General features: G+C 37.3%; 1 pseudogene; it reads right to left on the bottom strand.

Moving 5' to 3' along the window:
• Positions 1–43418: 43418 nt before the first annotated feature.
• LOC134485804 (glyceraldehyde-3-phosphate dehydrogenase-like) lies at positions 43419–44421 on the bottom strand (annotated as a pseudogene).
• Between the last annotated feature and the right edge of the window lie 99758 nt (positions 44422–144179).

Below are 144179 nucleotides of genomic sequence, written 5' to 3' on the forward strand. Positions count from 1 at the left end.
CCTCAAGTGGAGGAATGGGGTTACTAACACACAGTGAAAATTTCTGACTCAGAATTGTTCTTGTTTAAAAGAGCTACAGGGACAAAAATGGAGAAGAGACTGAAGGAAAGGCACTCCAATGACCTGGCCAACTTGGAATCCATCTCATGAGGGAGGGGCACCAAAGTCTGACACTATTACTGATGCTATGATGTGCTTACGACTGGAGCTGTCCTCTGAAAGGCCCTTCCAGCAGCTAACTGAGACAGATGTAGATACTTATACGTATATAGCAGAGGATTGCCTGGTCGGTCCTCAGTGGAAAAGATGCACCAAAATTCTTGAGATACTTAAGGTCCCATGGAAGGGGAGGTCTACTAAAAGAATGATGAGGAACTATGGTTGTGGGCGCCAGGGAGGGAGGACAGGGGTGGCCAACAGTTAGAATGTAAATAAATAAAATAATTTAAAAAAATTAGATAAAGGCAGGTTTACTGGGAGGCAGCTCTAAGGTGAGTATGTAGATCTCACAGTCAGTGAGTCAATCATGCAGGCTAAAGCCAAATGATTTTATAGAGTGTAGCTGAGGAGTGATGACTTGTCAAATAGGAGCTGGGATTGTGCCCATACATGGTTAAAAACTGGGCCCATGGTCGGGCACTCTTGTGTACGTTGCTGGAAATGCCAGGTGATGACCTGTTAGCCCAGAGTTTTCTCCAAGCAGGCTGTGAAGTTTTCAGTCTTCTGGTGGGGTTGGGAAAAAAGAGCCTAACATAATCAATTACATACTACTCTGTCTTCAGTCCCTGACTCACTCTGGCCTTGGCCAAGTCACTTTAATATCATTTGGATTCAGTTTACCCAATGTTAAAAACAGAACAAAAAATGTTCAAGATGTGTCCCCTTTATTAGTGTGTGCAGTATCGATGGCTTTTAGGATCCAATTAAAAACATCCTCATGAGCTGCTGTGAAGGGTTAATGGTATTAAGGTATTTTTCTAGCTAATGAAAAGATGAGGATGATTTTCTTTGTTGGGGATGAAAATCAGGGCTTTTCACTTGCTAGACAATCATCCTCAGCCTGAAAAAAATTTTTTCTGGATAATAGAATAAAGTGGAGTCTATCGCTTCATTATTAAAGTTTCTCGCCAATACTCATGGAAAGGAGTACTGGTATTTGCACTATTGTTAGCCTCACGAGAGGGATGAGCTAAGATTTGTGAAGATCTGATGAGACATTCCATAGATGTTTGGTGTCTCTAAGCTCAGCTGCACATTTCAAATAGCCTGTCACTAGCAATTAACTCTCTCGGCATCAAGGACTTGCTTCTGGGATGCAAAATATTCTCTAGGGTCTGGAAGACATCAAGGATGGGCAAATTCGGAAAACACTGGTGTTCTATATGAACTGGTAATGAAAGGGAAGGAGGGAGTCAGAAGATCACAGGGCACTGAAAGCGAAGTTGAAAGATGTGAAGTTGTGACAGGAAAGCAGAGAAGGTGAGAAGCGAGAGGTATTCACTGAGTCAGCTAAAAGAAATTTCCTTTTCTTGACAGGACATTCACCATCTTTCTAAAATGATATCTTTAGGAAAGGAAGTACTTAATATCTTCTCCAAAATAGTTTAAACAGGGATATTAGGTTGAAGAAAAATCTCAACAGATTGAAAACTTTCCTTTTCAATTTTCCCTGATCTTATTTTCTATTTCACGTTCTAATATACATAAGAACTTTATTCCCCAAAGGACTCTGACCCAAATTTAATCTCTCAAAAATGAGACCTTGATTGCCATTATGGACATGATATTTGGACCTTGAAATTGCTAGCTGAACTCACTGAAAGTTAACGGCCATTAAGGCAATGTCAATCACAATGTTGAACTTTGCTTTGGGGAGAGAGAAGCCCTTAAATCCATGGAAATCATAAAGTTAGAGTTATGGCATAAAAGAGCTTTAAAAACTCAAACTGGGCAATACGAAACTAATGGGCATACATTTTATTTAAAAACTATTTCCAGAAACATGATAGTAAATGCATTGAAGCTAAGTGTAGGCATTCAGCCACACCCCAGAAAAGGCAGAAAAGTTATTTAAAGATGAGCTGGATGGATCTTAAGCTGATTGTGCCCACTTTTTGTTTCCATGCAAAGGAAAATTAAGTCTCATCCTATTGCTTTCCTAAGTGAAACCAGTTCACTGCTTGGAACACGAGAGTTGGGATCAGATCTTATGAAAGTTAGGATGGGAACACTACCCTTCCAAGACTATCAAACTTCAGAGCAGTGGTTCTCAGGTATGAGAAAGTCCCACAAACGGGTTTTATGAAAGGTTTCAACTTCAAACTGACAGTGAAACCATAATTAATCATTCATTTTCTAAATTGATTATATTATTTTATGTTAGTGTAAGACTACTTTCCTACACATAGCACCATTTTGGGTGGGAATACTTCCTCTCTAGAGCAATAGACTATTCAAAACTCAGTGGCAGGCAAGGGATGGCATACTTGACCTGAAGATACTGGTGAGGGGATTCCAAAAGAGTTGCCAAAGAAAATTGTTTTCCTTGGTTGATATCACACACATACACACACACACACACACACACACACACACACACACACACACACACACAGAGAGAGAGAGAGAGAGAGAGAGAGAGAGAGCATTTTCATTTTGGATGATAATATTTACTCTAACAGAAAAAGTCTATCAAAAATTTAGTAACAAATATGGGATGGGACATCTGTCTTCATATTATTGGGGAAGGGGGTCCAAAATTATCCTCAAATAAAATAATTCATTTTTTCCTTGTTTGCTTCCAAGAATTTGAAGGCAAGAACTGTATACCTTCGCACTTCTAGGATATAAGACTTAGAGACATGGAGCTGGATTTTATCTCGAAGCATCCTCCCTGGTATGAACACTCATCATCATATCCAAGGATACTATGCAAATTGTCAAGAAAGAAAAGCAACCAATAGTCCTACTGAACTTTAAAGCTTACGAACTACAATAATAGCTAGGAGGGCAAGGTAGCCTACAAAGTGCAATAGTAACACATATACTGTGGATAACCAGTGGCTTTTGAATTGGAGTTAAAGCTTAATAAATAGGAGGAAATTCAAGTCTGGCCCTGCAAATATAGCAGGACTGATGAGGGCATGGACCCTAGAGGAAACCTTACTGTGGCTTTCCCAAGTGAGTATAATTTCTAACTGTATTCTACATACTTATCCTTGTATGTACAGATAGCTGTACCTCTCATCCTCATTAAAGTAATTATTTTATTAAGCAGATGAACTTAATAAAGAAAAGCTTACAAACTACTAAAGAGAACCACTGCCAGTAAAAATGCGGAAAACAACATACTGTGGAGTGTCCACCTTTCTTGATATGTCTACAATGCAATCCTTTTACCTAAAGCCCAGGGAACATTCAGGAATGTGGGATTAAAAGATTTTAAGATCCAGAAGACCAAGACATCTTCTTTAAGATCGAGTCCTTAATATAGGACAGGGATACCTCACCCATGTGTAAACTTTAAAAAATATGGTCCTCTAAGTAAGACTTAAAATATGACAACAACAGGTGATGTGAAACATAGGTGTGGGAAATTTCACAAGGTCACACACTTAAAAAAAGGGTTACAGACAATCGATGGATGCTAAGAGTATAACAATCAGTCTTCTCCAGAGATATGCCCCTGATAGATTATTCAATAACATTTGGTCAAGCTTAAAGACATATACACATTAGCAACATGAAAGAAACTCATCAGATTGCTATATGTACACACACACGTGTGTGTGTGTGTGTGTGTGTGTGTGTGTGTGTGTGTAGCAATGGAAATTAAAAAATGAAAGGTCAGTAAATTGTGCAGGAATTGAGACGACATGAGTTAGAAAGGGAAGAGGGATGTGTGAAAATACTGGCAGTACAGTATCCATTTATAAAACTCTGACTAAAGTAGAAGAATGCAGATTGATTCATTCTTATCACCCTGTACAAAGCTTACGTCCAAGTGAATCAAGGACCTCCACTTCAAACCAGATACACTCAAACTAAAAGAAGAAAAAGTGGGGAAGCATCTTGAACACATGGGTGCTGGAGAAAATTTCCTGAACAAAACACCAATAGCTTATGCTCTAAGATCAAGAATCGACAAATGGGATCTCATAAAACTGCAAAGCTTCTGTAAGGCAAAGGACACTGTTTTTAGGACAAAACAACAACCAACAGATTGGGAAAAGATCTTTACCAATCCTACAACAGATAGAGGCCTTATATCCAAAATATACAAAGAACTCAAGAAGTTAGACCTCAGGGAGACAAATAACCCTATTAAAAATGGGGTTCAGAGCTAAACAAAGAATTCACAGCTGAGGAATGCCGAATGGCTGAGAAACACCTAAAGAAATGTTCAACATCTTTAGTCATAAGGGAAATGCAAATCAAAACAACCCTGAGATTTCACCTCACACCAGTGAGAATGGCTAAGATCAAAAACTCAGGTGACAGCAGATGCTGGCGAGGATGTGGAGAAAGAGGAACACTCCTCCATTGTTGGTGGGATTGCAGACTGGTACAACCATTCTGGAAATCAGTCTGGAGGTTCCTCAGAAAATTGGACATTGAACTACCTGAGGACCCAGCTACACCTCTCTTGGGCATATACCCAAAAAATGCCCCAACATATAACAAAGACACATGCTCCACTATGTTCATCGCAGCCTTATTTATAATAGCCAGAAGCTGGAAATAACCCAGATGCCCTTCAACAGAGGAATGGATACAGAAAATGTGGTACATCTACACAATGGAATATTACTCAGCTATCAAAAACAATGACTTTATGAAATTCATAGGCAAATGGATGGAACTGGAAAATATCATCCTGAGTGAAGTAACCCAATCACAGAAAAACACACATGGTATGCACTCATTGATAAGTGGCTATTAGCCCAAATGCTTGAATTACCCTAGATGCACAGAACACATGAAACTCAAGAAGGATGACCAAAATGTGAATGCTTCACTCCTTCTTTAAAACGGGAATAAGAATACCCTTGGGAGATAATAGGGAGGCAAAGTTTAGAACAGAGGCAGAAGGAACACCCATTCATAGCCTGCCCCACATGTGACCCATACATATACAGCCACCAGCTAGATAAGATGGATGAAGCAAAGAAGTGCAGGCTGACAGGAACCGGATGTAGATCTCTCCTGAGAGACACACCCAGAATACAGCAAATACATAGGCGAATGCCAGCAGCAAACCACTGAACTGAGAACGGGACCCCCGTTGAAGGAATCTTAGAAAGGACTGGAAGAGTTTGAAGGACCTTGAGACCCCACATGAACAACAATGCCAACCAACCAGAGCTTCCAGGGACTAAGCCACTACCCAAAGACTATACATGGACTGACCCTGGGCTCCATATTCATACGTAGCAATGAATAGCCTAGTAAGAGCACCAGTGGAAGGGGAAGCCCTTGGTCCTGCCAAGACTGAACCCCCAGTGAACGTGATTGTTGAGGGGAGGGCGGTAATGTGGGGAGGATGGGGAGGGGAACACCCATAGAAAAGGGGAGGGGGAGGGGCTAGGGGGATGTTGTCCTGGAAACCGGGAAGGGGAATAACAATGAAATGTAAATAAGAAATACTCAAGTTAATAAAGATGGAAAAAAATAAAGGACTTAAATATTAAGTAAAAAAAGAAAAGCAATAGCCAATTTAATAAAGATGGAAAAAAATTAAATTCTGAGTAATAATAACAATAGCAATAATAATAATAATAACAATAATAATAATAATGTGGGTCATTGGGCTCAAAGAGGGGAGAGACTTCCTAATAAGCTGGGGGAGGTAAATTTTGAGCTCATTAAGATCTAAGCAGGAATAGAAGCTCTGCATTTTTTATTCTAAAAATCATTGAAAATATTTTGTAGAACATATGAAAGTGGCTGTGCTGAATTACTAGACAGAAGGATAACACAGTGGTTGCAACATATAAAACAATTTTGACATGATTCTGACTGGGATAAAAGTGAATACCTACAGTTTGTGGAAGTCCCTGAGAGTCTTGAATAGTTCCACAACTGGCTTAATCTATTTCTCTGATGAGCCTGCTATCACATCAGGACAAAAGCCTTTAAAATTCTAATTTGTCATCTCCAAATTTTTAACCCAGAATTACTCCTGTCTAAAGGAATACAGAGAGACAAAGTGTGGAGCAGAGACTGAGGGAAAACCCATCAACTGTTTCCTGAGAGGCTCTACCATAGCCTGGTGGACGCTCACAGCCAACCATTGGACTTAGCATGGGGTCCCAAATGGAGGAGTTAGAGAAAGAGCTGAAGGAGCTGAAGGGGTTTGCAACCCCACAGGAAGAACAACAATATTAACCAACCAGAGCTCTCAGGAACTAGACCACCAACCAAAGAGTATACATGGAGGGACTCATTGTTCCAGCTGCATATGTAGTAGAGGTTGACCTTGTAGGCCATCAGTGGGAGGGGAGGCCCTTGTTCCTGTGAAGGCTCCATATCCCAGCATAGATGAATGCTAGGACTGGGAAGTGGGAGTGTGTAGGTGGGTGGGGGCACCCTCATAGAAGCAGGGGAGTGAAGATGGGATAAGGAGCTTCCAGAGGGGAAACTCACTCTGGAAAGGAGATAACATTTAAAATGTAAATAAATAAAATCCCAATTAACAAGTCATTCCAATTTGTCTACTTGGAAGTCGTCTCTCATTTTCCACTAGGCTTTATTATTTTTCAAACAGGTCTGTGTGAAACTATATTTTGTTATTACTTTATGGCAATTGGATTTTGAGGCCTTTTGTCATGCATCTTAAGCTTTTCTTCCTTGCTTAAAGTTAAGTCCCATACCTCTGTTAACTCTACTCTTTCCCAAAGCTCCATCATAGTGCAGGCTCCCTGCAGGCTTCTCTGCAGGACTCCATGAGGACAGGGACCACACACTTCTCCTGTTCGTTATCATCTTTTAAGTGCCTAGCACTTAGGATAAAATATAATGTATTATTGATTCTTCCTTAACTATGGGTCACACAGATTTCCCTTAAGGCTAATGATTAAAATGTTCACAGGGCGAATGCACTTGAAAGATAATTAATTCTCGCAGATTCTGCTCTGCTGTTTCTGGTTGCTAGTCAATGAGAAGCTAATACTAGCAAATTTTGCATAGGCAGTCAAGGATCTAAAATAAGTGAGTGAACGTGAAACCTTATAAAGAACTCGTGACATGAATAATTAAATAGAAATTAATAAATATTAAACTCCTACTCAAACTAAACATGGATAATTTCCTGCAGCCCACAAAGGAATATATAAACATAATTGGAGTAATTGGTTATTTTATAATTTTTTTCCTAGCGTTGGCAAGCTTTGTAAAAACACAAACACAACCATCTTACAAAACAGTGGCAGAGTTCATAGCCCACGACTTTATAGTTAAAGCCAGAGATGTAATGAAGCTAAATATTTTTCCCAATGTTGAAGTACATATTCTGATGCTCTGGTATACCTAGGAAATCTCATGTTGACATTGCACATAGCGCTGATTATAATTCCACTTAGAGATGAACTCACAGTATCCATCTGTCTGTCTATCATCTATTATTATTTTTTTTTACTAACTACTATCTCATCTTTTATTCATAATGACTCTTGCCTGGCAAGATACCCATCACAACTGGGGGTAAAGGGAATTGAAACAACATTGACCACATATTCTTTTGACATCGGGAAACAAGACCTAGAATGATGTTTCTCATATTCCTTCTATAATCTCCCACCGATTTCAAAGAGCTTTAGGAAATGTGCCTCATTTTACAAAGAGAAGCCAGAACAAATCCTTAACTCAGCCTTCTCAACCCAGTAGTTAACATCACTGCCCGGTTCTCCCCTTCTCATATGACAGTCATAGGGCCATGGGTACTATGTCATCTTCTTTGTTAATAATTTATTCAAATGACTTCATGTCTAGTGCTATTTTATATACCTTAATAGTAATCAATGTTATTTTTCTAAATAAGTTTTAAAAATTAACTTAAAAATTAATAAATTTGTATCTATAAAAGAAGACACAATGTTAAAAATATGAAATTGTCCCACAATATAAAACTTTTTAGTGTTGAGTCATGTATAATGCATAAAAGAGATTTTCTGCAATGCTTTATTGTTTACTATTTGGTAACTGGTGCGTTTTAATCAAATACAAAATTGAAGCTGATTAAACGACTCAGCAGTCAAAGTCAAATTTGCTTTAAGAAAGAATCCAGGCTCAATTCCTAACACCCACATGATACTTAAGCACAGCCTGTAGATGCCAGTTCCTAGGGAATGCAAATGCGTATGTGGGTAGCTGCACACATAGGGTGCACATGCAACCATTAATGCCCACATAGTACATACAAATAAAGGTAAATTTAAAAATAAAACAAAATCTGAATTTACCATTGTAGTCATTCATCTCTTTATTCAAAATTTTAATGGTTTTTTTTAAAGATTTATTTATTTTCTTTTATGTACAGCATTCTGCCTGCATATGTGACTGCAGGCCAGAAGAAGGCACCAGATCTCATTACAGATGGTTGTGAGCCACCATGTGGTTGCTGGGAATTGAACTCATGACCTCTGGAAGAGCAGTCAGTGCTCTTAACCACTGAGCCATCTCTCCAGCCCCAAAATTTTAATGTTAATGACATCAATCTATACAATTTGCTTGAAGTCCTTCTGGCTAGCGAATAGCAACATAATCTGTGTACTAAGATGATCTATGACACATCAAATGTCATGTCAGTTTTATTTCTTATCAGAGGATACCTAGATTGTGAAATCACAAAACTCTGCTAGGGCCTGTAAGGTGATTTAGTGGGTAACAGAGCTTGATGTGCAAGCCTGATGACCTGAATTTGAAAACTACAAGCCACCACAGAAAGACAGAATCAACTCTCTGATATTTTCCTATGGCTTCCACATATAGGCCATGACATCCACTCTACAAACACAACAACAATCAAAAAATAAAATACAATGAAATAAAAATATAAAGTCTCTCTAGGTAGTTCTCCTGTTCAGCTAAGTGTATCTTCGGCACTGACTGTACTGTACAGCTAAAGAAGAAAGTGTATCTTAAGCACTATTCATTTTATCCCCTTGCATTAATTGCAAAGTTTTTATTTCTGGTTGAGTCATATTGTTTTTCCAAGGAAAGCTAGCCAGGCGTTTTAGGTGTTCCTGAGGACAGAGAGAAGCTTGTGTTTTAATTTTGTGTCCTTAATATTGGGTCGATATGAAGCTTTAAATCTGTCATGGAATTGCCTATTATATAGTGAGTGACTGGAATAAGAGGGATTTTAGAAGCATTCTTCTTAACAGGCTTCTTTGATGTATCTCATATAAACCTAAGTAATACACTAAATGAGCAAATAGAATAAAGGTCAAATTACATATAAAATTTAGTCAACCATTTATGTCATGCTATATTGAAACAATAGAGAAAGAAAAAAAAAACCACTTAAAGAACTTAGAAATATGGCAAAATAGGTGAGACTGTCTTGGCAATGCAACCCCATCTCTGTTGTTAACATCAAGTACATGGCTTCTCTGCTCTTTTTTTTATATGATCCAAATAATCATTTTCTCAGAAAACTATGGCCTGAAGTTCTGTCTGAAACTTTAACGTGAAAACTATTCACAACATACTATCACAAATGCTAGTAGTCTTTTATGATTCATGTCAGGTTTCTGACCTAGAGGGACCAGGGACTGGATATAACTTAGAGAAGTAATTTTTTTGGGAATCTTTATTGTGAAGATTTTAATGAATATTTTAATATTAAATTATAAAGGCGTAATGTATCTTTTGTACAGTTTGCAGAATTTGAACTAGTATGTGCATAAAACATTAGTTCTCTGATACAAAGGGCAGGCAATAAGGGTAGGTTTAATTGTTTAATATTTTCCTGCAAAGATATATTCATGTACTAAAAATTATTTCAAATGTACAAATACAATGTTTACACATTCAGGGTCTAAGAACTGCTCTAACCTCAGGACGGTGAATGTGAGAATCACCATTTTCCTTCTACAGAGGTTGTTCTGCTGCCAAACCTCCTGAGGAGGAGTAAAGATTCAGGTTCACATTCTAAGTGTGTACATGATTTCAGGAAAATAGTTTAACATTTCAAACTATCAATTTCCATTATTTTGCTAATTAGATTAGAATTTATTTTAGCACAAATTCTTTTTTTGGTTCAATATTCTAATTTTACTATTTTTTCAGTGACACTTGAAGTAGAGGTTATCATTTCATGAAGTCTCCTTAACTTTAGCTCCTGTGCTACTATTGTTGTCCACTTTGAGGGTGTAGAACAAGTTCTTACAACCCGGCTCCATTTCTAGTTTAAGCTCTGCTTTGGGCTTTTCCCTGAATGGTCTGCTCTTTCTTTCTTTTTCTTTTTTCTTTTTCTTTTTCTTTTTTTTTTTTGCTGTTGCAAAAATCCTATTATCACACTGAAACCATAAGCCCAAATAAATTCCTTCTTCTATAAGCCTTATTATTATCACACCAATAGAAATGTAATGCCTAGAAGCAATAATCCAAAAATAATGTTTAATACTTTATCAAGTAAATTACCACTACAGTCAGCAAATGCATACTACTATTTATAATTTTATGTGTCAAGAGAAGTTGTGTGGTGTGTGTGTTTGTGTGTGTGTGTGTGTGTGTTTGTGTGTGTGCATCTGTCTGTGTGTGGTGTGTGTGTGTGTGTGTGTGGTGTGTGTGGTGTGTGGTGTGTGTGTGTGTGTGTGTGTGTGTGTGTGTGTGTCTGCATTTCTTATTTTGGTGGAGCCAACTTTCATGTTGCTTGGAGGTCATTCACTATCTAAGATGGTCCCAGAAGATATTGCTTTTTATCGATGCATGTATAGGTAACATGTACTGATTCAAACAAACAGATAAACAAAAAGCAAAATGTAGTCCCTTGGAATGGGCATCATCGTATATTTTTGTTCTGTGCAGTATCCTAATTTCTTTGCTTGTGCAGGGTCTGTCCAACAGATACATGCCCCAGCTGGCAACATATTTAAACAAACAAACAAAAAAACAAACAGACATATAGACAGATAAACATACTAATCAGCCATAGTGCAGTTAAAACAAATCCTAAGATTATAACAGAACATAAGTTATTGAATACTATATGGCAAGAAAAAGATTTTTAATTGCATTATTTTGCTGACCTTGACATCAAAACTGTACTGTTTAGAGTTATGTTTTAAAAATGTGATCAACATTCCTCTTGAGTTTTACTTTGCTAGACGCCATTACCACAATTGGGGCTTCAAAAAATTAGAGGGATATTTTTAACATATTTGCTAGAAGTATCCAGGTGAACTAGCCAGTTCTGATTCACAGGAGAATATTTAACTATGATAGAATGTCAAGAGAAGAATATGTAACTTGAGATTGCAGATGATTGTTATTTAAAGTTTGCCCTCAGCAACATCAGTGTATAGAGTGTGCTAATTAGAAATATCAGCCTCAGCCCAGCCCAAAGTACTGAATCAGTCTCCATTTTAATGGAGTCCCTGGGTGACTCTGCCACATTAATGATTAAGAAAACAGACAATAGGAATGTGTGGATGGGAGTGATGTTCTTGGCTTCACAAACTACAGTGTTTTCTGATAGTATATGGTGGTAAGGTAGCTACTGATTTAATTTGGAAACAAAACAAGCAACGAGAAAACAAGCATGTAGATGATTTCTAAATTTTGCAATGCCTAACAGTTAAATTCTCAAAAGCCAGAATCTGAAATGGTTACCATTTATGCTACTGATTTCTACTCTTAATTTAGTGATTCTTCCCCTCTCTTTTTTCTTTTTGTTCATCCTTTTTTTTCATTCATTTTGCATCCCAGTATCTCCTCATGCAGACCTTCCCTTCCCCCTTCCTCCTACCTCTTCTCTTTTGAGAATGGAAAGGTCCCTTTTAGGTACCCCCACCCCCACATTCCTTTTGCCTGAACACCAGGTTGCTGCAGGACTAGGCAGATCCTCTCCCACTGAGAACAGAAAAAGCAGTTCATTTAGGCTGACAGAATCCACAGAGAGAGGCAACAGAATCAAAGATCCTCTTTTTCTTTTCTTTTTTAAAACTGTTCTTCCTTCATTTTTTATTGGTTATTTTATTTATTTACATTTCAAATGTAAATTAGTCACTAACTCCAAGTAGAGAGTTGAATGGCTGAGTAGCATTCCATTGTGTAAATGTACCATATTTTCTGTATCCATTCATCTATTGAGGGATATCTGCATTGTTTCCAACTTCTGGCTATTATAAATAAGGTTGCCAAGAACATAGTGGAGGCATGTGTCCTTGTTATATGTTGGAGCATCTTTTGGGTATACACCCACGAGTGGTATAGCTGGATACTCAGGTAGTTCAATTTTCTGAGGAATCTCCAGTCTAATTTCCATAGTGGTTGTACCAGTTTGTAACCCCACCAGCAATGGAGGAATTTTCCTCTTTCTCCACGTCCTCACCAGCCTCTGCTGTCACCTGAGTTTTTGATCTTAGCCATTCTGACTGGTGTGAGGTGAAATTTTAGGCTTGTTTTGATTTGGATTTTTCTGTTGACTAAGGATGTTGAACATTTCTTTAGGTTGTTCGTGGTCACTTGAGATCATCAATTGAGAATTCTTTGTTTAACATTATACACATTTATAATAGAGTTATTTAGTTCTCTGGAGTCTAACTTCTTGAATTCTTTGTATAGATTGGATAATAGCCCTCTATTGAATGTAAGGTTAATGAAGATTTTTTTCCCAATCTGTAGGTTGCCATTTTGTCTTACTGACTGTCTTTTGCTTTACAGAAGCTTTTCAGCTTCATTAGTTCCCATTTGTCAATTGTTGATCTTAGAAGCTGAGCCATTGGTGTTCTGTTCAGGAATTTTTCCCTTGTGCCAATGTGTTCAAGGCTCTTACCCACTTTCTCTTCTTTTAGTTTCACTGTATTTGGTTTTATGTATGGTTCCTTGATCCACTTTGATTTGAACTTTGCAACAAGGAGATAAGAATGGATCAATTTGTATTCGTCTACATGCTGACCTCCAGTTGAACCAGCACTATTTGTTAAAAATGCTGTCTTTCCCCTTCAGGTCTAAATCAGTGCCCAGAACAGACATTGGGCGCTGGCTCTGTACTCAGTCCTACAACAACCAGAGGAAGCACAACTCCTAGTTGCTTTAACATGCTTAGTACCTGAGGCAAGGAGACCACAACATGTGCCCCAATACCATAAATAACCGGGTCTCCAAGATCCAGGGATACAGGAATCCCTGCCCAGCCAGTGACATGGGTTCCCTTCTAATTTGATACAGTGCCTTGAGTAGACCTTGGGTACTGGCTCTGTACCTACTTCTAAAATACCCAGAGGGAGCCCGACTCTCAGGTGCTCTGAAACATCCAGATTCACAGGACTGGCAATAATACCTGCCGTAACACATGCCGGAGTTACACACAGAGTTACACCTGGTGTAACTGGGTACCCCAGGATACAGGGACATAGAAACATCCCCCAGCCCGGTGTATGATTCTTATCTGTCTGAACCAGTGCCCTGAGCAGACCTTGGGCACTGGCTCCCCTCCAAGTACCACAACACCCAGAGGAAGCCTGATTCCCAGGTGCTCTAACATGCCCAGGATCAGAGGTACTCTGAAATGCCAAGGATCACAGAATCAAAGGATTACAGTATCACAGAGGAAGCTTGACTTGACACAACCAGGATCTCAAGATCACAAGATCCCAGAATCATAGGATCACAGAGACAGTTGGACTCTGAGGAGTTCTGAGACAAAAAGGATCACAGGAGAAAAAGGTTGCAGTAACAGACAGCAAGGGCATGTAACACTAGAGATAACCAGATGGTGAAAGCAAGCAAAAGAATATAAGCAAGAGAAACCAAGCACCATCACAGACCAGTTCTCCCACCAAAGCAAATACTGGATATTCAAACACACTGGAAAAGCAAGATTCAGATTTAAAAATTTCATCTCATAATGATAGAGAACTTTAAGAAGGACATAAGTAATTCTCTTAAAGAAATACAGGACAATACAGGTAAACAAGTTGACGCTCTTAAAGAGGAAACACACACAAAAAAATCCCTTAAATAATTATAGGAAAACACAAGCAAACAGGTGAAAGAATTGAACAAAATCATCCAGAATTTCAAAATGGAGATAAAAACAATAAAGAAAGCACAAAGAGAGACAACCCTGGAGATAGAAAACCTAGGGAAGAGATCAGGAGTCATAGATGTCAGATCACAAACAGAATACAGGAGATACATGAGAGAATCTCAGGGGCAGAAGATAACATAGAAAACATCAACATAACCATCAAGATAATGTAAAATGCACTAAGCTCCAAACCCAAATCATCCAGGAAATCCAGGGCACAATGAGAAGATCAAACCTGAGGATAATAGGTATAGAAGAGAGTGAAGACTCCCAACTTAAAGGGCCAGTAAATATCATCAAAAAATTATATAAGAAAACTTCCCTAACCTAAAGAAAGAGATTCCCATGAACATACAAGAAGCCTACATAACTTCAGATAGACTGGACCAGAAAAGAAACTCCTTCAATCACATAAAAGTCAAAACACAAAATGAATGAAACAAAGAAAGAATATTAAAAGCAGTAAGGGAAAAAGGTCAAGTAACATATAAAGGAAGACCTATCAGAATTACACCAAATGTCTCACCAGAGACTGTGAAAGTCAGAGTTCCTGGGCAGATGTTATACAGACCCTAAGAGAACACAAATGCCAACACAAATGTATCCATCAAAACTCTCAATTAGGAGAGAGACCTCACCGCCTGATCAAGTGGGCACTCCTGAGGCTGCAGAGCGGAGGAGACCACCAACACTGCCCACCCCTGCCCACATCCCTGGCCCAAGAGCCAACTGTATAAGGCCTCTGGGTTCCCGTAGGGGAGGGCCCGGGAGCGGCAGGACCCCTGCGCCTGAGACACTGCCGGAACCTGAAGGAAACAGACCAGATAAACAGTTCTCTGCACCCAAATCCCGTGGGAGGGAGAGCTGAACCTTCAGAGAGGCGGACACGCCTGGGAAACCAGAAGAGACTGCACTCTGTGCACATCCAGGCGTCAGAGGAAAACACCAAACGCCATCTGGAACCCTGGTGCACGGAGGCTCCTGGAAAGAGCAGCGCAGATCTTCCCGGTTGCTGCCACAGCGGAGAGGACTTAGGCAGTACCCCACGAGCAAACTTGAGCCTTGGAACTGCAGGTAGGACCAACTTTTCCCCTGCAAGAAACCTGCCTGGTGAACTCAGGACACACAGAGGCAAAATTCCTCTAGGACCGGGCACTTCCTGTGTTTACCGGAAGTCCCACACCCGTGGATCCTGGCCCCCAGCAGCTCTCTGCTCCCAAACCCCGTGGGAGAGAGACCTCACCGCCTGGTCAGGTGGGCACTCCCGAGGCTGCAGAGCGGAGGAGACCACCAACACTGCCCACCACTGCCCACATCCCTGGCCCAAGAGGAAACTGTATAAGGCCTCTGGGTTCCTGTAGGGGAGGGCCCAGGAGCGGCAGGACCCCTGCGCCTGAGACACTGCCGGAACCTGAAGGAAACAGACCAGATAAACAGTTCTCTGCACCCAAATCCCGTGGGAGGGAGAGCTGAACCTTCAGAGAGGCGGACACGCCTGGGAAACCAGAAGAGACTGCACTCTGTGCACATCCAGGCGTCAGAGGAAAACACCAAACGCCATCTGGAACCCTGGTGCACGGAGGCTCCTGGAAAGAGCAGCGCAGATCTTCCCAGTTGCTGCCACAGCGGAGAGGACTTAGGCAGTACCCCACGAGCAAACTTGAGCCTTGGAACTGCAGGTAGGACCAACTTTTCCCCTGCAAGAAACCTGCCTGGTGAACTCAGGACACACAGAGGCAAAATTCCTCTAAGGCCGGGCACTTCCTGTGTTTACCGGAAGTCCCACACCGGCGGATCCCGGACCGCAGCAGCTCTCTGCTCCCAAACCCCGTGGGAGAGAGACCTCACCGCCTGATCAAGTGGGCACTCCTGAGGCTGCAGAGCGGAGGAGACCACCAACACTGCCCACCCCTGCCCACATCCCTGGCCCAAGAGGCAACTGTATAAGGCCTCTGGGTTCCCATAGGGGAGGGCCCGGGAGCGGCAGGACCCCTGCGTCTGAGACACTGCCGGAACCTGAAGGAAACAGACCGGATAAACAGTTCTCTGCACCCAAATCCCGTGGGAGGGAGAGCTGAACCTTCAGACAGGCGGACACGCCTGGGAAACCAGAAGAGAGTGCACTCTGTGCACATCCAGGCGCCAGAGGAAAACACCAAACGTCATCTGAAACCCTGGTGCACGGAGGCTCCCGGAAGGAGCGGCACAGATTTTCCCGGTTGCTGCCACAGCGGAGAGGACTTAGGCAGTACCCCACGAGCAAACTTGAGCCTTGGAACCACAGGTAGGACCAACTTTTCCCCTGCAAGAAACCTGCCTGGTGAACTCAAGACACAGGCCCACAGGAACAGCTGAAGACCTGTAGAGAGGAAAAACTACACGCCCAAAGCAGAACACTCTGTCCCCATAACTGGCTGAAAGAAAACAGGAAAACAGGTCTACAGCACTCCTGACACACAGGTTATAGGACAGTCTAGCCACTGTCAGAAATAGCAGAACAAAGTAACACTAGAGATAATCTGATGGCGAGAGGCAAGCGCAGGAACCCAAGCAACAGAAACCAAGACTACATGGCATCATCGGAGCCCAATTCTCCCACCAAAGCAAACACGGAATATCCAAACACACCAGAAAAGCAAGACCTAGTTTCAAAATCATATTTGATCATGATGCTGGAGGACTTCAAGAAAGACATAAAGAACTCCCTTAGAGAACAAGTAGAAGCCTACAGAGAGGAATCGCAAAAATCCCTGAAAGAATTCCAGGAAAACACAATCAAACAGTTGAAGGAATTAAAAATGGAAATAGAAGCAATCAAGAAAGAACACATGGAAACAACCCTGGACATAGAAAATCAAAAGAAAAGACAAGGAGCTGTAGATACAAGCTTCACCAACAGAATTCAAGAGATGGAAGAGAGAATCTCAGGAGCTGAAGATTCCATAGAAATCATTGACTCAACTGTCAAAGATAATGTAAAGCAGAAAAAGCTACTGGTCCAAAACATACAGGAAATCCAGGACTCAATGAGAAGATCAAACCTAAGGATAATAGGTATAGAAGAGAGTGAAGACTCCCAGCTCAAAGGACCAGTAAATATCTTCAACAAAATCATAGAAGAAAACTTCCCTAACCTAAAAAAAGAGATACCCATAGGCATACAAGAAGCCTACAGAACTCCAAATAGATTGGACCAGAAAAGAAACACCTCCCGTCACATAATTGTCAAAACACCAAACGCACAAAATAAAGAAAGAATATTAAAAGCAGTAAGGGAAAAAGGTCAAGTAACATATAAAGGCAGACCTATCAGAATCACACCAGACTTTTCGGCAGAAACTATGAAGGCCAGAAGATCCTGGACAGATGTCATACAGACCCTAAGAGAACACAAATGCCAGCCCAGGTTACTGTATCCTGCAAAACTCTCAATTAACATAGATGGAGAAACCAAGATATTCCATGACAAAACCAAATTTACACAATATCTTTCTACAAGTCCAGCACTACAAAGGATAATAAAGGGTAAAGCCCAACATAAGGAGGCAAGCTATACCCTACAAGCAAGAAACTAATCATCTTGGCAACAAAACAAAGAGAATGAAAGCACACAAACATAACCTCACTTCCAAATATGAATATAACGGGAAGCAATAATCACTATTCCTTAATATCTCTCAATATCAATGGCCTCAACTCCCCAATAAAAAGACATAGATTAACAAACTGAATACGCAACGAGGACCCTGCATTCTGCTGCCTACAGGAAACACACCTCAGAGACAAAGACAGACATTACCTCAGAGTGAAAGGCTGGAAAACAATTTTCCAAGCAAATGGTCAGAAGAAGCAAGCTGGAGTAGCCATTCTAATATCAAATAAAATCAATTTTCAACTAAAAGTCATCAAAAAAGATAAGGAAGGACACTTCATATTCATCAAAGGAAAAATCCACCAAGATGAACTCGCAATCCTAAATATCTATGCCCCAAATAAAAGGGCACCTACATATGTAAAAGAAACCTTACTAAAGCTCAAAACACACATTGCACCTCACACAATAATAGTGGGAGATTTCAACACCCCACTCTCATCAATGGACAGATCATGGAAACAGAAATTAAACAGAGATGTAGACAGACTAAGAGAAGTCATGAGCCAAATGGACTTAACGGATATTTATAGAACATTCTATCCTAAAGCAAAAGGATATACCTTCTTCTCAGCTCCTCATGGTACTTTCTCCAAAATTGACCATATAATTGGTCAAAAAACGGGCCTCAACAGGTACAGAAAGATAGAAATAATCCCATGCGTGCTATCGGACCACCACGGCCTAAAACTGGTCTTCAATAACAATAAGGGAAGAATGCCCACATATACGTGGAAATTGAACAATGCTCTACTCAATGATAACCTGGTCAAGGAAGAAATAAAGAAAGAAATTAAAAACTTTTTAGAATTTAATGAAAATGAAGGTACAACATACCCAAACTTATGGGACACAATGAAAGCTGTGCTAAGAGGAAAACTCATAGCGCTGAGTGCCTGCAGAAAGAAACAGGAAAGAGCATATGTCAGCAGCTTGACAGCACACCTAAAAGCTCTAGAACAAAAAGAAGCAAATACACCCAGGAGGAGTAGAAGGCAAGAAATAATCAAACTCAGAGCTGAAATCAACCAAGTAGAAACAAAAAGGACCATAGAAAGAATCAACAGAACCAAAAGTTGGTTCTTTGAGAAAATCAACAAGATAGATAAACCCTTAGCCAGACTAACGAGAGGACACAGAGAGTGCGTCCAAATTAACAAAATCAGAAATGAAAAGGGAGACATAGCTACAGATTCAGAGGAAATTCAAAAAATCATCAGATCTTACTATAAAAACCTATATTCAACAAAACTTGAAAATCTTCAGGAAATGGACAATTTCCTAGACAGATACCAGGTATCGAAGTTAAATCAGGAACAGATAAACCAGTTAAACAACCCCATAACTCCTAAGGAAATAGAAGCAGTCATTAAAGGTCTCCCAACCAAAAAGAGCCCAGGTCCAGACGGGTTTAGTGCAGAATTCTATCAAACCTTCATAGAAGACCTTATACCAATATTATCCAAACTATTCCACAAAATTGAAACAGATGGAGCCCTACCGAATTCCTTCTATGAAGCCACAATTACTCTTATACCTAAACCACACAAAGACCCAACAAAGAAAGAGAACTTCAGACCAATTTTCCTTATGAATATCGACGCAAAAATACTCAATAAAATTCTGGCAAACCGAATTCAAGAGCACATCAAAACAATCATCCACCATGATCAAGTAGGCTTCATCCCAGGCATGCAGGGATGGTTTAATATAAGGAAAACCATCAACGTGATCCATCATATAAACAAACTGAAAGAACAGAACCACATGATCATTTCATTAGATGCTGAGAAAGCATTTGACAAAATTCAACACCTCTTCGTGATAAAAGTCCTGGAAAGAATAGGTATTCAAGGCCCATACCTAAACATAGTAAAAGCCATATACAGCAAACCAGTTGCTAACATTAAACTAAATGGAGAGAAACTTGAAGCAATCCCACTAAAATCAGGGACTAGACAAGGCTGCCCACTCTCTCCCTACTTATTCAATATAGTTCTTGAAGTTCTAGCCAGAGCAATCAGACAACAAAAGGAGATCAAGGGGATACAGATCGGAAAAGAAGAGGTCAAAATATCACTATTTGCAGACGACATGATAGTATATTTAAGTGATCCCAAAAGTTCCACCAGAGAACTGCTAAAGCTGATAAACAACTTCAGCAAAGTGGCTGGGTATAAAATTAACTCAAATAAATCAGTTGCCTTCCTCTATACAAAAGAGAAACAAGCCGAGAAAGAAATTAGGGAAACGACACCCTTCATAATAGACCCAAATAATATAAAGTACCTCGGTGTGACTTTAACCAAGCAAGTAAAAGATCTGTACAATAACAACTTCAAGACACTGAGGAAAGAAATTGAAGAAGACCTCAGAAGATGGAAAGATCTCCCATGCTCATGGATTGGCAGGATTAATATGGTAAAAATGGCCATTTTACCAAAAGCAATCTACAGATTCAATGCAATCCCCATCAAAATACCAATCCAATTCTTCAAAGAGTTAGACAGAACAATTTGCAAATTCATCTGGAATAACAAAAAACCCAGGATAGCTAAAGCTATCCTCAACAATAAGAGGACTTCAGGGGGAATCACTATCCCTGAACTCAAGCAGTATTACAGAGCAATAGTGATAAAAACTGCATGGTATTGGTACAGAGACAGACAGATAGACCAATGGAATAGAATTGAAGACCCAGAAATGAACCCACACACCTATGGTCACTTGATTTTTGACAAAGGAGCCAAAACCATCCAATGGAAAAAAGATAGCATTTTCAGCAAATGGTGCTGGTTCAACTGGAGGGCAACATGTAGAAGAATGCAGATCGATCCATGCTTATCACCCTGTACAAAGCTTAAGTCCAAGTGGATCAAGGACCTCCACATCAAACCAGACACACTCAAACTAATAGAAGAAAAACTAGGGAAGCATCTGGAACACATGGGCACTGGAAAAAATTTCCTGAACAAAACACCAATGGCTTATGCTCTAAGATCAAGAATCGACAAATGGGATCTCATAAAACTGCAAAGCTTCTGTAAGGCAAAGGACACTGTGGTTAGGACAAAACGACAACCAACAGATTGGGAAAAGATCTTTACCAATCCTATAACAGATAGAGGCCTTATATCCAAAATATACAAAGAACTCAAGAAGTTAGACCGCAGGGAAACAAATAACCCTATTAAAAATGGGGTTCAGAGCTGAACAAAGAATTCACAGCTGAGGAATGCCAAATGGCTGAGAAACACCTAAAGAAATGTTCAACATCTTTAGTCATAAGGGAAATGCAAATCAAAACAACCCTGAGATTTCACCTCACACCAGTGAGAATGGCTAAGATCAAAAACTCAGGTGACAGCAGATGCTGGCGAGGATGTGGAGAAAGAGGAACACTCCTCCATTGTTGGTGGGATTGCAGACTGGTAAAACCATTCTGGAAATCAGTCTGGAGGTTCCTCAGTAAATTGGACATTGAACTGCCTGAGGATCCAGCCATACCTCTCTTGGGCATATACCCAAAAGATGCCTCAACATATAAAAGAGACACGTGCTCCACTATGTTCATCGCAGCCTTATTTATAATAGCCAGAAACTGGAAAGAACCCAGATGCCCTTCAACAGAGGAATGGATACAGAAAATGTGGTACATCTACACAATGGAATATTACTCAGCTATCAAAAACAACGAGTTTATGAAATTCGTAGGCAAATGGTTGGAACTGGAAAATATCATCCTGAGTGAGCTATCCCACTCACAGAAAGACATACATGGTATGCACTCATTGATAAGTGGCTATTAGCCCAAATGCTTGAATTACCCTAGATCCCTAGAACAAAGGAAACTCAAGACGGATGATCAAAATGTGAATGCTTCACTCCTTCTTTAAATGAGGAAAAAGAATACCCTTGGCAGGGAAGGGAGAGGCAAAGATTAAAACAGAGACTGAAGGAACACCCATTCAGAGCCTGCCCCACAGGTGGCCCATACATATACAGCCACCCAATTAGACAAGATGGATGAAGCAAAGAAGTGCAGACCGACAGGAGCCGGATGTAGATCGCTCCTGAGAGACACAGCCAGAATACAGCAAATACAGAGGCGAATGCCAGCAGCAAACCACTGAACTGAGAATAGGTCCCCTATTGAAGGAATCAGAGAAAGAACTGGAAGAGCTTGAAGGGGCTCGAGACCCCAAAAGTACAACAATGCCAAGCAACCAGAGCTTCCAGGGACTAAGCCACTACCTAAAGATTATACATGGACTGACCCTGGACTCTGTCCCCATAGGTAGCAATGAATATCCTAGTAAGAGCACCAGTGGAAGGGGAAGCCCTGGGTCCTGCTAAGACTGAACCCCCAGTGAACTAGACTATGCGGGGAGGGTGGCAATTGGGGGAGGTTTGGGAGGGGAACAACCACAAGGAAGGGGAGGGGGGAGGGTGATGTCTGTCCGGAAACCGGGAAAGGGAATAACACTTGAAATGTATATAAGAAATACTCAAGATAATAAAAAAAAATAAAAAAAAACTCTCAATTAACACAGATGGAGAAACCAAGATATTCCATGACAAAACCAAATTTACACAATACCTTCTACAAACCAGCTCTACAACGGATAATAGATGGAAATCTCCAACACAAGGAGGGAAACTACCATGTAGAAAAAGCAAAAAAAGTAATCTTTTAGCAAGCCCTAAAGAAGATAGCCAACACAAACATAATTCCACCTCTAACAACAAAAATAGCGGAAAACAACAGTCACTATTCCTTAATATCTCTTAACATCAATAGACTTAATTCCCCTACAAAAAGACAAAGATTAACTGACTGATCCAGCATTATTCTATATACAGGAAATACACCTGTATACCTCAGAGTAAAACGTTACAAAAAAATTAAGGAAAATAATCCCAAGAAACAAGCTGGAGTAACCATTCTACTATCGAATAAAATTGACTTTCAACCAAAAGTTACAAAAAAAAAGGACACTTCATACACATCAAAGGGATCATCTATCAAAATGAACTTTCAATTCTGAACATCTGTTCTCCAAATGCAAAGGCGCCCATATTTATAAAAGAAACTTTAGTAAACCTCAAAGCACACATAGCACCTCACACAATAACTCTCATCAATGGACTTATCTAGAAAACAAAAATTAAACAGAGATACAGTGCAATTAACAGAAGTTATGAAGCAAATGGATTTAACAGATATCTATTAATAGATAACTTTTCACCCACAAACAAATTGATATGCCTTTTTCTAAGCACTTCATGGTACTTTCTCCAAAATTGGCCATATAATTGGTCACAAAACAAGCCTGAACAGATTCAAGAAAATTGAAATAATCTTTTGCATCCTATCAGATCACCAGGGAGTAAGGCTGGTCTTCAATAACAATAAAAACAGCAGAAAGTCCACATACTCATGGAAGATGAGCAATGCACTACTCAATAATAACTTGGTCAGGAAAGAAATAATGAAAGAAATTAAAGACGTTTTAGGATTTAATGAAAATGAAAGCAGAACATACTCAAACTTAGGGGACACAAAGCAGTGCTGAGATGAAAACTCATAGTTCTGAGTGCCTCCAAAAGGAAACTAGAAAGAGCATAGACTAGCAGCTTGACAGCACGTCTGAAAGCTCTAAAACAAAAAGAAGCAAATAAATCCAAGAGGAGAAGATGGCAGGAAATAATCAAACTCAGAGCTGAAATCAACCAAGTAGAAACAAAAAGAACTATACAAAGAGTCAACACAATTAGGAGCTGACTCTTTGAGAAAAATCAACAAGATAGATGAATCCTTAGCCAGATTAACAAGAGGGAACAAAGACAGTATCGAAATTAACGAAATGACAAATGAAAAGGGAGACATAACAACAGAAACTGAGGAAATTAAAAAAATTATCTGATCCTACTACAAAAGCCTACAGTTAACAAAACTGGAAAATCTGGAAGAAATGGACAGTTTTCTATACATATAACAGGTACCAAAGTTAAACCAAAATGAGTTAAATCATTGTTTAATCTAATAACCCCTAAAGAAATAGAAGCAGTTATTAACAGTTTCCAACCCACAAAAAACCAAGGACCTGATGGGTTTAGTGAAGAATTCTATCAGACCTTCAAAGAACACCTAATACCAATACTCCTCAAACTATTCCGAAAAATTGAAACAGAGAGCACTACACAATTTGTTCTTTGAAGCCACAATTACATTTATAGTTAACCACACAAAGATCCAACAAAAAAAGAGAACCAATTTCCTATAGGTTGATGTCATTATGCAGGCAAAGGCTGGCACAAGTTAGATCAATGCCATGATTAGACAGTAAAAGAATAAGGCAGGGACAATATTTTTGTAGGGAGGGAGAGAAGAGGAAGGGAGGAGAATCAAGATGGAGACTGAGAAGGATGATCTATATCTGGGTGGTTGTGAATTGCCAAGGAAGCTGGGATGGATTTATCTTATACAGGTGGTAGATTTATATCCTTATCAATTTGTTGGAAGTTTATTGTGTAGGTATATTGTGGATTGGGAATTTAAAATGTAAATCTAATTGCTAAATGACAAGTTTTTGGAACATTGATTTACCAGACTAAAAGGACAATGTGAAAGAAATGGCAGAGAGGCAGTTGGAGCCTGTGGATCCAGTCTGTTGCCCTTGTGGAATGAGAACATGCAAGAGCCCACAGAAAGAGTGTGTGTGTGTGTGTGTGTGTGTGTGTGTGTGTGTGTGTGTGTGTGTGTGTGTGCCTCGTGTGGTAACTATTGCCTAGGGATCCACCCAGAGAAAGCAGCTGATAGAAAAATAGCTGGAGCATCTGGCTCCCGCAGATCAAATACTGCAACAATTTCCCTTATGAATATTGATGCAAAAATACTCAATAAAGTTCTTGCAAACTGAATCCAAGAACACATCAAAACTACTATTCACTACAATCAAGTAGACTTCATCCCAGGGATGCAAGGTAGTTTCAATAAATGAAAACTCGTTAACTTGATCCACTATATGAACAAACTCAAAGGGGAAAAAAATCACATCATCATCCCTTTAGATGCATAAAAAGCATTTAACAAAATACAACACCTCTTCATGATGAAAGTATTAGAGAGATCAGGAATTCAAGTCGCAGACTAAACATAACTAAAACAATCTACTGCAAACCAACAGCCAATATTAAATTAAATGGAGAGATACTTGTAGCAATCCCACTAAAATTGTGGATAAGACAAGGTTGCTCACTCTCTATATATCTATGCAATATAGTACTTGAAGTGCTAGCTAGAAAAATAAGACAACAAAAAAGACATCAAGGGGAGACAAATTGGCAAAGAAAAATTAAAGGTATCACTATTTGAAGGCGATATGATAATTTACATGAGTGAACCCAAAAATTCTATCAGAGACCTTCCCCAGCTGATAAACAACTTCAGCAAAATGGCCTGTTATAATGTTAACTCAAATAATCAGTAGCCTTTATTATACAAATGTTAAACAGTCTGAGAAAGAAATTAGGGAAACAACTTCCTTCACAATAGCAACAAATAATATAAAATTTTTGGGGTAACTCTAAGCAAACAAGTGAAAGATCTGTGTGACAATAACTTCAAGTCTCTCAAGAAAGAAATTGAAGATCTCAGAAAATAGAGAGATCTCCCATGCTCATGGATTGGCAGAATTAACAGTAAAAATGGCCACCATATGAAAGGCAATCTACAGATTCAGCACAATCCCAATCAAAATCCCAACACAATTCTTCAAAGACATGGAAAGAGCAATTCTCAAATTCATGTGGAAAGGCATAAAACCCAGAATAGCAAAAATGATTCTTAACAATAAAAGTTTGGCTGGGGGAATCACCATCCCTGACCTCACTCTACTGCCAAGCAAGTATGATAAAAGCTGCATGGAATTGGTTCAGACTGGCAGGTTGATCAATGGAATAGAATAAAAGACCCAGAAATAAAACCACACACTTACACACATTAATCTTTGACAAAGAAGCCAAAAATATATACTGGAAATAAGAAAACATCTTCAGTAAATGGTGCTGGTCGAACTTTATGTCTCTATGTAGAAAACTTAAACTAGACCCATATTTGTCACCATGCACAAAGCTCAAGTCCAAGTGAATCAAGGACCTCAACATAAAAGCAAATACACTCAATCTAATAGAAGAGAAAGTGGGAAAGAGCCTTGAACTCATTGGCACAGGGGGAAATTTCCTGAAAAGAACTCCAGTGGCTCAGGTCCTAAGATCAAGAATTGATAAATGGGAGTTCATGAAACTGGAATGCTTCTGTAAGGCAAAGGACATAGTCAATAAGACAAATCGGCCTCCTACAGATTGAAAAAATAAATCTTCACTAACCCCACATCTCATAGAAGGCCAATAACTAAAATATATAGAGAACACAAGAAGCTTATTACCCAACCAAGAAAACAAACAACCCAATCAAAAAATGGGGTGTAGAATCAAACAGAGAATCCACAACTAAGGAATCTTGAATGGCTGAGAAGCACTTAAAGAAATGTGCAAAGCCCTTAATCATCAGGGAAATGCAAATCAAAGCAGTCCTGAGATGCCACCTTATACCAATCAGTATGGCTAAGATCAAAACCTCAGGTGACAACATATGTCGGTGAGGATGTGGAGAAAGAGGAACACTCCTCCATTGCTGGTGGGATTGCAAAATGGTATACCCACTCTAGAAATCAATTTGGAGGTTTCTCAGAAAATTGGAAATAGATCTACCTAAAGACCCAGCAATACCACTCTTGGGAATATATCCCAAAATATGGCCCATCATGTCACATGGGGTGGGTTTCACTATGTTCAAAGTGTATTAATTGATGATAGACAGAAGCTGGAAAAAACTGGTGTCCCATGCCAGAAAAATGGATACAGAAAATGTGGTTCATTTACATAATGGAATACTACTCAGCTATTAAGAAGGAGATATTCTGAGTTTTGTAGACAAATGAGTGGAACTAGAAAATATCATCCCGTGTGAGGTAACTTAGACCCAAAAGGGATATTAGCCAAAAAACAAAACAAACAAAAACAACTAACCAACCTAACAAGCAAACCACCACCACCACAACAAAAAAAAAAAAAAACAAAAATAAACCAAGTATAGAATACCCAAGATACAGGTATCAAAAAGGTCAAAGAGCTGAAGGGCCAACTGAGGCTGCATCAATGCCATTTGGGAGGGAGAAGATAGCAACCACAAGAGGGGAGGGAGAGAGGGACTTTGAAAGGAAAGGGAGAAAGGGAGTTTGATAATGAAACTCATGATAGAGTTCTAAAAGTTCATTGTTACAATTATCAAAGTGGGGGGAAAATAAAATTATTTTATCATGGAAAAAATTAAGTCCCATTTCATAATAATTCAGTTCCCAAACCATAATGCAGAACAGAATTAGAGTATTTTATAGCATTGCAGAATGAAAGTTCGTTATAGAATGCTTGTTTGTCTTATCTTTGGGACATCAACACCAGTATATTGCTGACAGCTATTGTATTAAAAATATATTTTACTATAAAAGCTGCCTGTAACTGCAGATCTATATGACCGTATGTGCCCTCTGACCTCTATTAACACCTTCCCTTGTGTTCACATTCACAGCAACACCAATTCACATAATTAAAAATAAAATTTTATAACAGTACTTAAGAAGACACTGCCTTGAAATCAATTCTGATCCATCTTAAAAATTCAACTGATGATTTTATTATATATACAGAATTTTAAAGACTCTTTGGCTTCAAACTGGAGAGCGAAATAACATCATGGCTCAGGTTTTGATCTCACTTTCCACAGTGTTGTTTCTTTGCCTGTGGAGATAGAAAAAGGCAAAGATAATTGTATAAGGAATTCTGACTGTGATAAAACTATTCTGGGTGCAGAGGTAGATAAAAAATTTTATTGTTAAAAGTAAAACTAGTAAACTCAGCATCTTTTTCAGTTTATATAATCCCTTTACTTATGAAACATGTCCTCAGCCTGGGCTGTCCTTGAATTCACTCTGTATCCCATATCCTTGAATCCACCATTGTTCTTTTATCCCTCCAAAGGTCTAAAGTCATAGAGACGTATCATCTCATCTCACTCTGATTACATTCTGCTTGTATGGCTTAGACCTGATTACTCTCCATTGTTCTTCATGAAAACAGTGTGTCTAACTATGTTGTTATTGTTGATCAAAATCTTGCTAGATTTCTTAGACTGACTTTCTACTTGAGATCATTTTCCTGCTTCTATGGCCCAGGTTCAAAGTTGACAGATATGAGCCATCAACAGTGATTTCTAATATTACAGCTTGGGGAAACTGGAGATAGCATGAAATAGTATAGATCAAAAACAAAAGAAGAAAAAAAAAAGGACAGATCATTTTCCTCAGCAGAAATAATTTTGCAATTCATATGACTTTCGTAGCTAGCTTTGACTGCCAACTTGGCACCTCCTAGAGTCATCAAAAAGGAGAGTTCCTACATCAAGTTAGCCTGAGGGGAATGATCTTGATTGTTAATTGATGGAAGTGAGTCTTTGTACCTAGGACAACACTACTTTACTGCACTGTTGTTGTTGGGCTTATAAGGTCAGCATGTCTGGCAGTCATTAGCAAGCGAGATATCCACCATAGTTTCTACTGGACTTTCATTGCTGTGACATAATTGCTTGGTGTAAAAAATACTTTGTACAAAGGCATGCAGAAATGACATCAAGTCATTCCTGCAAGATTTTTCTCAATGATGGGTTATAATCTATAAACTAAATAAAGTATGTCATCCTGTAAGTGACTTTTTGTCACAGTACTTGTTACAGCAAAAGAAACTTGAATATTATATATGAAGTTATGGAACTGAGAACATTTTTTCCTCAATTATCACTAACAAAAATGTAGATTTCAAGAACTTTCATAGAAAATGATCTTGAAAATGCATGGCACATAAGTTAAAGATTAATGAGCCAAGAAAACAGAAAAATAACCAGCTTCAGCTCAGACATCTAATTATTTTTTTAAATGCCATTTCCTACTTTGGAAGATGAGTGTGGCATTCATTATTTGGAAATTTATAATCCATTATATTCCTCTTCTAGTTATAAAAATAAATCATTCATATTAAATAAAATATAGTTCATGGTTATGGTAGATTTTATTTTCTAATTGGATGAAATTCTTTGTTTAATTTTTGTCATTTCAGCATTCTTCATCTTCTGACTATGTATTCAAAATAGACATCACTCTAAGATTAGTCTGTCAGAGTTTCTTTTTTATCTATTTCTGCTTTTTTACTTGTGGGAGGCAATTCCATATAAAAAGTAAAAAATTAAACAAATCATTTCAAGTTTGAAGGGCATTAATGTAACAAGAAGGATTAAATTACAAAATTACAATGGAGTATGGGAGTGCAAGGGTAGAGCAAGAAATATGAGGTAGAATAAATAACTGCAAAAATATTTTCAAAAGTCAAATGGAAACTTACTACATGAGCGTCTACAGCAGTAGGTAGGTTTCCACATGGCAGATAATTATATATGTATGCATTCCTATTCACAAATATACTATATATTGATATATGTACTGGTACCTATGTCAGTGCTTTGTTTAAATGTATTTTCTTTATGAAGAAACTTTAATATATCTACTAGAGCTAATATACTAATGAATGCAAAGTCCCAGGGAGGGCCTGGTCTGGATCTCCTCTTTTAGAATCATTGACCTTTGAGGTCTTCTGGATCCCAACCTTACAGACTATTGTCAATACTCCTGATTATTATTTACAGTAAGAAATTATTGTTCAATTATTGTTATGTGAGAAACTAAACATGAGGAAATCAAACTGGTACTGACATGGAAGACTTATCCCTTCAAACTGGTTAGTTTTCATAGTGCATCTGCATGCTTTCATATTTCATAGTTTTTATATGCATTGGTGCTAAAAATAATCAATAGTTTTAACCCAGCTGTAAATTATGTGAACTATAATAACCGTAAGTCATTTTCAATGGTGCAATGGTGTAATTGATATTATGGGTGTAATTATCTACTTTCTGATTTCATGTAAATCCTGCTGTGCAAGGTAAAAGCATACATGGATCGATTGTCAGGTCAAGAACCTGTGGCTAGACAAGCCATAGCTTTGTCTAGGTTCTACAGTCAACTTTTCTTTTACCCTGTTAAATGAACATAGTATTATAAATGAACCTTAATTATTTATTATTTTACCCATAGATTAATATATTAGGTGATGTTGTAACATTCTAACAGCCTTAAGAATGCTCAACCCTTAATGGTACGTCAACACTGCAATCTCTCCTCACAAAGCTTATTGTGGAAAAGTGGTCAGAAAAACCCTAAGAGGCAGTGAATAGATAATAAACAACAATGTCATCTACACAAAACAGGGCATCTGTGCATATGAAGTCACAGTGGTTATGACAGAATGTACAATCCCCGTGCAAACCCAAGCCAGACAAAATTCCTGCATAGAGAATAGAAGTGAACATGAAGCCCCACCCATTGCTGCATAGTAATTTATAACTTCTGGGATAAACAGCATTGATTTTCTTTAGGTTTGTTTCCACTAGTGGGTGCAAAACCCTGCAGTGCGAGGCCACATATCTATCAATATATAGGCAGCAAAATTGACTTGATGGGTTTATCTTCTTATAAATAAACTTATGATTGCTTTTTTATTTTCTGACATTAAGATATATGTTGCCCAGCGAAAGATCAGCATTTATTTTTGAATTCCAGCACAGTTTGACCTTTTATTTTGACATTCAGTCATTTGCTATTGAGGAAATTTGGTGTGAAGATTGCAGTACTAAGGACATGCCTCATAGATTTTCAGATCTCTTTAAAGGTGGCATTATTCTCTGTTCAATCATTTCAAATCTATTAGCTATATTGGCATAGTTCCTTAGATTGTCATTAAAATACTTTAAGATGGCTCATTACTGCAACTTTCTCACATTGCTCCATCTAGATAAACATTAAGCAACCATTACATTAAGATTTGCCTATCAGATAAATGGAAAATATGTTTCAAAGGCATAATTTATCTGCTCAACAGAGTTAAAGAATATCCTTGCTTTAACTTTGGTATTTGTTTTATCTACTTAATACTAGCTGCAGAATCATTTATCTCTTATCAGTGACATTTCTTTTTCAATGATAAAAATAAGGTGATATAGATTGATCATGAACTTTTTTCCCTCTAAATAATTTTAAAGGTGATCATGATAAGAAATATGTTTTCACTTCCAAAAGACCTTTCACTTGGCAAGGTGAAACTGTAAATATCACTTGGTTGATTATCTAAAATTAATTATCCATAAATAAATAAATAAATAAATAAATATTATTGCACCTTTACTATTATTCTTAACTTACTAATATTTTTTCATCCACCAAAATATTTTATTTCCAATGATCATAATTTACTTTTATATTTCAGAATCATTTAAAATACACCTCCTCCCCCATTGATAGTGTGTACATACAGTGATAAGTATAAACCTATTCATTGCTTCTCTCAGCATTGGTGATGTTCAAAATAGTGCTGGCTTCTCCATGACCCCTGACCTCTGTTTTCTAAGAGCACTTGCTTCAGAAACCATATCATGTAAGTAATTTTCCATTCCTCTGAGCAGTTAATACCCTCCTGATATTTGATTGGTGTTTGATCCCAGGAACTGTTTTCAAAACGACTCAATTTTATGTATTTGCCCACTGTCTGGTATCCAGCCAAGATTTTAACCCATTCCCAAATGATGTCACCACTCTATTTCCCCTGCTGTGTAGATCCTACATTCACATATGAGCCCTCTTGCCCCTTCTTGAGATCATTCCCTATGCTTTTGAAGTCCTTTGGAAAAAATTGTTGTTTATGCTTAGTTCTTTAATTGTCCCTGATATTAGTATTTTATACTAAAGCATTTAATCCATTTGAATTGTGTTTAGAGAAGGAATATAGATGGGATATGGGTGCAACTTTATTATTATCCACACTAATATCTATTTTTCTCAGCACCATTTGTTGAAAAGGCTATCTTTTTCAATGTTTATATTATAGATCTTTGCCATAATTAATTACCCATTTCTCAGAGGGATAAGATATTTGAAAACTGTAAAATTATACAGTACAACCTCAAATATACCAGTGAATAACTGAGAGAAGGAGAAAAGACTGTGGGAGTCAGAGGGGATGGAGGACACCAGGAGAACAAGGCCCTCTGAGTCAACTAAGTGGGCCTCACATGGGCTCAGAGAGACCGAAGAAGCAAGCAAGAGGCCTGCTTGATGCTGCACCAGGTTCTTTGCCTATATGTGATGTATGCCTGCTAGTTCAGTGTTTTTCTGGGACTCCTAACAATGGTAGAGGGTGTGTTTCTGACTCTTTAGCCTGCTCTTGAAATTTTTTCCCTCCTATTGAATTCCCTTTCCAGTTTCAGTAAGAGGGATTTTTGTCTAGTCCTATTGTATTTTGTTTTGTCCCATGTGGCTATAGGCTCTTAAAGACCTGCTCTTTTCTAAACAGGAAAGGGAGGTGGTTGATCTAGGGGAAATAAGAAGTGGGGGACAGAGCTGTCAGGAGTGAAGGGAGAAGAGTGAAGAGATGTATTGTATGAGAGAATCTTTTCAATTTCAAGGTCGGTCAATGCACTAGAATTGAAAACCCAGAAATAAACCCACATAACTATGGACACTTGATCTTTGACAAAGAAGCCAAAGCATACACTGGGAAGAGGAAAGCATCTTCAGCAAATGGTGCTGATCTACCTGGCAGTCTGCATTGCAGAAGGGTGAATACTGATCCATATTTATCATTTTGTAAAAAGCTCAAGTTCAAATGGATCAAGGAACTCCGTGTAAAACCAGATACACTGAACCTAATAGAAAAGAAAGGGGGAAATAGCTTTGAACACATTGGTACAAGGGAAACTTTCCTAAACAGATCACCAATGGCTCAGGTTCTAAGATCAACAATTGACAAATGGGACCTCATGAAATGGAAAGGCTTCTGTAAACCAAAGAATGCTGTCAATATGACAGAATGATCCACAGATTGAAAAAAAGCTTCACTAACCCTACATTAATAGAGTGCTAAAACCAAAGTATACAAAAAACTCAAAAAGTTAGACTCCAGAAAACCAAACAACCCATTTAAAAATTAGGCTACAGAGCTAAAAGAATCCTCAATTGAGGAGACTCAAATGGGCAAAAAGCACTAAAGAAATGTTCAGCATCCTTAGTCATCTGGGAAATGCAAATCAAAGCAACCTTGAGATTCCACCTCACACCAGTCAGAATGGCTAAGATAAAAACTCAGGGGACAGCCCATGCTGGCAAGGATGTGGAGAAAGAGGAACACTACTCCATTGTCGGTGGGATTGTAGACTAGTACAACCACTCTGCAAAACAATCTGGCAGCTCCTCAGAAAATTGGAAATCATTCTATCTAAAAACCTAGCTATACCACTCCTGGGTATATACTCAAAAAATGCCCAACCATACCACAGGACATGTGCTCCATTATGTTCATAGCAGCCTTATTTGTAATATCCAGAAGCTGGAAACCACCCAGATAATTCTCAACCAGAGAGTGGATACAGAAAGTGTCATTCATTTATAAAATGGAATATTCTTCAGGTATTACAAATGAGGACATCATGAATTTTGCAGGCAAATGGATTGAACCAGAAAGTATCATCCTGAGTGAGGTAACTTAGACCCAAAAGGACATGCATAGCATGTACTTACTAATAAGTGGGTATTAGCCCAAAAGTTCAGAATACTCATAATACAAGTCAGAGATCATATGACATTTAACAAGAAGGAAGGCCCAAGTATGGATGCTTCAGTCCTCCTTAGAAGGGGGTACAAAATAATTGTGGGAGGCAGAGGGAGGGAGGGACCTGGGTGGAAGAGAGGAAGGGGAGGAAAAAATGGTGTGTAGGATTTGGTATGGGAAGAAACAGGGAAGAAGTGCAGTCAGGAAATTGAACAGAAATATGCAGCAGTGTGGGATGGGGAACTGAGAGTAGCCACTAGAAAGTTCGAGATGTGAGGAAAGCAAGAGTTTTCCAAGACCCAATGGGGATGACATTAGCTGAAGTTTCCAACAAGTGGGGAGATAGAACCTGAAGAGACCATCTTCAGGAAATAGGAAAGGCCCCCAGTTGGGGGATGGGGACACCTACCCATCTTGGAAATGTTGACCCAGAATTGTTCCTGTCTAAAGGAAATACAGGGAGAAATATGGAGCAGAGACTGAAGGAAAGGCTACAAGTGACTGGTCTAACTTGTACTCTATCCCATATGCAGGCACCAAATCCTCACACTATGCTATGTTGTGTTTGTGGACAGGAGTCTGACATGGCTGTCCTCTGTGAGGTTCTATTAGCACCTGACTGAGACAGATATAGGTAGTCACAGCCATCCAGTGGACTGAGCTCTGGGATCCCTATTGAAGAGTTAGGGGAAGGACTGAAGGAATTGAAGGAGATTGCAATCTCATAAGAAGATCAATAATATCAACTAACTGGATCCCTTAGAGCTCCCAGAGACTAAGCCACCAACCTAAGAACATGCTTGGGCTGGTATGTGGCCCCACTAGATGTGTAGAAGAGGACTTGTCCAGCCTCAGTGAGAAGGGATGTGCTTGATGGCCCACAGAAGGGGGATGCTAGAGGGGTGAGGTGGGAGTGGATAAGTAGGGTGGAGCGCCCTCTTAGAGGTGAAGGAGAGGGGAGATGAGGTTGGTGATGGTGAAGGGGGCACCATTTGAAATGTAAATATATAAAATAATAAATATAATAAGTACATAAAATATAATTTTAAAATGAATTAATGAATTGAGTACTCATGTCTAAAAAGAAGCACAAACATCCAAAACACATTCGAAAGAGTGCTGCACACCATTAGCCATCAGAAAAACACAAAAAATTCAAACTACACTGAGAGTTTATGGAACCCCACTCAGAATCATCATTAGGCTAATAAATTGATTAATTGAGTACAGTGATGAATTCAATGCTCAAGAAATGTATTGTAAGAGGAGTGCTCATTCACTGTCAGTGAAAGTAAAAATTGGTATAGGTATTTTGACAATACATATATTGGTGGTTTCTCAAAAAATTGAAAAAAATTACCATATGAAACAAATATCTCTATCTCTAATCTGTATCTAATTTATCTAATCATCTGTCTCCAAAAGACGCTGAGTCCCCACGCAGAAATATTTGACCCTATAAATTTATTCCTAACTTTATTCACAATAGCTGATAAACAGATATAGCATAAATATCAACCAACAGGAAATGAATGAGAATATAGTATATGCAAACAGTGAAATGGTTTTCTGTTAGACAGAAAATGAAAATGAAAAATAAAATCCTGTAAATTATTAAGTGTTGTAATTTGTGGTCAGACAGACATCACAATTTTTTTCTCATACATTGATTATACATGTTAATTTTTTTAATGGCATCTGAAATTTCAGTTTTTATTAAATTATTTTATTTATTTACATTCCAAAGTTGCCTTCTTCCAGGCCACTCCTCCTTGAGTTCTTCATGCCCAGACCTTTAAGAGGGTGCTCCCCCACTAGGCTACCCACCCCACCTCACCCCCACCAGCATCCCTCTTCCCTCAGGAATCAAGTTTCCACAGTACCAAGCTCATCCTCTCCAACTGAGGCCATACCAGGCAGTCCTCTGCTACCCATGTATCCAAGGCCAAGAAGCCAGCTCTTGTATGCTCCTTGGTTTTTGGTTTAGTCTCTGGGAGCTCTAAAAGGTCCAGTTAGTTGACAATGTTGTCCTCCCTATGAGGTTGCCATCCCCTTCAGCGCCTTCAGTCCTTCCTCTAACTCTTCCGTATTGGTTCCTGACATCAATCCAATGGTGGGCTGTAAGGATTTGTATCTGTCTCAGTCAGGTGCTGATAGCGCCTCTCAGAGGACAGACGTGTCAGGCTCCTGTGTGCGGGCACAATATGGTCTTAGTAATAGTGCTGGAATTTGGTGTGCATGCATAGGACGGATCCCAAGTTGGGTCAGTCTCTGGTGGCTTTTCCTTCAGTCTCTGCTCCATTTTTTGTCCCTGCATTTCCTTTAGACAGAAACAATTTTGGATTAAAAATTTTGAATGGCCAATATCAAATTAAATGAAGAGAAACTTGCAGCAATCACACTAAAATCAGGAACAAAACAAGGATGGCCACTCCCTCCATATACTTCACTATAGTATTCCAAGTTCTAGCTAGAGCAATAAGATAACAAAAGGAGGAAAGATAGAAGTCAGGGTATCACTATTTGAAGATAATATAGCGCTATACAGAAGCAACTTCAAAAATTCTACTTAGAATATCTACAGCTGATAAATAATTTCAACAAAGTTGCTGGATATAAAATTAACTCAAATTAGATATTAATTTTTATACACACATATATGTAGTTGATATTCCATGATACTAAAGAAGGCACTGTTGGGCTATGAAAGTCATGTTCAAATTAGGAAAGATGAAACAATAACATACTAAATGGAAGCAGAAATGTGGCTAGTGTGGGAGGAAAGGGGAGTGGCAGGATCAGGAAAGTGGATTCAGTGAGGGCAGAAAGGAAGTGGATGAACAAAGGCAGTGTGCCTGCAAATCCTTCAACTAATCCCAATACAGTGATGCAAAACGACTATTTCTGCTGCTCTCAGCAGTTCTAAGATGCCTGTAGCAATTCCTATAGGGTTTAGATCTCTTGGGCTTTCCCCCTGTCATGTGTTTATAGCTATTGGTATTCTCTCTGCTCAGTGCCTGTTTAGGCAGTCATGTTGGTGGGAGTTTCTGGGTGTTCTTTCTGCTGTGCTAGGAGGCACAATCTCAAAGCAGTCCATGTTCTCTTGCTGTTTATAATCTTTCTGTCTTTCTTTTGCAAAAATCTCATCTCCCTAGCAAAAAATACATGTCTGTCTGTCTGTCTGTCTGTCTGTCTGTCTAATCTGCCTCTCTGCCTGCCTGCCAGTCAGTCAGTCTGTCAGTCTGTCTGTCTCCTTGTCTGTCTGTCTATGTGTATCTAATCGTAAGTGTATTGTTATGTGATACCTCACTGGCACAAAGCAAATACAATAAATTGGCAATAAATTGATTCTTGAGGGCAAACCTTTTATTTTCAGGTAATTGTCATCCTAGACTTCCAGCATTGCTAATGATATAAGCCCACCTTGAGCCCTTCCTTTAGTGAACAACTGGAAAACTAGGATTTGAACACACAGAGCCTCTTGTAGATGGCATGGAGCTGTCTGCAGATGAAGTCTCAGGCTTCATGGCTCTGTGCTATTTGCACATCTCCTGGGTATTCTCCGTTGGGTATTGACTCATTGTAGCCTTGGCCTTAGGTGTGGATTCTCCCTGAGCTTCTCCTCCCTACTTTCCTTAGCACCTTCATTCCGTTAATCAAGGAAAAAGAACAATCATTTTTAATCTTAAAATTTTGGTTCTCACTAGTTAAGGGAGTAAACACTTCTTTTCTCTCTTACAATTTATTTATTTTGATTTTATGTGCATTGTTTTTTTGCCTGCATATATGTTTATGTGGAAGTATTTGATCTCCTGGAACTTGTGTTAGAGAATGTTGTCAGCTGTCATGCGAGTGATGGGAAGCAAACCTAGGTCTACTGGAAGAGAAGCCAGTGTTCTTTTAATGCTGAGCCATCCTTCCAGCCCCAATTAAACTGTTCTTACAGAGGACTCAGTTTATTTCTGAGACCCTCATTAGATAGCTCAATACCTCCTACAACTTAAGCTTCAGGGGATCCAACACCCTCTTCTGGCCTCCACAGCATCCACGGAGAGATGACTGAGGCCGGAGCATCTACCTAACCCAAGGAGGAAGGGCCAGTCCTTGGAAATAAGGGAAAACTTGTTTAATTAAAGTACAGCTGTAGCTGTTGACCATTGCTTATAAGCCCAGGATCAGTCAGAAAATTTTACATAGGTTTCAGCATTCATGAGCATTTTAATTTTTGTAAAAAAAATCTCTACCACATCACAGACTTTCCAAAAAGCTGAACAAACTCTATAGAAGTTAATATTTGCAGGTCTCTAGTTGAGACAGTTTTGTCTTTTGCAAACAGGATGTGCTGTCTAAGTGGACGTGTTGGTCCCCACTCAGGGGAGAAGAACAAATATTACCTTTTGTAGAGACAGAGGAAGGGAAGGCAGGTTTGAAGAAACATTGACAGACTTCCAGTTTCATCTCTTTTGTTGACCAGAGACAATTTCTTACTGTTTTTTATTCTTTCCAGCTAACCCAATATTTTCTAAGTGAGCATATTTAATTAATGTCAAAGGCTGCCTTTTCCCTTTTCTCTTTCAATGTGGCATATAGTCACAGTCAAACATACTTTCACTTAAGTAGAGATTAAAAAAATAATCTCAAAATACTACTCTAGTTTACCAAAATATTCCTAAGAAAAATCAAATTTTAAGATCTTCTCTTTTTCTTAAACATAAAAACATCCTAAGTGCTGTCATAGAATTCCAGGTAGCAAAACAAGAAAATGAGAAGTTTCAAATTTAACTATATTGAAAAAAGCTTAGTATTATTCTCATTCTGATAGAATTCTAAATGTGAGGCTGTTTTGTGATGACAGATTGTAAAAAAATATAAAACAATCAATCACTTCAGCAGTATTTTCTCATGTACATAAATATGACTGAGAGATAAATTCCCTAGAACGCAAAGGAATAATGAGAAGAACATTGAACATATTGTGCATTTTTAATATTTACACACTTGGGGATTTCTTTTCACAAGACTCTTTACACTAAATTACTGTCTTCATCTAACAGCATGGATGCTGACGTCAACCCAAACAGCCGTAGCATCAATTTTGTTTACACCTGCAGGTGTAAAGAGGGCAGTGCTGGATTTCATTTGTCTTCAACCACCAAAGGGATGAGAATAAAAAAATGAAGCATACATTGGCTATGCTATTTCCTATTAATGTGTACAAATGCATCATTCCACTTAAAGTCAGATGTACCCTAATTAAACTGAAGCAAAATGGAAGATTTACAAACTTCAGTAAAGAATGCACTTACTGGAAAATAAGTATTCTTTCTTTGTCTCAACAAATCCATTTAGGGCTCACTAACTTTTTTCAAATTTAACCTATTGTAGGTATAAGTATTTTATTTGAATACTATTTTAATCTTGTAAGACATTATGCAAATTGAAGTTTCACACATGAAAAACACACACACACATCCTGCAAAGAAAGCTTTAATTAATCTATAAAGAGAAGAAACAAACTATTAGCAGTGCTCTACTGTTAGGTAAAGAGCCTACAGCTCTGGCTCCTGTTAGGTCAGGGACAGTTGGAGGCACATCAGGTTATGTTTCCTGTATTCCATGAATCACCCCAAAGAACATCAATTAACAAAATAAAAATATTTGAAGATTTTCATTCTTAATCACCTAAAATTCGTGAGATGTAAAGTAAATCCTTTCTGGAGAATTAATAGAACATGATTACAACCTGAGACAATGCAGCACAAAGCATAATTGAGACTATTTAAGACTACGAAAACAAAGAAAGAAGAATCAACTTTTGCAAATTAATACACAGGACTCAAGGAATGGCAGACGTAGATGATAGGGTGGATGAACTCTGAAAGTTAGGAATTAATAATAATATTTGCTTCTCACCAGTAATTTATTAGAGAAATATAAAGTGACAGAAAAAAATGAAAAGTTTGTAGAAATGAACACAATATACAGTCGTGGCAAATTTAAAATCTTAAGACTAACTAGATGATGGGTGTGTATTGTAACAGTATTAATCACCTGTTTATAAGAAGGGAATAAACAGAAATTGACAAGGTTTCATCATTTCATTTTCAACTACATTTGCTATAAGAAAATGAAAATAAATAAAAATTTTGAAGATGGAAGAAGTAAGCAAAATTAGTGGAATAGTTTGAGTAGGTAAATTTTTGTAGTATGCAGGACAATTCAAAATACTTATCGTGTGACAAAATAACAGATAAAGTGTCATAATGCTACGCAAAGTCAATCTATAAATAAGATTTATTTATGAACAATATACTTACATACTACATAGGAAATTCATTTTGCTGTGATAAAATGTTACCTAAAGCCATGTTTTTGTACATTAGTAAGTCTATGTGCCAATGTCAGTAGTGATTTTGCAACACATGTACCATTTAATATAGTTTTGTTTAGTTAATAGAAAGCAAAATGAGTCAATTAATATTAATTGTACTGTGCTAATATTATGCCTTCAGTAATAACAATTAAAGTTTTATCTCTTCTTTATTTTTGTAAATCACATCAATAATTCTAAAGGCGATGCATTCCGTGATGTTTCTGAATGTAAAAGAGAAAATAGCCATTTTCACAAACAAAATTAGTTTCCTAGATGAGCAAATCAAACACTTGCAGTCTTGGTGCTTACACACAAAGTAAGTATAAAATGTGCAAGGAACCCCTGTCTGTTTGGAAAAAGCCTTGTCATGTGGGATGTTCAACAAGGGCCTTATTGTTTATAAGCACGAAGGTTTCTGTATAAACTTATGGAGCTTCATGGTGTGTTTTCTGGTTCTTAGTTGTAATTCTACTTCTAATCCAGAGAGATACAGAACCCCTGCCCTGGGTCCAAGCTCCCTTGGAAGCAGCCCTGTGTCACAGGAAGATAGCTGATGTTCCTGCTCCAAGTTTCCCTCTCCCTAAGCTCCCACAAGGATAGGGAACTGTATCCTCACCATTTAGAAAGCAGGAAGCTGAGCTGGAGCAAAGGCTCCTACTACATTTTAACACCCATATTGTGAGGCTCACAAATACTTGTAACTCCAGCAGCAGAAAGGAAGCTTCAGTGTCTGTATAGTTCTCCTTGTTTCTACATTGTTTATTTCAGCCCTGAGTTTGATTATTTCCTGCTGTCTAATCCTCTTGGGTGTATTTGTTTCTTTTTGTTTTAGGGCTTTCAGATATGCTGTTAAGCTGCTAGTGTATGCTCTCTTCAACTTCTTCTTGGAGGCACTCAGAGCATTGTCCTCTTAGCATTGTCCCCATAAGCTTGGGTATGTTGTGCCTTCATTTTCATTAAATTTCAAAGAGTCTTTAATTTCTTTCTTTGTTTCTTCCCTGACCACGTGATCGTTGAGTAGATAGTTGTTTAGCTTCCATGTGTGTGTGTACCTTGTGTTGTTTTTGTTGTTACTGAAGATCAGTCTTAGTTTGTGCTGGTCAATAGAATACATGGGATTAATTCAATGTTCTTGTATCTGTTGAGGCCTGTTTTTTGTCTGATATATGGTAGATATTGGAGAAGGTACCATGAGGTGCTGAGCAGAAGGTATATTCTTTTGTTTGAGGATGAAATGTTCTGTACATAGCTGTTAAATACATGTTGTTCATAGTTTCTGTTAGTTTCACTATGTCTCCGTTTATTTTCTGTGTCCATGATCTGTCCATTGATGAGAATGAGGTGTTGAAGTCTCCCACTATTATTGTGTGAGCTGCAATGTGGGCTTTGAGCTTCAGTAAGGTTTCTTTTACGAATGTAGGTGCCCGTGCATCTAGAACATAAATATCCAGGATTGAGAGTTCATCTTGCTGGATTTTTCCTTTGACGAGTATGTAGTGTCCTTCCCCATCTTGTTTGATAACTTTTGGTTGAAAGTCAATTTTATTCATTATTAGAATGGCTACTCCATCTTGTTTCTTGGGACCATTTGCTTGGAATTTTTTTTCCAGCCTTTCAGTTTGAGGTAGTGTCTGTCTTTGTCACTGAGGTGTATTTCCTGTATGCAGCAAAGTGCTGGTTCCTGTTTATGTATCCAGTCTGCTACCCTGTCTTTTTATTGCAGAATTGAGTGCATTGATGTTGAGAGAGATTAGGGACCACTGGTTGTTGCTTCCTCTTATTTTTGTTTTTAGTGGTGACATTATGTTTATATGTTTCACTTCTTCTGGGTTTGTTGTGAAAATATTAATTTTGTGCTTTTTCATGGGTATAGTTTCCCTCCATGTTTTGGACTTTTCATTTTATTATCCTCTGTAGGGCTGGGTAAGTGGAAAGATATTGTTTAAATTTGGTTTTGTCTTAGAATACTTTTGTTTCTCCATCTATAGCAATTGAGAGTTTTGCTGGATATATTAGCCTGGGCTGGAATGTTTGTTCTCTTAGGATCTGTATGACATCTGCCCAAGATCTTCTGGTTTTTAGAGTCTCTGTTGAGAAGTCTGATGTAATTCTGATAGGTCTGCCTTCTTTAATTTCTAATTAAAGAATTTCTTTTCATGTCCTATCTGTTTGTAGTTCTGTAGGCTTTTTGTATGTTTATAGGCATCTCTTTCTTTAGGTTAGGAAAGTTTTCTTCTATAATTTCTGTTGAAGATGTTTGCTGGTCCTTTGAGTTGGGAATCTTTACTTTCTTCTCTACCTATTATTCTCAGATTCGGTCTTTTCATTTTGTCCTTGATTTTCTGAATGATTTGAGTTAGGAACTTTTTGTTTTTTGTATTTTCCTTGACTGTTGTGTTGATGTCTTCTATCTTTTACACTTGAGATTCCCTCTTCTATCTCTGGTATTCTGTTGATGGTGCTTAGATCTGTGACTCCTGCTCCTTTTCCTAGGTTTTCCATCTCCAGGGTTGTCCCCCTTAGCATTTTCTTTAATGTTTCTATTTCCATTTTTAGATTATAGATGGCTTTGGTCAATGTTTTCACTTTTTTATTTCTTTTCCTGTATTTCATTAAGGGATTCATGTGTTTCCTCTTTAATAGCTTCTATTTGTTTGTCTATGTTCTCCTGTATTTCTTTAAAGGAGTTATTTATGTCCTTCATAAAGTCCTCAATTATCTTTATGAGATGAGAATTTAGTTTTGAATCTTACTTTATAGGTGTGTTGGGGTACCCTGGTGTTTTGTGTGCTGGGAGACTTGGGTTCTGATGTTGCCAAATAGTATTGGTTTCCAGTGTTTTTTTCTTGCTCTTGCCTCTTGCCATCTGGTTATCTCTGGTGTTAAATGTTCTTCCTGTCTTAGACTATAGCCTGTCCCTCCTGTGAGCCTGTGATTCTGTGATCCAGGATGTGTCAGAACCCCTGGGGTTGAGCTGCTACTGGGAAGGTGGCTGAGTGGGTTGGAATAAAAAACTCTGCTTCCAGGTATAAACTTGAAGGAGCTCAGGTCTCTGTACAGTGAGTATCTGTGCCCCAGAGTTCAGGGGTCCCAGTTCCTCCAGGTACTAGGGCAGCATTTGAGGTCTCACTTGGTTTATTTTTGGTTGTAGTAAACTTTATTGATGGTATTAAAGAGAGTAGGGAGGACTTCTTAGGCCTCTCCTGCTATTATGGGGGTCTGGGATGGAAAATATAAGGGAGAGGCTCAGTGTTGGGGGCTGAGTTTGGACAGGGACTCCTCAGCAACTGAGGACCTCTCTCTTGCTCTCAGAGTTCTTGCTGAGGTGGATGGTCCAAGGTTTCTTGCTCCTTGGAAACCACGTAGGCTATGAGATCCACCACTCTGTTGTGGTAGCCATATTCATTGTCATACCAAGAAGTGGGCTTTAGAAAGTCGTCATTGAGAGCAACGCCAGCCCTAGCATCAAAGGTGGAAGAGTGGGAGTTGCTGTTGAAGTCCTAGGAGACAACCTGATCTTCAGTGTTTAGAAGTTTTACCACCTTCTTGATGTCATTATACTTGGTAGATTTCTCCAGGCAGCATGTCAGATCCACAATGGATATATTCGGTATAGGAACACAGAAGGCCATGCCAGTAAGCTTCCTGTTCAGCTCTGAGATGACCTTGCCCACAGCCTTCACAGCACCAGTACATGCAGGGATGATGTTCTGGGCTGCCCCAGAGCCATCACGCCACAGCTTTCCAGAGGGCTCAACCACAGTCTTCTGAGTAGCAGTGATGGCATGGACTGTGGTCATGAGCCCTTCCACGAAGCCAAAGTTGTCATGGATGACCTTGGCCAGGGCGGGTAAGCAGGTGGTGGTGCAAGACAGATTGCTAACCATCTTGTAGGAGTTGTCACAATTCTCGTGGTTCACACCCATCACAAACAGAGGGCATCTGCCGAAGGGGAGGAGACGACCTTTTTGGAAACACCTGTCAAATGGGCTGTGACTTTCTCCATGGTAGTGAAGACATTGATAGACTCCACGACATACGCAGTACCAGCATCATCCCATTTGATGTTATCAGGATCTCTCTCCTGGAATATGGTTGATGGGCTTCCTGTTGATGACCTTTCCCATTCTTAGCCTTGACTGTGCCATTGAATATGCCATGGGTAGAGTCATCCTGGAAGATGTTTACCATGTAGTTGAGTCAATGAAGGGGTCTTTGATGGCAACTCTCCACTTTGCCAGATGCATAGAAGACAGCCCTGGTAACCAGGTGCCCAATACAGTCAAATCTGTTCACACCGATCTTCATCATCATATCTACAGGATGATTGCATGAGAAGATGTGGCTGTTTCTGGAACAGGCAGGAGCAGAGAGCCTGGAGTCTTACTTGTGATTCTGGATTTGTCAGAATACCTGGGGAGTTGTGCTACAACTAGGGTGTGGACTGAGTTTGTTGGGATCCAGAGCAGAGGCTTTGTTACCAGAAATCCTCCATTGCTGGTGTGATTGCAAGCTTGTACAACCATGTTGGAAATCAATCTGGTGGTTCCTCAGAAAATTGGACATAGTACTACCTGAGGACCCAACTATATCACTACTGGGAATTTACCCAAAATATGCTCCAATATTTAACAAGGACACATGATCCACTATGTTCATAGCAGCCTTATTTATAGCTGCTCTAATAGCCAGAAGCTGAAAAGAACCCAGATGTCCTTCAGCAGAACAATTGATACAGAAAATGTGGTACATTTACGCAATGGAGTACTACTCAGCTATCAAAAACAATGACTCATGAAATTTTTAGGCAAATCATAGAACTAGAAAATATCATCCTGAGTGATGTGATCCAGTCACAAAGGAACACACATGGCATGTACAAAAAAATAGCCAAAAAATATCTCATAATACCCACGATACAACTCACAGATGATATGAAGCTCAAGAAGAAGGAAGACCAAAGTGTGCATGCTGCAGTCCTACTTAAATGGGGGAACAAAATAATCATGGGAGATAGAAGGAGGGAGGGATCTGAGAAGGAGAGAGGAAGGGAAGGAAAAAAGGCTGCCAGGATCAGGTGTGGGAGGAGTCAGGGGAGAAGTGCAGAGGCAGAGGCGAGAGAGGAGAATGAATTTGTGGGATGGGGGCTTGTGGGGGGTATAACCAGGAAGTGTGATATCATTTAAGATGTAATCAAATAGAATGATTAATAATAAAAAAATTTTAAAAATTTCACTATGATCTATTTAAACTGGGTGTAGTGATATTCAATGAATTAAGTCAGACTCAGAATGACAAATATCAGAAAATTTTCTCTCATCCATGGTTCCTATATTGAATATAATTATATACTGTATATATATGAATATAAGAGTAAAAATGACTGGAGTAATAGTGGAGACCAATGAAGTATGAGAGGAGAGACAGCATCAAGTATAGGACAATGGAGACAAAGTTCCATGTATATGACATAGTTATATGAGTACCACATACAATAAATATACATCAACAGAAAAGGATGAAATAAAACAAACAAATGGTGTCAATTAATGAATCAATGTCATTAATGAAACAATTGTATGGTCATCTAAATTTCCATTCCTTCATACATTCTTAATTACTTTAAAATTAAATGTGAGTTTAAGTAATAAAGTTAAGGGCATCTCAAAATTTTCAAGGAATAACACTATTTCTTAAGATATAGTATATAGCATAATTTGTTGTTGTTATGGTTGTTGTAATTGTTTTGCAAATTAAGCAGTTGTGGCTTTTTATGTTAGTTTTATCTACCAACAATCCTTAGATGAAGAAGGTTTGTAGAAGTACTAAACTGTTTGCATAACAGTAAATCATAAGAAGTCATTTTAACACTACATACATTTAGTAGAATAATAGTATTACTTCTACCTTAAGGCCTATGACTTGTCTAATCATAGATTCTTAGCCTAAATACTAGTACCAGGCATGTGTTCCATTTCTAGCTGCGGAACTATTAGCCATCAATTAGCTGCATGGAGCAGGAGTCATTTTCTTTAAGGGTATCGTATCATATCTCAACTACATCCTAGTGGATAACCACAAAGCTAAGTCTGTGTAGAAAGCATAAACTGAATTTCATCTCATTTTATTTTTCAAAGATGACAAAAAAGTTAGGCATGTAATTAAAGCAAGAGAGGGTTGGACCTGAATGGAGTTGGGGGAGAGCACTAAATATGACCAAACCATGACCAATAAAAGTGTCCACCCAACCAGAAATGACACTGGTGCTTCACATACTGTGAAACTGGACATTTACAAGAAAATCAAAGTACAATTTTGATAAAATTGGAAACTAAATCTTTGTAAGAAGACTAAAAAAAATGGGAAAAAACTTCATACTGAGATGTCTTACCATTTTGAATACAAGTATTAAGTAACAAAAACATGTCAAAGAGCAGGCTGATTTGTTAATATATAATTCTTGTAGGTGTTTTTTTTTTAAAGATGGAGAATATTATTGAAACAGAAACTATGTTTTACATTCTGATCTTTTTTTGATATGTTAAAGACTTGTTGATTTCGTTTGACATTGTATTCTTAAAATGTAGCATAACATCAAATCAGTTTACAAAATACACGATCAAAATGAAACTACTTAATAGTAAGGATCAATATGTATCAAGTATATGACTATTTTCGAAATATGCTAGGAATGCAGTTGGGAGATGAGAAGATATGTGAACTTGGAATTCCTGATGTATAATCATCCTTCCTTGCTACATGTGCAGGAAATAATTCAGCTCTATAAGAGGCTGTGGTCCTTCCCATGAACACAATTGAATCAAACATAAGATGCAACAAAATCATGTGATTGTGATACACACCACTCAGTTTCCAGTCCCATTTACTATGCTGTGACTAGGATAGAAGTGCCACTTTCAAAACTCTCATCTGCATAATGGCTCCGAATGTGTATAGCAACGTTATAATGAGGTTAAGACCCACTGTGGAGCAAATGTATTAGAAAAGTGATGAATATCAGACATGTGCTATGTGTAATTATGATCTGAGTAACATCTCACTATGCTAAACACACTTTGAGAGAGGGACCAAGTATTTTATTTCTTTTGTTACTTTTCATTACTTGGTATTATGTTGTATGAACCTTGTGAAAAGTTTATAAGAAATGCATATGGTGACAGGGGGGTTCCATGATTTCTCATTCGTGCATCCATCGTGTGAGGATGGAAAAATCTCCAAGCAGGAATCTGCAGAAGGCCTGAGGCTGTCAATACGCTTCCTCTTACATTTCATTATTTTCTGGAGATATAATTACATAGCATTATATTATGTGCTATGTCAACTGAACCGTAGGAAATGATATGTACGTTATGTATAAATATTATTTTCTGAAAAATGTAGTACGAATCCAGGATACAGTCTTTGGGGATATACAAGAAGGCATTACATATACACATTATTACTGACTTATCTTCGTTCTGGTGCTCTTTCTCTGTTTTTCCTCTTTCTCTTTCACTAACCTCTATCTCCCTTCCTTCCCCTCTGGCTCCTCTTCTCTTTTTTATTTTTATTTTTTCTTCCATTCTCTATAACACAGACACATTATTGTGTACATATGCATACACACACACAAACACACACACACACACACACACACTCTTAAACTTGCTTTCAGTTAATTTTTTACCAAAATGTAAAACAACAAAGGAGTTAAATTTTTCACTATTACATATATTATGTGTTACATACATTAATTTTTAGTAAATGCATAGTTTATAAATACTGGTTCTAGCACAGCAGAAAGCATATTACATCGATCATCTAAAACTTGTGGAAATTTGCTTCTGTTTCTCTATTCTTAGTATTACTTGAAGACTTACAATTGTATGTATGTGTTTCCATCCCCTTTTTGTCTCTGACATACAGTTTCAATGATTTATACAAAAGTGCCATAAAACACCCAAACTGAAAATAATCAAAATAATCAAATAATCAAAAATGTATAATGGTAGCAAAAATTTAAATGATCATAAATCAGCTTACACAAACAATAGCAGAGTAGGGAGAGTTGCTTACAAGTGAGAGATTCTAGTTATTCACTTGTGAAAATCAGATAAAGATTCTTATAGCTACAATAGTAACAAAGAACGCTGATCTCCTAAAATTGATAGCAGGGGAACAAACCTCTCATTATAGAAGCTCTGATGGGTGCTTTGCTGCAATGGGAGTCCATAACACGTATTGTTTTAAATTCTATGAAAGGTTTAGAAACCATATAATGTGCAAATGTATCATAAGCTACATAAAGATAGAGAAAGCCTTATCAAATGTCAATAGATATGCTATGGGAAAATATAAATAATTTTATTGAGTCTCAAATATTTTGAGTTACAGGGTATGAAGTATATTGTTTTGATTATTTACACTTTTGGGTAGTGCTTTAAAGGTTTTTAATACTCTAATGTCACCATTAGAGCATATAGAATTCAGCATTCACTAGTAAGTTTTTTTGAATTGAGATTTTTTTTTTGAACAGTTTCAGTTAACAAGGTCAAGTTTGAAGTTCGTAGCTGGCAAAGGAGAAAAAAAATGTTTGAAAATAGGTTGCAACGTAAATACGGCAGGGAGCTTGTATGCAGTGTTTGTACATATAACTCCAGTTAGAGAGGAGTTATGCCAATGAGAAAGTTAATACAGAAGCAAGGCCGACTCCATACAGCTTGTTTTACATACAGCTTGTTTTACCATGATGGTAATAGGCACTGTTCAACGTACTTACAGCAGCTCTTAACGATTACTTCCTCCTTCTCCTTCATGAAGTTAAAGGAATTCATTGCAGCTAATTTTCACTATTTAATCAGGATTAGATTGTTTAATCATCTTCACATCACTGGCACAGATCCCACTTTACATAGTATATTAATTTTTATATGTGTCTGGAATTGGTGTAATCACATTTTGTTCCAAGTATTATGTGGAATTTCATGAGACAAAATGTCTTCTGTTATTTTTTTTTGTTACTACTTTGTCAAATTCATGTATCAGGGCAATACAATTCAAAGTCATTCTGTCTTTTATTTTGATAGGACATGTAATATCATAGTTTATTCTGAAGTGTGCAGCAGAACATGTCAATGAAAACATCCATGACCAATATTCCTGTATCTTAAAGCTTTTTGTTAAAAATAACTTAATCACATGTGTATTACTTCCCTGAGGACAACTCTTTTTCCAATATAAATAGCTTGAGCAATGTATGAGGAATAGCAAGAACAGACCGTAAATACTGTATACATATAAATTACAGGACGATCTGCACAGCTTTGTTTACTGATGCGCTACTCAGCAAAGATAGAAGCTAATATGGTGTAAGTAAACAAATAAAATGGTAAAGACAATTAGTCTACACGCTTGTGTATGTGTGTACACTTATATGCACACAATGTAATTTTATACAGAAGTAAAAATGAAAAAAATACAGTAAAATATATGTGTGTGGAAACTAGGTAACTAAGACCTAGAAAGGTAAAAGTAGCATGCACTTTCTCAACTGTGGACTGTTTTATGTTTGAAAAGACGAATCCTAAGTAGGAATGGCTGTGAGCATGTGCTAGGAAAAAAAGAAGTCTAGCCCAGGAGAAAATAGGTATTGAGGATCGTGGGTTGGCAATAGAAGTATTTACAGACTTGTTTGTCTGATTTCCTTCTTCAGTGTCTTTTTTTTCCAGTTTGCATTTTCTTATGCTAATAGAACAGAGTATTTTTTTTCAGTGTATGTTTATGGACAATTAGCCAAACTCAACACTGGCAATATTCTGAGTTACACTGTGTTCCTCTGCTCACATTCTGTCTTTGTGCGTAGTTTATTTTACTTTAGGAAATCCTGGGGTTGAAAATGATGGCTGATAGTAATTGCAAGGGTTTATGTTTATTGAAACAAATGAGAAATGTTATAAAGTAAAACTGCTAGAATTTTTTCCCAAAATAATTAATCTTTTTGAATCTCCACCTACAACATTTGACAGTTTCTCTTAGTGCCTCTGATTTTTTTTATTTTTTTTTTTTATTAACTTGAGTATTTCTTATATACATTTCGAGTGTTATTCCCTTTCCTGGTATCCGGGCAAACATCCCCCTCCCCCCTCCCCTTCCTTATGATTTTAACATTGTATCTACAGTCTGTTTTGTTAGTTTGTTTTAATCTTTTTTATTGGACATTTTTTATTTACATGTCAGATATTATCCCCTTTCCCCCACCCAACCACCCACCCCTTCCCATCTCCCTGCCTTGACATTCCCCTACATTGTGGGGGGGCGGTGTCTAGCCTTGGCAGGACCAAGGGCTTCTCCTCCCTCTTCTGCCCAACAAGGTTATCTTCTGTTACATATGCAGCATATGTCTGTCCATGTGCTAAATGGTGGTTTAGTCCCTGGAGCTCTGGCTGGTTGGTATTGTTGTTCTTATGGGTTTACAAATCCCTTTAGCTCCTTCAATCCTTTCTCTAACTCCTCCAATGGGGACCCCATTCTCAGTTCAATGGTTGGCTGCAAGCATCCAAGTATTTGCTGCTGTATTTGTTATGCTCTGGCAGAGCCTCTCAGGAGACAGCTATATAAGGGTCCTCTCAGCCCACTTCTTGCCATAAGCAATATTGTCTGGGTTTGGTGGCTGTATGCATATGAGCTAGATCCCCAGGTGGGACAGGCTCTTAATGGTCATTTCTTCAGTCTCTGTTTTAAACTTTGTCTCCGTATCTCCTCTTATGAATATTTTTTGTTCCCCCTTCTAAGAAGGACTGAAGCATCCTCACTTTAGTAGTCCTTCTTGAGGTTTAGGTGGTCTGTGGATTGTGTTATGGGTAATCTGAGCTTTTGGGTTAATAACCACTTATCAATGAGTGCATACCATGAGTGTTTTTTGTGATTGGGTTACCTCACTCAGGATGATATTTTCTAGTTCATTCTATTTGCCTATGAATTTCATGAAGTCATTGTTTTTAACAGCTAAGTAGGACTCCATTATGTAGATGTACCACATTTTCTATATCCATTCCATTGTTGAAGGACATCTGTTTTTTTTCTAGCTTCTGGCTACTATAAATAAGGCTGCTATGAATATAGTGGAACATATGTCCTTGTTACATGTTGGAGTCTCTTTTGGGTATATGCCCAGGAGTGGTATAGCTGGGTCCTCAGGTAGTACTACATCCAATTTTCTGAGGAACTTCCAGACTGATTTCCAGAGTGGTTTTGCCAGTTTGCAATCCCACCAACAATGAAGGAGTGTTTCTCTTTCTCCACATCCTCACCAGCACCTCCTTGTTGCCTGAGTTTTTTATCTTAGCCATTCTGACTGGTGTGAAGTAGAATCTCAGGGTTGTTTTTATTTGCATTTCCCTGATGACTAAGGATGTTGAACATTTCTTAGTCTTTCAATGTGGCTGTCCTTATAGCTACTTGTAGTTATTTAGCATTTCCTTTTTATTCATAATTTTATCTTTTTTGCCATTTTATTTTATTTATTGAGAAAAACACGAACTTGGTATTAGCCACAACAAAATTTTATATTTTTTCATCATGAAGTTTAAATAACAGTAACATGGATTTTTTTTCTTCAATGGGAAGGTGGCAATCATTGTTGACACTTCACACTCTTCATTTCCATATATTGTATATTTAACATGACATTTAAAATACAGTCCAATGTTAAACTCCCCCAAGGTCATATTAACCACTGTTGTTATTATCCCAACTGATAACTTTGCACTTTCAGGAGGAGGCCTCATTCATTGATAGCTTAGGCACAGCATGACTCATCTAGGCAGAACTGGCTGTCAGCTTCATTGACACTGTTGACCGCCCCCTGGGTAAGTGAGTGACTGACAGCAATTCATGAAATGCACTCAATGATAAGCAGATATTAGCTCAAAAGCTTGGAATACCCAACATACAATTTACAGACTATATGAAGCTCAAGAAGAAGGAAGACCAAAATGTGGATGCATCAGTCCTTTTAGAAGGGGAAACAAAATAATCATGGGAGGAAATACAGGGGCAAAGAGTAGAGCAGACACTGAAGGAAAGGTTATCCAGAGGCTGCCCCATCTAGGGATCCATCCTATATGCAGCTATTAAACCCAGTCACTATTGCTGATGCCAAGAAGTACTTGCTGACAGGAGCCTGGTATAAATGTCTCCTGACAGGCTCTGTCAAAGCTTTACTGATACACATTAAGATGCTTACAGCTAACCATTTGACTGAGCACAGGGACTCCAAAGAAGGAGGACTGAAGGAGCTGAAGGGGTTGCAACTCCATAGGAAGAGCAACAATATCAACCAACCAGACTCCCCAGAGCTCCCAGAGACTAAACCACCAACCAAAGAGTACATATGGAGGGAGCCATGGCTCCAGCTTCATATGTAACAGAGGATGGCCTTGTCTGGCACCAAGAGGTGGAGAAGCCCTTGGTTATGTGAAGGCTTGATTCTCCAGTGTAGGGGAATGCCAAGGGGTTGAGGTAAAAAGGGGGTGGATGGGAGGAGGAGCATCCTCATAGAAGGAGGGGAAGGAGGGATGGGAGAGGGAGTAACTGGGAAAGGGGATAACATTTGAAATGTAAATCCATAAATTATCCAGTAAAATATATTATTGCACACAAAGGAAAGGAAGTCCTGAAAATGTGGTGCCAACCCTTCATGGCTAGGTGATTGGTGATTCAACATAGTCCCATGTTACACTGCTTTCTGTGAAATACTGGTCACAGAAACCTTTTGAGAACTGAACAAAATAGAGTTCTTGGGAAAGATCTGGTGCATATGAAGCAGTATAGATCTTATTTCACAACCTGAATCTCACTTAAAACTTGGCCTCATCATAATATGTTGGACTCAAGAATAAGAGTAATTTATATTGCTGTCAGTCAATATAATTTCTTGCCTTTTATATTATTTAACTTCTTCCCTCTTTTCCTGTTACCATGCAGGTTTTTGAACTAATTAATTAATTAATTACTATGAGACAGGGTATCACTCTATCATTTGTGCTGATAGGGAAGATCACCAGGTACTGTAGTATGGCCTCAAGCTTCCCACATCACTCCTACCTTGACCCCCAGGGCTCTGTGAGTCTGAGAATGAGTTACCAAAACCTGCTATTTCTGTCCTGTTAATCCAAATTTCATATACAGAGAAATATTATCCATGCAGTTTCTAGTTTTCAATACATCATGTTTGTCCTATGAAAGACCCAACAAGCAGCTGAAAGAGTCAGCTGCAGATATTTGCATCCAACCAATGGATAGAAGCTGCTGACCCATGTGGTTGAAATATGGAAAAACTGGAAGAAACTGAGGAGTATGGGGAACCTGTAGTAGAACCAGCAGTCTCAACTAACATGGGCCCCCAAGATCTCTCAGACACTGGACCACAAACCAGGCAGTATACACCAGCTGATATGAGGACCCCAATACATATACAGCAGAAGACTGACTGGTCTAGACTCAGTCAGAGAAGATGCATCTAACCCTCAAGAGACTGGAGGCCCCAGGGTGTGGGGAGGTCTGGTTGGATGGGGAGAGTGGCAGCATCCTCAGGGAGACAGGCAGGGTATGGGAGGAGGTATGGGCTATGGAACAGTCAGGGTAGACTGGGAGGAGAATAAAATGTAAGCTGTAAAAATGATTAAATACAATTTGTTTTTGTTCCTATTTAAAAAAGAAAAGTAAGTTAATTCAAAAATACTTTCGTATTTTGGTCATCCTTCTTGAGTTTCACAAGTTCTGTGCATCTAGGGTAATTCGAGCATTTGGGCTAATATCCACTTATCAATGAGTGCATACCATGTCTGTTTTTCTGTGAATGTGTTACTTCACTCTGGATGATATTTTCCAGTTCCATCCATTTGCCTCTGAATTTCATAAACTCATTGTTTTTGATAGCGGATTTGTATTCCGTTGTGTAGATGTACCACACACACTCTTTCTTTAAAAGGGGAACAAGAATACCCTAGAGAGGGAATAGGGAGGCAAAGTTTAGAACTGAGGCTGAATGAACGCCCATTCAGAGCCTGCCCCACATGTGGCCCATACATATACAGCCACCAAAGTAGATAAGATGGATGAAGCATAGAAGTGCAGGCTGACAGGAACCGGATGTAGATCTCTCCTGACAGACACAGCCAGAATATGGCAAATACTTAGGCGAATGTCAGCAGCAAGCGACTGAGCTGAGAATTGGACCCCCGTTGAAGGAATCAGAGAAAGGACTGAAAGAGCTTGAAGGTGCTTGAGACCCCATATGAACAACCATACCAATCAACTAGAGCTTCCAGGGACTAAGCCACTACCCAAAGACTATACATGAACTGACCCTGGACTCCAACTGCATAGGTAGCAAGAATAGCCTAGTAAGGGCATCAAGGAAGGGGAAGCCCTTGGTCCTGCCAAGACTGAACCCCCAGTGAACGTGATTGTGGGGGGGAGGGCAGTAATAGGAGGAGGATGGGGAGGGGAACACCCATATAGAAGGGGAGAGGAAGGGGTTAGGGGGATGTTTGCCTGGAAACCGGGAAAGGTAATAACAATTGAAATGTAAATAAAAATACCCAATTTAATAAAGACGGAGAAAAAAAACTATTACATTGAAAGTTTTTTTTCTAGAATTTATTGGCAGAGGATTCAGTTTATATTTTTAAAGAAGTTACCTAACACATTTATGTCTCATCATGATAGAATAAATAGAATATTTTTATTAGCAGTAATTTTTAATAAAATTTATTTGGTATATATTTTGGAAATGTATGTATTTATATTGATTATTAATAAAAGTATTTTATTTATATGCTAAAATGGTTTAAACTTTCTTTAAAATATTTGTATTTTACTGATAAGTGTTAAACTATTAAAGTATAATTAAATGTAACAAAGCATACAGATATGAATATATTTAATATTCCTTTAATCCTTTGAACCAATAATTATAAAAATATACAATGTCCCAAAAAATGTTTACTAGATATGCTCTTTCTTTGAGGACTGTAGAGCCCCCATCTGGTACTTCACCCTCTGTTTGTAATGAGATGATCAGAAGTTGCCATTTATAGGAAGTTTCAGGAAAAATGAGTTCTATGGGAAGAAATTATCTGATAAAAATGGAAATTGAAAATTTCACTTTCTGGCACAAGAATTTTAAAATAATAATATAATTTTCAAAAGTTTTTAAATATTATGCTAAATTTAAAACTGAATACTGTTTTTTGCTTTTCATTTTGTTTTGATATAAATCCTCAACCCCAGGTTGGCTCCTAATTTTCATCTAACCTAGGGTGGCCCCCAAGTTTCTTGGTTGGTGAGGATGTCCTTAAATTATTGACATCTTTTCCTTTCACCTCCTCAGTGCTGGATTACAGACATGTACCATATGCCCAGTTTGAGATACTAGACACCAAACAGAACTTCATGTATGCTACCCAATATAATGTCTCTTTGAAAACAAGGTCTCTGATTTGGTTTTCTTAATGTCAATCCTATCATCAAAACTTTCCTCAATTACCAAGAAAACTTCCTGTGAGTCAAAAAATGAGATACAGCTATAGATACATGAGGTACCCACAATTCCAACCAGATAATACAAGACAATAGACTTCCTGTGACTTATCATAGTTAAAAACATAAAACCTCAGAAAAAAATTGACAGCTGAAATAGAAGAAATATAATAAATCCTGTCAGAAATGCACCAGTACTTGAATATGTCCTAGAACTGGAAGAGCCAAGATGAATGTTTTCCAAGTCTTTCCAAGACTACAACTGCTGACCTAGACTACTCTATCCAGCAAGACTATCTGCAGAGTTGAAGAAGAAAGAAAAACATTTTGTGGTGCAAACAGATAAAAAAGAATAGTTCTATAAAAATAATCACAAAGCAGGGTACTGGAAGAAATACTTCAAAACTAAGAGAGGAAAATGCAAAGCCAAGAAAGTCTGGGAAGAAAATATAAAACTGTAACCCAAGAAAGAAAAAGCACTAATAATAAGAATGAAAACTGGCAACAACAACAGAATAATTTCAACGTGCACACACCCCTCAATCCTGACTCTAAAAATGGTATTGACTCTCCAATTAGTAAACATAACCAACAGAAAAAAATTGAGTAACAAATTTAACTATTAGTTGTCTATAAGAAACCTACTATATATTTAAAGAGAAGCAGCACCCAAAAGTGAAAGGAATAGAGTATTCCAAGAAAATGGGATCAGGAAATACAGCAGGTATGAACATCCAAAAAATTGACAAGAAACTCCAGATTAAAGCTAATCATAAGATACAAAGAAGGGCACTTCCTTCTAACCAAGGGAGTCATTAGCCTAGAGAATACTACGACACCACATATATGCACCAAACTCTGTTGCATCCAATTTTAGAAAAAGCCTTCTAATGAAATACAAAAACCAGATTAAAGCAGATTCAATAGTTGTAGGATAGTTAAACACCTAATGTTCGCTAGTAGATTAGTTATGTAGATGAAAATAATTAAAAATAATTAATCAGTGAAACATAAGATCTCATTGATAGTTTACGTTAAATAGATTTATAGAACATTTCATCCAAATATCAAGGAATTACAGTCTATTCTGCAGCACATGAAAGCTTTTCTAAAATAGATAACATGGTAAGAAACTCTCCCCCCTCTCTCTCCCTCCCTCTCTCCCTTCCCGTTCTCTCTCTCTCTCTCTCTCTCTCTCTCTCTCTCTCTCTCTCTCTCTCTCTCTCTCTCTCTCACACACACACACACACACACACACACACCACTTAACAAATGTAGAAAAAATGAAATAATTTTGTGTACCCTAATATGTACATATAATATGTACATAGTAAGACTTAAAGTTACCAACAAAGAAAACTCTAGCAGTTATATATAAGCATGTGGAGATTACAGAACTCACCACTGTATGATCATGAAATTAAACAGAAATAAAAATATATATTGTGCTAATAAAAATGAAGTGAAGGACAACACTTCTATGTTCCCCGTGACGAATACGAAGTGCTAATATTTTATTCAAGGAAATCTTACAATTAAAAGAAGTACTATGAGATTTGTATTTTATTTACTTTATATCTATATGTCTGGATACATTCTTATAAAACACTGGAGTGCTAGAATAAATGATTATTCATGTTATTTAGAAACAATAGGATTCAAAGGACCAATTTATGAATATTGTATGTACAAACCATGCATTCATAAATTATATAGGATTTGTAAACATATTTTTGCTTCTAGCAGGGAATTGCTGAGTTGTACTGAAATGATCCCTGAAATTTCTGTCAGTTCTGGGGACATTGTAAAGCACAAGAAAAATTTGCCATATGAAATAAGTTTCCTCAGACATCTGCTGCCAAGATAGCTTGTTGGGAGCCAGTGATGATGGATGAATTTTTGACAGGTAATTGCGATTCAGATCAGATGCAGACAGATTTAGTACCTAAAAGCTTCTAGTTTATTAAAATCAGCACTGATTTATTTAGCTCTCCCTTTCCCCCTCCGAACTGTCATGCATTTTAACACTTTTGGGGATTAATAATTTAGTTATGATACCTATAATTTATGTGATTTGTGAAATATATTAGATTTTTCTTGGTTTGGCAAACAAAATTTTAAATAAGGAATTGTTAGGAAATTAGGCACACTTTTTCTTATTGGAAGCCCTAAAACTCATGAAACTTATAAAATTGTTATTTAGCAATAATTTCGCATTATTTAATTTTATTTAGTGTTTTATCTCAATTGGCAAAACTTGTGAACTCATAATAAAAGTTGTAGGTGGTTTTCTGGAAAATTGGGCTCATGGCTGGAAAACTGTGTGGTGGAACAGCGGCGTGGACAATTTTAGACTGACCCGTGCAAGAGGAGGATGAAAACAACTGGGCAGAGTGGGAGCGGAGTACCACAATAAGTGTAAACAAACCTCTCCTCTTGGGCTGCAGGGTGCAGTGAAATGCTTAGTAAAGTGGACTTTTAGACACATTTTGGTCATATTGTTATTCATACTTTATTGTTTGAGTCTGGATATATTATTTATTTAAGTTTTAAAAGAGACTTCGTGTAACAAATGTACCTGTGGATACAGTATAAACTTGAAGTAAAACAAAGCACAGAGGGACAGGAAGGAGTGAATGTAGGTAATGAGCAAGAGCTATAAAAATATTTAAAGCTAGTTTAAATAGTTTAAAACTAGTTTCTGGTTTTAATCCTGTCACCATACATCATTTGCTCGTAGTTATTTAGCACGTAGATAATACATATTTAATATGGAAAGTATAACATTTAATGTGAAGTCGCAGAGCTTCTGTGACAAATGTCTACTCTAACTCTATAGACGTTCATTGAGTGGTACATTGAGTTGGTGGAGTTTGGTGTGTACTTTTTTTTATTTACTTATTTATTTGTAGTTCCTGAAAATAACCCTTATAAATTAAAAGTAAGTAAAAGTGATTCCGTGGTGTTTTATTCTGCTTGCTTTGCAAAGTACTGATGAGTACATTTAATTTCATGATTTTATGTTCGGTATTTTGTTTGTTTGTTTGTTTGTTTGTTTGTTTGTTTTAAGTCCTAAGTGCAGCTCCTTTCCTTTCTTTCTCTCAGGCAAACTTTTACATATCACTTTCTCATTATCTCCATGGGGTGGGTCTTAAATCAAGGCAGTCATTGGATGTCCATTCCTTCAATCTCTGCTCTATCTTTATCTCTGGACATCTTGAAGGCAGGGTAGATTCTGGGCCAAACATTTTGCCGGGGGTTGGAGTTCCCTCCCTTCATTGGAAGTTTTCCTGACTATAGGAGGTAGCAACTTCAGCCTCTGTTTCCCCATCTGCTAGCAGTCTCAGCTAGGGTCAACCCCATAGACTCCTAAGAACCTCTCTTTCCCAACTCTCAGGTTTGTTCCAGAGATGCCCATCCCCACTGATCTCAGCCCTCTCCTGTCCCACCTCCCCAGAACTGATCTCTACTCCAGTTGTCCTCCCTCTCCTTTCTTCCTTCCCTCCATGCACCTCCAGTATTTATTTTATTTCCCCTTCTGAATGAGATTCAAGGGTACTCCTTTTGGCCCTCTCTGTAATTTAGTTTCTTTGGGTCTTAGATTATAGAATTTTTATCCATCATTTTATGGCTAATATCCACTTATAAATGAATACATACCATGAAAGTATTTCTGGGTCTGGGTTACCTCACTCAAGGTGATATTTTTAGTTCCATCCATTTGGCTGTGAATTTCGAGGTGTCTTTGTTTTCAATAGCTGAATAGTATTCTGTTGTGTAGATGTAATACCTTAGTTTTTAATTCATCAGTTGAGGGTCACCCAAGTTGTATCTAGTTTCTGGCTATTATCAATAGTTGAGCATGTATCTTGTGGTATTGTAGACCATCTTTTGTGTCTATGCCCAGAAGTCGGATAGATGCCATTTTGGCCTCATGATGTTTTCCTTTGTCTTAAAGATGATTTGAGTTTTATGAGGTCTAATTTATTAATTGTTGGTCTTAATGCTTAAACTATTGATGTTCTGTTTAGTAAACTGTCTTCTGAGCAAATGTATCCAAAGCAGTTCATACCCTCTCTTCTGTTATATTTTTAGTGTATTTGGTTTTGTATTGAGACCTTTGATCCAATTGGACTTGAGTTTTCTGCAGGGTGATTGCCCCAACCCGCAGGGCAGTCGACCAGGGTCTGGGGTCCACCTAGGAGAGAATGGGGGACAAGAAACACAAAGAACAGACAGCAAGTCAAGAAGCCTGATCAAGCTGACAATTTTTAATTTTTCTCAGGCAGAAGATATACTGGTAGAAGCAAAATGTGGGTAGGGGTTGGGTAATCACAAAAGAATGGGCCTGGCTCGATGACCAGGATATTGGCTGGGTAAATCGGCCATGCAGGGGGAACAGTAGGGTGGGTTGCTTAGTGACCTGACCACCAGTGCCTGACCACCGGTACTCAGTGATCTGACAACTAGATTTATGCTGTCTATTGAATTCAAGCAGAGCTGTAGGTGTGGACTGCTTTGATCTAAACTAAGGCTATTGCTTTTGCTCTAACATAAGGCTAGAAAACAATTGTTATTTTAACCTGAAGGCTGCTTCCACCATCTTGAGGCTGCTCCCAACAGGAGATGAAGAGGGACCTATTTGCATTATTCTACCTGCAGTCATTCTGTTAGACCAACATCATTAATTGGGTTTGCTTTCTGTTTTTCCATTGTATGGTTTTGACTTCTTTGTCAAAAATCAAATGTCTATAAGTGTGTACGTTTATTTCTGGGTCTTCCATTTTATTCCATTGATTGTTCCATTCTGTCTATTTTTATATCAGTACCATGTGGTTTTTGTTACTATAGCTTGTTGTCAGGATTCGTGATGCCTTTAATATTTCTTTCATTGTACATGACATGATTATTTTCACTATCCTAGGTTTTGTTTTTCCATATGAGGTTGAGAATTGCTCTTTCTAGGTCTATAAAAAATTGAGTTGGAGTTTTGATGAAAATTGCGTTGAATATGTAGATTGTTTTTTGTAAGATGGTCATTTTTATTATGTTAATCCTACTGATCCATGAGCATAGGAGATCATTCCATATTCTGATACTTTCCTCAAGTTCTTTCTTCAGGGACTTGAAGTATTTTTCATACAGGTCTTTCAGTTGTTTTGCTTGAGTTATACCAAGATATTTAATATTATTGTTGCTATTGTAAAAGGGGTTATTTTCCTAATTTCCTTCTTGGTCTCTTTATTGTTTGTATAAGGAAGGCTACTGTTTTTGTTTGTTTGTTTGTTTCTTTTTTGAGTTAATATTGTACCCAGCCAGTTGCTGAAGAAGTTTGTTAGCTGTAGGATTTCTTTGGCAGAATTTGGGGTCACTTATATATTTTATCATATCATCTGCAAATAGAGGTACTTTGACATCTTCTTTTTCAATGTATATCCTCTTCCAATGTACTCCAACCCCTTGAGTTGCTTTACTTCTCTAGCTAGATTTCAAGTACTGTATTGAATAGATATAAAGACTATGGGAAGCCTTGTCTTGGCTCTGATTTTAATGGAACTCCTTTAAGTTTCTTCCCATTTAATTTGATGTTGGCTATTGGCTTGCAACATATTTCCTTTATTGTGGTTAGATATGCTCCTTGTATTCCTTAACTCTGCAAGACTTTTAATATCAAGGGGTGTCAGATTTTGTTAAAGGTCCTTTTAGCATCGAGTAAGATGGTCATATTTTTTTTTCTTTTAGTTTGTTTGTATGGTGAATTACACTGATGGATTTTTGTATATAGCCATCACTGCTTCCCTGAGATGAAGCCTATTTCTTCATGACTGATGATGATTTGCTGTGTACTCATATTTGGTTTGCAAGTATTTTATTGAATATTTTTGTATCAGTGTTGAGGAGGCCTGCAATTCTCCTTCTTTGTTGAGTCTTTGTGTGGTTTAGACATTAGTGACTGTGGCCTCATAGAATGGCTTTGTCAGTGTTCCTTATGTTCTGTTTAAGGAGTATTTACATTAGTTCTTTCTGGTAGTCTGATAGAATACTGCACTAAAATTATCTACCCCTTGCCTTTTTTCCCCCTGCTTTTTTCTGAGAGACTTTTAATGACTGCTTCTATTTCTTTAGGGGTTATTCGACTATTTAAATTGGTTACCTGATTTTGATTTAACTTTGTTAGTGATATATATTAAGAATATAATCCATTTTATTTAGATTTTCCAATTTTTGGAGCACATGTTTTGAAGTAAGACCTAATGATATTTTGTGTTTCCTCAATGTCTGCTGTTATGTCGTCCCTCTCATTTCTGATTTGTCAATTTGGATACAATCTCTCTGCCTTTTAGCTAGTTTGTCTAAGGGTTTGTTGATCTTGTTTTTCTCAAAGAACCAGCTTTTAGTTTTGTTGATTCTTTATATCATTCTCTTCATTTAAATATATTGATTTCAGCCCTGACTTTGATTATTCCTTGAGTCTACACATCTCAGGTGTGTTTTTTTTCCTTCTGTTCTGAAACTTTCATGTTTTTAAGTTGCTAGTATGAGATCTCTGCAATTTCTTTATGAAGGCCCTGTATGCTATGAACTCTCCTCTTAGGACTGCATTTATTGTTCCCATAAGTTCCTGTATGTTGTGCATTATTTTCATTGAATTTCAGAAAGTCTTTATATTCTTTGTTTATTTTTCTTTGACTCATTGGTCATTCAGTTGAGAGTTGTTCATTTTCCATGAGTTTGTAGGATTTCTGAAGGTTTTGTTGTTGTTGTTGAAGTCTACCTTTTAATTCAAGGTTGGCTGATAGAATCCATGGGATTATTCCAATCTTCTTGAATCTGTTGAAGCTTGTTTTGTGTCTGATCAATTCTGGAGAAGGTTTTGTGAGGTGCTAAGAAAAAGGAATATTCTTTTGTATTTGTGTGAAATATCCTGTTGGTGTATGTTAGGTCCATGTCAGTTTCACTATTTCTTTCTTTAGTTTCTGTCTTGATGGGTGAGAGAGGGGTTTTACAGTCTCCCACTATCAGTGTGTGGGGTTAGATGTGTGATGTAAGGTATTCTAATGTTTCTTTTATGAATATGGATGTCCTTACATTTGTGGCATAGATGTTTGGATTTAAGAGGTCATCTTCATTAATTTTTCCTTTTAAAAATATAAAACATTTTTATGCACGTGTTTTTTAAGTAATTTTAGTGGAAAGTCTATTCTATTGCATATTAAAATGGTTATTGCAGCTTGCTTCTTGGGTCCATTTGCTTGAAAAACCTTTTACAGCCTTTTACCCTGAGGTAATTTGTTCCTTTGCTGCTGAGGTGTGTTTTTTGTGTGCAGCAGATTTATAGAGCTAGTTTTCATATCCATTCTGTTAGCCTATGTCTTTTCAATAGGGAATTGAATCCATTGATGTTGAGAGACATTAATGACTAATGATTGTTAATTTCTGTTGTTTTGATGGTGGTAGTAGTAGTATGTTTGTTTGTACTGTGCATGTGCCCACATCTCCTCTCTCCCCCCCCCTCTCTCTGTCTCTCTCTCTCTCTCTCTGTCTCTCTCTCTCTGTGTGTGTGTGTGTGTGTGTGTGTGTGTGTGTGTGCGCGCGTGTGTGTGTGTTCTTCCCCTTCTTTGCTTTGCTGGTGTAGAGATAGTTTTTTTTTTTCTGTGTTCTCTTGGGTATAGTTAAACTCTTTTGGGTGAAGTTTTCTTTCTCATATCTTATTTATAACTGTATTGTGAATAGATATTTTTTAAACTTGGCTTTTATCATGAAATATGCCATTTTCTTCATCTATGATGATTAAAAGTTTTGCTGGGTATAGTGGTCTGGGCTGATATCTGTGGTCTTTTAGAGTCTGTGAGCTATCTGTTCCAGTCTTTCTGGATTTTAGAGTCTCTGTTGAGAAGACTTGTGTAATTTTGATTTTTCTGCCTCCATATGTTATTTGGTCTTCTTCCTTTGCCGTTTTTAATATTCTTTACATTTTAATATTTTGTACGTTTAGCATTTTCATAATTATGTCACTAAAGGATGATATTTTTTCCGGTCCAATCTCTTTGGTATTCTATAAGCTTTTGGTACATTTACAGACATATGTTTGTTTAGGCTGGACAAAGTTTCTTCTATGATTCTGCAACCCCATAGGAAGAACAACAATATCAACCATCCACACTCCCCAGAGCTCGCAGGGACTAAACCACCAACCAAAGAGTACATATGGAGCGACACATGGCTCCAGCTGCATATGTAGCAGAGAAAGGCCTTGTTAGGCATCAATAGGAGGAGAAGCCATTGGTCCTGTGAAGGCTCATATCCTCAGTTTAGGGGAGTGCCAGGGTGTGGAGGTGGGAGTGGGTGGGTGGGAGAGGAAGCACCCTCATAGACTCAGGGGGAGGGGACATGGGAGAGAGGGGAACCATGAAAAGGAATAACATTTGAAATGTAAATACAATATACAATAAAAATGCAAAAAAAAACCTATTTTCTGGGCCTTTTGCTGGGAATCTTCTCATTGTAGTATGATTATGACGAGGTTTGGCCTTTTCATAATGTCCCACATTTCTTGGATGTTTTACGTCAGGAACTTTATATATTTAATATTTATTTGAGTGATATATTGATTTCTTCAACTGTATCTGTTAAGCATGAGATTTGGTCTTGCATATCTTCTATTCTGTTAGAAATTCTTGCATGTGCATTCCTTTTCTCCTCCCTAGGTTTTCCATCTCCAGGATTCCATTGGTTTATTGCTTCTATTTCCGTTTTCAGGTCTTGAACAGTTTTATTCATTTCCTTCACACATTTGATTGTATTTCCCTGTATGTCTTTAAGGAAATCATTTCCTCTTTAAATGTCCCTATCATCAATAGAAGATTGGATTTCTTGTGCTTTGGCTTGATAGCATATGGAGGGCTTGCTGTAGGAGAGCTGGGACCTGGTGGTACCATGTTGCCTTGGGTATTTTTCATTGTCTTCTTATGCTGATTTCTAGACATCAGGGTTTTAATTTTTTGTTTGTTTGTTGGTTGGTTGAGTTATTTTGGGGGGAGGGGGCATTGGCTGGATGTTCCTGATACTGGCAAGTGTTGTTGCAGAGACAGGCAGAATTGTGGGCCCCATGATGGAGTTCAGGAATAACATGCTACCCACTTCTGCTGGCTGTGCCCCATCTGAACGTTTTTTGGGCTCCTCAGGAAGGTAGGTAGAGCTGTGGGCCACTTTGGACACACAACATGTTGTTCACCACTGCTGACTGTGCCCCAGGTGGACCCAGCAGGTAGGGGAATGGTGGGAGACAGATGTAACCTGTATATACCTGGCACCCTGTAAGTCTCCTGAAAGGGGGGTCAGCAAAGCTGTGGGCCAAATAATGGAATTCAGAGGGCAGCATGCAGCTCACCTTTGCTGGCTGTCCATATTTTTGTTCTGTAAAGGCTATTGTTGAGATGGACATGAAAATTACTCAGAATGACAGGAGTCTTGTCCATAAAAACTGAACTCAACTTGTTCATATCTATTAAGGAAGCAAAAAACATAAATAAAAATAAACCTCACATTATTACATTTGACTTGATTTTATACTCAATACATGACCGAAACTCATGATGGGTATTTTTTTATAGAACATACTTAACTGAATTGACTATCAGTTTATATTTTAGGCTATGACTTATTTATGCCTAGAAGGCATAGTTAATTCTTACTCCTCCTCCTCCTCCTCCTCCTTCTCATTCTCCTCTTCTCCTTCTACTACTACTACTACTGCTACTACTACTATGTCTTTAAGAATTTCATATTTACTAGTTATTTTGATTATACTCTCCCCTCATTTCCTTCTGATAAAATCCATACCAACTCCATTAAGGGTATTCATTTGCTTTTATTTAGCACATGAAGTCCAATTAGTGCATCCTATATACTTTTGAGTGTGAGCATTTAGTCCTCCTTGGTGCCATAGTGGTAAGATTGTGATGGGGGTAATCAGGAACTTCTCAATTGGTTTAAGGTTTGTTCCACACATAGGACTGACATTTGACTCAGTTTTCTGGTTCAATTTAGAGAAGTTATAGCACATAGGAAGAACTACGATTAGTCTGCTAAATATGCATAGTATTAAATTTCACCCCCAACAAAACAACTTATCACTATGCCGTGTGTGTGTGTGTGTGTGTGTGTGTGTGTGTGTGTGTGTGTGTATTTATACCTCTTAAAACCAATCTGGGAAATCTTTATTTGTGGTAGATTATTCTTAACACAGAGATCACAACTGGTCAATGTGGAGCCTTACACTGACTCCAAGGATTGATGTGACTGCTGTGGTAAAAGAATGAAAAAATGAAACATGGTTATAAGCCCAGAAAAAATTGAAATCTGGTTGACTTGGCTCTAAGATAGACAAGTCTCAGCTTCCCAGAAGTTCAGCAGCATAAGCAAGGAGTTAGTCTTTGGGTATGCCTGAATTAGGAGGCAGAGTTTATTATATATAGCTGACTAAGAAAATGGGCTTAGCTAATCATGGTGGGAGCATTACCTGTAGGAGAGCAGTCTACAGCCATACATTTCCAAGGGAAAACAGGCATAGTGGGAATTTTCTTCACATACTATCAACATTGATCATGGAGGACATCAAGGATTTGCTATCCTTCTGACCCCTCCGATTCACTCTCCCTTGGAAACTAGCCTCTTTTGATTATAATTTGCTACACTTGCTACACACACACACACACACACACACACACACACACACACACACACAAAGAAAGAGAGAGAGAGAGAGAGAGAGAGACAGACAGACAGACAGACAGACAGACAGACACAGACACAGAGAGAGACACAGAGGCACGGAGAGAGGGAGAGAAAGTTCAGTTTACTTAATGTGATGTGTGTGTACACAATTTCAGGGTTGACCATTTTTTATTGGGGCTTACACCTCTCTCAGAAGTCAGTAGTTGCCTTTAGTTCTTTATCTAAGGGTGGGATCCAAAGAAATTTCACTGGAAATTATAACAAAGTCACATTCATGGTACCTCAAAAATATTTCTGCCTAAAGAAATCCAGAGCGATAATTGGGACACTTAATCGAAGAATTGATCTCTTCTGATTTGAACTGTATCTCAATTACACTGTACATGGTAAGAATTCATCTTTGGGTATACTCAGGAAAAATAAATTTATGTGAAACTGAAAGACTACTTAGTATTCAGCATAGTATGTCAAGAAAAAGCACTAACTCATCAGAAGTGAAAATTTACCAGGCACTCCATAAAGTTTCAGTTCAGTCTGACTTTGTAGAAAATGTCCAGAAGTAAATTAAAGCCTAAGTTTTATTCACTAAATCAATGAAGTAGACTTTCCCATTGCAATGATGTTCCCTGACATCCTAGGAAGTATGCTTAGTAGGTTTAAGTGCACAGGCATTTTCAATGTGTGTACAAGGATTTATTAAATGGTAGCATCAGGAAACCATTTCCCAAGCAGGGAGTAGGATTGTTATCTTTGAGAAAGGGAACAACAGTGTAGGAGGCGTAAGTCACTGATCAGGCACCACATGAATATGTTTTGTTTACTTCTTATAACTTTCGACTCCATTTGAAATTATGATATATTAATTTCATTTTATCTTGTTTTACTACAATGTCCTGTCATGCTGAGTAGAAAATAAGCAAATTAATATGAAGCACAATAGCAGTACTACCCTAGATTTTTCTAAGATTATCATTGTTTCTTTCTTTATGACCCAATGCTGTATTCCCTTGATTTTGTTAAACACACATCTAACAGTTTTCCTCTCAGTTGTTTGCCTCATATTCTAATATTCATGCTTTTAGATGGTGTATTTGAGTCATGTGATTAGAGTTCAAAAATCAATCATAAGGTTGAATAATTGATCCTGTTGTAGGGGACAATCGTCCTCATCCATCTTCATGATCAACAGGATCAACTTCCCTGAACAATGATATATCTCAGATTTCTGTTGGTTATCAAACATGAAGATCCCAGAATAGCCAACTGGAATATGGGTTTAAGTTTTATTGATATTTATGTCATTGTTGGTCATAGAATGAATATTCTTTGGTTAGGATAAAGGTCTCCAAGTTGCTGTAAGTTGGAAATGTGAAGTCTGGAAGTATAGCAAAATGAGTAATAGTGAGTGGGCCACTGCCAAGTTCACCCAATCATGGTTCCTTGATGTATGTGTAACAGCATTGGTATAATTTTGTACCATATCTTAAAAAGAGCTTGTCCTTGTAGGGTTTTCTCCAAACTAATACTTTAGCTGAGTCACCAGGGAACCAGTTCCCTGACTATTAAATCAACAATTTGTCTAGCATAGTGTATGATAGCATCTCACAGGTTTTAAAGCATAATCATTTTCACAACTCTTTTGACATTCAGTGGAATACTTTGTTATAGATAATGCTACCCAAGATCCGGGTGGGACTGTACTCTGTAAACATGAATATAGCAGTGCTGGTAAAGACATCACATCAAGAAAAGAAATCCACACTTGGGATATGCTCCTATCACAATCTATTTTGGTGGTTTACTGTGGAGAGTTTTACACAGTGGCTCAGTATTTATCAGGATGACTGACACATCAAGCATTCAGTAGTAGTTAAAACTGAGTGATATTGGTAATGGCAGATTAATGGAATTGTGCACAGACACAGTTTTTACCTTTCCTATAGTTTTAGAATTTTTCAAGATGTGTATAATTAAACCTGGAGTGTTTGAGTATTAAAACTGGATTACGGTGCATCCTTTAGAACGTATTGTCTAATTAAGTATGTAGTTATCTCCATGATTTAATTTGTGACTACTTGTATAGGTTCTTTGTGTTATTACTTTTCCACATACTCCATAATATTTGGTCAAAAAAAAAAGAACTCTAACTTTTAGCCTGTCACTGGGGAGTCCATGTCTAATTCATCTAAGGAGATTCCTGATTGACTGAGAAAGCTATCTATTGCTCTAAAAAGGTAGAGGAAAACTTCAAAGAAAAATATTTTTAAAAATCTTATTTCAATATGTCATTTAAGATGTTTGGGAGTTATTTTGGCATATGTCATTGTAGCCAGTTAGCAGATGAAAAACAAAACAAATTGACAGTACAAAGAAGTTCCATGAATTTTATATTCCTCCCTCAGAGCGATTCAGTAATATAGCTAGACTGTGAGCACTGGAAGTGTTCCAGCAAAGCATTACTTGTGAATATCTATGGAATCTGATGTTGTTTAGCTGTTCATTCTTTTGAAAGCCTTAAGATAGCAAGTCATAATTTCTTTAACCAGATAAGAAAAACAATGAGAAAATACGTGAGGTACAGAAAGGTAGAAAACCCCAGGGAATTCTGTCGGTACTTCATAAAGTATAGAAAGAATAACAATATTGTGAGAATAAAATAGTAAATGTTTTAAGTCATAATAACAATAATAACAATAACTGACTAAAAAGAGAAATATAACACATTGTTCCAATACAGTGAAGCAACTACCAAAATTATATAATTAAAAATAATGTTAGATAACTTTAAATGAAGAAATTTAGTCATGGATGTTGAAGCAAAGGCAGGAAAGAATACTTTTTAAATTTTACTTTAATAGTTAAAGCTATAATAAGAACTGATCTGTAAGTTTATTATAAATTGGTTTTCAATTAATGACATTTGCTAGCATGCAAGTAACTTAAATGTTCAAAATATGTCAATGCAGAAAAGAAAAAATGACATTTTAAATGTACAGATGAGAATAGAAATTAAGGTCTTGCTCTGGGTATATTCTAATCTTAATATTATTATTCTTAGCTAAAGAATTCACATAAGACTGTAAAGTCCTGGGCAGGGCTTCCGTGGAGAGTTTCTCCAGCCCTCGCCCTCTTGCACAATCTCCATGGTCCCAAGCCATGTTCCAGGCTATGCTCCTGCACTGCTTGAGAGTGAGGTTACAATTTCACACACACACACACACACACACACACACACAGAGAGAGAGACAGAGAGAGACAGAGAGAGACGGAGAGAGAGAGAGAGAGAGAGAGAGAGAGAGAGAGAGAGAGAGAGGAGAGAGAGAACGAGCTCAATAGTGTGAAAGGGGATAGTTGACATGGGTGTGAAGAGTAGGAAGACTTAGGGGTGTAAATGATGAAAATATTAATACTTCTGTACAAAATTCCCCAACGTTTTAAGACAGAAATTGAGAAATTACTTTTGACTCCAATTAAATACAATTAAGGTTTCTTTTCTTAAAATTTAAAATAATTGAAAATGTAGCAAAAAAGGAAAGATTATTTCACTAAATTTTTTCTATTTTCCTTTTATTATTCTGCCAATTGCTCTTTTCATAAAATAAGGTATATGATATTTAAATTCTCCAAAGTTTTGTGTTCCTGAACATACATGTAACTCTAGGACTTAACATTGTGTTGCACATCTTGTAAGATTTACAAATTCGGTCACTGTTTTTCTTTTTCGAGAGTTCAAGTGCTAGTTCATCTAAATCCTTCCAAATTTTCTCCTGAATGTTTAATGCTAGTATAATATACTGCTCTATTTTTCAAACATTTATTTGCCTTTCTTTCACATATTCATGCTACAGAGAAAGGAAAGCTTGTTTTTTTTTTATCCAAGTCTTCTGCTTTTTCATTAGATTTATTTTAAAAGATTTCGAGGTTGCTGGGAATGGTACTATTTTCCTCATCGCTTTCTCAGTGTATCTGAGGTTATCATATAGAAAAGATATTGATGGTTCTATGTTGATTCTGTATTCTGTTCTATTCTTGAATGCATTTATCTGCATTTGTGTTGCAGTATGTAGGACCTTTTATGTATATAACCATAGCATCTGTCCATAAAGTTAGCTTGATCCTCCTTTCCTAATTTGGGTATTTTCCTCCTTCTCTTTTTGCTCTAGTTAAGATTTCAAACAGTATATTGAACAGGAATAGAGAGCCGACATCTGTGTCTTGTTTCTGATTTTAATTAAAGGGATTTGAGTTTTTTCCAAATCATTTTTATGTTTTTACATTTATTATAGAATAGTGATTTTATTAGTTGCCCACATAAGAGTAATATATAAATATATATGTAAACATATATATATATATATATATATATATATATATATATATACTAAGATATACCTTGTGTGTGTATGTGTGTATATAAAATCATTCTTTTGGAACAAGTTACATTATATAAATTTACAAAAATATTTTTAATTTTAATTTGATTTTTATAAGAAAATTATCTTCTCCCACCTAGGTAACTACAAAGTACTCTTAGAACACAAAGAAAATTAGATGAAAAACCATCAAAAAACAACTTGGGAAATCAATCTGGAGGTTTCTCAGAGATTTGGAAATAATTCTACCTAAAGACAGATCTGGGTATATACCCAAAAGATGCCCCACCATATCACAAGAACATGGGGGCCCTGACTGTGTAGATATTTTGGAAAGATTTAGATAAACGAGCACCTGAAGTTTCTGAGAAGAAAAACAGTGACACCTTCATTAATGTGAGCAACACAATTTATATTATCCAATATGTTCAGAGTTTCCAGAAACTGGAAACAACCCAGATGTCCCTCAAACAAAGGAAATGTGGTTCATACACCTGGGAATACTATACAGCTATTAAAATCAAGCACATCATAAATTTTGCAAGCAGATGGATGGAACTAGGAAATATCATCCTGGGTGAGGTAACACAGACCCAAATGGACAGGCATGGTATGCACACACTGATAAATGGATATTAGCCATAAAGTACAGAATATCCATGGTACATCCCATAGACACAGGAAGTTAAATAAGAAGGAAGGCCCAAGTATGGATGCTTGAATTACACTTAGAAGAGAAAATAGTCATAGGAGGCAGAGGGAGGGAAACAAGGGGAGACGGGAGGGGAATGGGTATGGGAATGGGAATGGACAGGCAGAATCAGGTGCTCAGAGAGGTAGGAGAGAGACCCAGTGGGCTAGGAGAGTGAATGGAAATCTGCAGCTATCTGTGGAGGTGGGGAGGGGAGAATCTCTGATAGGGGATAGTGGAGGCGGCCAGGAGTCATTGCAGTTGACCATAGCCTTATTGCCTAACAGTAGGGACATGAAACCTGAAGAGGCTACATCCTGTAGCTAGGCAGGCCTCCAGTGGAAGTACAGAAACACCAACTCACCTACTAAACTTTTTACCTCAAAATTGTTTTATCTAAAAGAAATGCAAGCAAGGAAGTGCCAACCAATAAACGAACCCAACTCAAACAAAACCCATTCCATGGGAAACACCAGTCCCTGACATTAATGACACTCTTTTGTGCTTCCAGACAGGAGCCTAGTATAACTGTCCTCTGAGAGGCTCTACTTAGCAGCAGACTGAAACAGATACCTACAGCTAAACATTAGATAGTGGTAGGTGACACTTACAGAAAAACCGGGGGCAATTGAAAGCCCAGAAGTAGATAGGAACTCCACAGCAAGACCAACAGAGTCAACAAACCTGGACCCCTGGGGGCTCTCAGAATCTAAGCCACCAACAACCAAAGGATATATATGGGCTGGAAGGAGGTCCCTTGGTAAATATGCAGCAGAAATGTAGCTCAGTCTTTATGGATGCCCTGTCTGGCCTCAGTGGGAAAGCACGTGAGTAATCTGGCAAGACTTAATTAGCCAGAGTGGGAGGATACCAAGGGGTGTTCCTACCTTCTCAGAGGAGAAGGGGAGGGGCAAGGGGAGAGGGACACCATGATGGAGAGATTAGGAAGGAGAGCAGCATGTGGAATGCATATTAATTAATTAATTAATTAATTAATTAATTAATTAATCAGACAAACAAAATTGGACAGGCAGAATAACCTGGTATACTTTTATGTTGGAGAAGCAGTTACTGATGTTTTGCTGTCAGTGGAACTACCAGATTTCAAAAGGAATGCAAACCAAAAGAGCTAAAATGGCAAATACCAAAAGAAAAAAAAATCCAAAGATAAAGTCTGAATTTTAGCATCCAAACCCCTGCAGACAGTGAGTATTCTTGTCTCCACGGACGGAGCTTCATGAAGGACATGTTCATAAGCAGATGCGACAATCTGTCTTTGCTAAAGAATGTTCTCTTCAGGGAAAAAATAGGTTCTGTTTCAACACTCCACAAGTGATAAGTGAGAATTTTTCAAAAATAGAAGCTTCTAGATGTGTTGATGAGACAATATGTCATTGCTTTAAAAAAATAGAAAAATAAATCTGATTGAAAAGGCTAAATTTTATCCTCCCCCACCGCCTGCTATTGAACAGTTTCCAGCTGTTTGAATTGGCATTCTTTATGGATCAGGGGGTGTAAGAATGGTGGCCCACATTCTTGCAGTTTGAAAGTAATGCCTATTCCTACAAAATATAGAATTTCTCTTACTAGTTATGTAAAAAAGCAAATATCTTAAAGTTGGCCTCCATGCCACAGCTTGTGAAGAAAAGACCCTCATGTTGTAATACACAGATATAGCTTGGGAGCAGGAAGACTAGGGTTTCAGTTCTCAGCATTTTTAGAAAACAAGTGTCCTCTAGGGCTGGAAGAACCAAGCAGAGAGCACATGCCAATCATCAGACTTAAACCGGAACTGACTGAAGTTCAGTCATTCTCCTAAGGCAGGTCTTACTTGTGTATCAGGTTTTCCCACCTAGGAGATTTCGCAAGTTAGAAAACATTCTCTGCCAGGCTTCTCTAGCTTTCAGAGTTTTGGTTGTTGAATTTCTGTTCAGGAATACCTGTGCTAGGTGAGTTTCCCATTATGTTCAAGAAGCCTTTCATGGCTATTTAATCTAACTCATATCCCTTATAACACATGTATACAGATATCATACCCAAAAGGGCTTTTCCCCTGCACTGGGCTATTAGATCAATACATTTAGCCTGAGCTCCCATCCCTACCACTGTCCACATTCAGCACCATAGAAGTCATCACAGAACTTTAAGTTAGAGCGCTAAAGGCAAAGAGGAGAGCTGAATGGGTCCTACACTCAGCAAATGAATGGCAAGGTGTTCCTAGTGTGATGGGGAATGCATCTGTTTTCACTTTCTTCACTGAACCAAGAAGACACAAAAATAGTTTCCTATTCTTTATTGGTAATTGAATAATGAAATATATCTATTTTTTTCTAGCTATTAGACTAATTAGACAGAAAGCTTATGTAAGCATAACCAACTTCAGTCAAAACATTCATATACTCTCTAGAATGTTTCTCAGTGTGCCAAAATAATTAATTTATTTATTTTGGTAGAAAAATACACAAAAATACATGCATATTTATTTTATCAGAACCTCACACCGTCCAGAATAATATTTACCTCTACTTGTACTCTCCCCCCACTCCATTTATTCTGAATGTTTACTATTTCCCTTCCTGTATTTATATTAACTTGCCTGCCTCACGATTTAAACATTTCTGTGTGCTGTCCTGGATATTGGGAAATACCTGGTGCTACTTTACATTAAAACATGAGCAGCTTTTGCCTTACAGAAGTTTTGCAATTATATGAAGTCCCATTTGTTGGCTCTTGATCTTAGAGCATAAGCCATTGGTGTTCTTTTCAGGAAACTTTCTGCTGTGCTCATGGGATTGAGGCTCTTACTTTCTCTTCTATTAGTTTCAGTGTATCTGGTTTTATGTGGAGTCTTTGATCCGTTTGAACTTTGAGATTGTAAAAGGAGATAAGAATGGGTCAATTTGCATTCTTCTGTATTCTGACCACCAGTTGAACCAGCACCATTTGCTGAAAATGATGTCTTTTTTCCACCAGATGGTTTTAGCTCCCTTGTCAAAGGTCAAGTGACCATAGGAGTGTGGGTTCATTTATGGGTCTTCAATTCTATTCCATTGATCTACCTGCCTGTCTCTGTACCAATACCATACATTTTTAAATATAGCTGGAGGTTAGGGATGGTGATTCCCTGGGAAGTTCTTTTACTGTTGAGAATAGTTTTTGCTGTCCTGGGTTTTTTTGTTATTCCAAATGAACTTGCAAATTTTTCTATGTAGCACTGTGAAGAATTGACTGGAGATTTTGATGGGGATTGCCTTGAATCTGGAGATTGCTTTTTGGCAAAATGGTCTTTTTTACTATATTAATTCTGCCAATCCATAAGCATGGGAGACCTTTACATCTTCTGAGATCTTCTTTAATTTCTTTCTTCAGAGACTTGTTATACAGCTTTCATTTGCTTGGTTAGAGTCACACCAAGATATTGGCAACCAACAAATTGGGAAAAGATCTTTACCAATCCCACATCCAATCAAGGACTAATATCTAATATATACAAAGAACTCAAAAAGTTAGACTCCAGAGAATCAAGTAACCCTTTAAAAATGGGCTAAAGAACTAAACAATGAATTCCCAACTGAGAAATATCAAATGGCAGAGAAGCACCTAAAGAAATGTTTAACATCCTCAGTCATAGGGAAAATGCAAATCAAACAACCCTGAGATTCCACCTCACACCAGTGAGAATGGCTAAGATAAAAACTCAGGTGACAGCAGATGCTGATGAGGATGTGGAGAAAGAGGAACACTCCTCCATTGCTGGTGGCATTGCAAGCTGATTCAACCCCTGTGGAAATCAGTCTGGTATTTCCTCAGGAAATTGGACATAATACTACCTAAGCACCCAGCTATACCTCTCCTGGGCATATACACAAAAGATGCTCCAACATATAACAAGGACACATGCTCTACTATGTACATAGAAGCTTTATTTATAAAAGCCAGAAGCAGGAAAGAACCCAGATATCCTTCAACAGAGGAATGGATACAGAAAATCTGGTTTGTTTACACAATGGAATACCTCTCAACTATTAAAAACAATGACTTCACGAAATTCTTAGGGAAATAGATAGAACTAGAAAATAACATCCTGAATGAGGTAATCCAATCCAAAAGAACATACATGGTATTCACTCACTGTTAAGCCTATATTAGGTCAAAAGGTTGAAATATCCAAGATGCAATTCACAAACCACATGAAGCTCAAGAGGAAGGAAGAAAAAAGTGTAGATGCTTCAGACCTTCTTAGAAGGGGGAAATACTAACAAGAGGAAATATGGTGACAAAGTGTGGAGGAGAGACTGTCCCACCTGAGGAATCCATCCCATTTACAGACACCAACACAGACAATATTGCAGATGCCAAGAAGTGTATGCTGACAGGAGCCTGATAGAGCTGTCTCCCGAGAGGCTCTGCCAGAGCCTGACAAATACAGAGGCAGATGCTTGCAGCCAACCATTAGACTGGGAACGGGGTCCCCAGTGGAGGAATTTGAGAAAGGACTACAGTAGCTGAAGGGGTTTGCAACCCCATAGGAAGAAAAACAATATTAACCAACTAGATGCCCCCACCCCAGTACTCCCGGGGACTAAACCACCATCCCAAGAACACACAGGGATGGACCTATGGCTCCAGCCGTATATGTAGCAGAAGATGGCCTTGTTGGGCATCAATGGGAAAAAGAGGCCCTTGGTCTTGTCAAGGCTTGATGCTCCAGTGTAGGGGATTATTAGGGCGGGGAGGTAGGAGGGAGTGGGTGGGTGTGTGGTGGAGCACACTCATAGAATTAGGGAAAGAGGGTATTAGATGGGGAAATTTCCAGGGAGTATTTCCTGGAGGGGAAACCAGGAAGGGTGATGACATTTAAAATGTAAAGAAAAGAACATGGGCAGCCTGCATTCATAACTTTTCTTAAAATTTCTTATGTCCTTCATCATACTGCTCACTTCAAATAAATTTGACTCGCTACAGAAATAGGTAGTGATGGCAGTTCTGTGAGCAGTATACTTGCTAACTTGAAGATAACTGTAAGGTCATCTTGAAATGGGAGCACCATTTGTCTTCTTAACTCTCAAATACTGAAAGTGGAACATGTCATATAAATGTCAAATAAATCATATACAATGCCCGGCATAGAATAAATAAGCATGTCTTTCTCTTCATGAAACAAGGATTCATTCTATATTTTAAAGATGTTATAAAATCAATAGCTTTCTTATTTCTATTGTCACTTTTTGTTGATGTATTAACATTGCTTTTATTGTCTTACTTGCCCTGACACCTCACAGCTAATGCAGAAAAACAACCTGTCTGCTGTCTAATGCATTATTGCTATGTGCACTCAACCGCTGGAAATCAATGCTCTACTAACAATGTCTCCATTTATGCCTGCTACTAAGGTACATGTAAAAAGTGGTTTATGATATCAAATATTAATATACTGTTGATACATGTAAAATATGGCATCATAAAATACACTTAAATAATTAAACAAATATCAAAGCTCTACATGTAGGTTCAATGTATAAACTATTGTAAAACTCTGAAACTATTACACATATTGTTGCATATTTGTAGTTCAGTATTTAAGAGTGCATACATTATAAATGGGGTTAATAAACTAAAGAATCAGGATATATGAGTCAATCAAGTATGCACTGTGATAGCATTTGTCTTTCTTACTTTAAAGATATCTGAAGCAAATATATCAGAATAATAGAATGAATAAATTTATAAATGGTGAAAATAACAAAAATTCACAATTGCATGCAGACAGAAGCCACCTGAAATTAATAGGCGGCATCCTTTGTAATTTTGGTTAAAGGATTTGGAGTTACTAAATAAAATATCTGTTTCTTCAACTGCTTTTAAGTCTCTTTCTTTTTGAAGTTTTTATTTCTTGAAGAATGACCACTGTTACATAGAATATCATAATTATAAACTCCAGCTAACTCAATAGTATAAAAGTTTCTTATCAAACTATATTTTTCTTTACTAGTTTCAAAATGGTGCTATGAAATCTAGTCTTCAGGAAACAGTTTTCTTCTTCTTCTTCTTCTCCTCCTCCTCCTCATTCTTCTTCTTCTTCTTCTTCTTCTTCTTCTTCTTCTTCTTCTTCTTCTTCTTCTTCTTCTTCTTCTTCTTCTTCTTCTTCTTCTTCTTCTTCTTCTTCTTCTTCTGCCTCTGCCTCTGCCTCTGCCTCTGCCTCTGCCTCTGCCTCTGCCTCTGCCTCTGCCTCTGCCTCTGCCTCTGCCTCTGCCTCTGCCTCTGCCTCTGCCTCTGCCTCTGCCTCTGCCTCTGCCTCTGCCTCTGCCTCTGCCTCTGCCTCTGCCTCTGCCTCTGCCTCTGCCTCTGCCTCTGCCTCTGCCTCTGCTTCTTTTTGTTAGGTTGGTTTACTTTCTGTTTTGTTTTGTTTGTTTATTGGATTAATCTGTGATTATGCATGTGTGCACGCATGTGTGTTTGTTTATTTGTGTGTGTATATCAGTTTCAGCTTGAATCCTCTGAGCTCCAATTCCAAAGTATGTTGTGTTCTCAGTCTTTCAAGTCTTGGGGTAAAGAAAAGAAAGATTAAAATTCTATATTGTTTGGAGAGTCTCTTTAACTTTCCTGAACAACAACTCTAAAAGCTATTTCTCCTACCTTGAACTCTGCTCTTTTGTTGTAGTCTATGGCTCTTGTGGGGAAGTATTATGATCCTAGGTGACATATAGTCATTTAAATTATGCATATCTATCTATCTATCTATCTATCTATCTATCTATCTATCTATCTATCTATCATCTATCTGTCTATCCACTTATCTTTCTATCATCTATCTATTTATCTATCATCTACTCTATACTTTCATCTATCTTCCATCTATATTTAGCTGTCTACCTATCTAGCTATGTGTCATCTATCTGTCCTCTATTTGTCTACTATCAGTCATCTACCAATCTACCTTTCTGTCTCTCTGAATATAAGTGTGTATGTGTGTGTAACCACATGTGTGTGCCAGTGTTTGTTCCTGTGCATGCACAGAGATCACAAAAAGAAACAAGGTTGCTTGGTTTTGAAGTTATAGGGGCTTGTTGAATAATCAGCTTTTTACATGAGGGCTGGGACCTGAACTTCTTTCTCTTGTTTTTAGGCATTACTCTTAACAGATGAGACATGTGCATCCCATATTCATAAGTCTAATACTGAAATCTTAATCTATTTTGAGTTGCTAATCTTAAAAAGCAAACTCCAAATTGAGACATAAAGTTAGCATCACTAGTATAACCCTTGACAGTTAGGCACTCGGTCACAATTATGGAAAACAAAGTTTCTACAGTCTCTAAACCATGACAATATACATGTAATATAATATCAAGGTCATAGATTGACTTAACTTGATTTTTATTAATGTGTACGAGGAACCACATTAATCATTTTCTTAGAAGAAACATGGAGCCTCAGTACAGCATTTTTCTCATATTCAAAATATCAAAACATAGGCATAGTAATATAAAATCATCAGTTCTTAAGTTGTAGGTAATAAGGTCACTGTACCTTATGCAACAGGAAAGTGCTAAGGCATGGAAGAAAGTAAGGACATATATTAAATGCATGAATTCATGCTCATTCACGTCCATGTCCACATCTGTGCATAAACACACACACACACACACACACACACACACACACACACACACACACACACACACAAACACACACGGCATAATAAAGGGTAGCCTACATTATCATCTACTCACACACCACTGTGTATTCCTGTCTTATTTAGGATTTCTAGTTCTGTGAAGAGGCATCATAACCCCAGCGACTCTTATAAATAAAAATATATTTAATTGGGGCTCACTTACGGGCTCAGAGATTTAGTCTCTTATTATCATGGTAGGAAACTTGGCGGCATGCAGGCAGACATTGTGTTGAAGAAGGATCCTAATCAGCAGACAACAGGAAGATCAAGAACCTGGGTCTGGCTTTAACGTCTTCAAATTTATGAGTCTACTTGGGCTATTTAAACCACCACAATTCTTTTTTCCTAAGAATTCACCTCCACTAGTTGTTTTTTTTTTCCTTGTGGACATATCTAAAATTTTGTTCCTGTAAAGTATGCTCTGGTATTTATCCTTACTGAACTAGAGTGTTTATCTGTATTTTAACCATAAGATCTGCTAACACAGTGTAAGACTACATGAATTTGTTTATCAAAGTATACATTTCCTTTTCTCTACTGTGGATGAGCAGCCAAACATTGCCTTGTCATTAAGGATTAAGTACGATACTCAGCCACGTAGTGCATTATTTTCCTATTTGCATAAAATTTTGAAACATCTGAGTAGTTCTTTATCCAACTCAAAGGAATATTTTGTCCGTGGGAACTAGAACATGAGATTCTGGTAACAGGACAGTCTAAGATCTAATAAATGACTGAAAGATGTTATATGCAATGCCATTTTAATTTCTTATCTTTGATTCCTGCATTCATGAATCATGCTTATGTAGAAAGACCATAAAAAATAAGATCCCAACTCAGATTCTATACACTCTCCGGAATAAATCTGTCCTAGCCGCCAATGTATCAGAATTCAAATGAAATCCAAAAGTCTTTTATAATGGTTAATAGTGTGTGTGTGCGCACTGCTGTGTGTAATGTACTAAATAAGCCTATTTTCCTTCTAAAATAAAACAAAGTTTTTTGCAGCTCTCAAGCTGCTAGTTTCATAATGACAGGAAGCGTAATACTACCCAATTTCACGAGCACAAGCCAAATGCTGCATTTATTTTGTTCATTTACGAAGGAGAGAAGTTCCTTCTCAGAAACAAAGCTTCATGAACAAAGAAAAACCATCAGATGCACGAGACATTCTACATACCCATAGAGGGTACTTCTAAATGAAACACTGAGTACAGAGACAAAACTTTATTCACATTAGAAGGGATTATAAGAACAATGAACTACCCTTTTCATGATAGACGGAGTCTAACTTACTCTTATCCACTGTGTTATCCTACTGATAATAACCTTCCATGATCAACACAGGAAAAGTTTCATGTTAAAGACTTAGTGTTGAGTTGGTGGACCATGAACCCAGCAGAAGTGTAGAAAAGCCAGGTATAACTGTCAATTAAAACAAGTTCCTGAATCACATCTATCCCAGAAACTATTGCTAATTTTTCCCCGAGTCCACTTAGCAATGGCTGGAATTACAGGCGAATGTTGGCATCTGGTCATGTTCAGTGCCACACATTTGGTTATTAAAGTCCTCCTGTGCTGAGGTCATCTAGTGGCAGCCACTGATATGGGTCACAAAAATGCACTGTTGTTTATTATTTAGTCAATATGAGATATCTATAAATATTCAACATGTACATACTGCCTTAGAGCCAACTCTCCAACTGTGTTTATTCTAAGGATAAAATGGTCCTTAACAACAATATCAAGCAACCAGATCCCCCAGAACTCCCAGGGACTAAACCACCAACTAGAGTACACATGGAGTGACCCATGGCTCCAGCAGCATGTGCATCAGAGGATGGCCTTGTCAGGCATCAATGGGAGGAGTGCCCCTTGGTCCTCTGAAGGCTTGATGCCCCACTTTAGGGGAATGCCAGGGTGCAGAGGTGGGAGGGAGTTGGTGGGTGGGGGAGCACCCTCATAGAAGCAGTGAGGGGATTTGAATAGGAGGTTTCCAGAGGGGAAACCAACCGGGATAAAAAAAATATCCAATAAAAGAAAAGAAAAAAAAAGAAATAGACAATACATTATGCATCTTATATATGTATTGAAATATCACAATGCAAACCATAATTACACACAATTGTTATTATTATCAGATTTAATGAATAGCCTAGTAAGAGCACCAGTGGAAGGGGAAACCCTTGGTCCTGCCAAGGGTGGACCCCCAGTGAATGGGATTGTTGGGGGGAGGGGAACACCCATATAGAAGGGGAGGGGAAAGGTTGGGGGACGTTGGCCTGGAAACCAGGAAAGGGAATAACATTTGAAATGTAAATAAGAAATACCCAATTTAATAAAGATGGAGGAAAAAAATTTAAAACACACAAAAATTTGCAATATTGCATTCCCGGTTATCTGCTCTATCAAGCAAATGGAATGACTAGATAAACGCAGAACTTCTGTCCATACAGATTTAATATTCTTATAAAAATTAAAATATTTAATTGCATCAGAACTAGGATTCACAGCACTTTCCAGTGTTGCCTTTAATTATGTACACTGACTGTTCTCTTTCTCTGTGAATGATATTATAAAACTCTCTATGAAACTACATGTATAGGATAGAAGAGACAAGATAATATTACACCACAGGACCATAGTTTCACTTTACTTAACTGTGGTGTATGCCAGTCCTCTTCAGGCCTAGTCCTACATATCCAACTTATATTTGATAATATTGTTTGTATAGACCTGTGCTTTGTATGGATGTGTGTGATATACAAAACTGTGCCTGTGATTATGTACATGACTGTGTGGGGATCTTATACACATATGTGCATGAGGAGTCCAGAGTTTGACTTTGGACTTACTCTTTTGATGGCTGTTTGGGTTGGTCTGGGTCTGCTACATATTCAAGACAAGCAAATTCTCATGTACGCCAGTTTTTGTTGTGGAAACCTTGCTCCCCAAGTAAAAAGCTAAAGCCTGTGACTGGGCAGTAGAGAGAGGAAAGAGGAATTCTTGGGAGGAGAAAGGAACTCTGGGACAAAAGAGGAAGGCCGTTTTGCCAGGAGACAGGAGACATAATGGACATGACTATGGTATAGCTTGCCACGTGGCGGGAAGGAGCTAGGTGGAGCTAGGTGGTCAGGTTAATTAGGTAAGCGGTTGACTATCTGCCCAGCTAAGACCTAAATGGTCTCTGTGTGATTATTTGGTGAACAAGGTGAACAAGAAATAACTGCCAGTCTTTTAACTTTCAGCTTTAATTAGTATATATAGAATATAATAATCTTTTTTAGCTCTATACCCCATTATTCTTTGTTTAGCTCTGTACCCTATTATTTAATAGGGATATTTGAATCTCTGGAGTCTACACTAGGGCATCAAGCCTTCACATGACTAAGGGCCTATATTGGATATTAGTCAACTATAGGATGCAGGGTAGTAAAGACATTTTCCCAATTCGTTGGTTGCCCCTTTGTTCTATTGACAGTGTCCTTTTTGTCTTACAGAAGCTTTGAAATTTTGTGAGCTCCCATTTCTCTATTTTTGATCTTAGACAATAAGTCATTTGTGTTCTATTCAGGAAATTTTCCTCTGTGCCCATTTGTTCGAGGCTCTTCCCCACTTTCTCTTCTATTAGTTTGAGTGTATTTGGTTTTATGTGGAGGCTTTTGATCCACTTGGACTTGAGCTTTTACAAGGAGATAAGAATGGATTGATTCTCATTCTTCTACATGCTTAAGCCTTCAAAGGGTCACAGTAGAATCACACACAAACCTCTCAAGATGTTGGAGCAAAGGTCTGCAATGCTCTGCAGATAACTATTTTCTCAGAACCAGTTTGGGAGAATGAGTGAAATGACCTGGGAAGCCAAGTGGCTGCTACTCACGCATTGATACCTGATTACAGAGGTCCAGTGTCTGTATAAAAGCCACACATGGAGACATAGGATCTGTAACTCCAAAACAACATGGAGCATAAGCAAGCAAATCTGTAAAGGACATTTACTAACCAGCCTAGTAGAATCACTAATTAGGGACACGTACCCTAAAGGCTCTAACATGTAACAAAGACACATGTTCCTCTATGATCATAGCAGCCTTATTTATAATAGCCAGAAGCTGAAAAGAACCCAGATGTCCCTCAACAGAGGAATGGATACAGAAAATGTGGTACATCTACACAATGGAATACTACTCAGCTATTTAAAAGAGTGACTTCATAAAATTCTTAGGGAAATGGATGGAACTAGAAAATATAATCCTGAATGGGGCACCCAGTCTCAAAAAAACACATGCGGTATGTACTTGCTGATAATGGTTATTAGCCCAAAACTTGGAATACCTAAGAAAAAATTCACAGATCATATGAAGCTGAAGAAGAAGGAAGACCAAAATGTGGATGCTTCATTCCTTCTTAAAAGGAAGAACAAAATACTCATGTGAGGAAATACGGAGACAAAGAGTGAACCAGAGTCTGAAGAAATCCATAGACTGCCTCACCTGGGTATTCATCTCATATGCAGCCACCAAAACCAGTCGTTATTGCTGATGACAAGAAGTGCTTGCTGACAGGAGCCAGATATGGAAGTCTCCTGAGAGAATCTGCCAGAGCCCTACTGATACAGATGAGGACGCTTGCAGCTAACCATTGGACTGAACAAGAGGACCCCAAAGGAGGAGTTAGAGAAAAGACTGAAGGAGCAGAAGGGGTTTGCAACATCATAGGAAGAACAACAATATTAACAAACCGAACCCCACCAGAGCTCCCAGGGACTAAATCACCAAACAATGAGTACACATGGAGGGACCCCTGAATTCAGCCAAATATGTGGCAGAGAATGGCATTGTTCAGCAATGCTGTGAAGGGTTGTTTCCCCAGTGTAGTTGGTAATGCCAGGATATTGAGGTTGGAATGTGTGGGAGCATCCTCATAGAAGCAGGGGAGTGGGAGGGGGAAAGGGGATAAAATTTGAATTATAAAAAAAATCCAACAAAATAAAATTCTTTAAGAAAGTGAAGTACAGAGAGGTAAACAAAGAATTCTCAACGGAGGAATATTGAAGAGCTTTGAAACACCTAAAGAATGTTCAATATCCTTAGTCCTCAGGGAAATGCAAATCAAAACAACCCTGAGATTCCATCCTCAAACCAGTCAGAATTGCTAAGATCAAAAACTTAGGTGATAGCAGATGCTGGCAAGAATGTAGAGAAAAGGAACACTCCTCCATTGTTGGTAGGATTACAAGCTGGTACAATCATTGTGGAAAACAATCTAGTTAATCCTCAGAAAATTGGACATAGTACTACCTGAGGATCCAGCTATATATCGTGGGCATATACCTAAAAATGCTCTGACCTATAATAAGGACACATGTTCCACTATGTTCATAGCAGCCTTATTTATAATTTAGAAACTGGAAAGAACCCAGATGTCCATCAACAGAGGAATGAATACAGAAAATGTGCTACATTCACACAATGGACCACTCAGCTATTAAAAACAATGACTTCATGAAGTTCTTAGCCAGATGGATGGGACTAGAAAAATATCATCCTAAGTGAGGTAGCCCAGTCTCAAAAAAACACACATGGTATACACTCACTGATAAATGAATATTAGCCCCAAACCTCAATAACGAAGATATAATCCACAGACCACATGAAGCTCAAGAAGAATGATGGCCAAAGTGTGGATGATTCAGTCCATAGAAGGAGGAACAAAATATTTACAGGAGGAGATACTGAAACAAAGTATAGAGCAGAGACAGGAAAGGCCACCCAGACACTGACTTACATGGGGATTCACCCCATATGCAGTCATCAAACCCAGACACTATTGCATGTGCTAAGAAGTGCATGCTGACTGGATACTGATATAGTTGTCTTCTGAGATGCTCTGTCAGAGCCTGACAAATATAGAGGCTGATGCTTGCACTTAACCATTGGACTGAGAACAGGGTTCACAATGGATGAGTTAGAGAAAGGACTGAAGGAGCTGAAGGGAGTCTGCAACAACATAGGAAGAATAACAATGTCAACCAACCAGATTCCTCATAGCTCCCAGGGACTGAACCACCAACCAAAGACTACACATTGAGGGAACCATGGCTCCAGCCCCATATGTAGCAGAGGAGATCCTTGTAGGGCATCAGTGGGAGAGGAGGCCCTTGGTCATGTGAAGGCCCGATGCCCTAGTATAGGGGAATGCCAGGTAGGCAGGTGGGAGGGAGTGGGTAGGGGGAACACACTCATAGAAGCAGGTGGAGGGGGATAGATAGGGGGCTTCTGCAGGGAAAACCAGGAAAGGGGATTATATTTGAAATGTAAATAAAGAAAATATCCAATAAAATGACAAAAATTAATAAATACAGAATATAAATAAAAAAGAAAGAGAAACAAGATTGACAGACCCTTGTCCTAACTGGCCATAGAATCAAAGAGTCCCATACTATCAGACACAGAAATGGACAGGGTCATTAAAATAGACCACAAAGAAATATAGACTATTATAGGGAATAGATGAAAACACTGGACTCCATTAGTCTAGAAATTTCAAACGAAATTGTTAATGCTTTTCACTCATCCCAACCCCCAAAGTTGAAGCAAGAAGCAATCAGCAGCCTGTGTACAAAGCCCTATAACAAACAACAGAACTGCTTTGCTCTGTCTTCCCAATGCTTCAGCGGGCTCTAACTTACTGTTTTTGTTAAAAATAAAAATGTGGTTTGCAAGCTCCTCCTGCTTTGTCAATAATTTTGCACACACACACACACACACACATACACACACACACACACACACACACACACACACACACACACACACAGGATTAGAGCTCAAGGGAGGAGGAGGAAGAGAACAAAGGAGGTAGAAGAAGCTGTATTTTTTTCTCATTACAAAAAAGTACATGACAAAAGCACCTCAAGGAAGGGAGTATCTGTACTGACTTCCAGTCTGAGGGACTACAATCCATCCTGTCAGGAGAACAGTGCCAAGAGTGGGGTGCTGCTGCTTATGCCGCATCTACAGTCAGGAAGCAGAGTAAAGGATGTTCCTGACCAGTTGACCCCTTCTTCTTAATCCTGATGCTGAAGGTAGGCCTTCCCCTCCAATTAGCCTAATGACATAAGTCCCTCACAAGTGTGCCTCAGGCTGATCACAGTACTGTCAAGTTGTCAGTTAATTTTAACCATCACTGTGGTGAAAAGTACGTTTCATTTTATCACTTGGTTATCTTTAGAGACACAGCTTTGTATCCCAGTCAGACTATGTTCCATCCTCCTGCCTCAGCCTCTTACAGGTAGAACCCACAGCCCTATACCCCAGTTTGTGCTCCCATTTATCCATTTTGTGCCATTAAGATTTTTAATATCACATTATATTTCACAATTATATAATATCACATTATGAAGATTTGTAAGTTAAATTAGTGGCAGTGTGTAATTATGTGAGGTCTGATCAGAATATTTTATTAATTGTCAATTTATTTTTAATCAGTTCTCCACTCTAGGTTGTTTTGTAAATGGTCAGAATAAATAATTTTGAGTGTAAATAACAATGTTGTATTATCCACTGTTTTGTCTTCTTTATAATATATTTATGTTTATTTTTAAATTTTTATCAAAACCATACAATGAAAAATTTCTTGCAGGATTAATTGAGTTAAAGTTTGACTATATGTAAATCATTTATCTATATGTAAATTTAGCTAATAATTAATACTGAAACTGAAATAAAAAAAACTTCTGACTGAAAAAACATTCAGACACAGATGGATTCACAGCAGAATTTTCACAAGATCATCAACAACTAAAACTAATGCTTTAATTTTTATATTGAAAATTAACTTTTTTCATTAACTTATTTATTCACTTTACAGCCTAAACGCAGGCCTTCTCCTTCCTGTCCTCCCAGCCCCACACTTTCACTCCCTTCCACTATTCCCCTCTTCCCTTAGCCTTATGAAAGGGGAAGTCACATCATGGGTCCCACTCTACCCCAATCCCTACATTCCACACATCACATCATGGCAGCAGGATTAACAGCATCTTCTGCTGCTGAGGCTAGAAAAGACAGTGTAGCTAGGGGATGTGGATCCACAGGCAGGCAACATTGTCAGACAGCCCCGCTCCAATTGTTAGGAGATCCACATGTAGAAAAACTTGCACATCTGCCACATATGTGTACAGGGCTTAGGTCCAGCCTGCTCATTATCTATGATTAGTAGTTCAGTCTCTGTGAGTCCAATGGGAGACCCAAAGAATCTAAATAACAAGGAGGGCTCAAGAGAGGATGCTAGAACCTCACTCAGAAAGGGAAATAAAACTGAGATAGGAAGTATATTGAGGGAGGGAACTAGGTGGGAGAAGGGGTGGGGAAAGGGACTGGGAATAGGGATCAGGTTCGAGGAAAGTGGGGAGGAGCGGGCTGGGATCCCATAACTTTATGGGTATGACCCTGGCTGAGACTCTTAGCATCAAGAGGATATAAAGCCTGAAGCGACCCCTCCCAGTAGCCAGGCAGGACTTCAAGTAGAGGAATGGGCACAGCAACCAACTCATAAAACTTTTGGTCCAAAACTTTGTCCTGTCTACAAGAAGTGCAGGGACAAAGACATAGCAGAGGCTGTGGAAATGACTAACCAATGACTGGCCTAGCTTGAGACTCACCTCATGGGAGAGAGCCAACCCCTGACATTATTAATGATACTCTGCTATACTTGCAGACAGGAGCCTAGCTTAGCTATTTACTGAGAAGTTTCATCCAGCAGGTAATGGAAACAGATGCTGAGACCCACAGCCAAATAACAGGAGGAGCTCAGGAGTATCTTGTGGAAGAATCAGGGAAAGCAATTGAGAGAGCTGTAGGGGTCAAGGACACCACAGGAAGACCTACAGAGAAAAAAGGCGTCTATTATATAATATACTATGATTGTGGTTTCTTCTCTCCCAGCTCCTTCCAGATCCTCCTAACTTCCCTTCCACCCAAATAAATACTTTTTCTCTCTTTCCAACTAGAAAACAACCAAGTCTATAAATATAATTCTAAGATAAGATTAAATAAAAAAATAAACAAATTGGAGTAGGACAAAACAAACCGAAGAGAAAGAGCCCAAGAATTAGTACAAGAGATGCAGACAGACATGTTTACAAAAAAGAAATTCAAAGCAAAGCAAAACAAAACAAACAAAAAATTCCCACAGAATCAAAAACCATAACTATCCTTGAAAGACCTGTAAGGAAAGGAATGAAACTCCAAAAATTGCTATTGCATATTTTGGGTGGAGTACAATAAAGAAACAAAACCTTCTAATCAAAACAGAACTGATACACTTCTAATCAAAACAGAACTGATACACATACAAAATCCAGAGATCACAGCAGCATGCACACGGCCTGCAGAAGACCAACCGGAAGGAGTCCCAGCACCGAGAAAGGAATCGGACACAAGCTCCCATCTCTAACCCAGAAGCTGTGTCCAATTAATAAATGTTAGTTTTCTCCAGTGTAATCTCATTGGATAAACAAACAACTTTTAAAACAAATACCTCTTAAGTTATTAAAAATAGATATGACCCCCCAAAATCCAATCTATAAATCTAGTACTACTCTAATACCAAAATTGAGTAAAGATATAAAACCCAAAACAGAACCACAGGTCAATATCCCTGATGAACAGAGGTGCAAAGACCCTCAGTAAAGTTCCAGTAAATCAAATACAAACAGAAATCAAGAATTATATTTCATAGGAATGGACTTAGAGACAAAATTCAGTTTATCATTTCAAGAAATGTAGAAAAAGCCTTTGACAAAATCTGAAATACTTTCATAATAAATGCCCCAGAAAGAGTGGAACTCTTGAAAGGAACATACTTCAACAGAATAGAGGTTGCATGGGACAAAACCAAAACCGACATTAATCTAATGGGAGAAAAATTTGAAATGAGGTAGCACTGTCTAGTAGTACAGTCCTTTTTTTTTTTTTTTATTAACTTGAGTATTTCTTATATACATTTCAACTGTTATTCCCTTTCCCGGTATCCGGGCAAACATCCCCCTCCCCCCTCCCCTTCCTTATGGGTGTTCCCCTCCCAACCCTCCCCCCATTGCCGCCCTCCCCCCACCAGTCTAGTTCACTGGGGGTTCAGTCTTAGCAGGACCCAGGGCTTCCCCTTCCACTGGTGCTCTTACTAGGATATTCATTGCTACCTATGAGGTCAGAGTCCACGGTCAGTCCATGTATAGTCTTTAGGTAGTGGCTTAGTCCCTGGAAGCTCTGGTTGCTTGACATTGTTGTACATATGGGGTCTCGAGCCCCTTCAAGCTCTTCCAGTTCTTTCTCTGATCCCTTCAACGGGGGTCCTATTCTCAGTTCAGTGGTTTGCTGCTGGCATTCGCCTCTGTATTTGCTGTATTCTGGCTGTGTCTCTCGGGAGCGATCTACATCCGGCTCCTGTCGGTCTGCACTTCTTTGCTTCATCCATTTTGTCTAATTGGGTGGCTGTATATGTTTGGGCCACATGTGGGGCAGGCTCTGAATGGGTGTTCCTTCAGTCTCTGTTTTAATCTTTGCCTCTCTCTTCCCTGCCAAGGGTATTCTTGTTCCCCTTTTAAAGGAGTGAAGCATTCACATTTTGATCATCCGTCTTGAGTTTCGTTTGTTCTAGGGATCTAGGGTAATTCAAGCATTTGGGCTAATAGCCACTTATCAATGAGTGCATACCATGTATGTCTTTCTATGATTGGGTTAGCTCACTCAGGATGATATTTTCCAGTTCCAACCATTTGCCTACGAATTTCATAAAGTCATTGTTTTTGATAGCTGAGTAATATTCCATTGTGTAGATGTACCACATTTTCTGTATCCATTCCTCTGTTGAAGGGCATCTGGGTTCTTTCCAGCTTCTGGCTATTATAAATAAGGCTGCGATGAACATAGTGGAGCACGTGTCTTTGTTATTTGTTGGAGCATCTTTTGGGTATATGCCCAAGAGAGGTATAGCTGGATCCTCAGGCAGTTCAACGTCCAATTTTCTGAGGAACCTCCAGACTGATTTCCAGAATGGTTTTACCAGTCTGCAATCCCACCAACAATGGAGGAGTGTTCCTCTTTCTCCACATCCTCGCCAGCATCTGCTGTCCCCTGAGTTTTTGAGTACAGTCCTTTTCAATACAGTGCTGGAAGTATGTAGTCATAGCATAGGACAACACAGAGAATCAAAAGAAGAACCTTAGGAAGATAAGAAATTAAATCATCACATTTATGAATGATTTAATATTATACATAACTGATCCCAATATCCACTGGAAAATGTGTAGAATCAATCAACAATTTCATTAACGTGACAGAGCACAAAACCAGTGTGCAAGTATCAATAGCCTTTCTTTACCCCAACTGAGAGAGGTCATGGACACCTTCCCACTTAGAAAAAAATCAGAATAAACCTAACCAAGGACGTAAAACACTAGACTGAGGGGGTTGGGGATTTAGCTCAGTGGTAGAGCGCTTGCCTAGCAAGCGCAAGGCCCTGGGTTCGGTCCCCAGCTCCTAAAAAAAAAAAAAAAAAAAGAAAAAAAAAACACTAGACTGAAACATAAGAAAAATAAGTAAAAATGCCATATACATGGAATTTATTTATAACATTCCATATATGTTAGTGGTTTTTGTTTAAGTGTTTGAAATATTCAACATTTGCTTACCTGACTTTACCAGACAGACCAAATTAATTCTCATTGATCAGATGAAGATTTTTATAGAGCTCTATTTTGCTTTATTAGTAAACACTACCGTGTAGGAATTGCCATCCATTTTTTTTTAAGTTTCCACAAAAGCATTTAAGACTTCGTTTAACAAATTGAATGTATTTATAGTTCCTAAGCTGTAAGCCAAATTAGGCTATTTAAAGTAATTTCCCAAGCCTTTTTGTTTGCTTGTTTTAGCTTGCTTTAGTGGATACCCTGGATTGAATTGCAAGTGTGATTTAATTCACCATTTATAACTGTGCTAGTATTCTGGAGATGCCTACAATAAATAAAGGGATGAAGGATGAATCTGATATTATGGTTGTAAATTCTCACGGCAGGCAACATTTTACTGTTGTATGGGTTGAATACCAGAAAGGTTTCCATGTGATAAATTTATCTATGTCTTTAAAAGCCATAAAATATGGGACTTTTTGCCTTTTAAAAGGTCGATTAATCACTGTTACTGAGGACTTTATATCACTGAAATTTTTTTTATTAATATTTGAGTCTTTGATAAAGTTTCAAAATGATGTAGTCTTCTCAGGTTACTATAGTTGAAACTATTTTATGTATTGAGTTTTACTAATTACAACTTAGATCTATATGCAGTATTTTTACACTATGTTACTCAAAATCAATGTCTTTTATATTCATTAGCTAAACATTATTAAAGTAAATTCATATAGAAGTATTAAAAATGAAGTACATAATAGAAAGTCTAATGTCCTTTAGGTTTCCACAATCAATGCTAAAATACACATTTAACAAAGTAATGCGTGAGTTAATTCACTGCTTAAACCATTGTGTATTAATGAGAAAATGGAAAAGGTTTTTGAAGATGTTTACCAAATATAATCCACCAACAATAAAATGTCAAGTCTCATTACTGGAAAATATATATCATATATTCATAAATGCACTTAACCTTTTCAAGATATTGTGTCCATTTTTAAAATTTGGATATGAATGATACTAAATTGTGACTTTTTATTTCCTAATTCGATCACATAAAAGTTTAGGGAGACTGATGATATTATACCAATTTGTATCTATTCCATTATATTTATCATTATGCTGAGTAGTGTAAAGTGAGAAAAATGCCAACTAGTCATTTGACAAATGATTTTTATTTTGAACATATTTAAAAAAATAAAGCCTTAAAGGGTAAAGTCATAATTTAAATTATGCAAAACATTTAAATAGATACATCTCAAAGGAAGATATTCTAATAGCAAATAAAATTATTAAAATTCATCAAAATTCATGATGGTGGTGGTGGTGGTGATTTACTTACACATTTTACATTCTGCTCACTATCCTGTCCCAGTCACCCCCTCTGATAATCCTTCACCCACCCCCTCTTCCCTTCTCCTTTAAGGATGTGAGATCCCCCCTGTGTATCCCCCTCTCTCCCCGGCACATCAAGTCTCTGAAGGACTAGGAACATCCTTTCCTACTGAGGATAGAAAAGGCAGCCCAGTCAGAAGAACATACCCCATGCACAGGCAACAACTTTTGGGATAGCCTCCATTCTAGTTGTTTGGTACCCACAGGAAGACCAAGCTACACATGTGCTACACATGTGCAGGGAGGCCTAGGTTTAGATCATGTATATTCTATGGTTGTTGGTTCAGACTCTGGGAAACCCAAGAGTTCAGGTCAACTGATGCTCTTAGTCTTCTTGTGGAGTTCTTACCCCCTTTGGGGCCCCCAGTCTTTGTCCCAACAGTTCCATAAGAGTCCCCAACCTCAGTCTAATGTTTGGCTGTGGCTTTCTGCATTTGTCTGAGTCAGCTACTGGTGGGAGTCACTCAGAGGACAGTCATGCTAGATGCCTGTCTGCAAGAATAACATAGTATCATTAATAGTGTCAGTCATTGGTGCTTGCCTATGTGATGGGTTTCATGTTGGGCCAGTTATCCATTCGCCATTCCTCTTTCTACTTTATCCCCTGTCCCTGTTCTCTTGTAGATAGAATACATTTTGGGACAAAATTTTTGTGAGTGGGTTGGTGTCACTTTTTCTCCATTGAGATTTCTGGAAAGGCAGAATTTTTATGACCCATATTACATCACTAAAATTAGCTATTATTATAGGGGATAATATAATAAATGTTCTTATAAATTTGAGGAAAAGTGGAGGTCATAGACTTTTGTGGATGCATAAATTAGAAAAATCATATGAAGAGAAGTTTGAGGACACTTAAGTCACCAGAAACAGCTTTATAGTAATATCCATTTACTCCTCTTCTACATATAAATAAATGTCACAAAATATCATAATATCAAAGAAGCACCTTTATAATGATATTATTGTGCTGGCAGTGACAGCTAAAATTGTAACAATAATTGAAATATATAAATGAATAAGCAATGAAGGTAAAGTACAAACTCAAATTTGAATATTATTCCATTACATAGAATATATAAAACTGGTAACATTTGTAACAAAATAATTCTTTATGTACTATATTAGGTTAAATAAATCCAATGTAAAAAGAAACACATTCTATTTCATATGAAAATATTTAAAAATTAATGCAGAGACAGAGATATGTACAAAATATATTATGTTGGGAGCTCAAATAATAGGTGTGTAACCACAATTAGACTAAGATTTGGCATTCTAGACCACAAAAGAGAATTCAAGATAAATCATATATTATACCATATTTGCCCTAATGTTAGTTGTTTCTGTGGAGAAAAATGTTCATAATAAGCATCTATATTTGTATTCAAATGCTATTCTACCTCTGTAGTGATTATATAATATATTTAATTAATATATAATTATATATATTTAATTATATATAATTTAAATATATGCGACAGACTTCCTTAAATCTAACATTTAGGAGGCAGAGATAGGCAAATCTCTGTGAGTTTGATGCCAGTCAGTCTGGTCTACATAATGAGTTTTAAGACCGCCTGGTCTCAACAAACGTACACACACACACACACACACACACACACACACACACACACACACACACACACACACACAACCATGTAGGGACTGAGCAGTAGCATAGTAATTAAGAATATGTTCTGATCTCGCAGGGGACTCCCATTTGGTTGCAAGTAGCCATGTTGGGTAGCTTACAATTTTCTGTAACAGCTGCTCAGGAATCTGATGCCATCTCTGATTTCTGAAATGACCTGTACATAATCTGAATCTATGGATCTGGAAAGGAAGGCCAAAGTTACAGACCCCTGGCACGAAGAATCCAAGTAGGGTCATGGCAGGCTAAAGAAATGGGGAGCACTTCAAGCTGACCCAAGCAGAACATCTAGGTACAGATAACTACACAAACTGATGGTGTAGGCGGGGACGACAAGAGGATGTTGAACAGTACTAGTGACTGTTACTGCAGATAGTAGTTGACTCTAAGAGAAAAAAAATGAAAGATGAATTTACAGCTCTGAATTCCAGTTCCACAATAGAAAACTACACCTCACAACTACCCTAAATAAATCTTATCTTCACAATTGCAAATGCCTCAATTAGAAAAATAACTTGAATTTTAAGAAAGAATAAACCACTCAACCAGAAAACTCCAGATGTGCAAGTTTCAGCAGAAATAAAACAACAATAACAACCCCCCCCCAATTATTATGTATCTTACAGAGAGTATTAGACTCTGGGAGGGGGATGATTTATGTGAACTTCAAGACGACAAATTCAAATAAATTACTCTATCTTCTAAAACATAAAGGAGAGATGAATAGCGAAAGAGTTCATTTTTATTTATTTAATTTATTTATAAATAACAAATTTTATTTATAAAAGTAAAATTCAATGAAGATATGTAATTAATGAAGAAAATTAAATTAAAACGATGCAGGACATGAAAAATACAATAAGCTAAGTAAAACACTCAGTGGAAAGCATCACCCATAGAATAGAGAATACAGGTAACAGGGTCAAGGCGTGAGAATATGGCAATTGAATATGGCATTTGAATTGTGTAATGCAATAAGAAAATTAGTGATTGTTTTCAGAATTGAATATGTAAACACGAATTGGGATTTTGTTCGTACAGTTTTAAAAGGAACAAGCTAATTCTATGTGACGGAATGATATTCCACTTTGAATTTGTACTTTATCTTCATTGTTTATTCATTTATATATGTCAATTATTATTATAGTCATAGCTGTCACTGTCAGCACAGTGATATGATTATAAAGGTGCTTCTTTGACATTATGATATTTTTGAAACATTTGTTTATATGCAGAAGAGAGATAAGTAGATATTACTGTAGATGTGTTTTTACTTTCTTAAGGGTCCTCAAACTTCTCTTCACAGTGATATTTTAAATTCATGCATCCACAAAGTCTATGGCCTCCCCTGTTCTTCAAATACTTAAGAACATTTATCATTTTATCCTCTACAACAATAGCTAATTTTAGTGAAGTAGCAAAACAATTGCTAACAAATGTTCCATTTTACCCAGCAGAACTCTGTACTCTTTTTGAAAGAGAACTAAATTATCACTATGATGCAGTAGTGACACAAACGTTATGGGTGTAACAAGTCTCTTCTTATTAAAGCACCACTCCATGAGATAGTACCTATGATTAAGATTGATAAAGTGTTCCGGAATCTTTGACTAGATTTTTCATTGGCTTAGCAGAAAACCTAATACTATTACTTGCCAAAAGGAACATTGCAAAAAAAAATGGCTCCTAATGACATGTTGTGATACCCATAGATCAGTGTATCATGCATCCAATATCAGAGAAGTTTCCCTCTGCTGTGGATGGAATTAACATAAAAACCCACCAGGGTATATTGTGTGGAAATTGACACTGACAATCACTCAGTACTAAATCGGTTTTCTTCATCAAACCCCATCATTAAGGTTCACTCTATGTGGAAAAGGAGTTAAAATATTGTAAGAGGTAGATATGGTGGAGAGATAAAAGAAAGAATGTAGGATCTGATATTAAACAGACCTGATACAAATGCAAATTCAAGGGTATTGTGGCAGTCAACACAAGACATTGACAGGATCAATGGACATAGGTACAGAGAGTGAGAAGAGGACATGGGGTTCCACCCAAACCAGGAAACTTTCTGCAACTGATAAAACCAAAAAAAAAGAAAAGAAAAGAAAAAAGAAAAAAGTTCGCCATTTCCAATGGAGAGTCACTGGGTATATCAGTCACAATCCAGAGCAGACACCATGCCTGTAAGGAGTCAGCTAACACAAAACTATGCTTTATGTTTTTGTGGAGGAGTCTGTGCTTTGCTTTTAAGATTTTTTTCTTTTTTGATTTTCTCTCTCTCTCTCTTTCTCTCTCTCTCTCTCTCTCTCTCTCTCTCTCTCTCTCTCTCTCTCTTTCTCTGGTTGTTTGAAAGAGAGGAAATGTTAGGGATATGAGTAGGATCTGGATGGAGTTGGGTTTGAGGAACAGGAGAATAAAAATAAATAGCATTTAAAAAGTATGGTAGAGGCTAAAGAAACTTATAATGACTAAGCCAGCTCTTCAGAGAATATTGGAAGAAATTCTGTGAGATCGGGATAATAGCAAAATTTAAGAATCCCAAACAGAAAAATAAACAATGTAGAAGAGTGAATGAGAGATATCTAATACCTCGACATAAAATCAAGAAAATTACAAGAATTTAATATACATATTTCCATAGAAACTGCTCTCAACAACCCAATCAAATGTCAAAGACTAGCATATTGAACTGGCAAAAAAAGACTCACATTTTTGTTGTTTTCAAGAAATCCATCTTACTATAAGATAATCACTTCCTCAGCACAAAAGGACGTAAAACATTGCTCCAATCAAATTCAAGTAAAAAATTAGTTTGTATTGTGGTTTCTGACATAATAGATTTCAAGGAAACAAGTCAATGGAAGCCTTTCTGGAGTTGTTTTTCCTTCTACCCTGGGTTCTGGGACTAAGTACAGATTGTCAGGTTCTCTTGACAAGCATGTTTGCCTTGTGACCATACTCACAAGCCTTTATTTATCTTTATTAAAAGGACCAAATATATATATATATGTGTGTGTGTGTGTGTGTGTGTGTGTGTGTGTGTGTGCGTGCGCGCGCGCGCGCGTGTGCGTCTGCTTCTGCGTGTGCGTGCGTATGCATGTGCGTGTGCGTGCATGTGCGAGCGTCTATGCCTGCCTGTGTGTGTGCGTGTGTGTGCGTGTGCGTGTGTGTGTGTGTGTGTGTGTGTGTGTGTATGGTGTACCTTTTGTTTTTATTTATTTACTCTTTACATGTTGTTCAAGAATTGGCTGAAGACTTTCATTTTCTGATCCTAGTATAGTTTTGTTCATCTTTATATTGCTTTATTTTGATCTTTATATATTCTGTATGAAATATGTTAATGGATGAATTTCAGATCTTTTTAACCACTTGTTTGCTTGCTATGTCATTCTATTTATAATTAAATATATTTTGAATTTTAATATATAACTATAGTGTATTTACATAATTTCTACATCTTTTGCCTCCAACTTCTCTGCCCACCTTGAATTCAAGACCTCTTTTTCTCTAATCATCATTATTAATTAGTCTTCTTAGTTAATTTACTGTTGGTTGGGTGTGCAATGTTTATAGATGACTATTTGTGATCCATTCAAAATGCCTGTGCTTTTTTTTTATCAGAGAAGTGAAGCCATTAATGCATGAAGATTTTATTGAAAGGTGCATGTAGATTGCAGTCATTGAGTTGCAATTTTTATATTTAGTCTCAAGTACTTTTAGTTTCAGTTACTACAGACTCATTTACTTTTTTATATAGTCTTATGGCTAAGTTCATCTTTCTATTCTAAAACAGTTCTTCCTCTATTGTCTGTAAGTTTGGCCATTTGGATTTTTTTTGTGGGAGGGTGTTGTTTAAATCATGGAACAATTTTCTTTCTTCTGCTGGGGCAGTTTATTTTGCTGTGTGCATTAGTCTAAGCTGACAACGTGAATTTTATTTAGGACTTGGAATACGTAGTTATAGGTTCTTCTGAGTTTCAACATTTCCACTGAGAAATCAACTGTTATTTGGATGGGTTTTCCTTTTTATATGTTTTGTGATATTTTTCACTTGCAGCTTTCAATATTCTTTATCTGTTCTGTATAACTACTTCTTAACTATGCTGTGAGGTGCTTCCCCACAATCCTTGTCTCGTCTTTGACATTCTATGCATTTTTAAATCTGTATTTCCAGGAAGCTTGCTTCTATTATCTTTCTGAACATGAGATCTATGCCACTGACCTGGTACTCTTCTCTCTCCTGTATTTCTACTATTCAAAGTTTTGTCCCTTTACGTCTCCCCACATTTCCAGCATGTTCCTTTCCTGTGTTTTAAAATGATGTTTATAATCTTTGATTATTTCCACCAGATCCTGTACTCTAACTTTAGTCCTGAGGTTCAATCTTTTGTTTAATTCATTCTAGTTGGAAATTTTCTGTTTGGGGTGTTGGGTTTTTCAATTCCATATTAATTTCAAGTTGAGTTTCTTGGGGGGCTTTATTTCTTCATTGAATTCTGTTTTCAAATATTAGATTTTCTTCATCAGCATTATGTTTGTGTTTTCTAGGGCAACACTAAGCCATTTATTCTCCTTAATTTTGTTTTTACACTCATTGAGCTGCGTTTTGTGTTTTTTTTTTTATTGTTGTTTATTTGCAGCTATGTGGTCTCATCTTTTCAGGATGCTATTCCAATTTTTTGGTTCCTAGTTGCCTGCTCTGGGTCTTAGAAAACTTGTTTGTCTTTGAAATAACTTGTAGAATATGTTTCTACTAGTTCACCGATGTCACAAGGAAATGAAGATGGACTTGAAGGAAAGGCTGAAGGGCAGTCAGGAAATAACTATGGTGACCTTAATTATAACAAAAGGTGTGGCATCCTTTGTGTTTTCTTTAACACCCTGAATTCTTTGATGAAGTTTATAGTTTTCATTTCAAATTCTGTAACCTAAAATAGAACTAGGTAATGTTCACTGGTAAGCATTTCCCTTTACTTTCTTTTTTTATTGGATATTTTATGTATTTACCTTTCAAATGTTATTCCCTTTCCTGGTTCCCCCCACTCCCACAAACCCTCCCCCATTTCTATGAGGGTGCTCCCCCATCCACCCCCACCTCACCACCCTGGCATTCCACTATGCTGCGGAATCTAGCTTTCACAGGACCCAGGGTTTCTCCTCTTATTGATGCTGGATAATGCCAGCCTGCTACATATTCAGCTGGAGCCATGGGTCCCTCCATGTGTACTCTTTCATTGGTGGTTTAGTCCCTGAAAGCTCTGGGGAGTTTGGTTGGTTGATATTGTTGTTCTTCCAATGGGGTTGCAAACCTTGTCACCTCCTTCAGTTCTCTCTCTAACTCCTCCATTGGGGTATATTGGACTGGTTATAGTTTTTGGAGGAACATACTGCCTTGATACTATTTCTACTTATTGGATGAGATTTGGGCATTTGGACTTCTTTTGTTAGATCTGTGCTTAATGTTTCCAGAGTAGGTTGTGGCAGGCCCAGGATGTGTGGTCTAGTTTGAGTCTAGCAGTTGGGTATTCTTTGTGTAGAATAAAATTAGGCAGATAAAGTGGATTTGACTAGTTTTCAGCATGTGTGTTTTGATTTAATTCTGTAGTTTAGAGGTTGATCTGGTGATTGGGAAAAATGAATGAAACAAAAGATCACTTACACTCACCTGAGTATATCTTGTATAAGAAACACGAAGTCTAGGTGAGCAGAGGAGCTAGAATATTGTGGATGAGGAAACTGGAAGTTGGGGACAGATTGAGTCATGTCTAGGCTAGAACCTAGAGTATGGGATCAAGCAAGCTGGGATGACTGGATTAGGACAGAATTCTGCATGTGGGACCTAGCCTAAATCTGGTAAATAGAGAAGAGTATACGGAGAGGCGAATCACATGGACTCATGCCAGACGAAATCCTTTATGAATTGATTGTTTATATCTCTGTATTATGAGACTGTTTATATCTCTGTATTGTGAGATATGGTTTGAGTAGCTACAACAGATATGTGGCTGCTCTTAGTGCTTAAAATACACCCATAAAATAAAAGTGGGATAGCCTTAACTTACATTTATTTTTTTTATTCCTCATTTTTCTTTTAATCCCCATTTGCTTATCTGTTTTATTTTTTCAGGAAAAAAAATGTACTCATCATTGTTTGAAAATTTCACAGAATTCATTGAGGAATCCAAAATTGAAGCAATGTATACTGAAATAGACATTAGTGAACATTCACTTTTCAGTATTTGATGATGAAGTCACCATGATTAAATAAAGGGAACACATGATTTTTGTTTCCCTAAATATAATCTCATTTGGTCAACAGCAACAACAATACCTCTGATGAGTGTTCATGTACACGCTCTACAATACTTTTGGCATATTTATTTACGACAGTCTGAGTCCTGTTGAAGCTGTTTCCTCTGATAACTTAGGATGATATATCTACATTTGGAATGAGATTTTTTAAAATTCCAGTTATACAATTTAAAAATTGTTTTTGATGGAGCTAAAAGGTTCTTTCTTGACAAATGCAGGAAGTTCAGTAAGCAGTACTGACAGTGTTTGTGACAATGGATGCAAACAGACTGTTCGTAGGCTGTCGATTTTGTTGTTTTTGTTGTTGTTGTTGTTGTTGTTGTTGTTGTTGTTGTTGTTTTAAATCGCTGACCATAGTTTACATTTGTAGCAGTCTCAAATTAGAAATGAGATGAAAAAAAGTTGGCAGAAATAAGCAGTTTATGAAGAAATATGTTCTTTTGGAAGAGTTGTTGATGCTCAGAAAAATAACCAAGTTGAGGAAATTGATAAAATTAAGAAGTACATAATCCTATCCTTCTTCTGCCAGTAGTCACTCAACCATCTGCTCTTCGGGTATCATGTGGAATATTTTAATAGAGGACATCTGGCTGATATACTTAAAATATAGAAATACTCATTAGAATTTACATACACGCACACACACACGTGTCCTTATAAAATGCTTTCAATAGCAGTACAGAACTCTTACACTGGATTTCTTGTGTCTGTCTGTCTGTCTGTGATATAATCTGGCAAAATAACAGTCAATGACAAAATGTATCAAATTCAAAAATTTATATTTATGGAAATATATACTCTTTTGTTCCCACTGAAACTAATAATAATTTAAGTTCGTATCAAGATTGTAAAGCCTATCAGACAAATTAATAGGTAGGCTATTTAAAAATTCAATTAAATATAAGAAATGGGAAGGGGCAGTGTATATTTACCAATCATCTTTTGAAGAGCCATGCAGTAGTCGTTATGGCATGGATGAGCAAATAGAACGTCTTAAAACTATGTCATCATGTTCATCCACTTGCCATCCATTAGCTCTCCTCATGTCTCCCTATTGCCTCCTCAGATTCTGCTAGCTCCCATTCTTCAGTCACATTTTATGAATTCAAATTTTGTGGATTACCTATGTTAGTGAGACCCTGAAGTGTTTGCTTCCTATGTTTGCTTTACTTCATTGAACACAATTATCTCCAGCCTCATTCATACTGTTGCCACTGACTGACTTCCTTTATTTGCTGTTGAATATTATTGAACAAATCTACTCTCTTTTCTTTAGCCATTTATTTACTTTTGAATATTCAAGGTATTCCAAACTTTAAAGTCTTATGAATAGAGGTGCAATAAAAATAAAAATTTGGCTACAAATATCCCCTTGTGATAGTAATGTAATATTTTTTAAAACACATAATCCAACATTATTTCAACAAGTGCTTCATATGACAACAGTTAATATATAAATAATTTAAAGCTTACTTGTACAGGGGACTCTTAGATTTTCAAGCGTTAGTAACTTGTCTGCTCTTAAAACAATGAAAGGGACCAGGACTTTTCAGAGCAAGGCTGTTCTGAGGTTTTCTCAGAGGACCCATTGAAAGGACAAAAGTAACACACTTCTGGTTCCTTTTCCATGGCAGACTTGGTAAGGCCAATTCTATGACTAGAGTCTGGCTCTCCAAGGAGGAAGTTCCTAGGAACTTGGCTTTCCTACCGAAGAAAACTGGAGTTATTAGTCTGAAGGCTAATGTGTGCACAGTGAGTGTAACAAAAGCACTCATAAAGACAGGTCCCATGTCTAGCAGCATGTGAAACAAACAAACTTAATTGTAATTTTGAGAATTTATTTTCTTGCATTATTTCTTGGGAGCATTTATTTGTTTATTTATTTATTTTCTTGTTACTGGTCCTTTCCTTGTGTATTCCTTCAAATTTCCATTTTTTTTTGGTTTATGTGTGTTTGTTTCCATATCTATGTGATCCCTGTGTTTTTGTTCTTTTATTTTACTTTCATTCTTAGATTTATTCTGCTTTTTTGCCTGTTTATTTCCTAAGGAGAGAGAGAACGAAGATATGGCATTAGAAAGTAGGATGTGGGGAAGGTCTGGGAAGTGATGAGGGAGTGAGACCAGGATCAGACCATGTCAACTATATTCAATAGAAAAAGAACATACAGATTTGTAGTAAGAGATGCCAAACCTTCTTTTATGATGTAAATGATGGAATGATACGCATAGTATAAGCATACATTCAGGAGATGAGCACAATCCTGTAAGCTTTCGTTTTCTAATTAATAAATAATGTAAATTAGTAGAGTACTATTAATTCTCCAATGTATAGAGATAATTTACTTTGATAAGTCTCATCATGGAACCCCAAACAAATTTGGATATATTATAAAAAACACAAACATATGCATTAAATGTTTAAATTATTAATTAACAATGGAAAATTATTAACCAATACCTAAATCACATCTCGTTATTCAGAACGAAAGCACAATTAATCTGATTATTCAAAAAGAATGTACAAATGTAAGATAAAGGTGATTTAAGCTAAAGAAAAGGTAATAAATTATCATATTAAAACTTTTAAATGAAACACAGATACAATTAAAAGAAAAGGTAGACTTCAGTGGAGATGGTAACAAGTGGGCCTGGGACTCTAGACACTGGAGAGATGGCTCAGTGGGTAAGGATAAGCAAAAGCAAGAGAGTGGAGTTCAAGTCTACAACAACCAAGTTAAAAAAAAACGAATCCGGTATGTCTATACAAACTCACAGTTCTCCATTCGCATAGATATCGCATAGATATAGGTAGACCTTTGGATTGCAGCCTAGCAAAATGATAACTTTCAGGTTTAATGAAAGATCCTCTCTGGAAAAATCAGATGGTGAACAGTAGAAAGCACTGGGTTTTTCCTTTGACCTCTGCTTGACTGCACATGGGCACATACATGTGCCCATGCACCATGATGCACATATGCAGTGTTTTTTGTTATTCTTTATCTTTTTTGATTTAATATTAAGTTCATGGATAAGACAATTTTATAAAATTTAATGTTATCTGTGTGGTATATTATTCCAAAAAATGAAAATTTTCTTTAGTCATGAGAGAAAGGATGAAACACTGAAGGAAAGGCTCATCAACAAATTAATACAATGATAGCATAGACAGAGATTACTAAGTATCTAGATATTAAAACATTATACTTGATTTTTAATGATAAGCATCAGTGAAACGCTGATAAAATAATACAAGCATCTATAGTTGTGACTGTAGCACTGTAGCACTTCTAATTTCTTGAATGTTTTTACTTCCGTATGAAATAGCATCCCCTGGGAAACTGTTAAGTTATATTCTCTTAGGACAATTAGCTATAAATATAAAACAAGTTCAAATTACATAAGACACATTTTAAAACTTGAGAATACTTCATCCAGATTTTAGTTCCTTATGAGATTATGGTTAATTTTCTTGTTATTTTTGATGTTAAAAAGACACAGTTTCTGAAGAGAATAAAGACAGTTCTCACAATTCATAGATATTAAATAAAGCATATTACCCAAGAGTTCAGTTCTTTTTCTGTCATTATTTATCATTTTGATTTAACATTAAGTTCATGGATGAGAAAATTTTATAGAGTTTAACACTTGGCATCTGATACATTAAATCATAGCTTCTTAATCTATCAAATGATCAAAGATTCAACAAAATGTGGAAGTAAGGGTAAATGAAAAGTCAAATATTTGTTTAGAAAACAAGTAGTCCATAAGACCATAAGTTGTATTTGGCCACCATATGACTACAGAATTTCCAAACCAAATACTTGCTAGAGTCTTAGCCTAAACATAATTGATATGACACTATAAAGTATAATTTTTAAGTGGCTACATTTTCATTCTGGTAAAGCCGTTACTCTAAAAGATTTATGGACTGAGAATGTCCTTAGGTCAGTTACTTTTTAACAATATTTCATTATGTGCTACTTGGTATATCATTGTTAATAAAGCATTTAGCTAAACTACACTGTTAACTGTGGTTCAGAAATAGATAGAAACAACCCCTGAAGATAAATATGACCAACCATAAGAATGTGCCCTCTTTATCTGCATAATCTGTACATGCTACAAGTTGTGAGTCTAAAGATTTGAAATTAACACACCTTAGTTGAACACATGCACACTACCCTTTCCACCATCTCCTAAATAACACAGGATACAGCGATCGATGGTTTCCACACCATTTATAAGTATGATACACATGAATGTAGAGCGTAGAAGGAAGCACTGTGACAGCATGTGACTGTGATTTTAGCAGCCTAGAGACTGAGGCAAGAGGAACATGAATTTGAGATCAGATTTCATTTTTTTAATATATAATTTTATTTTACTTAGATATTTTATGTATTTACATTTCAAGTGTTGTCCCCTTTTCCCTCCCTCAGACCTCCTCCCACTCTCCCTGCCTCTATGAGGACGATGCTATTCCTGCCCACTCACTCCAAACTCAATGCCCTGGCATCACCCTACAATGGAAAAACAAACCTTCACAGGACCAAAAGCTTTTATACTTTTGATACTGGACAATCCCATCCCATGCTACATATGTGGCTGGAGTCATGGGTCACTTCATTTGTACTCATTGGTTGGTAGTTTAGTCCCTGGGAGCTATGGTGTGGACTGGTTGGATGATATTGTTGTTCTTCTTATAGTGTTGCAAACCCCTTCAAGCTCCTTCAGTCTTTTCTCTAACTCCTCCACTGGGGTCCCCTTGTTTATTCCAATGGTTAGCTGCAACCATCCTCATTTGTATCAGTAGGGCTCTAGCAGAGCCTCTCAGGAGACACCATGTCTGGCTTCTGTCAGCAAGCACTTCTTGGCATAAGCAGTAGTGACTGGTTTTGATTGCAGCATATGAGATAGACCACCAGGTGACCTTTTCTTCAGTCCCTGCTCCACTCTTTATCCCTGTATTACCTCCTGTAAGTATTTTGTACCTTCTAAGAAGGACAGAAGCATCCATATTTTGGTTTATCTTCTTCATGGGCTTTATATGATTTGTGATTTTTTTTCTTAGCTATTCCAAGCTTTTGGTCTAATATCCACTTATCAGTGAGTATATACCATTTGTGTTCTTTTGTGACTGGGTTACCTCCCTCAGAATGATATTTTCTAGTTCCATCCATTTGCCTAAGAATTTTATGTAGTCATTGTTTTTGATAGCTGAGTAATATTCCATTGTGTAGATGTACCACATTTTCTGTATCAATTCCTCTGTTGAGGGACATCTGGGTTCTTTCCAGCTTCTCACTATAATAAATAAGGCTGCTATGAACATAGTGGAGCATTTATCCTTGTTATATGTTGGAGTGTCTTTGGGTGTATGTGCTGGAGTGGTATAGCTGTGTCCTCAGGTAGTATTATGTCCAATTTTCTGAGGAATATCCAGACTGATTTCTAGAGTGGTTGTACCAGCTTGAAATCCCACCAACAATGGAGGAGTGTTCCTCTTTCTCCACATTGCGCCAGTATCTATTTTCACCTGTATTTTCGAACCTAGCCATTCTGTGTGGTGTGGGGTAAAATCTCAGGGTTGTTTTGATTTGCATTTCCCTGATGACTAAGGATGTCAAACATTTCTTTAGGTGCTTCTAAGGCATTCTGTATTCCTCAGCTGAGAGTTCTTTGTTTATCTATGTATCCCATTCCTTAATAGATTTATTTATCTGTAGTCTAACTTCTTGAGTTCCTTATATATATTAGATATTAGCCCCTCTATCAGATGTAGGATTGGTAAAGAACTTTTCCAAATCTATTGGTTGCTGTTTTGGCTTATTAACAGTGTCCTTTTCCTTACAGGACTTTTGCAATTTTATGGGGTGCCATTTTTTGGTTCTTGATCTAAGAGCATAAGCTATTGATGTTCTGTAGAGGATATTTGTGCCTGTGTGATAAAGTCTCTTCCCTACTTTCTCTTCTATTAGGTTCAGTGTATCTGGCTTCATGTGAAGATCCTTGATCCACTTGAACTTGAGCTATGTACAGGGAGATAAAAGTGGGCCAATTTGCATTCTTTTTCATGCTGACCTCCAGTTTAACGGGCACAATTTCTTGAAAATGCTGTATTTTTCCACTGGATGGTTTTAACACCTTTGTCAAAGATCAAATGACCATAAGTGTGTGGTTTCATCTTTGGGTCTTCAATTCTTTTCCACTAAACTACGTACCTGTGTCTGTACCAATAGCATGCAGTTTTTTTCAATCACGATTACTCTGTAATACAACTTGAGGTCAGGGATGGTGATTACCCCAGAATTGTTTTACTGTTGAGAATATTTTTCACTATCCTGGATTTTTGGCTTTTCCAAATGAATCTGCAAATTGCTTTTTCTAAGTCTATGAAAAACTGAGTTGGAATGTTGATGGGGATTGCACTGAATCTGTAGATTGCTTTTGGCAAAATGACCATCTACTATATTAATCCTGCCAATCCATGAGCATTGGAGGTCTTTGAGACCTCCAATCTTCTGAGATCTTCAATTTCTTTCTTCAGAGACTTGAAGTTCTTGTCATACAGATCTTTCATTTATTTGGGTGGAATCATACCAATGTATTTTATATTATTTGTGGCTATTGTGAAGGGTGTCATTTCCCTAATTTCTTTCTCAACCTGTTTACCCTTTGCATGCAGGCGGGCTATGGATTTGTTTGAGTTAATTTTATACTCAGCCACTTTGTTGAAGTTGTTTATCAGCTGTAGGAGTTTCTGATGGAATTCTTGGAGTCACTAAAATATACTATCATATCGTTATCATATCGTCTGCAAATAGTGATATTTAGACTTCTTTTTTCCAATTTGTAGCTCTTTCACCTCCTTTTGTTGTCGAATTGCTCTGGCTAGGACTTTGAGTAGTATATTGAATAAGTCAGGAGAGAGTGGGCAGCCTTGTCTAGTCCCTGATTTTAGTGGGATTGTTTCAAGTTTCTCTCCATTTAGCTTGAATTTTGGCTACTGGTTTGCTGTACATTGCTTTTATTATGTTTAGGTATGGGCCTTGAATTCCTGATATTTTCAAGACTTTCATCATGAAGAGGTGTTGAATTTTGTCAAATGCTCTCTCAGAATCTAATGAGATGATCTTGTAGTTTTTTCTCTTTGAGTTTGTTTATATACTGGATTACATTGATCAATTTCTGTATATTAAACCATTCCTATATCCCAGGGATGAAGCCTACTTGATCGTGATGGATGATTGTTTTGATATGTTCTTGGATTCAGTGCGCAAGGAATTTTTGAGTATTTTTGCATCTATGTTCATGAGGGAATTAGGTCTGAAGTTCTTTCTCTTTGTAAGGTCTTCGTGTGTTTTAGATGTAAGTGCAATGGCGGCTTCAAAGAATGAACTGGGTAGTGCTTCTCCTCTTTCTGTGTAGTGGAATAGTTTGCACAGTATTTTTATTAGATCTTCTTTGAAGGGAGGATAGGATTCTGCACTAAACCTATCTGGTCCTGGGTTTTTTTTTTTTGTGGCTATTGTGAAGGGTGTCATCTATCTCCTTCTATTTCTTTAGGAGTTATGGAACTATTTAGATGATTTATCTGATTCTGAGTTAACTCTGGAAACTTGTATGTCTAGAAAATTGTTCATTTTATCCAAATTTTCCAGTCTTGTTCAGTATAGACTTTTGTAGTGGGATTTAATTATTTTTTGCATTTCCTCTGATTTTGCTGTTATGTCTCAGTTTGCATTTTTGATTTTGTTAATTCAGATACTGTCTTTCTGCCCTCCAGTCTGGCTGGCCAAAGTTTTATCTATCTTGTTGACTTTCTCAAAGAACCAGCTCCTGGTTTTCTTGATCCTTTGTATAGTTCTTTTTGTTTCTAACTTGGTTGATTCAGCCCCAAGTTTGATTATTTCTTGTTGTCTATTCCTCTTGGGTGAATTTGCTATTCTCAGTTTTGGAGAAGGTACCAGGAGGTGCTGAGAAGAAGGTATATTCTTTTCTTTTAGGATGAAATATTCTATAGATGTCAGTTAAATCCATTTGGATGATAACTTCTGTTAGTTTCTCTGTGTCTCTCTTTAGTCTCTGTTTCCATGATCTGTCCATTGCTGACAGTGGTGTGTTGAAGTCTACTAATATTATTGTGTGTCATGCGATATATGCTTTCAGCTCTAGTAACGTTTCTTTCATAAATGCGGGTGCCCTTGAATTTGGAGTGTAGATGTCCAGAATTGAGAGTTCATATTGTTAGATTTTTTTCCTATGTGTAGTATATGGTGTCCTTCCTTATCTTCTTTGTTAACCTTTTTTTTTAAGTCAATTTTATTTGATATTAGGATGGCTACTCCAGCTTGTTTCTTGGGACCATTTGCTTGGAAAAAAATTTCCCAGCCTTTGACTCTTAGGTAGTGTCTGTTCTTGTTACTAAGGTGCATTTCCTGTTTTCTGCAAAATACTGGGTCCTGTTTACATATTCAGTCTGTGAGTCTATGTCTTTTCCTTGGGGAAATGAATCCACTGATGTTAAGGGATACTAAGGACTAGTGATTATTATTTCCTGTTATCTTTGTTGTTACAGGCGTTATTATGTTTGTATGGCTCTCTTCTTTTGGGTTTGTTGCAAGAAGATTAGTTTCATGCTTTTTCTAGCATGTAGTTTCCCTCTCTGTGTTGAAGTTTCCCCTCTATTATCCTTTGTAGGGCTGGGTTTGTGGGAAGATATTGTGTAAATTTGGTTCTATCATTGAATATCTTGGTTTCTGCTCCTATGTTAATTGATAGTTTTGCTAGATACAGTCGCTTGTGCTGCCATTTATGTTCTCTTAGGTTCTGTATGACATCTGTCCAGGTTCTTCTAGCTCTCATAGTTTCTGGTGAAGTCTGGTGTTATTCTGATAAGTCTACCTTCATATGTTACCTTACATTTTGCCCTCATCACTTTTAATATTCTTTCTTTTTTGCAATTGGTGTTGTGACTATTTTGTGATGAAAGAGATTTCTTTTCTGGTCCAATCTGTTTGGAGTTATGTAGGATTCTTGTATGTTCATGGGCATCTTTTTCTTTAGGTTAGGGAAAATTTCTTCTATATTTTTTGAAGATATTCACTGGCCTCTTTAAGCTGGGAATCTTCATTCTCTTCTATACCTATTATTGCTTAGGTATGGTCTTTTCATTGTGTCCTAGATTTCTTGGATGTTTTGGGTTAGGGGCTTTTTGCTTTTTACATTTTCTTTGACTATTTTGTCAATGTTTTTATGGAATCTTATGCTCCTGAGATTCTCTCCTCAATCTTTTGTATTCTGTTGGCAATGCTTGCCTCTATGACTCCTGATCTCTTTCCTAGGTTTTCTATATCCAGCGTTTTCCCCCTTTGTGATTTCTTTATTGTTTCTATTTCCATTTTTAGATCCCGAATGGTTTTGTTCAATTCTTTCACCTGTTTGGTTGTGTTTTCCTGTAATTCTTAGGGATTTTTGTTTTTTCTTTTTAAAAGAACTTTTACTTCTTTACCTGTGTTCTCCTGTATTTCTTTAAGGGTGTTATTTATGTCCTTCTTAAAGTCCTTTATCATCATCATGAGATGTGACTTTTAAATCCAAATCTTGCTTTTCCGGTGTGTTGGGATATGCAGTATTTGCTGTGGTGGGAGAATTGGGTTCCAATGATACCAATTGTTCTTGGGTTCTGTTGCTAGGCTCTTGTGCTTGCTTCTTTTTACCATTTGGTTATCTCTGATGCTAGTTGGTCTTGCTGTCTCTGACTGTAGCTAGTCTTTCCTATGGTCCTGTGAGTCTGTGAGACTGTGATCTTTGTAGTGAGAGCTTTTCTGGCAGACCAGCTCTCTGCAGGTAGGTATTGTGTTGAGGGCTGTGGGAAAGCCCCATCTAAGGGCACAGATGGAGACCAGAAGGATCCTGTCCTTGGCCACCCTGTGGCTCTTGAGCCCTGTGCTGTCCCAGATGGTCTCTCCTATGGGCTGTGGGCTTTGGAAGGAGAGTGCTCCTGGCAGACCAGCTCTCTGCAGGCAGTTTTTGTGTCAGGGGACTGTGGAACTGTCCTGGCTCTGGGCACAGATAGAGACTGAAAGGGACAGATTGGATTTTTGAATCTACTTCAAAGAAAACTTACATTAAAAATAAAGTATAATTTCACTAATGCTTAATAATTCTAGTTAATAATTTTTATTTTTATTACATTATGTAACATATTTATTTCATAAAACAATTTTTTGGATATTTTATTTGCTTAAATTTTAAATGTTATCCCCTTTCCTGATTTCCCTTCCAGAAACCCCCTATTCAATTGCCTCTCCTCCTGCTTCTATGAGGGTGCTCCCTGACGCACCCACTCCCACTTTCCCTTCTTAGCAATCCCTTATACTGGGGTTTTGAGACTTCAATGAACCAAGTGCCTCTCCTCCCATTGTTCCCAGATACATCCATTATCTGCTACATACACAACTGGAGCCATGGTTCTTTCCATGAGTACTCTTTTGTTGGTTGTTTAGTCTCTGGGAACTCCGGGGTGTCTTGCTGGTTGATATTGTTATTCTACCTATGGCGTTGTAAACCTCTTCAGCTCTTTCAGTCCTTTTTTCTAGCTCCTCCACTGGGGTCCCCATGCACAGTCTGATGGTTAACTGTAAGCATTCACCTCTGTATTCGTCAGACTATGACAGTGCCTCCCAGGAGACAACTATATCAGGCTCACGTCAGCATGTTCTTGGAATCAGCAATAGTGTCTCAGTTTGTGTCCGTATAGTGAATGAATCCCCAAGTGGTGCAGTCTCTGCACAGCTATTCCTTCAGTATCTGCTGGCTACTTTGTCCCTGTATTTTCTTTAGACAGGAGCAATTCTGGGTTAAAAATTTCGATATGATGGCTAGTAATCCGTCCACCAACCCTGGACCTTGTCTTACCTCTGGATATAGTCTCTAAAGGTTATCCCTTTCCTTTGTTGGGTATTCAGTTAATGTCATCTCTTTGGGTCCTGGAAGCCTCTTGCTTTCCTGGCATCTGGCCTTTCAGGTACCTAACCCCAGTTCCCCCTCAAAAACTGCTCCACAGCTTTGCTCAATTACCTGACACTGTATACCGTCCCCATCTCTTCCAATAAGCTAATGCTGCCCTTTTTTCTGCTCTCCCACTTCTCTTCCTTCTAAATCTCTCCCACCCTCTACTTCCTGTGTGGATTTTGTTCCCCCTTCTAATAAGAACTGAAACATCCACACGTTGGTCTTCTTTCTTGAGCTTCATATGTTCTGTGGGTAGTATCCTGGGTTTTCCAAACTTTTTCCTAAAATCCACTTATCAGTGAATACATATCAAGTTTGTTTTTTTATGACTCAGTTACCCCACCCATGATGCTATTTTCTAGTTCCATCCATTTGCTTATAAATTTCATGAAGTGATTAGTTTTAATAGCTGAGTAGTACTTCATTGTGTAAATGTACCACATTTTCTGTGTACATTCCTCTGTTGAGGGACATCTGGGTTTTTTGTTTGTTTGTTCGTTTGTTTGTTTGTTTTTCAGCTTCTGGCCATTATAAATAAGGCTGCTATGAACATAGTGGAGCACGTGTCCTTTTTATATGTTGGAGCATCTTTCGGGTATATGCCCACGGGTGGTATAGCTGGGTTCTCAGGTAGTACTATGTCCAGTTTTCTGAGGAACCACCAGACTGAGTGGTTGTATTGGCTTGCAATACTACAACGAATGCAGGAGTGTTCCTTTTTCTCCATATCCTAACCAGCATTGGCTGTCACCTGTGTTTTTGATCTTAGCCATTCTGACTGGTGTGAGGTGGTGTCACAGGATGGTTTTGATTTGCATTTCCTGATGACTAAGGATGTTGAACATTTCATTAGGTGATTTTCAGCCATTACATATTCCGCAGTTGAGAATTTTTTTGTTTAGCAATGTACCCTATTTTTAACAGGGTTATTTGGTTCTCTGGATTATACCTTATTGAGTTCTTTGAGTATATTGGATAATACACCTTAATTGGATGGAAGATTAGTAAAGATATTTTCCCAATATTTCAGTTGCCTTTTTGTCCTATTGACAGTCTCCTTTGCCTTTTAAAAGCTTTTTAATTTTATGAGTTCTCATTTGTTGATTCTTGATCTTAGAGCATAATCTATTAGTGTTCTGTTCAGGAAACTTTCTCCTGTACCCATGCGTTTGAGGCTCTTCCCTGCTTTCTCTTCTCTTAGTTTGAGTGTATCTGGTTTTGTGTGGATGTCCTTGATCCACTTGGACTTCTACTTTGTAAAAGGCAATAATAATGGATCGATCTGCATTCTTCTACATGTTGACATCCAGTTGAACCAGCACCATTTGTTGAAAATGCTGTCTCTTTACCCACTGGATGGTTTTAGTTCATTTGCCAAAGATCAAGTGACCATATGTGTGTGGGTTCATTTCTGGGTCTTCAATTCTATTCCACTGATCTACCTGCTTGTTTCTGTACAAATACCATGTAGTTTTTATGACTATTTTTCTGTAGTACAGCTTGAGATGAGGAATAGTGATTCCCTGAGAAGTTATTTTATTGATGAGAATAGTTTTCATTACCTTGGGTTTTTTGTTATTCCAAATGAATTTGCAAAGTGTTCTTTCTAACTTTATGAAGAATTGAGTTCAAATTATGATGAGGATTGCATTGAATCTGTAGAATGCTTTTGGCAATATGGCTATTTTTACTATATTAATCCTGCCAATCAATGAGCATGTGAGATGTTTTCCATCTTCTGGGATCTTCCTCTATTTACTTCTTCAGAGACTTAAAGTTCTTTTCTTACAGATCTTTCACTTGCTTGGTTAGAGTCACACCAATGTATTTTATATTATTTGTGACTCTTGTGGATGGTTTCATTTCCCTAATATCATTCTTTGCCTGTTTATCCTTTGAGAAGAGGGAGGCTGCTAATTTGTTTATGCTAATTTTATATCAAGCCACTTAGATTACTGTATTGAATATATAGGGAGTGAGTGGGCAGCCTTGTCTAGTTCCTGATTCTAATGGTATTGCTTCAAGTGCTCACATTTATTTCGATGTTGGCTATGTTTGCTATATATTACTTTTTCTATGTTTAAGTATGGACCTTGAATTCCTAATCTTTCCAAGACTTTTATCATGAAGGGATGTTTGTCAAATTCCTTCTCAGAATTCTAATGAAATGGTCATGTGGGTTTTTTCTTTGAGTTCATTAATATAGTGGACTTCTTTGATGGATTTCCACATATTGAACTATCCCTGCATCCTTGAGATAAAGCTACTTAGTCATGTTGAATGCTTGTGTTGATGTGTTCTTGGATTCAGTTTGTAAGAATTTTATTGAGTAATTGTGTATTGATATTCATAAGGGTAATAGGTGTGAGGTTCTCTTTCTTTTTTGGGTCTTTGTGTAGTTTAGGCACAAGTGTAATTGTGGCTTCATTGAATGAATTAGGTAGTGTTCTTTCTGTTTTAATTTTGTGGAATATTTTGAAGAGTACTGGTATTGTTTCTATTTCCATTTTTAGATTCTGGATAGATTTTGTCAATTCCTTCACCTACTTGGTTCTGTTTTCCTGTATTTCTTTAAGGGATTTATGTATTTCCTTTGTAAGAGCTTCCTGTTTACCTGTGTTCTCCTGTATTTCTTTATGGGAGTTATTTATGTCCTTCTTAAAAATCCTCTGTCATCATCTTGAGATGAGATTTTTAAAACAGAATCTTGGTTTTGGTGTGTTGTTGTATCCTGGGCTTGCTCTTTTGGGATAACTAGCTTCTGGTCATGCCAAGCAGCCTTGGTTTCTGTTGCTTATATTCTTTTTTTTCCTTTTCTTTTTTTCAGAGCTGGGACCAAACCCAGAGCAAGGCAAGTGCTCTACCACTGAGCTAAATCCCCAACCCCTGTTGCTTATATTCTTGTGCTTGCCTCTCACCATATGGTTATTTCTGGTGTTAGTTGGTCTTGCTGTCTCTGATTGGAGCTTATCCCTCCTGTAAACCTGGGAGCCTATGATTTTAGGTGTGTCATCACTCCTGGTACAGCAGCTCTTTCTGTGAACTTAGGTGTGACAACACTCCTGGTAGATCAGTTCTCTCCAGGCAGAATTTGTTTTTAGAGAGCTATGGCATAGGGTTAGATTCTGGGTATAGATCGAAACTGTAAGGTTTAAAACAATTTTTATTTTTATTGTTATTTTGGTCATATTCTTTCCTCTCTCAAGCTGTTGAAGATCCTCCTCCTTTCCTTACCACCTCAACTTTATGTTAATACTAATAAAACAACACAAAAATAATCAAAAACAAAAAAATAATAAACAAACAAACAATACATCAAAATTCCCTGAGATAAAACAATAAATCCCCACCTCTCATCCTCTAAAATGCTTGCCAAACTGTGACTGAATAAATCAGATAATGAAACCATGAAGTCCATTATATGTTGGCCAACTACTCCTGAACATAAGTCCTATTCAAAATGATTAATGTATCCTGTGTCACTCTACCGGAGAAAACTGAGATTCCCTCTCATAGCAGGTATGACAGTACAGTTGTTAACCTTTATTATAGTGGCTAGGTTTTTCATTTTTTTATATCTAGCAAAATAAAATATGATAAGATAAAGAGCACATTATCACTTTGGAGTTGAACAAGATAAACTAAAAGAAGAGCGACAGCCCAAAAGAAATTACAAGATTTGGAGACCCTTTCATTCACTCTCTCGGGAATCCAATGAAAACACTAAACTGGAGGGCATAATATATACATAAAGTATTTGGTGTTGATGCTCTCAGGTCTTGTGTCAATGCTGCTAAAGGCTCTATGAATTTATTTGGGCTTTATTCATGTGGATTTAAGTGATACCATCGTGACAGTACCATCATGACTTACTTTTGAAGCTAAGCAGGATAAGACCTGATTAATAGTTGGATGGGAGGCAATGTGTTTAAGCTATAGTGCAGATCATAGCAAACAGAACAGACAAAAGGCTGTTCAATAACAGTCTTCTTTTAAGTAACACAAGAGCGAAAACAAACAGATGAGAAATTTAAGCGCTACCTTCAACAAGGCCTCTAAGTATTAGGAGAGGTAAAGGAAAGCAAAATAAAGAGAGGGATTAATATTGTCTCTTATTGGAAATTATAAAAGATTGGTGACTGCAGGCTTGATATTTTATTCTGAAAAATTTGAATATTTATATTTTATAACCTGAAATTTTTCTGAGTAATTCTCATTGGAGAGTGTTGATATAGGGCTAGTATTGTGAAGAGGCACATTGACTTGTTCTTTCATGTTGTTTCTGTTTTGGAATATGACCTTGGCATGTAAATTTTTTCATTTCTTCTTCCTTCCTTCTTTGTTTTCTTTTAGACAGGATGTCTCTGTACAACCTTGACTGTCCTAAAACCCACTCAGTAGACCAGGCTGGCCTTGAACTACAGAATCACCTGCTTCTGTGTTCTGAGTGCTGGGATTAAAACATGTACCATCATTGCCTGACTGAGGTAATTTTTTCTAGTGTGCAGATGGAGTTCTGAAATCCTTACTTGGTAGAGAATAAGGACTGCAATGGCTATTGTGTCAGTTCATAAGCATACTTTCTGACCCCAGAAACTCATTACCTGCAAAGGGCTACCTTTTAATTTTTAATATTGGATTAGAATCTAATTCTAGATTCTAAATCTAGAATCCTAGATTAAAATCTAATCAAATAACACTGAATATTAACATTACTTTTTTCCTTTTCTTTATTAATTATTTTATTTATTTACATACCAAATACTGCCCTCATTTTCCTTTGCAGAGAGAGTTCTTCCCCAATTTCCTCTACCCTTTGCATCTGAGAGGGTTCCCCTACACACACACACACACACACACACACACACACACACACACACACACCACACCTACCCAACTTGGAATCCATTCCATGGGTATTGGTATTCAATGTGACATTGTGGGGTACTTGATTCATGGATTAGGATTAAGATTAGTAACTATTCAACTAATAGTATTATATAAATAGATATTTATGTTTATTATCATTTTTATATGGAAAAGATCCAACTCTGGCAGTATTAGTAGAGTTGTTAGTCCATATCTGTACGATATTTTTCAGGATGTTCTCTTTCTACACAGAATTCCATTAATGCTACAGTCCCTCACAGTACAGTGTTTCTGTATAACTTACCAACTTCCTCTTGTACAATTGCATTTATATTTAGTTTATTTCTAACAAAAATTATTTTATAAATTAATATGTCCAATTTTTATTCCATCAATTAGCTTTTTTGATTATGAACCATAACAACACTATTTCTGGAAAATTAAGGACCTAGAAAGATCAGTAAAATAATGATAATTTGAAGATTGTATGATTTATTTTACAAATCTCCAGCTAAAAACTTTCATTAACATGAACTATCAATATCAAATGAGTGCATAAAATATCACAGTATTCTACTTATAAAGTCTTTCCACTTTTAACTTAATTACTACAGCACTAAGGGCCTTCTAGACTTCTCCATAAAAGAGCTTCATAAAATGGTTTTCATAGTTTTAAAATCCAAGTTTCACTCATCTTTATTTATCATGGAACTCTAACATATTTCTTACATCTGGTGATTTAGTGTCACACTACACTATATGTTCAAATTACCAAGCTGTTGAAAAATTTAGAAACATCAACATCCAAATGCCAAATGATGGCTCTAACTCCCAGAAAATGTAACCTAAATGGTGCCAACCACTCAGCGCATGCTCTTTATTTTTGTGAATGAGCTTACGGTTTCAGGTTGATGAATTCCCTCTTCCCCTTACAAATAATTAGGAAGTATTTGTGGAAAAAATTCCATGTAGGATAGAATCAGTATTTTTGTAGCAATTGCAATTTCTGCCACTTTCACTTTTCACTTTTTGATGAGACTGGAGATCACCCAAGCAAAACATAAGGACATTTCCATGCACATATGCACAAAACTCCAAGGCAGAATCTTCTACCCACTTAAATTAGCATACGGAATCATTTTACATGCAATAAATCCTATAAAACATCATCTCACAGAATGAATAGCATTTAATGATTTTACCAAATCTGTTTCTCTATAAATTTTAGAGTGAATTCCTGGCAGGATTCAATATTCTGTGCAGTATTAAGTTAAGGAATTTAATCAGAATCAATTTTCTTTGTCAAAATATAACTGATTACCATGTTTATATTATTTTTGTGCATCTTTTAAAACTTTTATTAGTGAATCATACACCAATGCTTTGGAAATAAATAGGACTCAGTAATACCTTCCCTCTCAGCTTACTTATGGAGAAGTTCATTTTGTTAATTTGTTTGCACTCAGATAAACTATCATTAGAAAGATTTAGTACTTTATCCATTTTTAATATTTGTAAAGACTTATTTGCCAATTTTCATTACTAACAAATGTATTCTGTAATATTTGTTTCTTTTGTGAGAAATAGATTATGTCTAAAAACACATATGTATGTGCATGTGAATTCACACACACACATCCCATATACACTGAAATGAAGACAAATTGCATAATAATTTTTAATAAAGCACAAACTTTGGCATTGATAAAATATTGATAAGACCATTAAGTCTAAAATTATATTTATTTTTGGTGTGTATATGGGTAATTGTATCTTCATCTGTCTGTGTGTGCATGCATATATACATGTGCCACAGAGCAGGTATGGAAGCCACAGGAAAACTTTTGAGAGATAGTGTTCTTCTTCACCTAGGTGTGCCTTGGTTATCACATTTGAAAAAAGGACCTTTGCTCATTAACCCCTTAGGCATGCCGTAAAATTCTACCTACTGAGTAATTCTAAACTCTTTCAATTTGTCCAAAGATCTGTGGTGACAAGTTTAAGTATGCACCTATGGTGAGAAAAAATGAAATAATTGAAATACATATGATAATAAGTGTATAAGTAGTTCATATCATTTAATCAGCTAATGTGTGAGTAGATGACTGGCAGGTTGGAGAAAGATATTTCTGTTAAGATAAAGAGCCAACATTTTATATGAAGTATAAAATTCATTGAAGATTTCCTTAAAAAATACTCTATCCTTAGTAAGTAGTAATCAATTTCTTACAAAAAGTATTTGAGGTCTTTGTCCATAATCACTCTTTAGTGTAGCAAGTACAGTAAGAAATAATGCTGAGAGAGTAAATACAATGCAATTAGAATATTTATGTGCTTTGCAGAACATCATCTTTTGACAGGTGGTGTTTTATCATAGTAATTTGTAGTATGATTGTGCTTGAATATGAATAAAGCAAATCGACAAGGTGTAGTAAATATACTATTGTATATCTAATTTAAATAATGTTATTTAAGCTAACCAAAAGTTTGTTCAAGTTCAAACGTCAACACAAGTTTACAGACATTCTTATAAATCATAAGCCTAGGAATCCAATTTAAATCAGACACTACCTCTCTTCAACAATTTCTTCTATACTCCTATATTTTCACTTTATTTGTAGGAAATAAAATTCTGCATGAAAAAAATCTGTACTTTTAGCCTAATATTCCATAAAGATTAGGATCTTGTATAAAAGAGAAAATGCATGTCTTTAAAGTTTTATTTATCTTCATTTGGGTGTGTGTGGATGACAAGTCATGCACTGGAACCTATCAGACGTCAGAGAACCCTTCCCGGGTAGATACTCATTGTCCACCCTTAGTAGGTTCCTTTATCAAACTCAGGGCCTCAATCCTATTCAACAAGTACTGTTACTGAAAGATTGTCTCTATAGTCCCTAACAAGCCCTTTGCACTGTATCAAGTCACTCTCATTAGTTCACCTATACAACCATTCTTAACTGAACTGTGTATGGGGTGTTCCCTTCTTTGTTCTGTGATGTTGTTCTCAAACTTCCAGCCTTGAAATCCAGGAAGAAATGAACTATGTGAGAATTACAATGTCTTCATTTCTGTGGGTGTGACAAAGATCCTGACAGAAAGCAACTTAGGGGAAGAAATGTTGTTTTTGTCATTGTTGTTTTGACTACTGTTGCTGGTATCTGGAGTCCTGAATCCCTCCATATATACTCTTTGGTTGTTGGTTTAGGCACTGGGAGCTCAGATGTTCCCCTTAGCTGAGTATTGTTTTCCTTATGGTGTGCAATCCCCTTCAGCTCTTTCAGTCCTTTCTCTAGTCTTCCATTGGGGTCCCTGGGCCTAGTTGGCTTTAAGTATCTGTATCTGTATTGGCCAGGTGCTGGTAGAACCTCCCAGGGAGCAGTCATACCAGGCTCCTGGCAGCAAGAGCTTCTTGACATCAGCATTAGTGTGGAGGGTTGATGTCTGCATATGGGATGGATCCCTAGGTGGGGTAGTCTCTGAATGGCCTTTCTTTCAGTGTCTGTTATAGTTTGGAAGGGATAGAAGAGAAAGAAGTGCAGAGGATCAGGAAATTCAATAGAAACATGTAGCAGAGAGGCATGGGGAGCTGGAGTAGCCAGACTCCAGGGAAGTGAGAGGCTCCCAGCTGCCAATGATGATGATGATGACTTTAGCTGAAATACCCAACAAAGAGGAGCTACAACATGTAGAAACCACCTGCAGTAGAGAGACATGGTACCCTGTTGAGGGATGGGGCCACCTACTTATCTCAAAAATTTTAACAGGAAAATATTATTGTTTAAAGGAACATACTGTAATATAATTTATTTGTAACTCTAGTCTCAATGACTCTATGTCCCTCTTTTGCTCTCAACAAGCACCAGGCACACATGTGGTGCACAGATACACATGTAAGCAAAATACCTGTCTACACAAAAATAAATAAAAATTAAAAATAGAAGAAATTATATATTTTTGCTTGGAGAAATGTAGATTTGTGGACTTTGAATTTGGAAAGCAATGGAATGCTTTAAGTGGAGCTTAAAGTACCATCCTAGGAGGAATATGGATGACATTGGTGCTGAGAGTGATTAAACTATGGTGTCCTGTCTAAAGAGCTTTCAGAGGGGGAAGAATATTAGTATGTGGTCTAGTTTTAGTGGCTGGTTTTAGTGATATATTGGTGAAGAATATGGCTACTTTTTGCCCTTTTCCAAGGAATCTTCTTGAGGCTAAAGTGAGATTTAGATTAATTTTATTAACAATGACAGTCTCAAAAAAAGCCTAGTTTAGACTATTCTGCCTTATGGTTGACTCTTATTAAGAAAATTTTGATCAAACATAGCAGTATTATAAAGGATAAATGCAAAATATATGGTTCAAAAAGTAAAGTGGCTCCAAGAAGTGGAATAAAACTAAATCCTGTGGTCAAGGATATTAAATGGAATAAAGGAAGTAGTGATCCTGGGGCAAGATCCACCCAGCTAAACTGATTGTTTATACATTTGTAGTTGAACAAAGGATGGTGATCTGGTGTAATTATGACCTGGTTATTGTTTTCACTTGGACATAAAAAGATATGATTATGTGTCAAATTGATAAGGGATGGATTGTGAAAGCTATTCTTGGCTGTCAACTTGATTCTGTCTGGAATGAACCATCATCCAGAAATTATAAAGATATAATGATAAGGTAAAGAAAGACTTAGATCCTGGCATGGTGTTATACAACCTTTATTCCCATGAGTCAGGCAAACAGATTTCTGATTTCAAAGTGAGCCTGTGAGCCTGGTACAGAACAAGCTTTGATAAAGAAAAGCCTAGGTTCATGTGTGGTGAGACATGCCATTATTCGCAGAACTCAGGAGATAGAGCCAAATTCCTGAATCCAAGGTCTGTCACAGAGCAAGTTCCAAGATAGCCAAGCTTAGGAAGGGAAAGAAATCACTGAAAACGGAAAGGTGGTGAAGATGTAAGAGAGAGAGAGAGAGAGAGAGAGAGAGAGAGAGAGAGAGAGAGAGAGAGAGAGAGAGAGAGAGAATTAAGATTGTTAAGTTCTAGCCCCAGCAAATAGCAGAATTTGGCAGCTTCAGCCATATGGCTCTGACTTTAGAGTCAAGAGTTTAAGGGGTTACTGGAAAAATTAATGCTGGTTAGCTGAAGCTAAGGAATTAGTGGTGATTGAGAAGAGACCAGCATCTTTATTAACAAAGGTAAAATCCTCTGGGAAGTGTTTTCTCAGAGCTCAGCTGTCTCAGTCAAGGTCTCTATTCCTGCACAAGCATGACCAAGAAGCAAGGTGGGGAGGGAAGGGTCTATTCAGCTTACACTTCCACATTGCTGTCCTTCACCAAAGAAAGTCAGGACTGGAACTCATGCAGGTCAGGAAGCAGGAGCTGGTGCAGAGGCCATGGAGGGATGTTACTTACTGGCTTGTTTCCCTTGGCTTGCTCAGCTTTCTCTCTTAGAGAACTCAAGACTACCAGCCCAGGGATGGCACCACCCACAATGGGCTGGGTCCTCTCCCTTTGATCACTACCTGAGAAAATGCCTTACAGCTGGGTCTCACAGAGGCATTTTCTCAACCAAGGCTCCTTTCTCTGTGATAACTTCAGCTTGTGTCAAGTTGATACATAAAACCAGTCAGTACATCAAAACACTGTGTTCCAGAGACGGACATTGTGCTGGTAGCTGGACTGTGTAATATGGACCAGGTGGCACTGGTTTTGAAGGCATGAAGAGCAGCTGAGGCTTGGCAATGTGAGAGGTCGTGGAAGACCATCAGTGAAGGTGCAGCTTCACTTGCAGTTGAAAACCCAGGACTGAATGGGTTATGCAAAGAAGTTGAGCCTTGGCACCATGAAGAGAGCCTATGAGAGGCTATTGGTGAAACCTAATTTCAATGGAATGCACCAGAATATTGGAGAGGACAGTATTTTGGTATGACCACCAAGAACAGCAGCAGCTAGAAATGGAGTCAGACATAGACTAGACTATTACAGAATGCAGAGCTTGAAGAGTGACTCAAGCCCTATGGAGGACCCGAGAAGAAAATGTATAGATCCCAGATTTTGGAACAAAAAAAACTGTAAAGTTGAAGTTGACCCCAAAATGTTAGAGAGGCAGAGCTATAGGATACCTGCCTAGGAAAGCCGCTAACAGGTTGTAGAACCAGCCCAAGGGAAAGCACTGTGTTGCAATCAACAGAGTTTAAAGGAGTTGGACATCAGACAGGGATATACAGAGTTGAAAGTTTGCCTAGTTGGTTGTGGTCTTGCTTTGTTCCAATATTTCTTCACTATGACATTTAGAAATGGTAATGTATATCCTGTGATGTTGAAAGATGAAATCTGTTTGTTGATTTTGATTTTATGTGAAATTATAGTTAAGAAATTGCATGAATCTCAGAAGAGACTTTGAACTTTGGCCTTTAGTATTGTTGAGACTGCTATAGACTATGGAAACCTTTGAAGGTGGACTAAATATATTTTGTGTTATGCTGTCATTGGGTATGACACCCTTAGACTCATGTGTTTGAGCAACCCTGTGGGGCCAAGGAGTGTAATGTGTTGGTTTGAATAATCTTGGCCCATGGGTAATGGCACTATTCAGAGTTGTGGCCATTGGGAGGAATTGTGTCATTATAGGATTGGACTTTGAGGTCTGATGCTTAACTTCCTCCCAGGGTGGAAGAGTGTGCCTTGAGGTCAAGATATAAAACCCTAAGCTCCTCCAGGACCATGTCTGCCTTAATTTTTGAATCTGGAAACCAGCACCAATTAATATTGTCCTTTATAAAAGTTACCTTGGTTATGGTGTCTCTTAACAGCAATAAAACCCTAAGCGAGTTTTTAATTTATTTAATTTTGTAATAGAGTCACAATTATGTATGTGTCTCAAAATCCAGACTTTACACATATTTCAATAGATATACCAGTCGACGTGAGAATTTGTCATATATTGAAGATTTGATTTGTGGCATAATTTATAGGTTCCTTGCTTCATTTTAGTGATAAGCTTTGTTATTTTAAAGCAAAATTTTATAAATAGCAAGATAAATTGCAACATAAATGAGCTCATAATATGATAATAGAATTATGACTTGATTAGATATGTATCAAAATATATTTATCTCCTGGATTGCTTCTTGAGTCATAAAAAGTATTAGGAGTTTAATCAAGTTCAACTAATTTACTAAAGTATATTGAATATTGCATTAAGTCAAAACATTCTGTGACATCTTTTAAGTTTGAGCATGTACAAGAAGGCACTACATTTTGGAATCATTGATCATGATGATGATGATGTGAATCCCCTAAAACTTGATGCTTTGCAGTGTAGTTTATTTTTCTTGGAGAGGTTGTGGTTATAAGCAAATCGTTGAGGTCTTCCTCTGTACAGTAGTCAGCTGTGCTCATGTATATCTGGGCAGGTTTAGTTCTGGTCTGCCCACTGAAAAGTCTGACACTGGGCCTTTGCTAAGCATGTCATATTAGTCTCCATTACATTGATATAAACTCTGATGGCACTTTATATTACATAACAGAAAAATTAATAAGTATTAAATTTTAAAGGTAAAAATTCTTTGTTTCACTCACACAATTTGACCTTTAGTGATGCCTTTGTGGCACATTACATGACATTGGTGGCATGTCTTTGAGATTGACCTCATGCTGGGATAAGAAGCCCAAAAGTGGGAGAAGTCAGTTTTCATCATTGACTTCCAATCATCATGGAAATGAATTGAAATTCCAAAAGGACTACATTAGCCCTTACCTGTGGTGTACACAATTATATTGAAATAAGGCCAGTCTTGAAGGTTTTACCATTATCACCACACTAAAGGCCTCATCTCTAACACATGAAGAATTAAGAATTTACATTTAAAAGTACAGTAGGTTGTTAGGTAGATTTACTAAAATTGTTTTTATCAGAATCTCAACTAATATTTTTTCTCATTCTTAGACTGCCCTTCTACTCCTAGAGTTATTTTCCTTTTTCTTCTCATCTTTTAGTTCATTAAAATTATCTACCAGACACCTTCACAGTGAGACAGTTGATTGTGTTGACCTTAATATTATGCTCTTCTGAGAACTCAGACATAATTGTTATTTGTTTATGCCTCATTAATATGTTAGTATAGTAGGTGCATAAACGTTTGAGTAATGATTTCAGATTATCCTCTGATCATAAAAGACTGTCCTCAAATCCAACCACCTGACTGTATGACCCTACGGTTATCACTGGCTTATTCTCAGTATTGGATACTGACTAGCTATTACACTCCATGGTGAAAGTCTAACTGGACTTTTTTCCAATCTGGATACTTTTATGATTACTTCCAAGGAATTAGGATAATTATATGAAAATGAATACAATTGATGATTATATAGACCATTTTTGGTGATATGGAAAATTTCTAACAGTTTCTAATATGCAACAGTTTCACAATTTTGTGAAAAAACTAAAATACTTTAAATTAAAAAATTAATATGTCCATTCAACAGGGCATATTGGGGGTGGTTCTAGTATTTTGGTAAATGAAAAAGTATCAGGAAAGAAAGAAAAGGAAAGGAAAGAAAAGAAAAGAAGAGAAAAGAAAAGAAAAGAAAAGAAAAGCCAACGAATTAGAAGATATCCACACCGAGTGGCATAAAAGCCAAAGAAACATTTCATGAGGAATTCCTTGAAGCTTAGTAATCTCTTGTAAAACTATGTAATTCTCAACTAGCCAAGATAGTGCTCAGTAGAAGTCTTATATACCCTTCAAGAAAATGGTAGTCAAAACAAAGAATTCCTGATGTTAATGAAATAACAGAAATTAAGTTGATGAGAAAAGCCATTTATTACTCTCTTGAAGACTTCTGGGTATAACCAGAATAAAGGGGATCAGTCTGAAGAAGGAAATACAGAAAGCAGAACGCAGGGAGATTTGTTTACATGGCATAAAAATGACTAAAGACCAAGACTGGAGCACTAAATAAAAGAAAGAAGAGTGAAATGAAGAGGACAATAACTCAATTATTATATGGGAAATGCCCAGAGCAGATGAGATTTCTCATCTAACAGAGAAATGTCAATATTTTCAGAAAAGGGTAGCAGGAGAACACGTACAGTATTCTAGCCCTGGTGACTACAGCTTGGAAAAACTCTTTTGTAGGCTTATATTTTCTCATAGAAATAAAAAGTTATAGCCTGAGCTGAACATAATATTAGAGAAAGAAAGACACAAAAGAACATTCGCTATAATTAGACCAGAATAGGGAAAGGAATCAGCACTGCAGGGCATTGCATTTCACCTATAACGTTTCACCATAAATGCAAGGTGAGCATGTCAGGATACCTCCAAGGCTTACCCTCACCCATATTTGATCAGCACAGAGAATGCAAACATAATGGCTTAAAAGATAGTGCTGCCTAATAATACAAACAAGGCCAAGAAATTATTTACTGTATGGTTTAAACTTAAATATATTTTTTACTGTTTATTTTGAATTCATTATAAATATATATGCAGATATAATTGACTTTAAAGTAGAACATATATTTCTGTACATGGCAGTATGTGTTATTACTAGGTTACAAGTATCATCTCCTAATTTCTCATATATTGAGATTCAGCTTAGAATTAAAGAAGTAGGAGAAAATCTGCTTTGATATTCAATATTAAATAAACTTAAGGCTAAATAATAATTTAATTCTGTTAATAAAATCAATTCACATGATTGATGTTAATATTGCTCTTGATCTTTTAAATAATTGCCATTAATTGGGTATCTCTAATTATCGAAAACTATAAATAATTGTGATCCTTAACGAATTATTTTAGAATAATTTAAATAGCTCTCTAATTGCATATTCTTCATCAATGTGAATGCAATGCTAAATACTGAAAGTAGTATTAATACAGTGTAAGCCATCCATCATTGATGTGACAATTTAAATATTGATAAGGTGTCTTTATGGTTTTATGATGCATTAATTAAAGACATTTTGATTTAATGAAAAAAAATCACTTCATATAGGAAAGTTGAAATACGTTTTTAAAAGATCAACTTTTTTAGCCTAAGCCTTAACAGACAGAGGAAAAGACAGGTATTCTCAACCTCAAGTGGGCATACATTCCTCTAGAGACAGAGCCCCAAATAAACCTTAACAATACCAGAAGTTCAAAAAGTTTCCTTGAGAAACTACAGTCTTTAATATAAAAATTGGAAACTATAACACATATGCTTTTAAACTATTGTTATATTATATTTACAGGACACTTCAACAGTAAAATCATTGTTATTTCTACAGGTGATATTTTCAGAAAAAAATCACCCATTTGATTTTGAATTTCTTATTTGTATTGAAAGAGAATTTTAAACGTGATAAATTTAGGTATAAGAGAAATCATATTAGCATGAAGACAGTTCCTTTACATGCCTACATTCATAAAGGAAGATGATTCTAATTGCGCTGTGAGTAGCTGAGAATTTAGTAATATTACTAATATTTTGGGTCATAAGTATATGAGTATTCATGGAGTCATACTTCTGCCAAAACTGTCAGCTTATGTAACTGCCTAATGGCAAAACCGATATTAATGGGTGAGATTTATTAATGCCCTAGGGCTCTCCTCATTTGCTGAGACATGATAATCAGCTCTGCCAGGCTATATGGTTTAACCTCTGCCAATTCATAAATATATCACTCAAATGAGTGTCATAAATAGAAGTGTAAGTTGCTCCTGCCTTCAGAGTCTTCTGTCAGGACTTAGAAGCAGGCTTGCTGCAAAGTGTAAGCTAAAGAGAAGCCTTGCTGAATTTGCTAAAAGTGACTGGTGAGTCTTGGAGAAATAACTACTAAGCCACTATTAAGTTCCACATCATAGGAAAAGATGAGTGGACTCTATTTAAAAAACATTTTAAACTGTACAGATTTATTGATTTGGATTACTCCTCTAACTTAGGTTCAGTAGGAGGTAGGCTCTATGGTCCTCCTTTATCAGAATAAGTGTCTCTCGTTTACCTGGTGCTATTTTACTTGTAATTAAAGTTTCTCATAGGTAAATGAGATGGCACTTATATATTGTAGAAAAGAGCATATGGTAGTACAGTATTATGATGGTTATTGTGATTTTATTGTGGTGTAAGAGCCATTACCAATCCCATGCCTTATATATGTGCTTGGAGCAACTTAATATATTAAGATTTAAAATTAAAACTGAATTTTAGATAACAAAAACAAATATGTGTTAACTGTTATTAAGACAGTGTTGATACACTTAATTCAAATATTACACTACAAGAAATTCTATGTTATACTCACAAAACCTTGTAAAAAGCATTCAAAGTTAACCCAATTCCTTAATATACTCAGTGTTTCTATAACTATCTCCTGGAGGATATATTTATTCATTTTTTGTTAAATTTGAATAAAGGGTCTTAATTAGCACATTCAATTTTGTAATAGCATGCTCACTTTATAGCATTTAATTGGTGATGTTTAATTATTATTACAAAGCAAATTATTATGAAATGCTAAATTAATACCGTCTTTTACAAGGTAGACTTTGTAAATCATCAAACATTTCCCTCTAATCAGAGACCTTAGTTCAGGAAGCTGGAACTGTTGTTTAATAAACAGTCTTCCTTCTGCCAGCAACTGTTGGGCAATCATTCATGACTAATATCAGTGAGTAGCAAGGTCATGGCCAAGTCCATAATTAGAGTGTCAAACAGAACATCAATTTTCATCTAAGATTCCATTTGGAAGCAAGATGCTTAGAAAAGGAAGACCTTTGTATATCCCTATTGCAGCCTTTAACACACTGTCTTACTAATGACTTCCTCCAAAGTTAGTAAGGATTTTCATATTCTCATAATGTCACTTTCAAAACTAAATTTTGATAGTAAAATCTTCACTTAAAAGTTTTGTATTTCTGATTCTCTCATGACAATTTTAAATACAGCACCTCAATCTTATTTTTCAAAGAAATATTGCAAAGAGAAGTTTTGTACATTTTAATTTATTTTTCTTTTGAAAATTGAAATCTTTACACTTTCCAATTTAGGCTTATTTCTCAGTTCTGGCTCTAATTTCAAGCAGATATTTGTGCATTCAAAGTTTTCATGAATTAAGACTGATGGACTAGCCATGCTCTAGAACTGTGTAAGGAAGATGAACTGATGTTCACATGGCTGAACTCCAAGAATGCAGATATTCTTCCTGATTAAAAATATGATTGTTGATATGTTTCCCAGAATGTAGACTTCTGACAAAAAGTCTGAAATAAAGACTATTTTTATATAAACACATTAAATCTGTATCAATATTTATGTTTAATTATTATACATGTTCATATTAATATAAAGTTTTTATCCCAATCCCTGTATTTTTCTTCTGTGCTTTTAAAGATTTGCTTTTTAATTAAGTTTAAATGTATTTCTTTATGGGGATGTGCACGTGAGTGGGTGCTGGTGTCTGCAGAAGTTTGAAGCGTTTCTATGGGAAGGTTATTGACAGTTGTGATCTAACCAGCATGGTTGCCAGGAATTCGACTTATATTTCCTACAAGATCATAATGAGCTTTTAACCCCTAAGCCAACCCTGCATTGTCTTTTCTTAATTCTTGATCAAACATCATGAAAAATTTATCTCAAATAACTTTACCATGAAAGAACAACTTAGAACACTTTTTATGTTAAGTGTGTGTGTGTGTGTGTGTGTGTGCGTGTGCGTGTGTGAATCTGCATATGCAAACATCCAGCAACACTGTAAAATAGCATGTGGTTTATATTTGGAGATTATAGGTAACGTTCTCATTGCCAGAGGAAATACGGAGAAAAAAATTCCTATACCTTACTAATTGATGCTTGTTTTGAGACAAAACTTCTAATTTTACATAAATCTATATATAATATAAATAAAATATTTTATATAAATAGCACTGTATAAATAATAGGAAGACATATTTTACAAATGAAAGTTTATTTTTAAGTTACCATCATATGAAAAGTAGTATTATATGGCTTTTTGTATCTTAAATTATGTGAGCATGGCTGGATAATTATATTTTATGTGGAATTTGATAATTCTGCTCAAAATATTTTTCTTTTTCCTCCATCTTTATTAAATTGGGTATTTCTTATTTACATTTCAAATGTTATACCCTTTCTTGTTTTCCAGGCCAAGAACCCCAAAACCCTTACCCCTCCCTTTCTATATGGGTGTTCCCCTCCACGTCCTCCCCCCATTACCGCCCTCCCCCGAACAATTCCGTTTACTGTGGGGTCCAGCCTTGGCAGGACCAAGGGCTTCCCCTTCCACTGGTGCCCCTACTAGGCTATTCATTGCTACCTATGCAGTTGGAGCCCAGGGTCAGTCCATGTATAGTGTTTGGGTAGTAGCTTAGTCCCTGGAAGCTCTGGTTGGTTGGCATTGTTGTTCATATGGGGTCTCAAGCCCCTTCAAGCTCTTCCAGTCCTTTTTCTGATTCCTTCAACGGGGGTCCTGTTCTCAGTTCAGTGGTTTGCTGCTGGCATTCACCTATGTATTTGCTGTATTCTGGCTGTGTCTCTCAGGAGAGAACTACATCCAGTTCCTGTCAGCCTGCACTTCTTTGCTTCATCCATCTTATCTAGTTTGGTGGCTGTAAATGTATGGGCCACATGTGGCATGCTCTGAATGGGCGTTCCTTCAGTCTTTGTTCTAAACTTTGCCTCCCTATCCCCTCCTAAGGGTATTCTTGTTCCCCTTTTAAAGAAAAATTGAAGCATCTGCATTTTGTTCATCCATCTTGAGTTTCATGTGTTCTGTGCATCTTGGGTAATTCGAGCATTTGGGCTAATATCCACTTATCAATGAGTGCATACCATGTGTGTTTTTCTGTGATTGAGTTACCTCACTCAGGATGATATTTTCCAGTATATTTAAACTATGTTTAACTGAGTTATTTTAAAACATATCTAGCAAGTAATTTTTCAAATTATGTTAAAGCACTTAAAATAAGATAATTCACATTCATTTTTAAAAGTATAAGTTAAGTATATTTACTATATGCACAAAAGGTGATGAATATATTCTTATTTAACTTGTGAGCTATTGATTTTGGGGTGTTACTCGGTAAAGGAAGTGAGAGGTTATTTAATGGAGCTTAAGTAGTTTATCTTGAGAGGTTCAGTGATAAAACTCTCATTCCTCAGGTACCTTTACATTGGAGAGGATTCTCTGGAATTCTCTAACTTTCTGAGTTCCCTGAGTCTTGTTAGTTCCGGTGGCTGCTATATACCCTTAGGAGCTTCTCCCTCTTTTCAGGATGCAGTGTTTCTATTCTGAAGAAGGAGCTGCTTCGTTCTCTCTATGAAGGAATGTTGATAATAATTGATCACATAATCTTGCATTCTTGTTTCTTCTGATCATAATTACACAATTGCTTCCCCCTCTTTTTTCCCCCAAATCCTCTCACACACATCTCTTTGCTCATGATCAAAGTCATGGGCTCTCTTTTCATTATTTGTGGTTACATGTGCATATGTATGTATATGAGTAGATATAACATAGGATGAATATGTATGTACATTTTCTCAAAATCAAATTAATGGTCTCTCCTTCCATTTTTATGCTGTATTTCTGCATATATTTATAGGTATATGCTTATGCATATGCTGTTTATGTATGTGTGTACATATACCCAAATGTCTATGTATTCCTAAATTAAACCACTCAGAGTTTATGGTGTCACTTATATGTGTTTTGTTTTCGGGGATGACAATTTGGCATTGGATAACCATGCAGAAGACTTGTAGTTCTTTGTATAGGATTGGAGGTCATATGGAAGCCTTTCTCCCATCCATTTGGGCAAGTCTATAGTGGTCATTCTTAGGCTCATGTTAAGGTAGCCATGTTGGTCAGATTTTACAGATGTAGATTAGACACTTAAGGTATATATAATCTCAGAGCAAACTCCCTGACCCCTTAGCTTTCATAAGCTTTCTATCCTCTCCACAATGTTCCCCAAACCTTAAATACAAGAGTGTTCTGTAGACACTACTATTGGTACTGGCCTCCACAACTCTGATTCTGCATTCAATATTACCAGTGTCAGAAAAAAGTGAGGTAAAAGAAATGTTAATTGATGAAAATGCAGATCTACCCAAGAAATTTAAACAGTAGCAATCTAGTAAGTGCTACTTTTACACCGTGATTATGTCAACAAAGAAGTCATCTAATGTCTTCAGGAAATATGCTGAATACACTTAAAATACATTACCAAATACATTAACATAATTTGTAAAGGCATTCATATTCTTAGCCTGTAAATTTATTAAATGTGTCAGATGGTTCACTTTTTAAACGTATACCTGACAGGTCATCTCACACTCAAAACAATTACAAAATAACTCCACATAATTAATAAGATTTTTCGTCAATGTCTAAATAAAATTACTCATCACCTATACTATGGTAAAATTTTAGTAAAACACTAATTAATTTTATAAAATGAAATAGAAGTCAATTAGATTGTTTCTTAATGTTTTGAAGTATATATTTTATATTTGATGTTTTAGCTATGCTGAAGATCAACATTAAGTAAATGATTAAACCCTGTATCACATGTTTCATTACATTGTTGATTTTGCTCTCTTTCTCTCCCCTTCCCCCTTTCTCTGTCTCTGTCTCTGTCTCTCTCTGTCTCTTTCTGTCTGTCTCTGTCTCTCTGTCTCTGTCTCTGTCTCTTTCTGTCTGTCTCTGTCTCTCTGTCTCTCTGTCTCTATCTCTCTGTCTCTGTCTCTGTCTCTCTCTCTCTCTGACTGTGTGTGTATCTGTGTGTGTGTCTGTGTGTGTGTATCTGTGTGTGTAATATACATGTTTATGTATGTGTTATACATATGGGCATGCAAAAGCAGGTTTGTAGGTGTGCTCCTACATGTATATAGGCATGTTGGGACTTAAGGATTGACTTCAGGTATTATTCATTAGTTATCTCTAGACTTATACTTTGTATACATGATCTTCCACTGGGTCAAAGGTCACCAAGCCATCTGGGGTGAATTCTCAGTCAGCTCGAGGGCTCAGCCTGTCTTCTTCACAACTGCTGGGATCATAATTAGGAACCACCATAACTGCCTTTCTCATATGGTTTCTGGAGATGGACCTGAGGTTCTAATATTTGCAAACATTCTATCATTGAAAAATCAACCTAGACCTCATGAATTTTTCTGTACTTTTGTTATAATTTTCATACATTTTCTGCTTTACAAAATTGAGACAGATACATGCAGCTTTGGGAATGGAAATCTGAGAATGTCTCCTTACCATCTAGGGCTTGCTCTTTTAGGTATTTTCGAATGCTTTCATTTTTTCTAAGATTTTATTTAGTGAAGCTTACTGTCTACCCGGGTGTCACGAGCTTAACAATAAAACAGACAAAATTTTTTCCCTATATACTATCAACAGTTCATTCAATGTAAGTACACTGAGTGTTACATTGTTAATATTCTTAGGCAAATATAAAACATTATTTTTAATATTTATTGACTTTCAAGAAAATACCAATAGTTTTCAAATATGCAAAGCAAATAACTCTCCTTGACATATCATTGCAAAAATTAGTTGCCCAAACTATCTTTTCTAAAATAAAACAATGTTGAAGAAAACTAATACAGTAAAATATTTTAATTGTAGTTAATGTCAGATTTACACTTAGCATGTGTATCATGTTTCCATGAAATGAAATTTGGAGTATAACTATGGAGTGCGGAGAATACTATTAATCTCTTCAAAAAAACTAGATTGATTCAAAATCATTTCAGAAATATTTGCTGACTTCTTTTAGCAAAAGGAAGAATAAAGAAGTTGGCTAAAGAGTTCCAGGGTCTGCTCTGACAAAATGGCGTCTTGTGTTCAAGTAGGTGGTCTGAGTTCCTCCCCTGCGACACACAAAGTAGGAGAGGAGAAGAAAATCTCTGGAGGGTGGTTCTCTGACCTTGGTGCAGGCTTATATAACACACACACACACACACACACACACACACACACACACACACACACACACGTTATTTTAAAATATAACCTACATAACTTATTAAATATGGAGTTGTTGAGTTGGTACCTGCACAAAAGCCTTCACCTGTATGTTTTAGTGTCTTTAATATAGGAAGGTACTCTCCATGCTCTCAAAAGAGAAACAAAAACAGCAAGTCGGAAACAAGCTCTTTATCTACTGCCTACATTGGTAGGCACAGAGGTTGTGGAACTTAAGGCACCACTCCACAAGATGGCACTCATATCAGACTCTGTTTGGGTGACCCAGAACCTGAGACTAGATAGTCTAGGAACCTACAGTAACATCAAAATATACTGGTTTAACAATGTAGTGATAAAATGACTCAATAAAAATTTGTTATAGATCACTACCTTGTTCAAACATCATTGGAGAAGCTTCAACATGCAGCATTTGAGAACACATCCAGACATCATGCAGAGAGTAAGAGAGCTTATATAACAGTGACTCTAAAACAGTGGTTCCTAACCTGTGGGTTGAGAACCCCATAGCAGCCACATATCAGGTATCCTATATATTAGATATATACATTATGATTCACAACAATAGTAACCCTTCGGTTTTGTAGTAACAATGTAATAATTTTATGTTTGGAGATCACCATAACATGAGGAAGTTTATTCGAGTCATAGAATTAGGAAGATTGAGATTCACTAATGTGTATGTGTGTGTGTGTGTATGTGTGTTTCTCTCTCTCTCTCTCTCTCTCTCTCTCTGTATATATATATATATATATATATATATATACAATTTAACGAAAGCAGGTTAAGGAAATTAGGAACATTCACAGTTTTAAGAACATCAAAATGTGTTAATGACAAGAATGTGCAATAGTCAGTTATGTTATATCTGCAGTAAGGAAGTAAAGAGGAATTGACTTTTGCTCTGCTTTCCTGCGTATTCCCTCAGGATGGATCTACTCACCTCAATTCTCATAATCTAGAATCATGTAGAATCAGCCTCACCTATATGTCCAAGGGTTGTTTCCATGATGGTTTTAAATCCTGTAATTCTGACAATCAGGACTGCATTAGTTAGTATGCCTGTTGTGATAAAACACCATGTCCAAACATAGCTAGAAGAAGAAATAGACAATTTTTATCTTGCAAGTTTCTAGTCACATTACAATATTTAGGAAATGAAGGCAAGAACATGGATGCAGTCATTGATGCAGGGACTGTGGAGGAGTGGTCCTCACGGCTTCCCCAGTCTACATTTTTCTTTTTCTGCATATTTTTATTGGACTCTTTTTATTTGCATTTCAAATGTCATCCCCTTTCCCAGTTTCCCCTCCAGAAACCCTCTATCCTAGCCTCCTTCCCCTGCTGCTGTGAGGATACTCCTACCCACCCATCCACTCTGTCTTGCCTCCCCACCCTGGCATTCCCACATACTGGGGCATCTAGCCTTCACAGGACCAAGGTCCCCTCCTCTCATTGATGTCCAACAAGGCCATCTTCTGCTATGTATGCTGCTGGAGCCATGGGTTAAGAAGATAACCACCAAAACACCAAGAAACCCAATCAAAAATGGTTTGTAGAACTATACCAAGAATTTACAACAGAGGAAACTTGAAGGATAAGAAGCATGTAAAGAAATGTTCAAAGTCCTTAGTGATCAGAGAAATGTGAATCAAAACAGCCTTGAGATTCCACCTTACATCAATCAGAATGGCTAACATCAAAACTTCAGGTGACAGCACAGTTTGGGGAAGATGTGGAGAAAAAGGAACACTAATCCATTGCTGGTGGGACTGCAAATGGGTACAACCATGTATCGGTAAATATTAAAAAATAAATCTATCATCCTGTGCTAGAGCCAGCACAGTAGGGCCACATGGCATCTTCAGGGTATTTTCATCTCAATCAGCAAAGCATCTCAACTGCTAAGCTGCAAATCTCTATCCCACACTGCTGCCAGCTACTCTCTGAGCCTGGGACTCTGCTCACCTTCATAGCATCTGCCCTCTGTGATTATAATCACAATTCACAGTAACCTGTTAAAATCAAAACTCATGAGTCCACTTCCAGCAGAAAGACAGGGCGTCAAGTGAAGGATGGAGTTGCTATCCCTCAGTCAAAGCTCTAACCCATAATTCTTCATGTCTATGAAACATGGAAAACAGGGATGGAAATGGAGAAGAGCCTGGGGAAAAGAAGGACCAGTGACAGGCCCAAAGTGGGATTCAGCTCAAGGGGACCTGACAGCATTACTGAAGTTATGGAGTCTTCACGAAGAGGGACCTACCGTGACTGCTCTCCAAAAGACCCAACAAGCAGCCGAAAGAGTCAGATGTGCACCCAACCAATGAACAGAAGCTGCTGAGCCCTCTGGTTGAGTTAGGGAAAGCTGGAGGAATCTAAGGAGGAGGGCAACCCTTTAGGAGGATGAGCAGTCTCAATTAACATGGATCCCTGAGATCTCTCAGACACTGGATCACCAACCAGGCAGCTTACACCAGCTGAGATGAGGTCTCCAACACATACAGTAGAGGACTCCCATGTCTGGGTTCAGTCAGAGAAGATGCACCTAACCCTCAAAAACCTGGAGGCCCCAGGAAGTTTAGAGGTTTGGTGGGGTGAGAACATTCATGTGGAGACTAGGGGTTGGGGGATAAGAGGTATGGGATGTGGAACTCTCTTGGGGGGCAGACTGGGAAAGGAATAAAATCTGGAGTGTAAAAAAAAATTAAAAGAAATAAGCTTGCAATTTAACAGATTTATATCAGTAAACTCAACTCCCACAAAATGTCTGCACAGTTAACTTTCAATCAACTGATAATGATATAACTGCCCACCTAGTGTCTAGAAAAGTCCATCCCTTATGAAATATTCATAGCTACCTGTGACCATTTATGGGCACATGGATCTGGGTCATCCTTCTCTGTCTCCATTTTGGTTCTTCTCTTCTTTTTCCTCCTCTCCCTCTTTTCAAAATTCTGTGCCCACCTTACTTTTTCACAGCCCAACCACAGGCCTTGCCTTATCTCATGCCTGCCTTCACCTGCATAAAGACAACAGTGTACACATCCACTCTGGAAATCAATCTGAAGGTTCCTCAGACCCGTGAAGCAGCTGAAAGAGTCACATGCAGATATCTCCACCCAACCACTGAGCAGAAGCTGCTGTCACCTGTGGTTGAATTAGGGAAAAGCTGGAGGAAGCTGAGGAGGAGGGCAACCCTGTAGGAGGACCACCAGTCTCAATTAACCTGGACTCCCGAGATCTCTCAGACACTGGATCACCAACCAGGCAGCAAACACCAACTGAGATGAGGCCCCCAACACATACACAGCAGAGGACACTTGGATCTGGGTTCAGTCAGAGAAGATGCACCTAACCCTTAAGAGACTGGAGGTCCCAGAGAGTTTAGAAGTCTGATGGAATGGATGGGGTGGGGACATTCTGGTGGAGTCTGGAGTGGGGGTGGGGAATGGGGCAGTGAGGAGACATGAGATATGAAATAGAGGGTGGACCAGGAGGGGAATGAAATATAGAATGTAAAAATAAATAAAAAAGACTTAATTCCAGATGGTTATTTCAGTTCTCAATCACATAAACAACACAAATAAACGAAAGAGCATGTCTCCTCAAAAACTCCACCCTCACTAATTTTCTTTTAAAAAATCAAATTGGTTGGTTTACAGAACAATGATTTCAAAAGAGCAATAGTATATGTGTTCAGGAAAGTCAGAACTGACATAAAAAGCCCTAAATTCAAATGAAATCATGAAAACAATTTTATATATAAAGGTGGAGTTTTAAAAGAAGATACAGAGTCATATACTAGATGTTAGAATGTGGAATTAACAAAAAGCTAAATAAGTATACAGTAAAATTTCAATACTTCTTGGTATGTGACTAATGGATTTGACATCTTACTCCATCAACACTTATTTAACCATGTTCACTACCTCTATATAGAAAATAGAAAATAGAACCAACCTATATATACTTCAGTTGACAAATGAATAATGAAAACATGATACAGAAAACTTAAAAAATGAAATTTGCAGATAATTGATGAAACTGAAAAAATTTAAATTTGATGATGTTAGTAGACCAAGAATAAAATAATCCTGAATTTCTGGCAATTTTGTGATTGTTAGTTCTGAATCATACTAAGGATGCCTGAAAAGGGCATAAGCAATCAGTAGTGTTTGTTAACCTAAAATACATATAATAAATACAAGTCTGACTATTTAAATATTATATATAGTTTTAATGAAATTATGACATTTTGGCTAACAATAATTCACACAAAAGCCATACACATCTACCAGAACCCCCATTACAATCTTATAACAATCATGGGAGAGTTCTATATGTATAATGAATCCAGGAAAAGAAAGAATATGAGGAATGGATGATAAAGTAGGAATTCCACAGGAAACGTTAGACAACTAAATAAACCAAACCATTAAATTATAGGCATCGCAAACATGCTCAACAGGAAATAAGGTTTGATACTAGAAATCTAGCCAAATAGCTGGGTTAATAAAGTCACACATCTTGGATTAAAACATACAACTAACATTCTACCAAACCAACAAAACTCCTAGTCACACTCTAAACATTTATTTTTATATCTACAGATAAGTGTAGTCTAGATCCAAGTCAACAAACCTTTTTCCCACCAGAGGCTCTTACATGTAAGTTATGTCATACAGACAGATCTAGTTACGGATCTAGCTTAGGATTATATGTGCATGAACGTATATGCATGTAATGATTATTAATGAACATGGAGTTTATGATTTGAAGGAGAGTAAGCAAGGGTGGATGGGACAGTTTTGAGCTCAAAAGAGAAGGAAGAAACAATGTAATTATAATCTCAATAAAAGTTTTAAAATGCTTTACCAATGGCATTAGATATATGGTATCTGAAATGTTCCATTCAATAAAAAAGGAAATAGTTAAGCAGTTTTTTTTTGTATCTTTATAAGTGAAATTATCAGACACTTGTTTTGAAGCCAAACCACAAATACTGGGTTTCTAGTAAATATATCTCACCCTTTCAAAAATGATGAAGTTATTCCTTATGCGTGAAGCATCAAATGCCATTCAATCAAAATTTTAAAAAAAACAAATTCAGAACTCACATAAACAGCCGCATCATAACATAACGCTAAAGATGAGAACTCGGTCTGGGACAATCGGTTGATATAGTGATTGAATAGCACTTCTTTGACTTTCATGATTTTCTAGTTGCCAATAATTTCTTCTCAGGGCGAGTCCCTCAGAGCTTTTGATATTCCATGTTAGTATGTCTATTAGAGCCTTATTGCTAGGATCTAATTAAAATGGCCATGTTGATGATATTTTACTGGGGTTGCTTCTGATAATTCTAAGACACACAGTCTCACAGCAAGCTCCCTGTTTCTCTGACTGTTGAATCCCTCTGCTACCCTTATCCACAATGATCCCTGGTCATTGACAAAAGAAATCTGTTGCAGATTTAACAGTTGGGATTGGGACTGGTTAGGGAACTTTTGCTTTTGTTTTTGTTTTTGTTTCTTTTTGGTTCTCTGCCTTTTTATGGTTGCAATTTTCTGTAATGAACTCCTGTATTTCAAAGAGACATTTCTTTGGTCAAAAATGAGAACTACATTTAATCTTATGTGTTACAGCAATAGACACAAAAGAGTGCATGACCTCAGGAATGAGCGTATAGAGCTGCATGTGTGGGCTTTGACGGAAGAAAATAAAATGAGGAAATGATGTAATTATAATTTCAAAAAATTTAAAAATAGATAAAAAACAATACTACTCATAAGAGTAATCTTAGAATAGTGTACTTACTGAACTGACCATAGGACAGTGTGCAAAAATCTGTAAACATATATTGCTTAATAAGTCAATGTAAACCATAAACATTTTGGAATAATAGGTACTTCCTAATATAGGTTAATTCAAATTAAGAGTCAGAAATCGTTTTGTATGTTTAAATTTTAACCTTTATATTGAAAACCAATTATTTTAGTGTTTCTAAAACACATTGTGATACATGTATATGTATATAGTATTACACTTGTGAGTGACTAAAACAGGATAGCTAACATATCTATCTCCCTGTCTATTTTATAGTGAGAACATTCAATATATACATTTAAAATTTTAATACAGAATACATCATTAAGGATGGGATCTTTAGTGCATGTTAGGTCTCCCACTATACTCCTTACTCATATCCTCTGAGGCTTGCACTGCAATAATTAACAGAATGCATGTGAGTTTTCCATAACTCAAAAACTCAGTTTCAAAAGTCCATATAATACCTATTTTGTTGTATACACATACAAACATACAATACTTGCACACAAAGTTTCAGACACATTTTCATACAGAATATGCCAAACATATATTGTATGTAGGATTAATCATTTACATGTGTGAATTATTTAACATGGATATTTAAAATATATATTATGTATAATTTTATTAGCATGACCACTTTTTATGTCATTATTTGTCACCTATTGTTATTTACTCCTTATATTTTGGTCAGCAATTTCATAAAATAAACTAAGATGTGATTTTTCATTACAGCTTTGTGATGATTAGCGATGGTTCCATGAACTCACAAAGCGTGGAAAAGTAAAATATGAATATTGCGAAGTGTGGAGAACTTTTTCAGAGTAATTTAGGATGCTGTGGTAATGGCAAGTAGGAACAGATGGCTGCAGAGATTCATCAATCTCAGTTACTTAGGCTGAAATAAACTTCTCATACAAAGAAGAGTAATTCATCCAGATAGAAAAATATTCATTAAATCACTGTCGCCCCCTCTGACTGATTTTACATTCACAATGAAATTGCCAAGCTACAGGTGCTCCCATTGCAGGACCCTGCCTCTGCCCAGGAGGGTGCCTGCATGAGCTAGCATTCTCGTTTGCTCAGGCAGATATAAACCGTGGCTGAATAGTTCTGTCTACTCTGTCTCGTTCATGTATGCAATATGTTTACAGCTCGAGAACCGAGAAAGGTAACTTTTGAAACCTGACATAAAGAAATGTGCAATAAGATTACTGTTAGGAACATCACAATTAACAAAAAACTACCAGATAAAATATTAATAATTTTCAGATGTACATCTTTTTTCATTGAAATACATACAGAATGCAACATCCATACCAGGGTTATTAGTGATTTCATGGTGAGAGAGATAAAAGTGATTCTATGTTCACGTGAAAAAAATATCAGAGTGCTGTTTGAAAAGTAACTGCCACATTACTATTTTATTTATCTATTTATTTATTTTATTTATTTATTACAGTTTCAAAATGTTTACTTGCTCATTAACCACCTTTAACTTGCATAACATTATATGCACAATGGTGGTAGCGTGTTTGCGTCCCTTGCCCACATTCTTGGACATGTGTGTACTTTGCTAAGGACCACTACTTTTCATGTAGTCTGTGCTTTCATGGAAAAGTATTTACATTTCTTTTTGATACTTAAAGGGTTCAAACATTACCTTCCCACATTCATGAGAATTTGCAAATATTTTCTGTCATAAATTTTATTCGTTCCTGGGAATAGCCACTAGAACATAATAAGCAAGCTATAGATATACTGTTACAAGCTATAAATATACTGTTACAAGCTATAAATATACTGGTACAAGCTATAGACATACTGTTACAGTCTACGGAGACTTTGTAATCATGTGTTTCATGACTTGTAGTTTAAAATTTACTCTGGACAACTCATAAGTATTTTCAAATGAATAAAAATTTTTGCGAGAAGTTTTGGCTGATGAATTATAAATCATAATTTAAAGAAAATTGTATAAAATATTTTACACAAGACTAATTACACTTATGTATGGTCTAGTATATAAAAATGAAAAACTTTACTAAAATGAAAAAGGTTAATAAATTTAACATTAGTAACACAGTCCTTAAAATAATTTGACATATGTGTACTATCTGCCCAGATAATTACAGAATTTTAAATGTAACTTGTAGAAAAAGTTAAGTGATCAGGAATGCATATATACTTGGGAAAAGTTTATGCATTTATTCTTAATGTATCATCCAGTTTAATTACAATAGAAAACATTATCTTAAGTTAGACTTTTTATTCTTTATGAAATACCTCTCTGATAGCTTTATATTTTAGTCTCCTTTTATAACAAACATTTAAAATTTGGATTTTTAAAATATTTTTTAGCTTCACATTTCCAAAATGGATTTATCGTTAATATTAAAATATCTCTGTCAAGAGCTGAGGAGAAAGCTCAGGGCAGGACAATGGCCCACCAGCTGCAAGGTCTCAGACTCCTTGCCAAGAACACATGTATCTCCTTCTGAAATATGTTTTCTCAAAGCAAATTTGAATTTTACTTTTAAAAATGAAAAATTTTAGGTTTGGGGTGGGGTCAAAAGAAATTTTAGGTTTTACTGAGAGTATTAAGCTCATTTACAATGAGTATGTTTCTGAAATATTCCTTACTTCCAGGTTGTTTTAAATGTTTGCATTTTACAAACAAGGCCATAGTTTATTTTGGAGACTATACTATTCAGGAGCTTACAAATGATGACAAAAAATATCTTCCAAAGTTGACATATATTCATGATCTCCAAATTCAAGCAGTTTGAATACTAAAGAGGACAAGTTAAATATAAATTACAGACCCAAATCTCATGGGGAAGAGAGCTAAATACCCAGAAGTGCAGACATTCTGAGACTGCAGGACAGACTAGCACTTCTGCACACCGCTGCCCACATCCCTGGTCTAAGGGCAAATGGCACAGTGGCTCTAGACACAGGAATATAGGAACAGTCAGCTGCTGGTACCTGTAATTCTGGTCTGTGCCCAGGACTGAACTGAACCAGCCAAAAAGCTCCTGGCACCCAAATTCTGTAGGGGAGAGATCTGGCCCCTCAGAAGTGTATACACTCCTGAGAAATCAGAGGAGACTACTCTCTGCCCACATTTCAGATCCAAGAGGGAATCATCTAGTTTCAACTGTGCTCTGGGTACAAAGACCTAAACAATCACAGGCAGGACCCTTCTGATTCCTGCCTATGCCTAGAGCAGAAAGACAGTCTCCAGGAGAGCATACACACCTTAAATCAGAGCACCTGTTCTCAAAAAAGGCTGAAAGAAAACAGGAAAACAGTTTTACAGGAGTGCTGACACCGAGGACTACAGGAGGGTCAAGCCACTCTCAAAAACGGCAAGATAAGGCGTCTGAGACACCACCGGAACCTGAAGGGACCGACATGATAAACAGTTCTCTGCACCCAAATCTCGTGGGAGGGAGAGCTAAAGCTTCAGAGGGGCAGACACGCCTGGGAAACCAGAAGAGACTACACTCTGCCCACATTACTGATTCCAGAGGAAAACACCAAACGCCATCTGGAACCCTGGTGCACTGAAGCTCCCTGAAACGGGGGCACAGATCTTCCTGGTTGCTGCCCCCTTGGAGAGCTCGTAAGCAACACCGCACGAGAAAACTTGAGCATCGGGACCACAGGTAAGACAAACCTTCCTGCTCCAAGCGACCTGCCTGGTGAACTCAAGACACAGGCCCACAGGAACAATTGAAAACCTGTAGATAGGAAAAACTACACGCCCGAAAGCAGAACACTCTGTTCCCATAACTGGCTGAAAGAAAACAGGAAAACAGGTCTAAAGCACTCCTGACACACAGGCTTATAGGACAGTCTAGCCACTGTCAGAAATAGCAGAACAAAGTAGCACTAGAGATAATCTGATGGCGAGAGGCAAGCACAGGAACTCAAGCAACAGAAACCAAGACTACATGGCATCATCGGAGCCCAATTCCCCCACCAAAGCAAACACGGAATATTCAAACATACCAGAAAAGCAAGATCTAGTTTCAAAATCATATTTGATCATGATGCTGGAGGACTTCAAGAAAGACGTGAAGAACGCCCTTAGAGAAAGACAGGAAAACATAAACAATTAGAAGCCTACAGAGAGGAATCACAAAAATCCCTGAAAGAATTCCAGGAAAACACAATCAAACAGTTGAAGGAATTAAAAATGGAAATAGAAGCAATCAAGAAAGAACACAGGGAAACGACCCTGGATATACAAAACCAAAACAAGAGACAAGGAGCCGTAGATACAAGCTTCACCGACAGAATACAAGACATAGAAGAGAGAATCTCAGGAGCAGAAGATTCCATAGAAATCATCGACTCAACTGTCAAAGATAATGTAAAGCAGAAAAAGCTACTGGTCCAAAACATACAGGAAATCCAGGACTCAATGAGAAGATCAAACCTAAGGATAATAGGTATAGAAGAGAGTGAAGACTCCCAGCTCAAAGGACTAGTAAATATCATCAACAAAATCATAGAAGAAAACTTTCCTAATCTAAAGAAAGAGATACCCATAAGCATACAAGAAGCATACAGAACTCCAAATAGATTGGACCAGAAAAGAAATTCCTCCTGTCACATAATAGTCAAAACACCAAATGCACAAAATAAAGAAAGAATATTAAAAGCACTAAGGGAAAAAAGGTCAAGTAACATATAAAGGCACACCTATCAGAATCACACCAGACTTTTCGCCAGAGACTATGAAAGCCAGAAGCTCCTGGACAGATGTCATACAGGCCCTAAGAGAACACTAATGCCAGCCCAGGTTACTGTATCCTGCAAAACTCTCAATTAACATAGATGGAGAAACCAAGATAATCCATGAAAAAACCAAATTTACACAATATCTTTCTACAAACCCAGCGCTACAAATGGTAAAGCCCAACATAAGGAGGCAAGCTACACCCTAGAAGAAGCAAGAAACTAATTGTCTTGGCAACAAAACAAAGAGAAGAAAAGCACACAAACACAACCTCATATACAAATATGAATATAAAAGGAAGCAATAATCACTATTCCTTAATATCTCTCAACATCAATGACCTCAACTCCCTAATAAAAAGACATAGATTAACAAACTGGATACACCAAGAGGACCCTGCATTCTGCTGCCTACAGGAAACACACCTAGAGAAAAAGACAGACACTACCTAAGAGTGAAAGGCTGGAAAACAATTTCCAAGCAAATGGTCGGAAGAAGCAAGCTGGA

The sequence above is a fragment of the Rattus norvegicus genome, chromosome 2 (assembly GCF_021556685.1).
Source record: "Rattus norvegicus strain SHRSP/BbbUtx chromosome 2, alternate assembly SHRSP_T2T, whole genome shotgun sequence".
NCBI lineage: Eukaryota > Metazoa > Chordata > Mammalia > Rodentia > Muridae > Rattus > Rattus norvegicus.